Below are 130,437 nucleotides of genomic sequence, written 5' to 3'. Positions count from 1 at the left end.
CGTGAGCTTGGGGAAATCACGGCTTAACAGGCTTTGCCTCTGTGTAAATGAGCAAATTATTCAGAGCTGGCAAACAATGAGGCGGTTACAAATGAGACCCCTGCGCATATTGCAAATAGTGGAAAAAATGCCCCCCCCCAACCCCCCCTCCTCCGCCTCTCTTTCTTTTTCCCCCCTCCCTTTCAATATTTATTTCTTTTCCAAAGGTAATTGGGTTATTGAAAGTCTGATGACAGCTGCTATCTGCGATATACTCTCAGAGTCAGCGGGCGACACATGCTAAGATCTAAGCATGCCGCATCTAAGTAATAGTTTCCCAAGGACTAATCCTGTTTCAAACATATGGCCACTGCTGCTGTAGGATGAGACGCTGTGGCAACAAATGCCTTGACTAAAAATAAGCATGCAAGAGGGAGATGGAGAGAGAGAGAGAGGGAGTGTGTGTGTGTGTGTGTGTGAGAGAGAGAATCTAAGCCACGGTATGGTACATATTTCATTACGACACGTTCTCCATTGTTTTGGTACTGAGCGGAGTGAGGAGACCCTGCAATGTTATGGCCATTCACTGATTGGTCATCCCCCTCTCTCTCTCTCTCTCTCTCTCTCTCTCTCTCTCTCTCGCTCTCTCTTGTTTTCTCCCTCTCTTCTCACTCACTGTCTCAGTCCCTCTGTCTCTCTGCTCTTATCTTCTATGTCAACACCCAGTGTGAACTTCAAAGCTGATTGCATAATTCGTGGAACAGGGGCAGTGGATATTTAGAGCAGCGAGCTGTTGCTACAGTGCGTCTCCGATGGAGCTATTACATAAGTGGCAGGCAGGGATGAATTCAGGTCGAGGAACAGAACGAGCAGGAGCATGTGTGAGTGAGTGAGTGAGAGAGAGAGAGAGAGAGAGACACAGTGAGACACAGAGAGAGAGAGAGAGACATAGAGAGAGGGAGAGAGAGACACACACAGAGAGACAGAGAGAGAGAGATGGAGAGAATGAAGAGGTGTTTGGGATGGCAACTGAGAAGGGAGAGAGGGAGTGAGAGAGAAGAAAGTAGAGAAGAGAGAGACAGCCTGTGAGAATGACTGCATGAGACACCCAGAGGAATCACATATGGGTAGGTTCCAGAGCCTCAGTGTGGGGCAAAGAGGAGAGGAGAGGAGAAAGTGAGCGAGAGAGAAAGAGAGAGTGCTAGATAGAGAGAGAGAGAGAGAGATGGGTACAGAGTGTAGAGGAGGGACTGGGGGTAGGGAGGGAGGGAGAGAGGGAGAATGGGAGGATGGGAGGGTGGGGATGGGAGGAGGGGGGGGGGGGTGGATTAACCCCAGCTCGCCTGGGGGGCCCAACAACAGCCTGAGCAGAACAGCGTTACACAATTGTGCAAGAGTCCGTCACACTCCACTGGGCTCTATTCCTGCCTGCCTTGCTGGTGTGCTGTTCCAAAAATAAGATGCAATAAAGGGGAAAAAACACACACACACACACACACACACACACACACACACACACACACCACAAACACACACACACACAATGCCTTATTGACGTCAAGGTAAAAATCCTCTCCCTCTCTAGATGAGAGGCGGAGGAGAGCGTGACCTGACTTGCTAGGGTGTAGCGCCACATAGTGGTGTGGGGTTTCTAGAGCAGGCATTCTCTCTCATCTTCCTACCATACCTCATGTGCTGCTTCCATGTGGGATAACCAATCACAGAGGAAGCCCAAATGGACAAACACTCATAACTTTTCCACTTCATTTTACAGATCCAAATATGACAAATGCATGAAATGTATTAAACTTGATGTAGGTACTGCGTGCATAGGCTACCACCCAATAAGACCAGCCAGGACAGTGTTTTTGTTTGCAATAATCGAAGTAACTGAAGACCACAGTAATTTGACAATGGCCCTTTTAAGGTTGTAATATATTGTTGAATGTGTGGGATTTTATGAGATTGAAATTCAGAAAGACATTCATGAAAAGCAATAATCATAAAACCACAGCTCCCACTGAATTCCCTTTGGTGGAGTGATTTAACGAGACTCTGAGGTGCCGTAAAAATTAATGATGGAAACATTACAGAGAGAAGAGACCATGCAGAAGGCAGAGATGTCCTCCTCCGCACTGTTCTCTGCCCAGCTCTCAGCAGCTTTAGGCCTGCTGAAGATGTACACAAATATACACCCACACCAGCATGAGTGTGCACGCACGCACGCACGCACGCACACACACACACACTCGTTTATGCACAGAGAAGAATCACACACATTCACACACATAACCACGCACACACACAAATGTATGGAAGGGCAAACTCACAAAAATGCAAATTGACACACCCCTCACACAAACTCGAATGCAGACACACATACACACACACACACAAACACACACCCTTGTGTGCGCACACACACACACACACACACACACACACACACACACACACACACACACACACACACACACACACACACACACACACACACACACATCACACACTCACACACATGCACACCGAGTCAGAAATCAAGAGGAGAAGAGTCTTTATCAGAGGACAGAGCAGTGCCTATGCAGCAGCTTTGCCAGGTCATTACTCTGCCAGAGAGAGAGAGAGAGAGAGAGAGAGAGAGAGAGAGAGAGAGAGAGAGAGAGAGTGAGAGAGAGAGAGAGCAGCAGAACGGGCTGTGCTAGCGGCTCAGTAATTGTCCTAATGAGCAGCGCTGTTAGAGGTTGTAATGTGTCTGAGCAAAGCATTCTACCTCTGAGGACAACTTCATCTCACTTTTTCTACAGGAGGGGGAAAAAAAGTTGACCCATAACTTCTTCTCACCACCACTGTTGTCTTGAAGAAAAGAGATGATGACTACTGTATGGTTTCATGTTTTGTTTTGTTTTTTTAAGGCCTTAATGTGTAGATCTTCAACTCAGCTCAGCTAATGTGTATACTGTAGATCTGATGAGGCTCATGCGTCTCCTATGATTTCTCTCATGATATTATAAAAGTCTGATGCCTATTACATTCCTAAATCACCGGTAAGTCCAAGATTACTGTCTCAGAGTGAATTTTATCGCATTATAAGTCTGCCTGCATTCACACATATTGAGCATCGAGCCACCCAGTGTGGGAACTTAGAGGTGTCACTCATCGATAATAACCATTTTCATTATGCTCAAGGCTACCCTTTAGGGAATGAAGTTTTCAAGTCCAGGCAGTGCAGAAGAGATTGGTATGTGTAGAGGTTTAGTGACATCTAGTGGATGTTTTTTCTTTTCTTCAGAGACCTTCACCTGAATGTTGTGGGGTTTGTGGGGTACTGTAGTTTGTTGCTGTTGTTTTATGCTTAACGTTATCTCTGATGCAAACATGATCAATTTCAGAAACTACCCAGCTTTTTAGAGAGAAAATAATGTTTGTCTAGACTCAATCTCCAGTAGCTAAAAAATTATTTGATAACTTTGTCCCCCCCCCCCCCCCCCCCCCCCCGATACTGAACACAGTAATGAATGACCAATCAGTAATGAATGACCAATCCAATCATTTTAGGGTATTGTGCAGTACGCTCTATGTCTGGAGTAAATTTGTAGTTCTATGCTTCTATGCTTCTGTGTCCCAGTACTGCATCATGTTTGTGTCTTAGGCAGTGTCAAAGTAGCATAACGGGCCCAACAAATAAGCTACATATTGTAATAACATCCACCCAGCTATGACAGGCATGATACTACGATACTATGACAGGCACTATGACAGGAAACCTGCACTGAATAGTTATCTGATGAAAGATTAATTAAATGCTACGTTCACCAAATATCTAATGGATCAGTGTGAGAGTAGAACACAGAACTAGAGGAAATACAGGACTTGTCACAGACCTTTCTCCAGTAAAGAAAACAATATGATTCAAAATCTCACAAGATGACAACTCATCTATAACTGTCCCATATCTAGCCTTCAAACATGCCTTCCTGCTGACAGTCTTTAATAAAGCAAACAAAGAAAATACTGCAGTTTTTGAGTATCAAGGCTGTAGTTTTTGAGGAATTCCTACAGTTGCAGGAATGCAGCAAGCTATTTGGACATACACTTCACAGCAGAAATGCTGTTTAGGATATTAAACTGCATTGTAGGCCAACTTATTTTTTGTATTTTGTACAGATAATATTGTTAGTGTAACTAATTGTAGCCTACTGTAGGCCTATTATGAAATGGGTTTGCGTATCCTTGCGTGTCATTTCTATTTTTAAAAGCAGGTAACATAAGCATTCGACTTGTAGTGGAATGGACAACAAGTTCATACACGTACACAATATATTTGGCAAACTCCAAGGAGGACTCACCCTCTGTTGTATTCAAATTAGCAGAAAGCTATCTTGAGAGCCGCATAGCCAACGGCGAGCCGTCAATGTTTACAGTGTAGGCTACATCACAGTCCTATAGGCCTATATTTGTCGGCTTGGATAATTGCCTCCACCACCCATTAGGCCTACACTGGAGAGGAATAGCGAATTGGCACGCCTAGACTCCCTGTTCCAGTAGCCTACAAAACAAACTACGGTATGTTCTTGAGAGGGCCAGCCATTCGGTTTCAGACGTCTTAAACTGACAACAAACTGAAGTTAGGCTACATACTCGCAATATCTATTATGAGGATAGATATCCTGGCCACGCGCGTGAGTTAGAGCGCTACTTTGGAGTTGAGCTGAGACTAATTACAGTAGCTTCTCTTGTTTGCTACTTTGATCATCACACATAAGTTGATTGGCTTAGCTTGACACTAAAATAAAAGTATTATGCCTATCTCTATTCCAACGCAGTATTTTACCTGTTAAATAATACAGAGCAGGCTAACTTGATAAAGTTAAGTTGTTTCATTGTCACATCTAGGCTACTCAAGGAGCTGTGAAATTGCCTTTGACCTTTCCAACTCATTGGGAACAACAACAACAACAACAACAACAACAACAACAACAAAACACACACACACACACACACACACACACACACACACACACACACACACACACACACACACAGGGGGGCATGTACAGAATATTTCCAAGACAACTTTAATTTAATTTTGTTAAAGGAATTATCATGCTTTAGGATACCTGATGTCGCCTGTGTTACATATTAGGCAGGCGTTTGGTGGTAGGCCCATGCAACCTGTGGTTGTTGTGTTGTGGACTTTATATCACACATGCACCCGTATCCTTTGTTTCAACTAAAGCCTGACACGAGTACGGTACAACATTGTATGGCACCAACACCTTGGCCCGGCATTCCACCAGTCTTGTGTTGATAGTGCAGTGTGTTCTCTATCTTCCTCCCACATACTGTTTAAGTGCTTTTGTTTGTATGTATACAGCGTAACACCCCCTCCGCCCTTCATACCTCCCTGGGCTAGACTGTCGGGAACTGGTCTAGGCAGATCCAAGGCCGGGGAAGGCAGAGAGGGCTACAGCCTCCCTGTGGTGCCACAGCACAGAGAAAGCAAAAACAGAGCTTGAATGTCAGGGGGGGGGGGGTGCATACCTACACACCTACACCTACATGAAATAAATGTGAGAGACTTGAGCATATGCATCGGCAGGTACTGGAATGCATGTCAACAAAGCTCGAGGGAACATTTCATTCCGATGAGGCTGATGCAAGCTACTGTTGATGTTCATGAAAAATACATGGCTGTACATCAAGGATAATTGACATTCTTTCACCAGTCTGTCTGTCTGCTGAACACCTCTGAGGAAGCATATCCTATAAGTGGGCTTTTCTGGTGGTGTTGGCCACATTTCAAAGCATTAAGGAAAAATATCCTAGTTCTTCTGTTTACTTCAAGAAGGACATAGTAATGCACAGATGATGACTTTATTATCATTGAATACTGTTGAGCTGTGACAGATAGGGATAGATAGATATGATCGATAGGGTTAGATAGATATGGTCGATAGTGTTAGATATATGTGATAGATATATACATGTAATAGAATATAAATAGATGTGATAGATATCTATAGTAGATGCTGTGCACATATGCAATATTCCTATTCTGTCCCAAATTAACTCCGTATGATCAAATAAGAATTTATCCGTCTGATGTTTTACTCTCCCCATGTGATCATGTGATAGATAAAACAGATTTACTGCCTTGATTTTACAAGGGCTCTGACCACTGCTTATGTTTGAAATATACTGAGCTCCTTGAGGCAGAAATGTATTTCCATTTAAACTGACAGGATTGTGTTTTTAATGATACATCAATGATAGATTTGTATATAAATCACTCGGATTAAATGACCAGATTAAATGCTTTACATAGCCTTTAAATGTTGCATATTAAAATGATTAATTGTTTATACTGTTATCATACTCTTCGTCCTTAGGCTTGTAATAATTTGGCCGATGTGGAAAACAGACATGTGGGGTATGCCACTAACTTCCTTTGAGGACCAGATGGAAGAAACAGAGGCAGCTCTATAGGAACAAACCCAGTACATCCTCGGGAGCGGAGCTTTGCACAACAGTCGATCGCAAATGGACTTGGCGTGCTTTCAGAGGAACACTCCCGACCGTGGTACACACACACACACACACACGCATATACACACATACACACACACACACACAGATGCATGACTGCATGCTGCCACGACCCTCAACTCGTTACATGGAGCAGGAGCACGGCACGAAACACAATAAACCTAAGCTTTTATGGCACCGCTATGATTTGATGGCGCAATGGATCATTGCTGCTTCGAGGAGGGAGAGCAGAGATGCGCAGGAGGGAAGGCAAAGCCACTGGTTTGGAATGGGAGGGGAGGGAGAGAGGGAGAGAGGGATGAGAGAGAGAGAGAGAGAGAGGGATGAGAGTGGTATTCCCAGGTCTCCTTTATCATTCTACTCACACGCATGCCACCCAGAATCCAGGACCACCTGTCATGTGCATAGACTCACTGAACTTCTTCAGGTCATGATGAGATCTGGCTTTTGCATGGCCCCAGCTGGACCGTTTCAGAACCGTAAAGACTGCTGGCCGGGGTTGAAACGTTTGACAGGAACTGCATCCAGGACCAAAGACCAAATTCAGGCTGTAAACGGGCAGGCTCCATTCAAAATTTGAATCTGATATATATAGAAAAAAAAATCCAATTCAAGTCACAATCATATCTTGCCATTCAGTACAAAAGAGTCTAAAGAGATTTTACCTCTGTAAAATATAAAACGGTTGAAGGGCTGTTTCTTATCAATGATGACCTATCATGAAGAAATATAGCCAGCAACACATTGGAACAATACACCTTCTTTTTACCCATCTGGCCCTTCATCTATGCATACACCTGTGGTGGGGTGGACATTTGAAGCCCACCCTGAAATACTGAGGAAACATCTGCCAAGAAACTGGATATGGCCACAGAGTTCAAACCCCATATCCAAACAGCCCTTCATCTTCCAGAGCTTCTCACTACCCGCCTCAGCCCTCCCCGTGCCTCAGTATGTGTGTGTGTGTGTGTGTGTGTGTGTGTGTGTGTGTGTGTGTGTGACCCGCTTCTTCCCCGAAGCCGAGCCTTCTTCCCCATCTGCTGGAAGAAATTAGGACAAAAAAGAAGGCAAAGGAGAGGTTTGTACATCAACAGAGAGAGGCCCACATTATGAAGAGATTCTTCTGTAGGAGGTCGGTGTTTGTGTGTGTGTGTGTGTGTGTGTGTGTGTGTGTGTGTGTGTGTGTGTTTCTGTGTACTGGTATGTGTGTCTTTTTGTGTGAGTGTGTGTGTGTGTGTGTGTGTGTATGTGTGTCAGTAAGTATGTCAAAGACCCACCACCACCCACCTACCACCCCCACCTTTCATCCTGGCCCTTCCTTTCCTTGGAAATGTTACAGTGTCTTTGGTCTTAAGGCTGAGGTGAGGTCGTGAGGAGGATGGGGGAGAGAGAGGTGGGTGGGGGGGCACATCCCAAAACTAATTAATGAACAGGGACCTACACTGATGACATTCACAGATGTTTTTTCTGATGACATTTTTGTCTGTTATTCTTGGCACGGTGGCACTATTTTGACAATGATATTTGTATGCGGTAGGTGATATGAAAGACAGACTGTATGTAAGAAATAATGAATGAAGCGAAGACTTGAGAAAAAAGACAGCTGCAGTATAAAAGAGAATCCAAATGTTTATTTTATACTACCTTAAGTATGTTCTGTTTAAACAATATATATATAAATACACACATAATGTATATAATGTTTACATTACCACAAGAAATGTTTAAATGATATGTGCTTGAATTATACTAAAGGAATGATAAATAGACGTTTATTATCCCAGAGAGTGAAAAGGCAAAATATATACAGCAAATGTAGCAAACTACCTACTTCTGATAGCTCTAAATTTATCTATTTACATTCAAATCTGAGCAGAGCGAAAGCTCCCTAGTGGTACGTTTTACTGAAAATATAATACAACTTGTGCAAGTTCATCATCAAAAGCTAACTTTACATTACAATTATAGCTGTCAAACTCCATTTAAAACAGGCCAAAGTGTGAGATGCAAGAAGGTATACAAAAATGGTTATTACAAAAATATGATTTTTTTTTTCTCTGTTAAATTACAACCACAACAAAGAATTCATTTCCAGTAAGGTCCTTCTAAAGATCCGGCCTCTACAACTTAAATTTATATTGCAGGCATGGGGTGCCTTTTGAAGCAGAGGGAGAGAGGAACAGTGAGGAACAATCTCCCAGGGATTTGAGCACGCACATGGATTTGATTAATGCTTCCTATGTCCACAAACATGTTCTTTCGTTCTAACATGAGGGATACTAAAACATGCTTCCTGTGAACACACTTTTACATAAGAGGTTCAGTTCCTGACCCGCAACATTGTTCAGAGGTTTTGTGGAAAGCAAGAGTATCTACAGTAAATTAAAAAAAAAAAAAAAAAAGCTTGCAGAGGTAAAAGGGTTAATGCAAACAATGAACAAATCACAGTATAAACAAACAGTATTTAGCTTTCAATCAACTCAACTGAGTTTTTTGTTGTCAATGAACTTAGTATACATGCTTTATGGCCTCTTTTGTGGATAAATCTCTTTAAAAAAAATCGACAAGTAATCTGAACAGATGTAATTTGTTGATATGGGATGCAAGGATTGTAGCATCTCACTGAATAAAGTCTTTACATATACATTTACATTTATTCATTTAGCTTTTCATTCAAAGTGACTTTGTATATGTTTGACATATGTCAACTCTATTACAACGGACCCGGAGCAACATGGGGTTAAGTGCCTCGCTCAAAGGCACAATGGTGGCAGCCGGGAATTGAAACCACAACTTTTAACCACTATGCTACCACGGCCACCCACCCGTCTTTCAGCATGTCACAGGTCTTCTTGTTGATGACCTCCCGTAGCTTGCGCACGCGCTTGACGTTGGAGCCAATCACGAAGCTGTCCGGCTGCAGGACGGCCATGCCATTGGTCACCTCGCCCATGATGATGACTTGGCCGTCGGCGGCGGTCACGTTGGGACACGGACACGCCCAGTCCATGCTCTGCAGCGTGATCTCGAGCGGCTCCTTGCCGAAGAAGCGCAGGCCCATCTTCTCGTCCTTCAGGATCTCCTCCACCGTCACCAGGGCGTGGCCCGAGTCCTGCTCCTCGGTCATCTCCGTCACGCGGCCCAGGATGACGTAGTCGGCCCGGCAGAAGCTGGTGACCATCTTGTGGCGCGGCTTGCACGGCTTGCACTGGTGGTTCGTGGGGAAGGGGCACGCGTCCTCGCAGGCCTCCTTGGTCTTGAAGTTGTTGTCGTTGCCGCCGCAGCCGCCGTAGATGAAGGACTGGCACTGGTGCAGGGCGGCGCTGTACGCCCAGCGGGGCTCGTAGGCCTTGCACGGCCCCTGGAGGCCCGGCTGGGTGCAGGGGGCGCCCAGCTCCGGCCGACACGCCAGCATGCACGACTCGTACGAGTCAAAGTGGTTCTGGTTCTTGCCGCAGTTGCCGTAGGTGAACGTGAAGCAGCTGTTCCGCTTGGCCTCGTAGTACCAGCTCAGCCTCTCCTCGCCGCAGTCCTCGCTGTCGGGCATCTTCAGGCACTCGTCGGCGGCGAAGCGGGTGGCGTTGGCCTGCTCCTCCCTCTTCGCCGGCTCCTTCTGGCGCACCGACAGGGGGTAGTGGGCCTGGACGGAGCCGGCCGAGTTGGCGGCGGTGCAGGTGTAGACGCCGGCGTCCTGCAGCTGGGCGTTGTAGATGACGAGCTGGCCGATGTTGGTGACCACCACGTTGTCGCGCACGCGGTTGGGTCGCATCACCACGTTCTCGCCGCCCTCCGTCTGCTTCTCCCAGGTGATCTCGGGCCGCGGCCTGCCGGCCACCTCGCACAGGAAGCTGGCCGTCTCCCCGACGTACGCCGTCTGGGGCGCGGGCGTGCCCACCAAGACCGGGGCGTGGACGTCCACGGGCGTGGTCAGCTGCTGCAGAGGGGTGGTCGGCCGGACGGTGGTGCCCGCGGGCAGGGGGCTCGTGTTGGGCCACGTGAAGCGGCAGGTGACCACGGACAGCGCGATGCCCTTGGAGCAGGCTTCGGCGTCCATGTAGCACTTGTTGTAGTAGGTCATGCCGTCGGAGGCGCAGGTGAAGTGCGGCTCCCGCTCGCAGCGGTCCTTGCACTTGCACACCGGCTGGCCGTCCCAGATGTCGCACTCGGAGCCCTGCTGCGTGCACATGAACTTGTCGCAGGTGGCCTCCTTGGGCATCCCCACGGGACCCGAATTCCCCTCTCTGATGTAGCGGGCCGCCACACAGCTCCGGTTCCCACACACATTGGAGCAGCACTTCTCGAAGGTTTCACATTCCTTGGTGAAGCAGAAAGAGAAGAGCATTCCTTCAATTAGTCTTAAGTTTTGCTTTGTCAGTGTCTTTAAGTGGTTTGATTAACTTCACTGTAACAGTAGGCTACTTCATATAATCACTGTTTTCTTAAAATATCTACTCCAGATGAATGTAGGCAAAAACTACTAGAATGTAATAAATACTAAATCACAGTTAAAATAGATTAAATATCACTGAACATGCAACAAAAATACAGTACCAAGCTTGAAACCTCATAGAATAGTTATATTATTAAGCACGCATTTCTATTTCAATCTGTCTGATGGCAAATGTAAAAACTCACCTGGTCTGATTCACATTCTCTTGTGCAGGTACTCATAGCATCCACCCAGAGGTTGGGATTCATGTCATTGGGACAAATGCCCGCGTGAGAGTACGTGACTCTAGGCAAAGTCATGGTCATTACGCGATCGTCCATGTGGAAAATCACGTAGTGTCCAGCCAGGAACCAAATCCAGCGAGGGAACAGCATCCACCACATCTTTCGAAAATGGATACTGTCTAAGCACTTAAAAAATGTGCTTGAAATTTGTTTGTAAATTGCTTGAAAGTAGTTAAGTTAATTTAAGAACTGAGTGAAGTTTTCAAAAATTCAATTAGTGCAAAGTCTCAGAAGCCTATTAGCGCTGGCTTGGTTGCTGTCGCAGCAGTGTCAGGTCAGGCAAAAATCTGTTCAGTTCTGTTCTGAGGTTGTATAGTCTTGAAAGATTAAGTCGCGGTATTTATACTCATACTGTCAACCAGAACTGCTTGTCCTTAACGGCACAGGCGATTAGCCTGACCACATAACTCGTCCTTGCGCGCAAAATGACAGTTATAAATGGCTTCTGAGTTCTGAAAAGAAACTCAAAAACATCTGTCGTAAAGTTGGGTTGGTACTGGCAGGACACCTGCCTGTTTTAAAAAACTGTTGACTTGCATTAACCATTTGCGCGCCATTTCATACACTCGCGCAACAGGAGGAGAGGGCGCTCTGTACAGTGCGCGAGCTCTGCGCTTAACAGAGCCTACATCCGCCTCATTGAATAAAGTCTATAAATATGGAAAAGTTAATGAAAAGAAACATTTAAAAGAAAAACTGAAATTAAATAAATAAATGTCAAAATCAATCAAAATTATTGAATGTTGTCTTTACGGAATGATGGATATTCATAATTCAAGACCACTTGTTTTGTACGCCTGTTCAGTTCTCTGTTTCGCTCTTTCATGGTTCTTAAACCAACAGCTGATTGGATAACTGTATCATACAGTACATTCATTTATTTACTTGTAGGCTACTATACTGTACCTCAAAAGCACCTGTGGAGATGGCTTCTCTTTACTGAATAAACAGCAAATTAAGTAGCCTAAGTATTGGCTTTGATAAATCCTGACATGAACAACCATTTTGACATGAACAAACATTTCAACCTGAAAGTATCAACATATTTTCAATTAATGGTGTTGAAGTAGCCTAATAGTCTCTAATATTCTGCATGAAAATGAACTAAAGCACTAATGTCTTGCCTTTTGCTCCAGAAGAAGATACTTTTGATTTATTTACAAGCTCCTTTTATGGGGGCATTTTTCAACAGGACATGATTGTATAATGGGCTATCAAACATTTAGGAACACATGGAGACTATTTTCATCTTTGCAAACCATAGCTGCAAACCTTATGTGAGATTTGTATCCTTCAGAAGTGTATGAAAGAAAAAAAAGTGTTTGCAGAATCCGGAGTGAAAAAAAAAAAATCTCCATCACCCAAATCTAAAGTACGGAATGTGGCCAGGGTTCCGCTGAGGACACAACGATGCCCACACTTGTTCCTCAGGAATGACCACCTGTGACAAGAACTTCTGGAGAAAACTCATCCCCAGGAGTCCTGTCATATGAATCTCCATCAGTTCCTTAAAGAGCATGACATCCCCTTAAATAAATATGTTTTTTTAAAGATTATTGAGTTTTGGAATCTTTTGGACTGAACTTGTTAGGGCCATCATTCCTGATTTTTTGTGCAATGAAATATATTTAGCTGAGACTTTTTATACATTTTGTTTTATTTAGAAACAGCTGGGGGTAATAGCTCTCCAGCATCTTTTGCAGTATTTGATTTATTTTTAAATTGTATACATTATTAATTGCACTCAATAATAATAATATACTTTATATTTTTAGAAACTGGTTCCTGTTAGATGAGTCTTGCAATATGTTTGTTGATGTTTCTAAGTTGGTGTTGAAGTTGAACAAAACTTTGTGTACTCTCACACTCTTATGTGTGAGTGATGTTCTACGGAATAAAATGAATGAAGGAGAAGTGACACAAAACACATCTCCTGTATCTGCAGTATTTGGTTGTCAAAGCAATATGATTCATAACTGCCATAACTGATGTTTATATTAATTCATTACGCCTTTTTTATTCACATATATGAAATTGAGATTGACATTTGCACAAAAGTATTCATTTTGTACATACACACACCTGAAGCAAATATTCTGATTCTTAATAGATCTTCTGGTCAACAAACTTAGCATCCCTTCCTTTGTACAGTACATCTAAACTAACATCACTAACAACAAACTAACATTTATTAGTAGATGCAGAACACAAGGCAATAATAATGCTCATAGTGGCATGTAAAAACAAGTTATACTGTACACAAGACCAATTTTGTTATACCTCATTAATCCCCATCACACATGCAATGCATCAGCATTTACAATACTTGTGTTGATGCCATGGATTAGCTCCTAAATCAAATGCCTTCCTCCAGGCGCCCGATCATGAAAAGGAAAAAAATCCTGTCCTCAGATACCCTTTGTGGAAGTATGAGAGCACAATCGGTTGCGTTTGGATGTCAAATGAGGACACAGCATGCAGGCAGAAAGATCTTTAATCAGCATTTGTGAGATTATTGTTCTTAGACCACACAACACAAGCGTGTAACATTGTGTGATATAGGCTACATGGGGAAATCCAGTCGGGAATGTTAATAAGGTTCACAGATGACTTGAGAAACCATCAAGATGAAGATAATGGGGAGAAGCTGGAAAATGCATTTTCTTTGGGAATGTGTCCTACCTGTGTACTGATACGACAAACTATATTTCTTTACCATTTGTGTGTTTGATCTTGAAAATGAAAGACCAGAAACAGAATGAAATGGCAAAGTGGGCAAAATAAATCCATGGGTTAACAGTGACACATGGGTTTATTTTTGCACAATCTTTCATTTCCGTCAGTGTGTATGCTGTAGCATGCAGTTTCTATTCACACAAAATGAGCTGTAGTCAGCAAGGCTGGTCGCAATGATTAGTTTGGTGTGTCAGTTTTAAACACGATGCATTTTCAAACCCTGTAGGTCAATATTCTGTTTAACCCATCTCACAACTATTTTAAGGCCTTTGATAAACTGACAAGACCAAATGTCTAGTCCTTGCATTTACCAGAGGTTGTATGGATGAAACAGTTTATTATGGTGTGACACAAAGGCATTTGACTATACTCGCAGTACAGAAAATGCAATAATGGATTGCAAAAAAGGGACAAAAACCTGATTAACAGTAACATCACGTTTTTAACCGAAGAGCTTTCCTCAGTTCACAGCCTTTCATCAGGTCAGTCAGACCCACTGCAGTATAGCAGGCAGCTCAGCTGACACGGAGCCAGACTCAGGGTCCACTTTAATCACTTGCCACATGGAGAACACAGTGTTATCATCAAACGGACACGTCTGCCTGTGATGGATCACTGCAGGGGTAGTTGGAACGTAGCACATTCTTTCATGTCTGTCATATCGGAGTTTGCCTTTACCTTATGTGCCCTTCTCGTAAGGGCACCAGAGGATCTTTGATGAAATACCTTTGGCAGCGGCTTGAATAAACTGTTGTCAAACAGTGTTTAAAGCAGAGTGTGGAAAGATGCATCTCAAGGGTATGAATAGGCAGACAATGATAGCCTGATTATTTCTAGAGATTAAAGGACCAAAATAGCAAGGTGGTGTAAATGACTGCAAAAGTCTAGGCTTATTTACACGTGTGAGTATGATGCCCTTTAAAATCCACACTAGCTTTCATATTATTTCCCTGATTCATCACAGTGAGTGGGAATAGACTTGTTTATACTAACTGAACATTTCCCAGAAATTGTGACTGCACAGGCCCTTCCAGTATTGAATCCCAATGTGTAAGCATCTTTTTATATTCATCTATTTGGTTAGATGAATGTTTTTTTGTTTAATGGTAACTTCTACAGAATAGGAACCCTAATTTAGACAGTGGGCAAAGTACAATGTCAGGCAATGAATCTGTAGTTCATGAATGAAAATCTCATGCATCACCTACACGCTAAAAAATAAAGGTGCTTAAATGGTAATTTAAATCTCTGAATGATTCCATGGACAGTCAAAACTCTGTGTTGAACCATTATATCAGGCGAATTGTTGGTTCTTTGAAGCACTGAAAAAGGTTCTTCTACAGTATGCATTGAGCTTTAGAGTGTACATCCATTGTGTGGTGTGTAGAAGCAGTAAACTGACCCACCGGCATTTGATCTTAGGATCTTGCCCATGACATTCAAGTAAGAAATGGATTCCTGCAATACAGAGAACTTGGTTCTTTAGATTCACCTTGATAATTCCACATTCCTATTCATGTACAGTAGCACTTGTTTTCTTAGTACAGAGTATGTGTGGTTTTATATCATATCTACTTTAACCAGAGGTGGACGAAGTACACTATTCTTTTACTTACTGTAAGTGAAGTGAAAGTATAGGTACACCATGTGAAATATTACTCCAATACAAGTCAAAGTTTTTAAGTCAGATTTTTACTTATGTCGAAGTACAGAAATACTTGCTTTTAATACCTAAGTATTCAGAAGTACAAGTATTATTCCTTTTAATATATTGAAATGTTCCTTATATCCAGCAAAAAATATCTTCCATCTTACCTACCATACATTGCAACTGTTCAAATGGACACAGTATACTTATTTAAATCATTTACACAATCAGTTTCAGTATCAGTTCACAAATCTAAAACATTTCACTGCCAAATACAACACCAGATAACTCAATTATGAATAGATTTTTCATCATTTAATAATGTAGGCTAAAGATCTATCTATGTGCAATGTCACAAACATTGGCTATACAGCTGGGTCTTCATTGTCATATGACCATATTTTTTCCGTAGAAGTGTTCATGAGCTGAGCAAAAGAGAGGCAAATTATGACATTATTCACAGATATTCTATTGCTAAACAACAGAAGGGTTGGTGTCAAGTTCTGAGAATTCTCATGCTAAATCAGCAATTGCAACATAGTCCAATGACTATGCAATTACAGCAGGCTAGCCTAGAAGAAGTCATGAGATTGATTTTTACATCATAAAATCAAATTGAGATTGATAGCTATGAGTTCTGTAAAATGTTGCATGTAAACAATAAAATAGGAAGATATCATTTTGTGGGCCTGTCAGGTGATCTGTCTTTTAAATGTAGTGGAGTAAAAGTCACAAGTTTCCGAAACTATTAATGCTCAAGTAAAGTATACTTAAGTACTCATACTTAAGTACAGTAATCAAGTACTTAGTTACTGTCCACCTCTGACTGTAACCTGCTTTGATAACCTTTTATATTTCAACTTTCATGATCATCTCTTTGTAACAGAGAAATGCACACAGAAAAGGGCTGGTAAATGTAAATGGCAAATTCTAGTATGTCTATTTAGTAACTCACCAAATCTAACTCCATCTAATGCCAGAATTCACAAACTCACAAACTGAACATATACTGTATGACCAAGTGCCATGTGATGGAACTTTAGTTGCTAAACTCATTACTAGTTTAAAGAAACTAAAAATAACACACAAAGGCATTTTTGCTGATTAACCGTAGCTTCCTACACAGACCAAGAATACTTTGATATGTCTCTTGTCATGTCAAGTACGAAGGCATTCACACCTCCGCAATGTGGGGCCCAGGGGCCTAGAGAGAGGCAATGCTTCACTCATCACATTATACCCAGAGAACACCACAGCAAGCCCGAGGCCGCTATGAATATGCGCTGTGAACATTGTGGGGGAGGGCGGGTGGGGAGCCATCCTCCACACCTCAGACATCCAACGGAGAACATTTGGCTGGCTGACTGACAGCAGAGATGATTCCAGAGATAATGGCTTCTCTGTTTTTGAGCTGGTATAAGGAGCTTCTTGCTTTGTCACCACTTACCCCACATTCTCTCACTCTTCTCCTTTCTAAATTTGAATCTAATCCCTTGGCCCTGGGGGTGATTTTGGTCGATTGGAGGCGAGAGGGTGCCAAGTTTTCTCATGTTTATTGTGGCTTGGCTGCGGGGGAAAGACATTACTTATCATCCAAGCACATTTGGGATCAGTCAGTTACTCTGCTTCGTCAACTGTCAGAGATGATGGTGCGGGTGGTGGGGGTGTGGTGGGGGCGGGTGGAGCGGGGTGCACCACCACCACTCTCATCATCCTCCTCCTGGCTAAGAGGAAGAGAGATGTTCCTATTCTGTTTAGTAATGCCTCGATGAAATGGCTCCATCACACGTAGTCCTTCGACCTGCGGCAGAAGTGTTCATGCTGCAATGAATCTGAGCGTAAACTGCTCTCCCATCAGGAAGTCTGTGGTAGCCGCCAGGGGTTTGTCATTCACTAGGAGCCTTAAAGACAGCAGCGATTCATATCAGATGATGAATGTTGCTCTGGCACAGGCGAACAAGTCGTGACTAAGCTTGGGGTAAAAATAGCTACAGAAGGGATTGTAAGGATTTTTGTGGGGCCATCTCATTCTATTGAGCAATTTCCTTGATGAAATGTTTGACACACAAAATTAATGATCCCATTTAATGGATTTTTTTAGAAATGAAGTTGACACTTTGGTCTATACATGAAAGCAGCATTTCCCATCATTTTTAGCACTATAAATGAATGCCTTTATCTACATCAATGTACATGTTTTTTCCACATTCCGGCATTCAACAGTTCCATGTTTTCCAGTGACTGAATATACTGCATCTCACTGTGTGGTATCTATATAAGCACTGAAATATTCCTTGAACATCAACATGTGATGAAGCACATGCTGACATCTTTCAATTAAATAATTCTCAAGTGCCCAGTTTGGATATAAAACTATTTAAAACATCAAACGCTGGTATTTCAAAGAGATGGTTCCTTCAAAAAGGTCAGTCAGTGTTTGTTACCTTCTTGCTTTGACTTCAATTATAAAAAGTCAACGATTGCCTTAATCTGTCCAGTTTGACTGGCTGGCCTGGATTTATCTGTTCAAAAAATCCCTTAGAGCAAATTTCTGCAACTTAATAATTTTTCACCTATGGAATGAATTTGCTTAAAGTAGCTCTTGCAGAGATACTGTGCTGTCTAAAATTAAAATTGATAGAGAAATGAAGCACTGAGAGGGACATTTTTAAAGGGTTTTGAAATGGGTAAAGGCTAAACATATATCCTATCCTGTGGGTTCATAAATTGTGTGTGGTATGGATATGAATTTAGGTCACCTTTTAAACAATGTGGATTTTTTTTTTTTTTTAACCGACTCTACAACTTTACATTAGACCAGAAAACAAATATCACAAATAGGTGTTCATCATGCATCAGTCCCAGAATGCAGAAGCCCCTAAAGGACTGTACTTGACATCTATTGTTGAAATCTATCTTTAATACCGTATATTACTTCCAATAAGACTTCATACTCATGACTTATACAGTATTTTTTTTTTTCATAACAATTTAATTTAATTGTGCTTTTCACTGACTTGTTAAATTGAGCAGATAAATTCATACAGTATGTGTTGCAAAAATAAACAAAGAACAGGAGCAGAAGTACCTATAGCAACAAAATAATAGTTACAAAGCTAGCTGTCTATCAATCAAATCAATGAATTAACTTATCAATCCATTTAAGATATTTGTGGTTCATTTCTTTACTGAAAGCAGATAATAGTGCTGATTGCAGGGATTAAAGCAAAGCTAATGGATGTGGCCGGCATGATCAGACAATTTTAAAACCTTAATCTATAATTATTTTCCAATCTTAATTAGCCTGACCAACATCTGAATTCTGGCACAGTGTCTGACAACTTTAAGCCCTGTAGTTAACTAAAAATGCTTTGCTGAAACTGTCAGGGTTGTGAGGGTTTACACTGCAGAAATATAGTACTAACTACTAACACAATACAAACATAAACGGGTTTGTCAAAAAAGTGGACACTAAATTAGCTTCTGACAAAATGTTTTCTTTTCCATTTAGTTAGTTACAGTATTTTATGATCCAATGCGCCCGAGCAAACAAACAAATAAACAATGCTTGAAGTATAATTCTTCGACTAATCACCACCATATGCTCAAACTCATATGGCATATGCTTTGCAACAGACTGTATGAATAGTTCCCTAATCTATGCCATATTTCCTCTTAAACCCACACCATGGAAATCTGAAATCCACAAATACTGAGGTCTATCCAACTGCAACTATTAAAACTGTACTAAAACAGTTGGGGCATTGGCCATATTGTAACGAAATTAATGTTCTTTTCTAGTGCATGTACTTTATTTAGTGAAATTGATCAGTGTTTGTATGTACAGACTACAACTGTAACCTTTGGTAGCCTACTTTGATATTTTGCACAAAAATGTAAATGTTGCTAATAGAAAAACATTTTGAAGTTCAAATTATCACTTTTGAACTGAGGTTTTTCTCCGTTAAAAAAATTAACGACAGCACACAGAAACAGAATATCATTTTTTTTTTAATAAATGCATGGACATCACTTCAATTTTGGTGGTAGAATTCAAGTTTTTTGTTCTTTATATTTGTTTTGATTTTTTTTTTATAAAAAGAATCACACGTAACTGAGACTAAATATTTTCCCTATTGAACAACTCGCAAAAGGTAACTTAAATAGAACAGTACAAAAATAGATGGGCTTATCAGAACTTGCTCATTACAAATAACAGTGGCACTGTAGGTTTCTGTAGAAAACACAAACACACAAACACATATACAAACAAACAAACAACAAACAAACATGAAAATGACAATGGGTCCTGGCTTTGCATTTGAGTATAAAAAAGACTCGTACATTCACTGGCACTCGGTATTGTCTGAAGGCACTGTTTAAATCACGTAGAAAGAGGGAGAGGGTGAGAGAGGTCACCGTGTTATCAAACCAGTCCAGCATCTTTTGCCATGCCATAGAAGATTCCTCTCTGGGAAATAAGGTTTGTCGGTGTGTCGAATTCTGCTATCTGTCCCTTGTCCAATACCAGAACTCTGCAGACAAGAAAGAGAGGAAATCATAAAAGGGACACAAAACCAAATCATCCAAATTCACACATTGATGGTAAGTCCCAAATCCAGCCACTGTGTATTAATTCACAATTAAATACGCTATTCATGGCTAGCACTACTGTATTCTAGTCCTGGACTAAATAACCATTGTGAGACAACAACTCAGCAACATACAGTACATCTCTACAATGAGACATAACCTATTTTCACACAGAATCAGACCTGACTATGACCCTAGGACTATCTCATGGATGTGTTATGATTCCGCTGGATTTGGAGTTGCAGGTGAAGCGGATACCTGTTGTAGTCCATGATTGTGTTGAGCCTGTGTGCGATGGTGAACACTGTGCAGTCTTCAAACTGTGTTCGGATGGTGGATTGGATGAGGTCGTCTGTTTCCAAGTCGATGGCGGCAGTCGCCTCGTCCAGGATGAGGATCCTCGTCTTCCTCAGCAGTGCTCGGGCCAAGCACACCAGTTGCCTCTGGCCAACACTACACACACACACACACACACACACACACACACACACACACACACACACACACACACACACACACACACACACACACACACACACACACACACACACACACACACACACACACACACACACACACACAAAGAGAGATACACATGATTCAGCCACACAGGACTCTACTCTACTCCAACTCCAAATCAACATTACCCTTTTCTATTAGAAATGATAGAATAAACAAATGAACATCAAAATAACATCTATCATCTATTCATTTTTAGCCATTTTTAACAGAAAGGCTATAAATAGCTTTCTCAATTTTAGATTCTGCTGCCCATAGCAAAGGATTATGAATCACTCAACATGGCAAAATAAATGCAGATTATTACTGTCAAAATTGAGACTGTCGAGACATTTGGATAATCCCTCATTTTCTTGTCTTTGATGCATGTCACGGCTTGGTGGTGGTGAAAGTACCTTAGGTTCTCTCCTCCTTCAGAGCATTCCAGGTCAAGTTTGGATGTCTGGTTACTGACAAACTTCTTCAGGTGGGACAGCTCCAGTGATTTCCAGAGGTCGTCATCGCTGTACTTCTCGAAGGGGTCAAGGTTCATCCGCAGCGTCCCTGAGAACAGAACGGGCTCCTGTGGAGCGCAGGAGACGTGATTAGAACAGAGCATTGTCCCCCCCCCCAAAAAAATATTCCGGCTTTCTTGGGAAAGTTGAGTTTGACGTCAACTATTGTCGGAGCAACAGTAGGAGTTCCATAAGGTACTCCTGAAAGTAAAGGAAACATTGGAGAAAATGCCTAAATGTCTGAATGTTTCTTTTTGTCTTGTCTTGTCTTGTCTTTTTAATCTATTTATGCTTCCGTATGCTATGGACCCGGCAATCGAGTCTGAAATAAAGAATTTAATGAAACTGAATATTGTGTTTAAGACACAATAAAGAGTAGCATTAAGGGGAATGTGTATAGAGACACCAGTAGAGGAAGAAATGGCACAATGAAGCTGGCGAGTTGGGAAAGAGCATGTTGAACATGGATGGAAGATTCCAAGTTGTTACACAATTCCTGAACATGAAGTTTGTCTGAACACGGAGGTCGTAAACCGATGGCTTCCTCTACAACAATAATCAAAGACACTTTTGTCTAAGCAAATAGTTTGCTGTTCAGCAGTAATGTATCATATCTGTCTGTGTGGTTGGCTGCAGAAAATAGATCTTAGGAAAGGCAATCAAGGTCACCTACCAAAATAAGAGCACGCCATTTCACAAATCACACTTAAGCCACATTAAACCATATTTTACAATCTGGCAGGCAAACCTATAACCATTAGTTACGGTTGCTTTATGCAGGCAAAGAACATTAATTATCCTCTGGAGATGTTACAAGCTTGTTTTGTTAGCCTAGGGGTAGCACAGGCCCCTTTTAAAATGCCGCACAGGTAAGTGCTATGCTACACATTATGGCACCACTCAAAAGGAATGTTTTATGCCAGCACGAGGAAACAAAAATCCAAATGCTACACTATTATGAAATAATAAACTCTGACATGTGGCCAAGAAATTTATAGTGGAACGTCGGTATTAACAAGACACATAAAGAACAAAAACAAGCAGGGGGAGGTGGGAAGGTGGATGCTGGGGGGCCCCGCTGGGGGGTCGGACGAATGAACGGACCTGAGGAATGATGGTGAGTTTGGAGCGGAGGTCGTGCAGGCCGATCTCGGCGATCTTCACGTCGTCGATGGTGATGTCGCCCGACGCGGCCTCCAGCAGACGGAACAGGCAGAGGGTCATGGAGGACTTGCCAGCGCCAGTCCTACCCACAATGCCAACCTGTTAGCAGGGAGAGACAAAACGATAAAAACAGAATGAAAAAAAGAACTGTATGAAATGGGCAATTGATACTGTATTATACAGCAGTGACATTTGTGATGTGATCTGGGAAATCCTTCAAGTGGTGCAATTTTACAAACGTATTATTCTTAAAGGGACACTTCACCGATTAGCAATAAGCTTTGTATCTTTAGAAAAACAGTCATGTTTTTGAATGGTCGTGCATCATTCCCTCAGTTTGCCTTGAGATGGGAGAAATAAGGATTTCAATGTTGGACTTCCTGCTTTCAATGACGTAAAAATCATATTCCATAGTCCTACTCATGGGTTTCATTGAAATCCGTATTTCTCCCATCTCAAGGCAAACTGAGCGAATGATGCATGACCATTCAAAAACATGATTGGTTTTCTAAAGATACAAAGCTTAATGCTAATCGGTAAAGTGTCCCTTTAACAACATCCAATTTTCTGAGGGGATGGTATCCACGATGTTGCAAGGGGACAGTGCCCAGAATGCTGCCGGTATGTTATCAGAATTTTAAGTTGGTGAAATTTCAACAGAGAGGGTTGAAACCGAGGGGGAAAAAAGTGCACCATATGAAGGGTTCTACAAGATCGCTTCACATTTGGGGTCTGAATTTCATGCAGAGCGTGGAAAACTATCTAACACATACAGACACTAGAATGTTCACTGATGCATACAGATGAGCACAGCCAAGGGTGAAGACAACCGAAATGCATGCAACATTTTTACAAATCTCCATTTTAGATGTTATATGAAATGTCTGAATAATTCATTCATTATGTAAAAAGGTGGACATGCTTTGCAGAGAGATCTTATTAGAAATCGTTGGCTTCATCCAGCAAAATTTGAAATTCAGACTAACTGATCCTTAGGACTGTGCATCACCACCACCTTTATCAGGATATATGGATATGTAAAGTATCAAAATAATACTGCCAATAATGATTTCCTACTTCAAATTGATGTACATTTTGTATTATGTTTTACAGTAAAAATAAAAAAGGCACATTTAACATGATTATATTCCTTATAATCATCTTGTGTTCTTACTGCAGTCTACTGACATTGAGTTGATACTGTGTTAATATAAACAGTCTACAGATCATTGTCTGGGGTTATGGTTTTGGTTATGGGATTGACTATTATTTACTTTGTTGTAAACCATTTCATTTCAGCTGTTAAATTCAGTAAAACTGGCACCACAATACAGTGATTATAGACATAGTTTTAGCTTTTTGCCTTTGAGGGATCTTTGTTTTTTTTAGTTACACAAATACAATGAAGTATTGTATGACATTTTTTGATTCTCACCCATAATCTTGAAAAAACAATAAGCAAAATGTACTTTAGTCTATTGCTAATTAATCAGTAAACTAAATTAATTTAGTTTAACTAGTTAATTTAAATATCTGTCACTGGTCAGCTATATGCACTATATCTGTAGTCTGTGCAACACTTTAAAAACATTAACTTGTCAAAGAGTGAGAGCGAGAGTCCTCTTTTATGGGGACGCACCTTCTCTCCGCCCTTGACTTGGAGTGAGAGGTTCTTCAGCACCAGATCCAACCCCTCACGATACCTCACACTGTAGTCCCGGAACTCCACGTTCCCCTGTGGAGGCCAGTTAGGGGGGGGCTTCTTATCCTCGACCTCCCAGGGAGCCTAGACATGCAAACACACACACACACACACACACACACACACACACACACACACACACACACACACACACGCACACAGACATGTCGTACACACACACACAGACATGCCGTACACACACACACACACACACACACAGACATGTCGTACACACACACACAGACATGTCGTACACACACACACAGACACACAGACACACACACACACACACACACACACACGACACGACACGAACACAAACACACACAGAAGCCAAACACAAATAGGGAATAGGTTACACAAATGTTTTCCCACAATTAAGCTGGGGAACCATGAACTGGTCATAGACAAGGAAGACCATGTAAAGGGTCAATGTCTGTTCATGCGTCTTTAACCTAATTCCACATCTGTATGAATGGGAATATACATTTATGCTACACAAGTCTTGTTAACTTCAAGGTCAGTGTTACATCGCATTCATATTGGCAATTATGATCAATATCAGAAATATTTAATTAAATATCACATTTAACTTAATATTTATTTAATGACTGTTAAAACAGTAAAAACATAAATGTTACATATTTAATATTTGCCACTCATTTACTGACTACTGCTATTTTTATGCTTAATGACATCAAATCAGAATAAAAAAGGGACATGAAGCGATCTACAGTAGGTATCTAGGAGTCTCTGTTCAACACCAAAGAACATAATGTGTGTGTGTGTGTGTGTGTGTGTGTGTGTGTGTGTACTGTAGGTGAAAGACAAAGAAAGAGAAAGAAAGAAAGAGAAAGAGAGAGAGATTTGGCTGTCCGACTTGCCTCGGTCTGTGTCTCAGAGTATTCCTTCACTCGCTCTACTGCCACTATGTTACTCTCCAGGTCAGACGTCATCCTCACCATCCAGTTCAGTGACATAGTGACCTGTTTCACAAACATAACACAGGCACATTATAGTTCCATACAGCCATAAGTGATGGGGGGATACAGTAATGTCGAGTGTATTAGCTGCATTATGTATTTCGGCAGGACTGTTTTATGCAAGTAAAAAAACAAACAAACAAAAAAAAAACATATTAACACCATACTAACTGCCCCCGTGTATTAACCTCATGGTCGAAGAAATTTTGCTAAATTAATGCATAAACCTCGGTTAATAGTTACGGTAATGACTCATTTAAAAGTCAACAATCAGCAATAATTATCATACTGTACATCATATACAGTTGACTGGACAGGATGTGTGAGCAAGGAGGATGGCTTACATTATTATTGTTTTTTTTTTTAATCAAAATGAATTTTTAATAGGGAATTTGTGTCGTTTTTACGATCATTGCCTAACACACAGCAGCTAAACACAAATAATCTCTTGCTTTGATTGCGAACACAACAACTTGACTCGCTGTGTGTGAAACATCCAGCGTTGTGAACACCTTGTATCCACTTGTCAAGCAAGCGTGTAAACGGCACTGACACAATCCTGGCTTGTGCTCTGAGAGCAGCACCTGCCGGCTTCACAGAGTAATTTCCCCCTCTCCTCTCCTCTCGTCTAGAGCAAACACACTTTCAGCCGCAGGTCACATGACTAGCTGAAGATACATGGTAGGCACCCAGTAGCACACAGTATTTTTGTTTGTTTGTTTGCTTGTCTATTCTTTTAAATTATTTGTTTATTTATTTGACATAGATGTCGGGTGGGTACATGCCAGCTAATAGTATGTATGTATGTATGTATGTATGTATACCGTATGTCTATATGTATGCATGTACTGTATGTATGTATGGATTGTATGTATGTACAGTATGGATGGATGGATGCTTGTATGAATGAATATATGTATGTATTTATTGATTTATTATTGATTTATTTATATTTTCTTCATTTAGTTTATTTGTTTGCTTGTTTGAGACCAGGGTTGATTGACAGGCATCGTGCGGACTCACCTGGAGCGCGTAGGACACGGAGAGGCCCACCAAGCTGTCGGTGAGATGGTCCTTCCCCAGGACGGCGAAGAGGGCGGCGAACAGCACGATGCAGTTGCCGATGAACTCGATGCGTACGCCCAGCCACCTGTCCACCACCCCACAGCCACAACAACATCAGGATCATCAGCAAAACCCTCGCAGACAACAGGAGCGGGTCAGGCCGACAAACATCGAGGCTGACTCACGCCCGAGCCCTCGCTAAACGCTGCCCACGCCGTGGGCGGGCAGGATGTTTTTCTAGAGGTCACCCAGGGAGTGGAGCTGCTGTGTAAAGGGCCTTGCGTGGGCACCGGAGCACAAACAAACCCGCCCGTATTGATGCCCATCCTGGTGCCGGCGAATGCAAACACCCACTCGCCCTGACTAACAAACCTGTCTTGACTGAGTGTGTTTGGCTAATACGGGCAGCACACAGCAGCGCACCTTCACCAATCCCAATTGGGCCCCTGTGGCATAACCGTGAGTCATACGCACTCACAACTTGGGAAGCTGAGAGGCAGGAGGCATTTAAACTGCAGTTTGTTATTGAGTGTGTGCATGCACCTGCGATGGCCAAGGGCCCTTAAGTTTACTAAGTCTACTCAAAATGTTGCGTTGGCTTCCTCGAATATCTCTGAGCATTCTCAGACAAGGAAAACAGTCATCAAATCATGATTAATTCCACCATTTGAGGCTATTAAATACAATAAACTCAATAAAAAATTAAGAGGCTTTGAGAATTGTCAGCCAAAAGATTGGTTCATACTGCTTCAAACAATTCCACGGTTGTTAAACAAATAACTAACGATTAAACGACTAAATAATTCTGCAACTTCAAGACTGACCTAAACGACAGTTCTTCTCGATATGCATGTTAGGGGGAGGAGGCGGGGAAGAGGCGGGGGGGGGGGGGTGGGGGGGGGGGCTGTGAGACCCTGCGGGCGTGAGTGTGTCCACACCTACCTGTTGGCCACGATACCCGGGTAGTAACTCTTTTGGTTCTCGTCCACTTTGGTGTCGCTCAGGAGCACGAAGGCGACGCTGCGCCCGTACGCCCTGATCACGCTCGTGCCCGTGATGGTCTCGGAAAAGTGGGAGTATATGGGCGACCTACTGACCGACTCCAGCCGCTTAAGCTGCCGCGACGTGGCCACGTAAAATCTCTATGGAAGGAGATCAGGTTGGAGACGGAGGGAGGGAGGGGAGGATGAGGGGAGGGGAGGGGAGGATGAAGGGAGGGATGGAGGGGGGGAGAAGGAGAGGGAGGGGTATGAAGAAAGAGACATACATTGTGTAAGATCTGCACAGACAGCTAGAAATGTTTGTCAGCAACAGCTACTGTACGCTGCTGACACATCAAAGGCAAAAGAGGTGAAGACCGAGGGAAACCATTTTCAGGGTAATTGTGAGGTCTGAAATTTGAATAAATTCTGTCCGTAAAATAGATGCTAGGCAGAAATGCAGAAAATAAGGTCCAATTTCAACCCAATTCATTCATTCATTTCTATGTTCAACTCTGAGGATGGTTTGCCAACGTCCTTCTCTCATACAATTCATCAGAAATGCTACAGCAGAATCATTTCATGGAAACATAAATACTAAACATTTTGCAATGGGAGAAAATAGAAATGATAAATTACCACAAATTACTATAGAATTACCTTAGAATTACCATTGATTACTAAACATTGGCATTTTACAATACTAGTAGCTGACAATTTACATAGAACATTACAATTCAAAACATTTCCTTCACCCTTGTAGCACTGAAGAAACTGTTAACATTTAAGAGTCATGGCCATGTTAAAACGAAAACAGCCAGCCCAGCAGGAAACATGCAAAAAGCATTTGAAAGCAGCAACAGAAATATTTGAAAGAAAAGAATAGGCACAGTTGCTTACCAACATGCAAAGAGTATCAAACAGACAAAAAGCAAGAATGTGACAAAAACAAGTTGAGGTAGGAGGTAGTAGTATTCAATCAAATGCAGCTGAACAAAGGTTCAGGCTCAGGGACCTACTTCCTTAAGATCGGCGATGTTTAGAAGATGTATAGAACTACTGATGCAAAAAATAAAAATTTCTACACCAAGCAGTAGCAAGGCTAAAAAAACACCCACACCTCTGTTTTCAGCTAGCGTGATGCTAGTCAGAGCGGAGTACAGTCGGCCTACATGCACCGAGCCACTGTAAATCACCAGCGTTTACTCTCAAAGGACTCATGGCCTTCTACTTGATCGTGGTTATGGTTAGTTAAGCATACATTTGATATATGTATGTATGTATGTTTTTTTTTTTTTTTCAATCTGTCCCCATGGAATCTCCACAGCCGTGGGGCTATACATTGGGTTAAATATATACAGTAAGTACATTGGCAGCTGATTCAGAGAGAAGATTCTCAATCTGACCGTTGCAATCATTGCTACTGTAGTTAATGATGGCGTGGTTAAGCAGCCAGTTAAGAGAGGTCCCCCAGTAAGTTAAGCTTCTGCCTGACATGGATGGTAGGCATTAGTGAGTTTAGTCGACACATTTTCAATCAAATGTTAATCTAATCTACGCAAGATGCAGAGAGCCATTTAGAGAGACATTCGACCCGTACATCAAAAACACTGGTCTGTGACAACAAAGAACACAGTCTACAACAACTACGACACACTGTTCTTTAAACCAGACAGTCCGACATAGCAATGTCTATGACAAACTCAAAGAAATCAATTGCAATCAATTGAAAACGTATGCACCTCTATCATCCATAGAAGGAAACATGACTTCAATTGGTATGGAAAGCTGATGAGAAGTACACTAACAGTTATCCTGCAAAGTGCAGCTTCCAGCTCTGACCACCAGGGGTCATTGATTGACATAAGACTCAATGAGGCACCAGACACAGTGTGGCGCTCAGATGGAAGTCTGGTAAAAGAACAGCAGTTTTTCACACAACTGAGTCAGGGTTCACTGCTTGCTGTTGAACCACGACTCTCTAGCCACTCAAAGAAATGAAAAGAAAAGAAAAGAAAATAGCAAAAAGATTAACTACTACCAAATCACATGCTACGACTGTGGCACAAAGACGTCATACAAACAAAAAAAGTACCATCTTAAAATAAAACACAACAACTCGTAAACTACACAGTGATAACACGTATGATGTTATATAGCATGCTTGTCAGATATTAACAAAACAAAAACAACAACAAACAACAAACAAACAAAACAAAAAAAAAACACGAGTTAGCAGACGGTAAATTCCTATTTACCTGGACCCACCAATAGAAGAGCATTAACGGCACTATAACTATGAAGATCAGAGGGGTGAGGGCAGAACATATGAGCAGCACATCTAGAGTGTACCAGAAAGTGCGCATCCAGATATCAATATTGTCTGGGATGAGCGTGTCTATTGTGTCCACGTCTTTGCTGAAGCGGTTCAGGAGCCTCCCCGAGGGAGTGCGCTCGAAAAAGCCCTGCGGCGCCCGCAGCACGGCCTGGAGCATGTGCTGGTGGGTGTCGCGCGACGCCTTCAGCATGCTGTAAGCTCGGCACAGTAAAGAGTTGCCAATAATCAGCAAACCTGTTTGTGGAGGGTGGAGGGGGGGGGGGGGTGATGGAGGGGAGGGGGGGGGTGGGGTGGGGTGGGGGGGCAAAAGGAGAAGGGTAAGGGGGAGGGGAGGGGGGGGGGGGGGAGAGGGACAAATGATGAAGGATGGGTTAATTGTTTTTGTCTCGATTTTTTGCTCCGTAGCTTTTTGTTTTACTTTTTTTTTTTTTTTAAAGAGGAAAAAAAAGGTTTATTTTAGCAACCGTTTCTTGGGCTGCATCTCCAGAACTGTAGGCGGAGACAGGTCAGAGGGTAACTGAGTGGGTGGGGGTGGGTGGGGTTGGGGGGTGGTAATAGAGTGGCGGCATAGGTCAGCTGAATCCGCTTGAGATAAAACTCACTGTTAAAACTGAAAAAAAAGTGAAAGGCAAGACTGGTTTCTTTCTTATGCCAAGATAGTCCCATGACCTGCCCCTAATATGGCATTTCTTCCTTTTCATCCATTTATGAACCCGCAATATAGTCTGCAGCACTGTAAATAAGAATATTTGGTAAAAAGGCACTTCTGCACAAGTAAAAAGACTTCACACATCGACTTGCAATTCCAACTACTAGCCACTAGGGGGAGCCCGTGCGCCATTCTATAAAAATGAAGGAAGAAACATATTCGGAGTCATCACATTCTCCAAACAGAGGTTACAAGTGCGGCTGCTGTTGCTTCACATTTCACCACAATGCCATTGCAGCTGCGTAACCTTTGTATACCTCAACACATCCTGATCCTCAGACAGTGTGTTTGTGTTGTACGTAGATACGTCTGTATTTGTATGCGAGTGCACATGCAAGCACATAAGAGAGTGTGTGTGTGTGTGTGTGTGTGTGTGTGTGTGTGTGTGTGTGTGTGTGTGTGTGTGTGTGTGTGTGTGTGTGTGTGTGTGTGTGTGTGTGTTGTGTCTGTGTGTGTGTGTGTGTGTGTGTGTGTGTGTGTGTGTTTGTGTCTGTGTGTGTGTGTGGGGGGGGGGGTGTGTGGGGGGGTGTGTGTGTGCTGGTGGGTGTATACAGAGCAAAGGGGAAGAGAGAGCAAACAAGGTTGCAGCAGGCAGGAAGTAGGTAAGGTTGCTGAGTTGATAAAAAACGTGCAATGTGTGTAGAGGGATGCCATTAGACAAATGCTCCAACAACGGCAAAAGGACATGACAGAGACAGACAGACAGAGAGAGAGAGAGAGAGAGGAGGTGGGGAGGAGCGCTAACTGGTCAGGAGTATGAAAAAATGGAGGAAGACTCCTGCCATGACGAAGGCGCACACAGCTGCAATAGAGAGGAAGCTCTGGAGGCCCGTTAGAAACCTCCAGCTTTAAGGCAGCTCTCTGCAAAAAAAGACAACAGTCAAAAGAAAAAAGAGCCAACACAACACAACACCAGTGGCAGTTCCTGCTTCTCCCTCCTGGCGGTGCTGTTGCTGTTGTTGTTGTTGGTTTTGTTTACCTGCACAAAGAAGTAAATGAGAGCCAGGGGGATGATGACCACGGCAAAGATGGGCGTGCTGAAAATAATGACAATCATGACGGACACCGAGCTGAAGAAGGTGCCCAGGAACATGAGTATGGTGGAGGGCAGCGCGTCGTCGATCACGTAGACGTCCTTGGAGAAGCGGTTGATGAGGCGCCCCAGCGGCGTGGTGTCGTAGAAGGCCTGCGGCGTGTGGAACTTGTTCTCCAGCAGGGCCGCGTGCAGCTTGCGCGCCGCCTTGATTTTGCCCAGCGACAGGATGAGCGTGGAGAGCATGACCAGGAAGCCTGTGTGTGTGGGTGTGTGTGTGTGTTTGTGTGTGTGTGTGGGTGGGTGTGGGTGTGTGTGTGGTGGAGGGAGGGAGAGAGGGAGGGAGGGAAGAAGGGAAGAGGAGGAAGAGAGGAGGTGAGGACGGTCACTACTGAGGCCCGCGGAGGGAGAGAGAGACGCTGGGAGGGTCCAGTCGAGGAGAGAGGAAGGGGGGGGGGGAACCCCGACACATGCAGGCACTACTACAGCCGAAGGTGAATTAGGGGTTGTACCACACACAACAGGCATTGGCAATTCAGTTTCGGCACATCCACATCATTATCCAGTTGAACTCAAAAACACACACCTCACACACACACTACAGTACATATGCATCATGTCACAGCAGCATATCTATCTGCGAGGAGACACATCAAGACCACATACATACATGTTCAAGCATGCTATCAGCAGATCATAGCTGTAGCTGTGCACATAAATAAGCTCAGGGGCCATGTTGACTCACTGTGCATGCCAAATAAACACTAGTGCTGTGCTGCCTTATCTGACCCTGTAAGGGATCCTCGCGAGATCCACATGTCTCAACTACATCTCATTTATATCTACAGAGTGAGCTCAGGCTCAAAGTTTATCCTTCGTCTCAGCAGTTTCTCCAACATTATTAGAGCTAAGATGGGGCCTTTTTTTTTGTGTACACCACAGATGTGTCAGATACTGCACGTGTTATCTATCATCGCTCATATCATAGCTCAGCTGGCCGAACTCAGCCTCAGTGGTCGGGCTGTGGCGGCGACAGCTGTGTGCATCTGCAAAACTCTACAGTAACTCACAGCAGAGTCTTGCTGAACCATCTCAAACAGCCTGATTCTAAGCGAAAAACTCTCTAGTCATGTTTATCTCTGGTCATGGAAGTCCAAGTACTGTAAGTCTTGGTAGGGGAGTGAAAACCATGGTAACCACATTTACTTGCACAAGTGACAATGACTAATGCACTTGCACTTGCAAACACTTCACTTGTGCTTGTTCCAAACCTCTAGAGGGCAACAGCTGCAGTGGACTTTAATGTCTCTATAAAGCAGTCGGCAACGTAGGCTGAGAAACTGCTTGGAAAGACTGCAGTGCTAACGCTAGGCTAACGTGGAGTCCCTTCTCTGGGTGCCTCTCATGCAGCGTTTATACGTCCTCCCTCGCTCCTCGGTCCTCGATCGTCTCTGATCTACATAAAGAAAGATAGAAGAAGGGATAGACTATCCCATTGTTGCCGCCCCATCAATTCTTTATGTAGATCAGTGAGGATCGAGGCCTCCAGGAGCGAGGGATAAACGTAACGTATAAACGCTGCATAATAGGCACCTACTGTCTGCATCCCTAGCAGCTCTATTTGTAGAGGTCAGAGGGAGGTCACCGGTGCGTACCTTGCGTCAGGCCCAGCGCGGCGTACACCCCCACCCTCAATTGAGTGTCCGTCTCCGTCTTGTTGAGCTTGGAGTCGTTGGTCCACTGCGTGAGCCAGATGTTGGCGCCGATGGCCGAGGCGCTCTGGCAGCCGTACAGGAAGCAGATGAAGAGCGAGAGGAGGGGCCCCACCGCCTTCACGTACTCCAGGTACACCTTCAGCTTCACCTGCGGATGAGGCGCGCGCGCACACACACACACACACGCACACACACACACACACACACACACACACACACACACACACACGTACAGAAACAGGCACAAAAACACACACACACACACACACACACACACACACACGTACAGAAACAGGCACAAAAACACACACACACACACACACACACACGTACAGAAACAGGCACAAAAACACACACACACACACACACACACGTACAGAAACAGGCACAAAAACACACACACACACACACACACACACACACACACACACACACACACACACACACACACACACACACACACACACACACACACACACACACACACACACACACACACACACAGAACAGATGCATGCAACCATGAGCCTAAAAAGCTTTGACATCTTTAGAGAACCATCAGTTGCATTTGCAAAGGAGAGACAACACAGCATGAGCCGTACGAGGTCTGTGCTAAAGGTTTGTGGTAAATAATCTGATGAACAGAGCTCAACATCGCCCACCTAAATACTAAATCCAGGCCGTGTAAAGGTTAGGGGTGGACCAGTTATGAAATTGCATACAGACATTCATGCAACGTTCCAACTCTGCCCTTTCCACGACAACAAATGAAATCTTCACTATTTAATCGATGAAAATGTTTTGCGACATCTCTTTGAAATCACAGATAAAATGTACTGTACATGAAAAGTCTTGAGTTTTAGGAAAATAGACGCAAGGTACAGTGTGTGTGTTCCTGCTACCATTGAACGGACATGTATAGATGCACAAGACATGTATGGATATGCGCAAATGATAAACGCTCCGATTATGCAAGTGGCAAATGTTCCAGTTGGTGCGCGGCTGTTGGGGGGTTGAAAGACGGACGGCCGGCTGAACAGATGGACTGACAGGCTGATTAAGCAGAGAGAGAGTCTAAAGGACACGAGCCCAATCTGGCTGTCTGCGCTACGCACTTAACGCTTGTGCTCCTCCAAATTCAGGATTTACAAAAGCCAATTATGCTCCCCCCTCTGGCTGAGGCGAATCTTCCCAGGTCAATAGTGTCAGCTCCTGGCTCCAAACCCAGCTCTCCTCTGGCACAGTCTCTTTGAAAGTGTGTGAGTGACCGATAATGGGCCTGTGTGTGTGTGTGTGTGTGTGTGTGTGTGTGTGTGTGGGGGGGGGGGGGCTTACCTTGCCCGTCTCCGCGGTCTCTGCCTGGATGAGTTTGTCCACCTTGGGTTCCTTCTTCTCCAGCGTCGGCTCCCCGTGCTTGATCTCGCTGCATCGCCGCTTGCGGATCGACTTGGTCTTGGGGTTCTCCCCGTCGTTGGACATGATACTGATCTGCCTGCCAGGGGGGAGGGAGAGGAGAGCAGAGAGAGTTTAGGAGAGAGAGAGAGAGCTTCTAAGAGGGAGAGTTACCAGTGCCTTGTTATACAGAATGAGTTGACGGTCATATTCAAATTTGCAGTGGCCTCTTCATTTTCAATATGACCGTCAACTCATTTCAATGTCACTCAGTAACTGTAGAATGACATCAGAAATATGTGCTGTGGTCTCTTATTTTTTTCCAGAGCTGTTGCTGCTTCGTCTCATGAGAGACTCAAAATATTTCAAAATCTTACGTTTATGTTATATTTAAATCTTCTGCTATTAAACGTTCTGCTTAATAATCAGAATTTGGTCATGGGTGTGAGGTATTATGGGATACATACCTCATGAATTGTCTGCGTGTTTCGTTGACCACTGGCTCGTTGTCCACCATATCTGTGTGGTTGCTAAGTGCGTCGTCAGGGAATGACTCGTCCTCCTCCTCGATCATCTCCACTGGTGGTCAAGGTCAAATTGAAGGCAGTCAGTATGGGGAGCATTAAAATACACACACACACACACACACACAGACACAGACACAGACACAGACACAGACACAGACACAGACACAGACACAGAGACACACACACACACACACACACACACACACACACACACACACACACACACACACACACACACACACACACACACACACACACACACACACACACACACACACACACACACACACACACACACACACACACACACACACACACACACACACGTCGATGTGTAGAAAACGTACTGGTCATCTCATCCTCTATGATGTCCTCCATGGAGTAGTTCCTGAGGAACTCGGCGAAAGCCCCGTTCTGCTTAAGCAGGTCCTGGTAGGAGCCCATCTCGGACACCCGGCCGTCCACCATCGCCACGATGTTGTCCACCTGCGGCAGGAAGCTGATGCCGTGCGTCACCAGAATCCGTGTCTGCACACGCACACAAACACACACACAAACACACACACACACACACACACACACACCATATTTAATGGCTGGTGATGGTTGACAGACATCACGATGGAAAGCAACCATCGTGATGCCACGCCCCCACTTATTTCTACTGCAGACTAAGCTACAATATTAAAAAATAAAAACTTTTCCTTGGAAATGAAATTGAGCCTAGAACTGATGCATATGTAGGGTGCTTAAGAGGCTGTCAGCCAAACAGTGCAAAATTAAAAAACATATTAGTCTGAGACCGTCTTGTTCAAATAAGTCCTCCTTGCAACGTGAATGTGTTATTGTCTTTTTTAGGCTACATGTCTCGCAGTGTAGCCTACATTGAACGCAAAACATGTAGCCTAATAATGTTTAAGAATGAAATAGTGCAAATGAATTATTATTGTTACGACTAGGACATTCTAGCTCTAATTTCTTGCGAGGCTACAACACTGAAGCGCCGAATGCGTCATTCTCCACCGTGTTAAAATAAACCATTTATTTTGTTATCGTTATCAGAAGCTATAGCCTCTTTCACTGTAATGCTTGTATTTCACGCATTTGCCTTTAGCAAAAGCCCCAGCAGCGGAGTGGCAATCGGGATTCGTTAGGCTATTTGTAAAAGTTGTTTAGCCTACTTCAACTGTTATTTAATTCGACTTGACTGCGCGATCGCAGCCTACTTTCACTTTCTGCTGCCCTCATAGTCGGCAAGCCGGTAGCCTAATAACGTGGGATGCGTAACATATGAGTTAGGTACAGACTGGGCTATTCAAGATTTTAGATGAGTGACCGCGAGGTTTTCTGCGAGGCCCAGCGAATGCTGGCAATGTGTAATATACCGCTGGTTGGTGTAAGCAGGTGTTTAGATTGGCTGTCTGTCGGTCTCTTACTAGGATTTTCTTGGAGTAGATCTTCCACGCAGTAGCCCAGTCAGTATGTCTCTTAGCTGTCCACTTTCACCAGGCCATATAGCCTATATAATATTTAATATAGGCCATATATAGCCTATAATATAATACTTTACTCTACTTAACTGACCCTAGGCAGATGGGTTGGGCCCTTGAGTCGTGGATCTGTCTGAGGTTTCTTCCTATATGTATCTCCAATTCTAGGGAGTTTTTCCTTGCCCCTGTTGCTCATGGGCTCTCTTTGAAGGTTTGACGCTCTGTGAAGCGCCTTGAGACATGTGTAATGTTTTGGCGCTCTATAAATAAAATTGAATTGAATTGAATTGAATAAGCCGCTGAAACACTATATTGAGGAATCGGCCATCAAAACTGGGGTGAGACCAAACACATCTGAGGTGAGACCAAACACATCTGAGGAGAGACCGAATCCTGCCGCTGAAACACCCCCTGATCCCTGCCGGTACCTTTCCCTGGAGAGCCCCGTCGGGGCCGATGACGTGGTCGAAGATGTGCTTGGCCACGTGGGCGTCCACGGCCGACAGCGGGTCGTCCAGCAGGTAGACGTCGGCGTCGCTGTAGAGCGCCCGCGCCAGGCTCACCCTCTGCCTCTGGCCGCCAGAGAGGTTGATGCCCTGTGGAAGGAATGCAGAGAAGGGAGTTAGAATAATCAGCATGGCCACAATCAACTTCAAATATTTCAAAAGGTGCCATCTGCATTTTACTGGGTTCCAATTAGGCCGATGAGTAGGCCACCACATACTCAGCCTTTCTAAGTATTCATGGGTTTCATCAGGTCCCTTTCCACAGGTGTATTAATCAAGCACCATGCAGTCTGCATTGATAATCAAGGTGCTTGATTTTATACACCTGTGGAAAGGGACCTGATGAAACCCATGAATAGTTGTATCATAGTACAGTATAGTTCTGTTATCTAGTGTGGGGTTATTCATAAGGAAAATTAACACACATTAACTTCTGTAAAATGTAGATTCTGCCTGTTTTCAATTTGGCTTAACAGTTCAAATCTACACGTAAACGTACATTAGATTATTAGACATCTGACATGGAAAAAGGACACAACGATGCTACGGAGGAGTCTTATACTGTAAGTGACCACTCCTGCCACTCCGCTTTCATCCGTTACCTTCTCCCCGATCTCCGTCTGGTCGCCGCCGGGCAGCACCTCCAGGTCGGTGACCAGGGCGCAGGCCTCCAGGACGCAGCGGTACTTCTGCTCCACGTAGGGCCGGCCGAACAGGATGTTGTCCCTCAGCGTGGCGTTCTGGATCCAGGCCTGCTGCGGCACGTAAGCCACTGACCCCTGCGGAGCGACAACGCACGTCAGCACACCTCCTAGCGTGCCAGCCTTCAAAACGCCTTAACCGTCTTGTCCACTTTCATCATTAATTAACCATTAAAAGTTAATTAATTGGTTTTGACTAGGTCCACGACTGATTTATACACTGGCATGTGTACTGTACGTTGTGAACAGTGGAAACAGGGATTTAAAATGGTTCCAGGCTCCCTGTTTGTCATCAATTTAGGAAAACACACCTGGTTTGCCAGGTATGCCTAAAGCTCATTATTGGATTTCCTACTTAAGGAGACCCTATGCAACTTTCTGCAGGAGACGATCGCTCCTTGTTTACATCTGGACGTCTGAGACGAAGAACCACGCTTGCAATTATATATATTTAAATATAGCCTATACATGTATAAATATACACGCTAAAGCTGTCGGGGAAGCTCTGCAGAGAAAATGCAAGCATAAAACGAGCGCAAACGAAAAACGAAACCGAAACCAGAGATGAAATCGCCAATCCTTTTTTTTTTTTTTTTTTTTTTTTTAAGATTATTTTTTGGCCTTTTTATGCCTTTATTTGGACAGGACAGTAGAGAGAATGACAGGAAGTGAGTGGGAGAGAGAGTCGGGGTGGGATCTGGAAAGGACCACGGGGCGGGAATCGAACCCGGGTCGCCAGCGTACGGTGCAGGTGCCCCAGCCAGTTGCGCCACTGCCGGGGCCGAAATCGCCAATCCTACATAGTTCCTCTTTAACATGTTAACTGATTGACTAATGAAATTAATAAAGGTCTTACACTGCATACTAACAACACTTCTTGCAACACTTTCCTTTCCCCTGGTCCACTGACCACATAAAAAGAGACAGTTTCACCATTCCCTGTGTGACCCTGTGGTGAAATAGCTACTGAGTGCGAGGATCAAAAATAAACTAGCGAGCGGTGGTTCAATTTAGCTCCTGGATTCCCCAATAGCGGTGCACTCTGTCACAGGGGCTGACTGAGGCCGTGTCCTGGCCTGCCTTTCATCCACTACAGAGCCACTACAGAGAGAAGGCTTTCAACCTCTCCCAGGAAGAGAGAGAGAGAGAAAAAAAGAGACAGACAGAGAGAGAGTGAGAGAGAGTAAGAGAGAGAGAAAAAAAAGAGAGGGAGAGAGACAGAGAGAGTGAGAGAGAGAGAGAAAAAGAGAGGGAGAGAAAAAGAGAGGGAGAGAGAGAGACAGATAGAGAGAGAGAGAGAGAGAGAGAGAGAGAGAGAGAAGGGCGTGCTTTGAAGATTTGACTTTTTGAGGCCTGCCACACTGTCTTGTGACGACGACACACACAACAACCTAACAAGGTTTCAGGTTGAGATGGCTAGAAGACTACGGCATGATGTGAACGGCGCCTGTTGTTTTCTTCTTCAATTGACAGATAAGATTTTTTTAATCAGCTTTTTACGAACACATCTATAAAATATATTACACAATAAAAAGGCTATTCTAGTTATTTTATAACCGATAAGGAATGTTCAGTTTCTGGGAGGGCCATATGAGGATATCATGTTTGGTGTATAATTTAGATTGCAGTGCCCAGCGATGCTCATTCAAACTAATGACACCACTAGGGCATTGCTTCCACGCTGTCAGCACACTGGCATCACCATATTCTCTGATGTTGGCACAGTTGGCGCAGCAGACACAGCGGGCACAGCGGGCACCGCAAGCGAGCGAGCGAGCGCGTGGGAGTAGGGTGTTCGGGATGGCACGCACCTTCACTGTGATCTGCCCTTCCAGCTTCTCCATCTCCCCCAGCAGGGCCGAGACCAGGGAGGACTTCCCGCAGCCCACGTGCCCCACCACGGCCAGCAGCGAGCCCTGGGGCACCATCACGTTGATGCTGGGGAGGGAGAGAGACAGACAGCTGGTCAGACACAGATACAGACGCAGGACACTTTATTGATCCCCGCAGGGCAATTCAGTTTCTACAGTCCACCACACACATACAGTATACACACAGTCAATCAATCTCACACAGCTTAACACACATAACAGAGGTATAGCATGATGGAACATAGTGGAACATAGGATGTACAAATACAACTCATATATAAATAAAACACGTAACACAGACAGACAGACAGACAGACAGACAGACAGAAAGACAACCCAGGAGGGCTACAAGCACAAAAACATCCCCTTAACACGAGGGACGGGGAGACAGACAGACAGCTGGTCAGAGAGACAGACAGAAGCTACAAGCACAAAGATGTCCCATTAACACGAAAGACGGGGAGACAGACGGGGAGACAGAGAGACAGACAGACAGACAGACAGCTCGTAAGAAACTGACAAAAAGATATCAATGGAGGGCTACAGGCACAAAGACATCCCATTCATGCGAGGGACGGAGAGAGAAGACATCACAGTATGGGGTTGAGACGTTAATGCTAGAGGTGCTAACGCTAGTCAATCATCCTATATAGAACACATCCTTAGATGCAGACATGTTAGCGCTTGTCAGGCTATAGCGCGAGACGTCAACTTGGTGCTCCGCACATACAAATGGTGCTGGGCGTTTACAGGCGTCAAATGAGGATTACACACAGGGAATGTGACACTACTGATGCACGCCCAGCAGAGATCACGCTACGCCTGAGCTACGGACACGGCACGGGAATAGGAACAGCTATAGGAGGACTGTGGATAGACTGATATTGCTTAAGGACGACATTAAAACAAGACTTCACAGAGAGGCATTACAGGCCAACGATTGGGATCAGACCAAGACTAGAGACATACAGAATTAAATCAGCGCATGACATAACCATATGCTGGCACAGCAGACAGAACAACGTTACACAAGGCTAGAAAGAGGAAGCATCTTCCCATACATTAGTCTACAGAGGGAGGAAGTACACATAGGTTACAGATTCAAATGTATGAAATGTACTATTTAGCACAATGATTATACAGTATGACTAAACGTCAAAGCGTCGACATGCAAACATGACACGAACACAGCACATTGGAGACAGTCATTCATAAGTCGGTCACAATTAGTTCCAACTTGATTCATGGCTCAATTTGATTTCCGCCTTGATTGAATTCGATACGGTTAGAGTCGAGGCAAATGCAAACAAATTGCCATTGGAGTCGCTCGCCTTGCTCCAGACAGCGTGGCAGAGCCTGGCTGGTGGAACGTGTTATGCTGTAGACATCATGTGTCTACAGAATGAGTCTAGCACATCTCTATTGCGCCGCTGTTCCAGAACAGGCATGAGAACAGGGCGGAGCACGACTAATCGTGTGCTAGGACACATGGGAGGTCAGCCATATGCCATTGTACTGTACATACTGTACTGTACTCATTTGAACGTACTTGCAAAACGTACTTACAAAACTTCACAATATCTCTGCAAATGTTTACTATTGAAGCACTTGCCAATATTACTTTCAACTACTGTACTTCATTGAGGCGCCCACAAGCCCTCTACTGATGAAAATACCTGTGATGTACTGTGAGATGCTTAGAAAGACAGTTGCTTGCTAAATAAGTAAATGTAACTTGTTTCTATATGAGGGCAGGGTTGTGAGGTCAGTGGATGGTCTGTGGGGTCTTACTTGTGAAGCGTAGCGGGATCCTGCTTGGCCCAAGCGTACGACCCATTGACGACCGCCACAGCAAATTCTGAAAGTGAACAGCAAAGTTTCTTCAGTCAGGGGATTTTTTTGTTTTGTTAGTTTATGATAATTCATGTGTGTGTGTGTGTGTTTGTGTGTGTGTGTGTGTGTTCTTCATTGTATGCATGTATGTTCTATTATTATTTCTATTTGTATTTTATTTCATCATTTAAATATCTACTCCTCCATGTCCATTCTTTTCTTGATAGTTTGATGTGTTAAATGTGTTAAGAAAAAAAAAAACAGCCAAATGTAATGTAATGTAAATACTCATCCTACAATATTGGGTAGTACTTTCCTTGAAGGTCTCTACATAAGAGTGACATGACACTGTCATGAACACATGAGCCCTAACTCCAACCCTAACCCTAATTTGAAAACTGAACACACTGACACTTAATGACAGAAGCAGATGTCAAACATTTATGACGTTTTTTTTTAACGTTTATGACACGTTCCTGACATTCAAGTAAAGCGTAACCCAATACTGTACGCTATTGTACGGTCATGCCAATAAAGCTCATTGAATTTGAGGACTTGAATTTGAGAGAGAGAGAGGGGGGAAATGACTCAGCATAAACCCTAAAGCTGTCTGGCTCAACCGCTTCCTTTCACACCATCATGTGGGGAGCTTTCTCACAGTGAGTCGACAGAAATAAGAGACGATTCCAGAACAGTACTAACTTGCCAGGGAAGGTTTTCAGGTTATGTACGGTAAGCCAGATGTACGGTAAGCCAGAAGAACAAAAAGGGTTGGGGGCGTGAAGGTGTGTGTGTGTGTGTGTGTGTGTGTGTGTGTATGTGTGTGTGTGTGTGTGTGTGTGTGGGTGTGTGTGTGTGTGTGTGGTTGGTATGCGTGTGTAGGATCTGTACATACCTGAGCTGGTGTGTTTTCTGTCCACGGCTTCAGGGTCCAGCTCATCATGACTAAGAAAATCCTGGATTCGCTTCAGAGACACGCTAGTCTGTTCATCAGGGGGGTCAACAAGGGAAGCAAAACAGGAAGGAGGGGGGGAGAGAGATAGAGAGAGAGAGAGAAAGAGAAAGAGAGAGAGAGAGAGAGAGAGAGAAAGAGGGAGAGAGAGAGAGAAAGAGAGAGAGCGCATTTTAGATGATTGACGAAGAGATCCCTAAGCAGAGCGAGGACCAGTTGGATAAACAGTCCTTCCTTCCCTTTAAACAGAGCAGCAATCTCTCTCACACACACACACACACACACACACACACACACACACACACACACACACATTCCTACTCCGGTGAGTCATCCATATTCAACACTAGACTGGGCGTCTGGCCACTGCCAGGTTCGTGTCCAACGTGACCAGAGCGTTTACAAAATGAAAACACAGCCTGGGTCTAATGGGGGCGGAGGTGCTCTTACTTGCACAATGCTGCTGATGACCTGGGGCAGCATGTTGAGGGGGAACCTGAGGATATTGAACAGGGCCAGGGACACAAAGGCCTTCTGCGCATCCAAAACGTTGTTCTCGTCCACTGTTACGTACACGGCAAACGTTGTCAAGGCGACCTGAAAAGAAATGGACGATAAGCAACAGTGAGAGAAGTCCTCCAGTGTTTTTTTTTTTTTTTTTTTTAATTGCTCCATTAAACAATCCAGTCTTTTCAGAGTTACTACGACTAAGGATTAGATTGAATCACAAAATCCATTTGCACATTTTTTGGGCTGTTTTGTCTACTCCTGTTCTCATCCACTTAGCTGTTTTTGTTTCCCCTGATTTTTCTGCAGTTGTTTTTTGTTTTGACGTGTGGCTGGAGACATTTCAATATTCCTGCATCAGAGGATGTTTAGACATGTCTAATGACGGGCTAATGCCTGAAACGTTACATAGCAAAAAAAATCTATTCGGAGCTTATGGACTGGCAGACTCCCTTCACTTACAGTATTTTGTTTAGACATACAGCAGTGGATCTGAACACACACTCGACATTTAATTTAATTTTCGCCGTACTAACGTAATTGACTATCCATAGTCACACATGAGTCACACAGTTGATGGCTTGCTCATTTTCCCTCGGACTAATCATCGCAAATCTGCCAAAGGCCAAGAGGGCTTTGTGCTTTAAAGGCTGGCTACGTCTCAAGGTCTCTACCTTTTCAGACTGTTATTTTACACTGCCGTTCTCCTTGGTTGCCCTAGACATACTCTTCTCAGGAGCACTCGACCTCGAGCAACCTCACCTCATTGTGACAGCATGGCCTTTCCTCGAATCTCTGACCAAGGTAAACATTAGCGCCACTTCAGGCACGAACTTCTTGAAAAGAATGTACAGTATAGGTGTCCTTCCACCATTGGAAGCTGCTGGACTTTCGGACTTTCAAATGTGCAATGGTCTATTAATTACTAAATCCTTATGTCTCTTTAAACCAGACAATATAGATGTAGGCCTATGAGACCTCACCACACCCAGGATGTCCTCACCATAAAAGGAGCAGAGGTCCAGGCCATGATTGAGACTGCGCTGAGGTAGGCAGTCTTGCGTAGCACATTGAGCTCCTTCTGGCGAATTTCTAGAACCTTCTCCTGGAAGGACTTCTCCCAGGCGTAGAGCTTCAACACTTTGATGCCGTTCAGGATTTCATTCATCAGCTTGATGCGGGCGTCTTTGTACTGCATTTGCTCAACCTATCACAAAAGTCAAAACGGTTCCCCATGATTCATGACTCACAACAATCAAATGTTCTGTTTCAGACAATATGTTATGATATACAAAATGTGTACATAGTATTTCTACATACTGAGTGCACAGATAAACTAATACATGTTACTGTCAGAGCATATTTTACAGTATTTTCATAGTATATCTTAAATGGAAAAGATATACATCCTAGTATACAAATAAAGCTATACAAAGCCATTACAATGAAGCGCTTTTTATTTATTTATTAAATACATACATTTTAGGTTGTGGGGGAGCAGCTTGATGCAAGCTAATTGCCCATCAAGTGCATAAACCCTTTAATTGATCACTTAAAGGGCTTAAGGAATTCAATCACATCTGATCAGAGAAGTAAAAATCCGATTTCAGAAAGTAAAAGTCCTGCCACATTTTTGGTCCAACCATTCGCTTAATCAGCTGATTCTAATTAGCACAGCTCTTAAGTCAAGTAGATCAGCTCACTGTGTTGAGCGCACAGGTAGAACGAATACATGGCAGGACTCTTACTTTCTGAAACCGGACAACATCTCTGCATGTTATAGCTATACAGAAGCTATGAGAAGCATGGCTTAATTCGGCCTCACTGGTATTAGCAAGGTGAAATAGCAACGGGCAAGCGGGATTAAAGCATTATATTTTATCCCCATACATGCCTCATTAAATGTGTTTCGTATACAAAGTGTAGACAAAGTATATGGGCTTCATTAGTGACAAGGTCAGAAATCTTTTCCAGTTGTTTTCCTCAACAAGAAAACTCAAAGTGGTCGGCGGCGGAACAACGGTCACCTGGTACGCTCTGGTCTTCATGGCAATGGCGGCATTGAGGGGGATGAGGAGAATCATCACTGCAACCCCAGCCAGGACAGACGGGCCTAAATTCTACTTGACACAAAGACAGACACAAACAACACACTATTTAGCAAGAATTAAACGAAAGTGTTTTTTTTTAATCTGCAAATTAAATGACACTTTAATAAATATCAATGTTTATGACAAAGACAAAGAGGAAAAGGACAGAGGACTGACAATATAGAGTCAGTAATGGCTTGGCTGTGGTGAGACAGTGGGGTGAGATGGTGAGATTTGTTGGCTCAATTGTAGTTTTGGTGATGAGTTTTAGGACAAATAGTTTTGTGTGTGGTAGATAGTTCTGGTGTGACGTACTGTAGGTTGTCTACTTTAGGTAGCTTTGTTGGGACACAGGTAGTTTGTGTGAGATACAGTGCAGGCCAGGGCACTATCGATAGTTTTAATGTGATGTAGGTAGCTTTGTTGGGACACAAGCCGTTTGGGGGAGATACAGTGTAGGGGCACTTTGAGGTGAGGCGCTGGTCCTTGCGGGCATCACCTGCCAGAGGAAGAAGAGAGCCAGAAAGATCTGCAGCGGAGCAGACCACAGCATGTTGAGGAAGGTGGTGAGGTCCATGAAGCGCTGGGCGTCCACAGACATCAGGTTCACCACCTCTCCCACCGTCGATGACCGCTTCGCCTCATTAGTGATGACCAGTGACTAGAAGACAGAGCGTGTTTTACAGTTATTATGATGACCCTTCCATTTATTCATTCACTCTTCCATTTATTCATTCAGTATACATTTGCCCATTTCAATCCCTCATTTATCTAGTGTTGATATCAAAGATGAAATAGGGCTCGGGATCGTGACGTGAAAACTTTGCGGGTAGCCATATTGGCAGCCTCACTCCATAGTTTACTATGGATTTCTATGGATTTACTCCCGTTAATGTGTTCCTGCTACTTAATGTTTGCCTTCTTGGTCGTATGTTGCTGTGTAGTGGGGTGTAACAGCGCAACCCACGATCGCAAGAGGAAAAGAATCGCTAATACTATGAATTTTCTGCATCTGAATGAATGGATTATTACATTCGGTGCGCTACCAACATGGCGGCAATACTCCTAGAACGCAACACGTGTGCCCAAGCCCTTTTGATCACCTCTCCCCTTGATAAGGAATGTGAAGTTAAGAGAAATGCTATCGTTTCCTTTGTTACGTCTGATAGCACTTCTCTACCACCATTCAGACTTCAATCAATAGTATCGATCACACACTTTTAACACAGAATGTCACCACCAGACAGTTGGGGGACATTGGCCTCCACTGCAAATGTACCAGCTGCTGTTCAATGCACCCTGAGAGAGAGGGAGCCTTATAGGAATGTCTGGTTTATACAGACAAGCGTTTGAAGAAAGTTGTTTCTGCACATTAATTAGCGAGTCATTGTGACACAACACCAAATGATTCGTGTATATCGGCTGTTGCCACAGCAACGGCTCGCAAAAGGAAAGGCATGGGAGTTGCAGCAGAGACACAATTAGAATAGGTGAGCTCATGAGACTGTTGACATATTCCTGCCCAACTATGTCATTATCACTGTGTAGCTGGAGGCGGCTGAGGGTTCGTTTACATTGTGCATTGTAACGGAAAAGTCTGTTTGCTTAGAGAATGGAACTGGAAGTTGCCAAGTCTGAAACCATTCTTTACGGCCCACTAAGTCACGCTGAAGTTGCTACTGTACTGCAAGTCTGAAACCCTTCTGACTGCCCACTAACGTCACGCTGAAGTTGCTAAGTCTGAAACCCTTCTGACTGCCCAACGTCACGCTGAAGTTTCTAAGTCTGAAACCCTTCTGACTGCCCCACTACGTCACGCTGAAGTTACAAAGCCTTCCACCTCCTCCATTTCACAAGTAGCTCTAAGCTCTAATTAACCCTTATCCATCTGGGTGTCACTCGCATTGGCATCCCAGGACCATGGGCAGCTACCGAACTTGCTATTCTTAGAGGTGGACATCCCAAGTTCAGAAGTCCTGCCGAGTATTTGTTCCAACCATTTAGTAAATCAGCTAATCCTAATTAGCAGCCAGGTAGATCAGATAATTAGTGATATCACCTGTGTTAAATGCACAGGTAGAAAGAATATATAACCACCTCTGGCTATTCTCTGCAGTCTGCACTCAGTCTTCACAATCCAATGGGTGAACTAGTGAAATTACAGTACCAAGTTCATACAGGAAAATCGGAGTGACGCCTCTAATTAGTGACAATGCAACCTAACCAATCACCTTTGCTCCTATACGCCTGCGCTAGTTTAAATTCTCGGCGGTCTCCGCTGCCAGATTCACCCAGCTCTTGCGCTATGACGCCGCTTATTCGCTCCCTCCTCCTCCCCAGCTCCACCTGTCTAGATCTGCTTATAGTATAAAGGGGGGTTTTTGTTAATTTCTGCTCGTCTTATTTATTGTGGCAGCAATTTACAGTGTTACTTCAATTTTATGCAGCTTTGGTTTTGCAGCTTTGCAGCTTTAACTTTGCAGCAGCATCTTGAGCAGATCTAGGGCGCCATGACCAAGCATACTACCTCGTACCTGTACCTTGTGATCTTATTTACTAATTCTGAGAGTTTCCTGTCTAAACTGTCAAATGTGATGTTACACAATTGCTGCTCTCTGACTGTCCGGCAATTCAAAGCAAAATGCAGAATGATTACTACCTGTCCGAGTCCAAGTGGAAATGCCCTGACTTCTAAATTGATTGTTTTCTTTTATATTTGACAGAAAAAAGCTATTCCATCTAAGCCCAATGGATGCGAATGAGGAGGAAACATCATCCATCATCTCCGCATGATTTTGGGCCCATTTCAAGAGCCTGTCAAAAGACACCACACACACACACACACACACACACCCTTCAGGAACCGCAAACTGCCCTGTTACGTCACCAGTGTGAAGACAAGGCGCTTTCGTCACCACCAGTCATCAAGGCAGAATGTCACTCTCTCTTGGCAGCACACCACAAATAGGTAGTTAAAATAAATAGTGTTAACAGTAAACCTGTTTCTTTGGGTGGAAGGGCATTAAAGCTTTTCATTCAGCAACCACAGTGGTGAACGTCATTGTTACACAGTTATTGCTAGATAAAGAATGAGGTCAATGCAGCTGGTGTCAAGTGCTAATAAAATATAGAAGTTTTTTTTTTTTTTCATAGCAAGCTCAAACCTAGGTGTGAAAGGAAAAACTCCGGAGAGATCACGAGTGGCAAAAACAATGAGTTGCTAAATATTTAATGCGAAAATGCTGTTCAGCGCTTTCAGACGTGAACTTCCTCAAATGTCTCGGGTGCATTGTGTGGCTTGGAAACAATATGAAAGTAGTCTACTCTCTCTCACTCACTCTCTTTCTCTCTCGGAATAAAATGACTGCATAAACGTGTCTGCATAGAGCTCTGCATTTCCTCTTCACGATTCTCCTCATGAGTTGACCGTTGCTCCTTGCTGACCTCAACCACCAAAGTAGAAATCAAACGGCTTTCGCGCCAAAGAAAATATCAATGGCTTCTGAATGCCAATGTAACTGTCATAATTCATAGCACCACAATGCAAAAATAACCTTTAGGCCACATTTGACTTTACATTTAAAGTAACATTTGAAGTAGCAGGATGCTTAACGGTCGCAACTTCTAGACGCAGGTCAGTCATCATTATGCTAAGCCCGCCTACCGACTCTATACACGATGTGATTGGCTTGGCCTTCGTTGAAACTGGCCAGCTCCCAAGTCAACGGAGAGTTGCTTGACCAACCCAAATTAGATTTGCTGCCGCTAGGGGCGTCTAGATTTCGAGGCTATGACAGCCCTGAATACCAAAATATTAACAAGGTCTCTCCAGGCTGTTCCCTCTCATCAAGGACTCAGTCCAATGTGTGGATGGCACATCCACGCCTCCACTCAGATCCAATTGGTCTTCTCCAGAGGCATCCCAGGTTCAGAAAGTAAAAGTCCTGCCAAGCCTTTGATCCAACCATTTAGTAAACCAGCTAATCCTAATTAGCAGCCAGGTAGATCAGATCATTAGTGATATCACCTGTGTTAAGTGCACAGGTAGAAAGAATATTATGGCAGGACTTTTACTTTCTGGACCCTGGGATGGCCACCTCTGGTCTTGTCATCCAACACACTGTACTCAACCGACATCGTAACAAACGGAGGCACTGATCACACACAAGGGCTCGAAGCCTAGAAAACACACCGAGCTTGCAACCCGAAAACAAAACCACAGGGGCTGCTATTGCCCTGTGATATCCTGGTTAACAGAGAGCGAGGGCTGGGCTCTTACCAGAGCGGTAGATAAAACAGAGTGGCGACACTCCCATAGACGTCCATAGGAAAAAATGGCAGCGCTTTTTCCAGGCTATTTCCTCGTTATGGGGCTTTTGGAACTGTTTACAGCTAATCTCTTGGTCAGTAGTCAATGAGTTCATTGATTACACCTTCCAGCATCAGAAGTACATCCCACCCTCCCGCGATTCAGCCATTCAGCACAGGTACACTCTTACCTTTCTGTAGATGGCCCCGATGATGGCGGAGCGCAGGTGCATGCCGGTGACGAAGCAGTAGTGGAAGTGCTGGTGCAGGATGAGGGTCTGCAGGATGGCACAGCCGAACATGAGGAAGGCCAGGGCGAAGCCCCACCACGACGGCACGTCCTTCTTCTTGATGAAGGAGATGAGCAAGCTGTGGGGGGAAGCGTTGATTTGGGACTTAGGACACCGGACACATTCAATGATATGGGAAAGACAGGATACGATTTAGGACATGGATAGATAGATAGATAGATACTTTATTGATCCCCAAGGGGAAATTCAAGATGGGACATGTTCTATGACATGGCAAAGACTGGATACCATTTATGGCATGGGACACTGTCAACACCATAGCAAAGACAGGATACCATTGATGGCCTTGATGGCCTTTCCGTGTGAAAAACATACAAATTAAAAAAAAAACCTTCACCAAAGAGAGAAAAGCCGAGTAATATTGCAGGCGTCGCACATTTTTAAAAAAATTGATTGAGTCTTTTTACATACACATGACAGACAGGCTGTCAGACAGGCAAAGCTTTTGACAAGAACGTACTCCATTCAAATGCATCCACATTCCCTGAAAAGAGGTGGTAACATATTTGCATGGTTTCTTTGCAAGGCAAAACATCCAGATGTTGGTGGGAACTGATGACGAGAGTGAGGACAAAGGGGGAATACACAGAACATGTCTCCAGGGCAACTCTGATAAAAAAAGGAACATTGTCGGTCACTCACTTCCCTCTATGTTTCCCTATACAAATGTTACTTTAATATGTCACTGTTCAGTGTGTGGCTACTACAACAGATGTACTGTAATTACACGTGCCTCATAAAACTACGGCCCGTCCGAATGTGCAGATAAAGGCCGTGGAGCTCTAGTTGCAAATGAGAAGTAGTATATTCAATTTAACAAGTCTACAGTTCAACCTTGCATAGACTGAATGAATGAATGAATGACTGACCGAATGAATGAATGAATGAATGAATTCAACTTAAGGTTTCCTGATCAATTGGAAAAACGACCAAATCAATAAATGCCATCATAATACATCAAGCACTGCCACAGACCATATTGTCCATTTGTCATTGGTCAACACAGCCTGCCCCATAGATATACATGTCTATGGCCTGACCTCTCTACCTGTGAGCAAAGCTGTAGAGCAAGTAGCTGAGCTGTTTTGTTTTTGTTTTTAAAATTAGTCACAGGTGCTCTTTAAGGATATGCGGATCAGTCTGAAAAGAGTGCATTACCCAATCCACAACTACATTCCCTCTCCGTGACATCCCACACATCCTATCCATCTATTTATGCAAGAGCAGGGGACACAAATGTACTGGTACTTGTGTTCTATGTAGGCTTACTCAACTTCATTTGTATAATGACCTGTATACAGTAGGGGGGTGTTCTTTTTTCTCTGCCCCATTATGTTGACAGGAGTACACTACATATTGTTATACTGTACTTCACATTTACATGTTTTCACTTAGCAGACGCATCCATCCAAAGCAACTGACATACCTTACTTTACCGTATGCAAATCGTAATACAAGGGCCAATGGGCCATTGTGCCTGGAGCAACCTCCGGTTAAGTGCCGTGCACAAGGGCACAACGGTGGAAGGCGGGAATTGAACCCATGCAAGTCCACCTCCTTAACCACTACACTACCACCACCGTCCCACCCTTTTTTAATACTGTACATGTATTTCATAATGTGTACACAAAGTAACTTCACAGGAAAGCACGTTGTATTGCGCAATACGAGCACACGCTGCACTGAACAATGCGTGCTTGCTTTCCATGAGCCTTAATGTGTTGGCATTAGCATTAGCATCAGCCGCCGTTTTTACCTGAGCAGCTGTGGGTTGACGAAGGTGATGAGGTCCTGTAACAGCTTGTAGGCCGAGCCGATGAGGAAATAGGGCCCGAAGGCCCGCAGCAGCGAGCGCAGGAAGGAGGGCTGGTGGGACACCTTCTGCTTAGTCAGCAGGACCTCCACTTCTTCGGGGCTTTCGGCCCCGCCGCCGCCCACGTGGTTGTTAGCCGCCGCCGCGGCGCCGCCCGAGGGCACTTTGGAGTACTGGGCCTGAGTCTGCTTGTCCTGTTGGCTGCGTGTCGAAGAGGGAGGGAGAGAGAAAGAGAGAGAGAGAGAGAGAGAGAGAGAGAGAGAGAGAGAGAGAGAGAGAGAGAGAGAGAGAGAGAGAGGTGAGAAAGGCAAACAACAAAGTGCGTGTTCATTTTGAGTAGGCCCACCTTCACTTCAAAACAACTAGTCCTCGCTAACAGTTAGGTTAAGCTAGCGGAGGATGTGAAACCAGCAACCAGTTATCGCTAAAGCCTACCTTACACTGACAGACTTTGACAAGATTTGGGAAAGATTCTTAAAAGATTGTAGTCTTTTAACTAATTCATTCAAGCGTTACTCAAATGACTACAATCTTTCAAGAATCTTTTCCAAATCTTGACAAAGTCTGTCAGTGTAAGGTAGGCAACCATTAAGTTAAGCTAGCAGAGGATGTGAAACCACAACCTTTTGTTTTATTTTTAAAAGATGAATGACTTAAATGACGTGTTTTACGCAGGTCTATCATTAAATGAGCTAAGCCCTGTTTTTCAGTATCAAATCACAGACTTTGTTGAAAGTAGGAAGCCCCCCTACAATGCTACCAAGAAATGAGAGGAGAAGGAACACAAAGGGAGCGAGAGGGTAAAACAATGGTGTGGGCTGAAGTTGAGGGAACACACCCATTTCATGGGTCAAGCGTCCAGTGTTTGTAGAAGGGGTTCGACTTAGTGGCCCGCAGGATGCCCACCGCTTGGGCATTTTCCTCAAAACTGATCTTGATATGGACACCATAGCGCCCTTAAATGCCAAGACTAACCACACGTGGGGGCACACACACACACACACACACACACACACATACAGTGTGAAATAGGAGTAAGTCCGTTGGTCTGCCTGTTCTTTAAAACTTGTTTCCATAAGCTCTTCTACTAGCATTGTCTCCTTTGATGGCTTTGCACTGGATGTTCCGGAATTTTTCTCTAGGACTAGTGCGAGAGATTTTGTTTCCTAAAGCACCCCTCTTTTCAAAAGCAAGGACAAGCAGAGTAAACAAAATCCGAAGTTCTCTCATTTGGTCTATGCCATGTAATTATGGGATATTGCGAACGAGTCATTTGGTTTTAGTAACTCTCAGGCCCTAAAACAGGAAGTATATCTAACAAACGAGCTGAGCCATTTATCACAAGGGGGAAGTTCATATGTGTTGCCTCACGCTCTGAACACTTACCAAAGGAGGCAAATGAACCTGATATGAATCTACTTCAGTGGAGGCTACTGATCTGAATCTAACTCATCTTTTCCTCATTTCGTAGGCCTACAGTTTTACATGTTTTTGACAGTGAGCAACCTGTACGAGGGGAAGTATCACTTTTTACACTGGGAATGCCTTAAAGGTCGTTTCCATGGCGTTAAACTAGTTTTTAAGGTATGAATGCCACGAGTGACCAGCCTTTTGTGTTTGTATTGCACACAGACTGGACCATGTGAAGAGTGTTACCTTTGAACTCTGGCCTTTTCCACCTCCCATTCCTTCAGCAGATTGGGCACGATGACATCTGACCTGTCTCGTTTGTTCAGAGACCACAGGTCTTTGTTCTCCAAGGGAGACTTGTAACCCTTGATAGCCATCCTGTTACATATGGAACAAAAGCATTATTACAGCCTACAAGCCTCCAGCGTTTCTGAATTCTCACCACCAGTGTATAGCGTATATATACTGATTCTGTCAGGGAAGTGATATAGAGGGTTTACTGATACAGTATATCTGATGTTCTGTATGTTTAATGGTCACATGATGTGATGGTGAGATATGAATGAAGTAACACTGGGAACCAGAACATTATGAAATACAGAGAAACCCCTACCTTGTAAACCACCAAAACGTCATGGTCGACAGGAAGCCAGCACTAGATTCAGGACAAGGATTCTACACAGACAAACATACAGGATGCTAACTTATTAAACACAGAAATATAAAACATCATACAGACAGATAGATAGATTTCACAATGTTGGACAAACAAATCAAGAAATTGATTGTCTGGGGAGGCACAAAACCAACAAAAGGACCATAGTTTAGAATAGATAATCCATTATGCACGCTCCAACACACACACACACACACACACACACACACACACACACACACACATACACACACACACACACACACACACACACACACACCAACAGCACAGAGCACAAACAAGCATATCACACACACACACACACACACACTCACAGGGTCTGTGACCACATCAGAGAAGAGGGGTGGCTTCTCACTGAAACAGGATAGCAGGAGCTCGGCCAGGATCAGGCCAAAGTAGATGTAGAATGTAGTGAATCGCAGCTTGTCTTCGATCTCCGTCTGAGGAAAGCAAAAAAACACATTAAGGATTCCTCAAGGTCCGCTGCCTAAACACACACACACACACATACACACGCACACACACACGCACGAACACACACACACACACGCACGAACACACACACACACACACACACACACACACACACACACTCTCTCTCTCTCTCTCTCTCTCTCTCTCTCTCTCTGTCCTCTTGATCCATTTGGATACACACCGATCAGCCCCATCTGTGCCACGGTCAAATAAGAAAATCACGTTAAGGGCAGAGGACGGAAACACACTGTGAAGAAAGGTATTCTCATGACATGTCAGTTTTTCCGAGGCTCTCAAAATCAGCTGACTGGACAGATCTGATTAAAAATAGAGATTCGCTTGACCACCCACACACACACACACACACACACACACACACACAAACACACACACACACACACACACACACACACACACACACACACACACACACACACACACACACACACACACAAACACACACACAAACACACACACACACACACACACAGACACACACACACACACACACACACACACACACACACACACTTCACCATCCCCCGCCCTCCCATTTCCCTCTCCCACCCTTAAGAAAGCGTGTCCTCACAACACTGGCTCTGTAGGTCAGGTTAGATAAGCTGGAGTGAGGAGCAGCGCTACCAAAACAACAGCAGCACTATTCTCCGCCCCAGAGCAGTCCCTGTCCCGGGCTGACCTCCTCCTCGCTCACCGAAGAGTTGTTCTGACTGAGAACGGCGCGAGGGGGGGAGAGAGAGAGAGAGAGAGAGAAGGAGGGAAGGAGGGAAGAAGAATATAGGAGGAAGAGTTGTTCTGACTGAGAACGGAGCGAGGGGGGAGAGAGAGATACAGAGAGAAGGAGAGGAGGAGGAGGAAGAGTTGTTCTGACTGAAAACGGAGCGAGGGGGAGAGAGAGAGAGAGAGAGAGAGATACAGAGAGAAGGAGGGAAGAAGAGTATAGGAGGAAGAGTTGTTCTGACTGAGAACGGAGCGAGGGGGGAGAGAGAGAGAGAGAGAGCGAGGGAAGGAGGGAGGAAGAGTAGGAGGAAGAGTGTGAAAGAGAGTGAGAGTGGGGAGGCAGACATGAAAACAGAGGGAGAAGGCAATGTAAAGTCGAAAGGAAGGGAAAAAGCGCGGGGAAAAAAAGAATGAAAAATTGATACTGTCGGTAACCTCAAATGGTCCCGACGATGCAGAGTGCTCTCTCAAAGGAGATGAAAGGTCCGTGGAGCGCATTAAAGACCTATAGTAAACCCTCAGTATCACTTCCCTACAGGAGCCTTGGCCTACGCTAGATCCCCCCATAGCACTTTGTGAAGCTATAGAAATTCCATGAGGACCAAAGGATTTTTTACATGATGGTCTATTTCAAGGACATGGCTGTAGGGGGGAAAACATGAGCTCTATAGTCTGAGAGCACCAGTGAGCAGATGCACTACTGTGCACAAATGCACTTATCACTACTGTACTGTATCTCCCTTCTTCTTGAAGCGGCTACGCTACACATTGGAACTATAGTGAGAGCTATACAGTACACACAAAAGAACTGGCTGATGACAGCTGTGAGGCACAAAAAGAAGCCTCGCAATCGCGAGCGACGGTGCAGATGTTTGTGATGACTACTGTATAACTATCTCCCTTTTCTTGAAGCAGCTCCATATTGGAACTACAGTTATTTCCCGCATATAAGCCACATTGTGTATAAGCCGCAGGACAGTGTTTTATGCAAGTTAAAAGAAACAAAACCATATTAACACCATACAGTATTAACTACTCCCCTGTATTAACCTCATAGCTGAAGAAATTTTGCAAAATCAATGTATGAGCCGCGGCTAATAGTCGGGAAATTATGGGTATGTGAGTGCTACACACACACACACAAGACCAGGCTGATGACAGCTGTGAGGCACAACCAGAAGCCTCGTAATCGCGGGCGACAGTGCAGATGTTTATGATAAGGCAGCAGCAGCAGCGGTTCACCGCATCATGGCAATCACCTTGGCAGACGCCTGGATGATCTTGGAGCGGAAAGGCACAATCGCGCACAGGACTGACAACGCCCAGAAGATGAAGAGCACCCCCGAGGACTGAACTCCCTTGAGACGCTCAAACTGGATCAGGAAGGTGGCCAGGAGCTGGAGGAAACCAAACAAAAGAAAGAGGGGGGGGTGGGGGGAGGGGAAATTATGAATGAATTGGATGCTACTTCGCTAATGTAAAGGCAAATTCAATAACAGCAGAGAGCGGCTGGATGAAATTGGCTGATTTAGTGTACAATTACAGAAATGGTAACCTTGAGGAGTGCTGTGTACGTAGAAGTAAATTCACTTAATTCTTAACAGTTTAATAACTGTGTCAAATTCTATGTGGCTTCTGTTCAAATCAACATTTATATGAATCTGTTTTATCTTTTCTCTATACTGTAGATAACATCTGAATTTCATCTGCGTTTACTTTATCCAGGGGTCTCATTTAAACTAAGCTCAAATACAAATGAGGCTAAACTGCATAGCCCTCCCTGAGCTTTAGCAGGAAGGAAATGGGGTGAAACCTGTATCCAAATGACCCTTCCTTAAACCGGTTCCACAGCACCGATCTGCTAATCTGCCCATGAACGGCCGTATCTTTATGCCAGTTTTCTCACTTGCGCTACCGCAGACACATCTGATTTGATTAACTGCACGCTACAATGGACCTCTATGGCTAGCAAACAGTGTCAGGTGTTACTACGCAGAGCCCTTGAAGGCCACATACCAATCCCTCAGCACGGGAAGGGGGGGTTGAGCCTCTAGGCTACGGCAAGCCAGAGGGGTTAGCCATCAACGACTTACATCAACAGAAGGTAACTATGACAGCCGACGCTAACAAAAGGTAACTATGACAGCTGGAGTTCGCGGCACTCCTGTAATATTAACAGACCATATCCCTGGGCCCACAAGGTTCCTCCTCGGTGGGCCGAAGGTTGGGGTTCACGCGAAGGGTCACAATCACCATTCGTGTTTACATACTCACCATCGTCATGCCGACCACCAGCGGCGTGACGAAGAATATGGGGGGTTTGGGTCCGCTGCTCTGCTGCATTTCGTGGAAAGCGGAGAAGAGGTCCGTCCAGCACACGATCCACAATATGAAGCCGAATATCTGCAACGGACCAAAGATCAGGTGGAGGTCACCGCAGATAATGCATGAGATCAGATACAAAGAGGAGACACAGTCCCTTTATAAGAGTATACATGCAACAAGAAAGAACCATCAAACAAGGTCTTGGCCTTGCAAAAAGGCTGAAAAGAGCGGAGAGAGGAGCGAGTGGAATCTAAATGGGTTTATGTCACGTGAGGTGAGACAGAGAGTGGACAGAGGATGAAGAGACTTCAGACTGGTCTGACCTCAGGTGTCCTAGTGTCCTAGTTGCAGAGTTATACAAAAGCTTTCAATCACGATCAATAGCACTACAGGGAAGTGGACAAACGTGGTGGTGTTTACCGTTTTGACTCTGTTTAAGATGGACATCATGATGTAGCCCTTGTTGTTCCTCTTGAGGTAGAGGACGTAGAACGGAAAGGTCAACCACAAGTAGATACAAGGTATCCATGACAGCACGGACAGTTGAAAGCATTCTGAGAGGTCGGGTTGGTCTGTGTAGAGGGTCAAGTTTGCATCCTGTAGAAACCGAGAGAGAGAGAAAAAAAAAAAGAGAGAGAGAAAGAGAGAGAGGGAGATAAATACATCATTCCCGGTGGTTTAACCTTTTAACCATGATGACATGGAAAATTCAACATGTTTACAGCTCGGCTGTCCCCAAGTGGTATTCTCCACTGGGAAGTGGTATTCTCCTGGGTGACAACACTAGCCTCTGTGTCCTCCCACACACCAGCACATTCTGGAACCGAGAATTTTTGTGGGTCAGAAGATAAAGCCAAGTTATCTTAAGTTATTTTTACACTAACAAACTGAACAACATTAGAGAGGTGTTAAATTCATTCTGCTTTACAGTAGGTAAGGGGTTTGGTCAATGAAAAAGCTTATTTAACATTGCACAACATGCCGCAGGATCATGGGTGTAATTTATGGTACAGACGGTATGGGGAATGGACCTTCCACTTACAACAGTCCCAACCACTATTTTGATATTAATTACCTTTGCCAAAGGAGGCCTGTTTTGTCTGTTTGTTTGTTAGCAAGATAACTCAAAAAGCTATGGATGGTTTTCGATTCAATTTTCAGGCAAGGTCTGAAATAACCCAAAGAAGAAACGATTACATTTTGGAAGTGATCCAGATTACCATCTGGATCCAGGAGGTGCTTGGCGGAGGTCTGCTCTCTCGGAGTACTTTTCTAGTTGCATAATGCGTTTCACAGGAATACATTGGACAAAGGTATTGCATGTCCCTATCACCCTGCGAATCAACCCTCCGGCTGGTGGCAGTGGCAAATGTGCCTGTTGTACCCAGGATCTATGACAGCCCTTCCTTCAACCGTACCACACGTGCTGCCAGTAGCATGAATGCCGAAAACAAAGAGCCAAAACAAAAAGAACAAAATCACCTAGAAAGCAACCATCATGCACAAACAAAAACGTACTAAACGGAGCAGCTTTCAAAAGAATTTTACTGGAGTTATCGAGTTGGAACCTTCCTTCGTTGATGTTTCTTAGAATCAGGCCCACAATCTCTCCAGAGGACTCAGCAGTAGTGACAGGCGTCCCAGACCCACCCACCCTGCCTCCATATTCCTATCATTCCAAAAACAAAATTCCGCAAATGCATGTAATGCAACAAAGACCTGAATACAGGGGAAAACCTTACAGGTAAATACAAGTACAACAACGCCTTTTAATAATAATAAAAAAAACATTGTATACTGTAAAGCATGACAGTTAAACAGGGCCATGGATCATTTATTTCCGTTCATGCATGTTCATATCTGTTTCTGCTGATCTTGTTCCGTGTGCCACAAAGCTAATCGCTCGTTTCTTTGGAGCAGCCACTTCTCAGTTCTGAGTACACGGCTCTCTCAGATACATGTACTACACGTCCAACATGGTCTGTCATGAATGGATGCCTGACAATTATATTTGATCCTCTAACCACATATTTGTGTAAAGGGTTCTTTTTTCAGCCGTAGGAACTCGGAAGGGAAGATCAGATTTCAAGATCAGATGCAGAATATTTGACTCAATTCTGCAGGAATCAAACTGCACTGAGCTCACACTGCCACTACATCTAACGTGTTTAATATTACAGAATGCTATTTACGGAGTCATTTTGCTACTAATCTTGAGGGAATGAGGCAGTAATTCATATGTTCACCAAAGGTATGTGCTGTTGCGAGGTCTGTCTATCAAAAAAGTGAATTCACTTCTTAGAAAGAGACCGTTATTAAGTGTTTTCAATGCTTTAAGATTTTGTGGTAGAAAAAAGGCCACTTAGCCCTTGCACCAAAGCCTCGCTCTTCAGGCACCTTACCACAGTGTTAACCTTTTAAGCAGGTTTATGTAAGACCTAAGGAAAATCTACATCACAAGCTTTGACCTTGTGATGCACAGTAATGGGGGTTTTGGGGGCAAGCCAGCGCAGTGTATGCTCCGCAACTCAAATGCATTTCTTCAAAGTCATCGGTGTTAAGTCAACACACCACGCCGAATGTTTCTCCAACTTGTAAACACGAAGAAACTGACCGCTGGTGAATGTGCCCTTGTGGAGAGATGTACCCAGTGGGAGGCTAAGTCTGCAATTCTAATCCCCCCCACTTTTTTTTTTTTTTTTTCATTTTTGCCAAATTTAGCATATTGATCCTCACAGTCCCCTCGCTGCCTGCCAGTTCAGTATTTTCAGCATTCAAAACATTCTGAGGTGTGTTTTTCATTCCCAGAGCCAGGATTGTGTACAAACATTGTGGCCTGAACTCAGCTGAAAAATAATCCCAGCCAATCAACAACATTTTATGTGTGGACTGTTTGAGCCCAAAGCCCCAAAAGTTTTTTTTTGCATGTGGGTTCACTCCGACAACAGGGGTTCAAGACAGATAACAAAATAAACACATATTGTTTTATACTGTACAACAGTGATATTTCTTGTGTCACTGAATATATGATATCAATTTCTATAGAATATTTCTACTGAGAGATGTTCTGACAAAGTTGGAAAAGAGGTGAGACTATTTTCATCCACATCACAAGTGCAAACGTTGCAGTTACCTTATTTGATTTACAGCCAGCCCATTGCAATAGACCAAAAACGCTTAACCTGTGCCACTTATCAAATCTACATTTAATTCTGTTTGGACCGCGTTCAAAAGAGTGTGACTTGCATTTAAATCTGAATTTGACTGCAAACAGGCTAAATGATTGGTGGGCCACACCACGTGACCTGGCATTCGTGTTTATCAGCTCTGAAAGGAGACCATCTTGAGAGCACTGCTCTGGTTCCCTGACGATAAACTACCCCTTTCCAGCCAACTGCACTGTGGCGGAAACATGACCCATCCCTGAAAACGCACATCAAAAGATAAACACAGCTGCTTGTGTTTCCCACTGTCTGTCACCACCCATGTGTGTGTGTGTGTGTGTGTGTGTGTGTGTGTCAGTGCCCACGTGTATCCAAAATGTGTTCATGCACGTGTGTGTGTGTGAGTGTGTGTACACATGTGTGGGCAAACATGTGAGTGTATCCTTATGCTTAAGTGTGGGTGAGTGTATGGGTGTGTGTGTGTAAATGTATGTGTACTGTATGTGAAAATGTATGTGCGTGTGTGTGTGTGTGTGTTTGTGAAAATGTGTGTGTGTGTGTCTGAGAAACCACAGACTACACAGACTATGTGAGATCTGAGCCTCCTCCCCACAAACCACAGTGAGCGCCAGCCTCAGAGTCTCAGCGTAACACCCGTCAGGGCCTCTTACGGGCCCTGCATGACTGTACAGATTGCCTGTGTGTGTGTGTGTGTGTGTGTGTGTGTGTGTGTGTGTGTGTGTGTGTGTGTGTGTCTACGTGTGCCAGTCAGTCAGTGTGTGGTGGTTAGTGAGGTTCCCCATTCACGGCGAAGTGCCTTGAGGTACCTCGAAAACCGCTTTATATAAGCAACGTGTTGTTGTTGCGTGTGTGTTCGCGTGTGTTTACAATAACAGCTCATGTTTGTAAAACTCGCTGAGATTTTCCGTTTTAATCCTTCAACTTAAAAGTCCCCATTTCCCAGTCACAGTGTTGTTCTTTTAAGTTGCCTGAAATGAGGGACGTGCACCACGGGCTCCGTTCCCACGCCAGCATGTAGTTTTCTGTGCATTAATTGAGTTGATTCTCCGCTCAGACAGGATATGAGAGCCCAGAAAAAAGGACCCAGCTTATTGGGCCGGAGATCCAGGAAGTGTCTACCTAAACACACACACACACACACACACACACACTAACACACACACACACACACTAACACACACACACACACACACACACACACACACACACACACACACACACACACACACACACACACACACACACACACACACACACACACACACACACACACACACACACTCACACTGGATGAACACTCACAGATGGACTCCTAGTGTACTGTAAATGTATTTAAAAGAGAGGGGAGGGAGGGAGAGAGAGAGAGAGAGACTTGAAAACTTGACCAATTTCTCTGGTGAAACATAAACAGCAACAACATTATGAGGTCGCTGTGCTCAGAGTTTTCGCTGGCACTATCGAGCTTAGAAGTCATGGTCCCAGGAGGCTGTGTGTGTGTAGCGTGTGTGTAGGAGTTTTTGCTTACAGTATGTGTGTATAATGTGTATGCATGCATACTGTATGTGTGCATGCGGTGTGTGTCAAAGGGGCCTGTGGTCTAGAGTGGGGTGGAGGAAGCATCTAGGCTTCTGTTCATCGCAGATGGGGGGGTGGAGATTACCAGTTAGCTACGCACTGTCTCGTTCATGGCCCTGCCTATTGGTGTGTGGCTTCATCCCGCTACCAACCCCACCCAGCCAGCCAACCAGTCACCCAACCTGCCAGCCAGACATCCACCCACCCAACCAGCAGCCTAATTTAGTTCTACCGAAAGCAGGGGGAAGGTCAGCCAGCAACTCCCCTGTATGGATTCTATAATGAGCGCCTTGGGCAAACAATGGCGTTGAGTAAACAGCCCGGGAAAACCCAAAGTGGAGGGGTTTCTCTCGGATGTTTGCTCTGCTTTCAGAAAGACTAAAAATGTTAAATTATTGTATGTTGTACAGTACTGAATGGAGCCTGTGTGTAGTGTTTACTTTGGATGTGTGCCGAGACTGAATGTCACCTGAGGTATCAAATGTCACCAGCTTTTGAAATCTGTGAATGTGCCTAGTCACTGGTGAGAAAGCTCGCCTCTCCCCTATACATTAATGCATAGGAACATGTACAGACTCGCACACACACACACACACACACACACACACACAGACATCTTTCTTTTGGCATTGTTCTGCTGTTTCCCATCAAAAGACCGCAAGATTGCTCATGCCTTTAGCAAATATGGGGCAAGAGCACTCGGGGTGTGACCACAGGCAAGGTGGGGCCGCATGACTGATTTCTGACTGCTCTCCAAAACCCTGTATGTGCAGAGGTGACACGAGACTCTGCTACACCTGTGTGCCGTTTGGCCACGTCGTCACATCACATCAGACAACCAGCACCGCTGAGTGACTTCTAAGAAGCGAACAGAGGAAGTTGTAAACCAGTGGGATGTGGGAGGGAGCTCATTATCCCTGAGTGGACAAAGGGAGTTTCTGTGACAGAAGTAAGAGTGAGAGTGACTGTTACTCTCTTTAATATGAACATATTCAAGCACACAGGTTGTGCTGAACATGTGGGTCACTGACAAATAAGGATTTTAAACGTGTGTTTTTTTTTTTTTTAAATGAAATTACTGTAGCTGACCTTGGTATTATACCTTGGTAAGAAACTAATGAATGGGGGGCGTTGTGGCGCAACAGGCTACAGCGCTCATACCATGTGCGGGTCCAAGTGCCCAAAGGGACCAAGGTTCGAATCCGGCCTGTGGTCATTTCCCAATCCCACCCCATCTCTCTCTCCCACTTGCTTCCTGTCTCACCCTTCACTGTCCTATACAAATAAAGGCAAAAAAGCCAAAAAAATATTTAAAAAAAGAAACTAATGAATACTTTGTGTATTTTATTTATTTTCACTTCCTACTTTATGAAATGTGAATAAATTCTTAACAAATTAAAAAATATATTGTTTAGTATAATAATTACAACACATTTTTTCAACCACTTGTTTAATCTACTATGTCTTGATTTAATTTTAAATACAGTATATTTCACCTGGCTACACTACCACTACCTTTCACCTAACACTACATTTTTACTACACCTTTACTACAGTTTACTACACCTTTACTACAGTTTTACTACAACACTCACCTCGTCACCAAAATGGGTCACAAGTCACTCAAACAGGACCGATGACACTTCCCCTCATTCCATGAATGAATGAATGAATGAATGAATGAATGAATGAAAAGTACATAATCCAAACAATCGGAGACACATTAGGGTGAGGAGTCATTTTCTGTATTCTGGCCTCAGGCCATCTAACGCAGCCACGTGCGGCATCCAAGTAGTCAAACACAGCAGCGTGGTTTGAATTACAGAGCCAAGTCCTTCACTCAACACACACCCGTCTGTGTGACTACCAACACACAGGCCCCTGGAGGTCTAAAAACTACAGTGTGTTCTCCATTAAAAATAGCACAACAACTTTAAAAAGCACCACCATGAAAGCACTGATGTCTATGGCAGCATAATGGAATTTAAGCACGAAGACACTAACCCAGTTTGTCAAAAAACGACTCAGAGGGTGTTGATCCAACACAATCAACAATGCTGCATTGTGCAATAATGTACTCTGAGCACACACTGGCAATAGTGAAGACTTCATTGTCCCAACTGTTCAGTGTAGCAACTAAATGAGTTTGAAGTTATTTAAAGTAAGTAAGTAAGTAAGTAATATTTATTTATAAAGCATGTTTACAACAGTTCACACTGACCAAAGTGCTGTACATAGGCTAGTGTAATAAAAAAAAGAGGTAATGAAATAGTAAGTAAGACAATTGTAAAAGTAAGACAATTGCATTGCAAACATGAATGAATAACTAATATTGTGGTTACATTTGACTACATTATGGTCACATGGCATTCAGTTACACCTCTGCTTGTACTGTAGCCTACATACAGTCACAGTGTACCCATACAGTCACAGTATACCCATACAAGTAATAATCCGCACAATAATCAGCCATTAACAAGCAATTACACATTCTTATATACAAATAAGTGAATAGTAAATACATTTAGCAGACACTGCTAAACCAAGACCAATCCCAATGCATGTAGGTCTGCTGTGAGGTTGCTTGGAATGGTGCACCTTGCCTTAATTAAGCTCTCACACACCATTATATCCTTACACCGCCCACAACAATGTGAGGAGAAAGCACTCAATGGGGGAAGAGGGTAGCAGGCACTAAGTCGAGAAAAGATCTAATTACGATCCTAGAGAGAGAGAGAGAGAGAGAGAAAGAGAGAGAGAGAGAGAGTGCCCCTCACGTAATCTAATCCAGATGACTGATGTCAAGGAGGGTCGGAAACGCTGGAAATGTGCCACAGTCGGGAGCGGACATAGACAAACGCAGCCTCGGGCATCGCTGACTGCCTCTATAAGCGTGGGTTTAAACAACGACCGTGGGAGACTCAAGCTTGACTCAGGTTGCTGCCTCGTCATCTCCATCTTGCCCTGCTGCTCTCTCTGCACTCCACTATATCCCTCCATCAACGTTATCTCCCTTCATCGGAGAAAGTAATAAACCAGGGAGGGCCGGACACTTTATCATCCCAATGAGTCAGAGCAATACAGCAGCACTAGGAGACAGCGCTGAACGGGCCCTCGCTTTTTTGTTTCAATCAACAGGTGTGTTAAGTGTTGTGATTTACATTAACAGTGGAAAGACTAGTAAATGATAAGGAAGTAAAAGCATAAAAGGACAAACGAAGGGCCTGTGATCAAGCCTACTTGTGTAAATCATGATACAGTATGACTTACAAGGATGCACTTGAGCAGGTGATTCATCTTTACAGTCCTGCCTGATGTTTTACAGCTACAGTAACTTCCCCCTGCAGGCTAGGAATAAATGGCTTAGGTTCCTGTTGGGGGGGGGGGGTGTCTCTTGACTATTCAAATGACATCTCTGAAGCTGCAGGGAAGCCAAAGAAACAAATCTACAGTATACTGTATGAAGGGGCTGTATGAAGATTGGCCATGCCACTCTCCTCCAAGACAAGAGAGTCTACGAGGGGGGATGGATGATGATTGTCTTTGCAATTTCTCCTCCTAGACAAGAGAGTCTATATGAGGAGGATGAATGGTGATTGGCCATGCCATTCTCCTCCAAGTGGACGAAGTACAATATGGAGCTCTATAGGTCTTGTATACGCCCTCAAACAGACCCGGAGTTCTATTCTAGAAACAGTAGAACACAATTAGAACTAAAGTATACAGACATGACAACACCATCCTCAGCCAAGCCATTACTTTTACATGTGTTGATTGACATTATGTGCACTTAGCAAAGTGTGCACTTTATGTGCACTTAACAAATGATTAGACACGGCTTCAACTTAGAGTAAGGTTTTAGCTCTCCTAAAACCACTGGAAAGGCAAACAAAAATGATGGCAATGGCAACTAAAAGAATAGTTATGCAGCTTAAACCAAAAAGGGACGGGGGCTGGAGGGTTGCGCCCTTCAGATGGTAGAAAAGTGGGGTGATTTGAAGGTGCTCTTTGGCAATAAAGTCGATAATCACAAAAAACAAGCAGGAAGCCAAGGCACTCTTCTTATAAATAAAACCGCTTTAATTAATAGGCTAGTTGAACTTGCTAATTGAACTTGAAAACAATGCCACTAGTTATGCAGCTTTTACTTCTGTATATTACTGATAGATTGCGCCACCACCGATGATCTCCCCACAGGTGTTACACCAGTTTTGAGAGAGCAGCATGCAAGCTTAGATAGAGGACTTGTAATAGATGGTAAGAGATAGAGATAGAGTGTAAGTTCACATCATAGCAAGAAGATTCTAAAGCCATGTGATCCTGAACTGTGTGGAAATCACCTTAGATTTAAGGAGAAATGAAAGCGTGTTGACCATGAGTGGGCATGTGACTCAACTCACCAAACTGTGAAGTTATAAAATACTGATAAATATGTGTTGCTGAATCGGTTGCAATCTGCAGTAAAGCATTAAGTTCTGCAGAACAACTTAGCCATCTCCCTGCTGCTTTTGGTGTCTTCTGGCACACAACCATAAGGATAATTGTTATATTCTGGAACTTAATGAACTTCTAAACACTCCCAATGCAGAGATATTCTAATGATTGTTTACTTGTCTTGCTGACATAGTAATTACAGAGAAAACGAAACCTACCGGCTTCCCATCAAGCCTTGCACAAATCCTACGGGATCAATATAGGACAAACATAACAGATATGCTTTCTTTGCTTTGTCTGTTAAAGTCATTTTTGATCCATATTTCAGTAAACTTTATGCAAACTCATTGTGCCTACTAGAGCTACTCCTCTGTGCTGTTTCAGGTGTCCACCCACACTGAGTTTGTGTTATACTGTTTTGCCTGAACACTAGGGAACCTACCATGATGCAAATAGCTCAAGAGAGGAACACAGGAAGTCGTGTGAAATATTTTCACCACACGTCTGGTGTGTCAAAGTCTGCTTGATGCAGACCTGGGTTTTCTTTTTTTGAAAAAAAAAAACGTAATAAGAAATGGTTTTGTGGCCATACTGTACCAGTTTACCAGCTCAACAAACTCTTAGTGGGAGCCTGATCCAGAGTGAGCATTACCCTCATAAGCATGTGTGTGTGTGTGTGTGTGTGTGTGTGTGTGTGTGTGTGTGGTGGAGGGGGGGGGGGGGTTCAAACGGGGACGTGAGACTCAGGGTGACTCTTAGTGAATAATAAGTGACGCAGAGGAAATATCCTTTTTAAATGACTTCAGGTCTTAAGTCCTTATTAGACAGCCTCATGGCTACGGTGCCCATGCCAAACAACAGGACCTCACCCATTGTAATCCAATCTGGCTGATCTGCTGCACTCGTTGCTGCTTTGGTCACCAACTTGGTGCTGCACACTTGTGCCCCTTTCACACTGATAAGCTCAGCAAATTATCTAGACACTGTGGAATGAAGAGGTCAAGGCCCTAACCTGTAGGGAACAATCAGTCAAAGTGAGCATAATCAGAACGGTTTAATGTATTACTATTTGCTAATATATCTGCCACTTCAATTAGCTTGTCCTAACATAACTAGTGAGCCTACATGCATGAGTAGCACTCTAAAAATAGGCTTGTCACCAAGGATAGGAAGCTACATTCCATACCAGGCAGAAGTGAGTGAAATCTGTTTTCTTTCTTCCCATGGTGTGATACAGATCTGGGCTGCATAAACATACCATCATGCAGTACCATATTCTTGTTGTTGGGGATTGATATGGTTTACGGCAAAACTTATCAATGTGAGCATCCATGGTTTTTGGAAGATACAGAGTTAAATACACTTCGCTTATAATTCCAAATGTGAACGGTCAAGACCAGCAATTCTGTTTTGAAAAGTGAGGCCTATGAACGCAGTCTAGAGACACCACGTTCATGCTGTGTGCATTCTGTAGGAGTCGCAGTTCATAATACTCAGCTTAATTCTATAGGAAAAACTGTGTCATGAGTCCTTCAGATATGACAATAAAGTGTTTGCCAATTTCATATATACAAGGACCGACTGCTCTTTCATGCACAGAGTGCTGCACTGATTGGTTATCACACAAAGTCTTTTGTCTGGATCATGTTCTTTCTTACCTCACAACAATCGACTGAAAATCACCTTGTCATTGTTTGAATGGGAGAGAGCTGAGCCCGTGACGCATTGCTTAAAGAAGGGGTAAGCAATTGATTGTAATGTTTGCAAGTCTATTCTAATCTTCATCCATCACCACAATGTTTAGACAGGACTGAAAAGAGCAAGGCTCATCATGACTATGCAAATTTTGGGGGTCTAGGTTTTTCTTTTCTGTATGGAAAAGATGCAAATTAGATCATAAACACAGTTTATAGTCCAATGTTATCTTGCACTCTCCCATAAAAAGTACACACGCGCACACACACACACACAATATAGCCTAGAAATGAGATTGAAAATCCATCAGTGCTGGCCTAGACTCTAGATGTCCCCACCATTTCAACAGCCTAATGGTGAACTCCCTCTGAATGTGCAGGTTCCTGTTCTCAGAGCTGTGAGCTAATCTAATTCTTGACCGCAAAATTAACCTTTATCGCTGGGCCATCTCTTGGTATCCTGCTGGAGTCATCCTTGTTAGCTTGTGCTGGCCTCTATAGTTTACAAAAGTGCTGATGGAGCGCACTGAAATGAAATTGTTTTAGTGTTTGCCGATGATTGCTTTCATCGTCCGACTTGATGACGATGAAGGCTGCTGTCCGTGCTCCAGAGAGTACTAGACCGTAAACTGTTCAACCCTTTCACGGACGCCCCGTGAGAAAAAGGGTCAGGGGAGGTCAGCGACTGCACGCGACTGACCACAAATTAATGATTTAATGCCAGGGCTTCAAATACCTACTGGGGCACGGGAGGGCTTCACCCAGCGTAACCCTCGGCGACGAACAGCCATTAATTGCCCAACTGTGTGTAAGTTACAGTAACGATCGGTGTTGGAAGAATTTTCGCGATAATCCCCTTCAGCACACCAAAGTAAAACCCCTTTTGCGTTCATTCGAAATTAGGACACATACGGCTGCACCTCCACAATTAATTCCTCCTAAATGTGCGGCAGAAAACACTGGCAGAACACAGACATAAGTAGGGACGCCACTGACCCACTTCCCTCAGTTCACCCCTGTTCTCCTCAGCAACCGCCACACAATAATAACGCATGCTTTTTTCTCCCAAGCCAACGGTTTGACATTCAGCATATCAGCACGTCTTAAATGGACGGTTTCATGTGCAAACCCCTCCCCCCCCCTCCCTGCTCTCTGAGAAATGTAAACTGAATGGGCACAGACTGTAAGACATAAGCACAATAACATTGAGAACATCAACCGAATATATGATGCAGATAATCATGCTGTTCTCTCCGAGGTGCCAACCCAATCCGATGTAATCTAATCCTTACGCAGTAATGTCATATGCCCTGATTAATTAAATCAGTGTGAGTAGTAACCATCCATGCCAACTGATGGCCACCCTGCCTGACAAAGCCCCCAGAATAAACTGACAAACTGCCGTGCTATGGATACCATATATCCATACAGTCCATTCCAACCTTTAGAAGCCACATACGCTTACCACATCTAACCTCAAGCTTAACTCTATGAAATATTAGCATGTCTTAAGAATAAAGACTGACACCAAATGATATCAGCTACAATGTGTATATTACTACAAAACAACAGGCTACTTCAAGCGTGCGTAGAAATATTTGATATTTGAATGCCTTTTGCCTACAAAGATGTAAAACATAATATGCAAAACATTTCTTCAATCATTACTAAAAGGACAGGACAACACTCTTCTCAGCAATACAAAGAGTAGCTTCACTGAGAATTTGAATAGCTATTCTTGTTTAGCCCGGGAGCATTCCAGTGCTTCAAAGTAAGAGTAGCTTTCAATTGTATTACGGATTTCTAGGAAGACAGCAAAAAAAACAAGAAAAAGAACAGAAAGAGAGCTAAGGACAAGAAAAACAGAGTGACACTCGCACTGAAAACCAAGCATCAATAATACATGGACAGCAGCATGTTCATTATGCATCTGAGTGCATTTATTATCAGTCAGTTAACCCACACCACCTCTTGAGATGATTAACACTTCTACATAAGTCATGACATGTCCATGATGAATGTTAGATAAGCAAAGGTGTCAAAGGAACATAATAGTGTGTGTGTCTGTGTGTCTGTGTGTCTGTGTGTCTGTGTGTGTCTGTGTGTGTCTGTGTGTGTCTGTGTGTGTCTGTGTATGTGTGTTTCTGAGAGATACAGTACATGTACATTCTCTATTGATCATCAAACAGCAATGACTGACTGACCGTCCATTTGAAAACCTGCTGCCCTGAAAAGGTTGCTCTGAAATGACACAGCTCAGCTGGAGCTGACCGAGGCTGCGGCCAGCACGAGCACAAAGGCCTCATGGCTGCCGTCGATAATCAGAGAGATGCGGCACACTTTTTCTCTCCCTCCCTCCCTCCCACTGCCGTTACCTTAGATGCCCCAGCCTTTGAGAGAGCAAAATGAGCTCACTTAAGGAGCACAGCTTTCCAGCCAGACAGTACCGTCTGAGCCCTCTTTCACTATAGTGACTAGGGAACCTGGGCTTCAAACAGCACTCGAAAGAGCATAATAAGCTGCCATGCATATTTGACCATGGACTCGTTGGTGCTTTCTTTCTCTCTCTCTCTGTCCCTCTTCCTATCTCTGTCCCTCCCTCCGTCTCTCTCTCTCTCTCTCTCTTTCTTTCTCTCTCTCTCTGTCCCTCCCTCCGTCTCCCTCCGTCTCTCTCTCTCTCTGTCCCTCTTCCTATCTCTGTCCCTCCCTCCGTCTCTCTCTCTTTCTTTCTTTCTCTCTCTCTCTGTCCCTCCCTCCGTCTCTCTCTCTCTCTCTCGCTTTCTCTCTCTCTCCCTCCGTGCGAGCACGAAAATGAGGAGAGAGCAAACCTGGTCAAGCGTTCAAGGCTTCCCTTTCCACCGCCGGCGCAACATGTGATCTGACACGCGGCGCATGCAGGGACGTGGCTGGCGCACGCCCGCGCGGCAGGGTTACGCCGGGTGACGGCGCTTTGCTGCGGGAGGTGACCCAGAGATGAAACGCGCGCGCGCGGGTGCATCGCACGGCGGAATAGAACATGAGAGAACGGGACAAAAACAGACGACAGCGACGGCTCTCTCGGTTGTCAAAAGAGGGACGACCACAGAGACGCTGTCCTTCTGTGCCAATTCATAACAGCCCCGATTCAATTTACAGCACTGGACGGGCGACCTTGAGCACTCGAGCAGTCTTCCAAAGAGACGGGCATCGCCAAATCACTTTGTGTCGCCTGACAATATTGCAGAATAGGGGATGTATTTCGGCATTGAAAGTTGGAAGATGGTAGCATGAATGATACCATCACCTGTAAAACCTCAGACTTTGTCCCTCATCACAATGCGGTTTACATAAGCCTATACACACTGCCTGAACAATCTCAATCTCTGCCTCTCTGGCTGCGCCTACATCACCGGTCATCTGAACCGTGATGGATCGGTAGAGGGATTCTTTGTCACTATAGATTAAATAAAACCACTAACCATGAATGGAATGAATTGCCCTGGGTAAATATAATACATTACGCTGTTATTACTGGACTGTGGGCGGAATGTCATACTGTTGAGTCAATTGAGTACAGCCAGCATAACGCCTATCTGGCATTAGGCACAGCCTTGATGGCAATTCCTTAATAGTAAAAGTCGTATACGATTCTTTATCTTTTAATGTGAACAGTCCAAGGCAAAATGGCAAAGATCTGGCTTCCTAGTCACGGATGCCAGAAATAACCCCACATCTAACACAATGAGTTCTTTCATGTTTTGTTCCCCTTTGCCTTTGAAGAAAACCCATCAGCCCCCTCATCTACCTGTGCAGCATAGCAAATATTAGCTTCACTAAAGTCCTGTGGACTCTTTGGTGGTCATAATAGCCCAATCATTGGAAAGGGAAAGGTTATCCCTGTCTTACATTGATAAAGAGCATTAGGAGAGTGTGCCTACTCATAAAGCAGTTCAACCTTACCGGCCTGACTGTACAATTAAGGCCCAAAGGAATCCATGCTTCATAGCATTCCTGTGTAGAAATTACTCTAGGCCTTGCAGTTATGGCCAGACATCTCCTCCCACATTTCATAACCTTTTCTGGAAATATGCTATTAATTGGGAAAGAAAGGGCCTCAGATAACTTGGAAGGCTTACATTACATTGCACTGTATTTGCCATTTCTTTTTTTCAATAACGAAGAATCCATTAAATTGCTTCATTTGAAAGTTTCTAAGCTTCTGAGTTTCAAAACTCAACTTCAGGGTTTGGTAGGTAAACATGCATTATCTTACACTGGGCAAACCAGTTGGTCAAAATGAACTTGAAATGGTTACATTGTAAAAATGATACTATAGCAGTTCTGAAACTATTCACAACTTCAGAGTCTTTACAATGGGACCTGCATTGGGTAAAAAAAAGTGCCCATCACATCTCTACTTGGGACAATAGAACTGGATTTACATCCAGTATTCCTAGGGCCATAATGCAATATGGCAATAGTGTTGCTTTCCATGCACTAGGACTGGATGGAGCAATTATTGATTTGACCTAATGTTTGTCATGACCCAAACTGTACCGCCTATATGTAAAGTGGATGATTCAAGCAGATTGGGATTCAACTAAGAAGTATTAACCCAAACAAAACCAGATGAATTGTAGTGTGTAATTCAGACTGACATTCAACATAACGTTTTACAGACTGCACTTTTATCAACAGCCCCATGTGCGATTTTCATGTAGCTTAAATAATAGACAGGTAGAGAGAAGGCAAAGCCTAAGATATTCTGTGCTACTTTCCCAGAAGGAGCTACTTATTTTGAGGATGATATAAAGAAGCCGGCTTGTGTAGAACATAGTTTAGAATGACTTGTTCACTATAAGGCTTCAACTCTTTCAATATCAGTCATTACAATTGAACAGTAGCCGGAGCAACAAGTGAAATGGGCCTAACCAAACACTCAAGCTAGGTGGCATCGTCACCAGACATGGCATTTCATGAATCAAGTCTCTCAATGTTTAACCCATCATTGTGCCCAATGCACTTAATGTGCCTAAGGCACAATATAGCTACCATAAGGCAGGAACATGTTGAAGAGATCGAAAGCCATATTACTTAAATAGTCAATAACAAAGCGCAAATTGTGTCGGATGGAAGTCGAGGAATAACTCTTCGGGGAATTCTCTGGACTGTGTTTAAGCCCACGATGCTGGTAACTAGGGCACGGACTGAGAGAACTGCCTTTACCTCGCTCAACCTCTTCAACAGTAGAACATTCTCAACTGCAAGTCGCGGTCATGTGCAGTGGGCGGCTTAAGCCGTGCATATGTCTATTGCCCCATTTATGCATGTCATTGTATGTAAAACGTAGATGTGTCTGGCTACAGTCTACGGAAAATATGCTTAAAGTCTTAGCAAAGAGGTCGCCATGGGGATTTTATGAGATTTGCAGATCTGGTTCGCAGTTGATATGCACAGCAAACTATCGACTTCATATCATCCTAGCCTACTCCATGTTCACTCCATACAGCCAGTGTTTTCATTGGAACAGGATGCAATTGACAGTGCCAACTTCGGAATCAAGCACAATCGACCCCATACGATAGACTACAATGACACGATACAATACTCTCCATTCTGGTAACCATGTTATTTCCCATTGCAACATAGTATCAACATTGAGTAGGCTACCAAGTCATTCTCATTTCCGCGGTGACACGCAACAACTCAGCATCACCTGGGATCTGGAATTCTGTGTTGCTGGGTCGACTTCAGCAAGATATTTGTGTGATTCGGTTGACCTGTTTTGATGTGAGAAGGCTTCGATCCAACCTGTCTATTCGTGTTTGCTTTCACGTTTTGGTTGCCATGTCAGTTGTGAACCGGGGTTCGTAAGTAAATTCTAAAATGAATGGGTGTTAGACGAGGAGTTGGTCTACATCCTACGTCGCCTACGGTGAGCGCCTTCATGAAGACAACACATTTGTTCCCTCCACAAATAATTGTGACATTGACATACGAGTTAGTCTAACTTGGCATACAACTTACCCAGAGCGGGCGGTCCGATCCACAGAAAGGTTCCATTTGGCTCTGGCACTTCAGTGGATCACTTCCTTTTGTCGTAGGTAATGTCTAGGCTGTCTCCGTATGTTTTATCCTCTTTTCTTCTTCCGCATAAAGAGGAAACACACTCTCAAGCGCACACACATACACACACATACATCTACGTCGGCACATGCAAGCTCACATAAAGTAGACTGTCCTGGAAAACAGTCGACCACCTAAAAAGCGTTGGGTATTGGTGCCCCTGCCTTGACCCTCCTCCTTGCCTTCGACGCGTGACGTTGGAGTGCGCTCCTTCTTCCCTCGCCGTGGACGACAGAAAAGTCAGTGGGAGGTTGTCATTACATTACAGGGTCCGCCCACTATACGCGGGCTTTTAAATGTGGTCACGCCTCAGGAAGCTGTACTCCCACAACACACAAGCGCGTACTCGCAATAGTTTCATCATTTTATAACTATTGCGTGACATTTTTACCTTATTTTTACAACAATACCATCTCCCACAGGAAAGATACAGCCACTTGCCTAACCGGTATGTTACATTGTGTGCCACACTTCCAGAAATACCACATTGCATTGTACTTATCTCTGTATTCAGATGCCCATCATCTGCACTATAGATGTCCAAACACTTACAAAAGAAATGCAGTTACATTTAGATTACTTTAAATCGTCAAGGGATGTGGTGTTATTAGGAAGAAATAGAGTAAGGAAATCAACTTGTTGCCAATCAAATCTTTACAGATTTGTACACAGATGATAGGAGGTCTGAAACATACAATTTCTGACATTTAGCCGCTTAATCTGCATAACAAAACAGTGTTACAGTGAACAGAGGAAGCCTCCTGACTACCAGAGGTTCGTTTTGTCCTCTCTAGAGGACATCTGTAAACTTGAATATCTCCCAGACCATGCATGCTACTGAGCCAACTCCTATCGTTCTCTACAGAGGACATTCAGGACTTTTAATTGATACCAAATTTATGGGGGTGGGGTTTTGGGAACTTCCTCTTTTTTTCTTGTAATGTCCTGGGTCAAATTGACCCAATTTTCAAGGAAGAAAAGGAGAAAGTTCCCAAAACCCCACCCCCATAAATTTGGTATCATGTAAAAGCCCTGGATGTCCCCTTTAGAGAACAAGAGGAGTTAGCTCAGTAGTATGGTGTGGGAGATATTCCAGTTTAGAAAGGTCCTCTAGAGAGGACAAAAATGAACTGCTGGTAGTCAGGAGGATAAAGGTGCATTATTGTTTCAACTCAGAAACAGTGTTACATCATTTCAATATCCTCCTGACTACCAGCAGTTCATTTTTGTCCTCTCTAGAGGACCTTTCTAAACTGGAATATCTCCCACACCATACATACTACTGAGCTAACTCCTTTTGTTCTCTAAAGGGGACATCCAGGGCTTTTACATGATACCAAATTTATGGGGGTGGGTCTTTGGGAACTTCCTCCTTTTCTTCCTTGAAAATTGGGTCAATTTGACCCAGGACTTTACAAGAAAAAAAGAGGAAGTTCCCAAAACCCCACCCCCATACATTTGGTATCAGTTAAAAGTCCTGAATGTCCTCTGTAGGGAACGATAGGAGTTGGCTCAGTAGCATGCATGGTCTGGGAGACATTCAAGTTTACAGATGTCCTCTAGAGAGGACAAAACGAACCTCTGGTAGTCAGGAGGATATGGACGTGGTCAGTTTCTCAGAGTTCCCTTAAAACAGTCAGTGAAAATGATTCTAATAAAGCAATAAGCCCCATGAGACAGTAGGTTCCAGTGATTTAAGAACAGCTGAAGGGAAATTGTTATAGGCACAACGCAAACTAGAGTCCATTCCATCCTCAAGATGTCCCCCTTGGCCATGACATTCCAACTAGAGAGTTGGAATGTAGGGAGGTTTGTTTCCAACTTACAGTATCTCCCTGTACAAAGCTATGAAGAAAGGAGCAGGGGGCATCATTGTGTCCTGCATGTCTGAGATGGAATTTCACCACAGTCTGAGCACTGGGATTCCATTCTGGGCATCTTGCCCTTTTTGACATTGATTTCCTACATGGATGTTTCTGAAGGAGCCCAGGCAACACTGTTGAATGGATACAAGAGACACCGGAGAAGCTGTCCACACTATGAACCACCTAGACAATGAACAGTCGATAGCTTTGGCGCACTGATGTTGCTGGCTGAGTATGTTGCCTACTGTAGGTATGTTAATGGCTCTACATTTCTGGTATGGAGGATCTGACAGTATCGCCATCCTTGGCTCAGGCTGACACTGCCTTGGCTTAACAAGGAGCTGCATGGTCTCGTCATATTTCATTTGCTTATTTTAATTCTGGAGCCATTTTTACAGGCCAGAATCTACCAGATTAAATCACATTCGAATTTAAAATTGCATAGATGCACAAACATTTGTTTAACAGAGGGAGAAATATTTTTGGAACACGTTTTGCTTATTGGGTGTTTACTTTTTTTTATTTTATTTTTTTCTGTCACAAACCCCAATGAAATGCATTAAAATGACCAGAACCTTGTAGACCACGTAGAATGGTAGCAGTGGCAAGCGCAACCCCAAAAATGATCAACACTTTCCCCATGGCTCAATTTTATCCATCACACGGATTCACCCTCCACCAGAAACACACATTGAATTGACATGGAGGGACATCAAAGGCTCTGCACATCCAAAGAAAGAAAATACATTACGAAATTATAAGTAGGCTGCAGTAGGCGGCCTACACAGCTTTGATGACTTCGTCCATTAGGGTCTACACATTGGACGTTTTTCTAGACTCATCCTCACACGCCCTCTGGGGGCCACTTTGGATATAGAATTGGACAAGTTCATTAGTCCTCTCCAATGTGATAGGAAGCGTGTGATGTGATGTGTGAATCTTGTCGATTGAAATCGACTTCAAAATTGACTTTAGATTTCTTTACTTCACTATTTGAGGAGTGTGTCATAAATCAACTGACAATATTATGAAGGGGGAAAAGTTAGTGTGCTTGTTTACATAATCTGCAACACTTCTGTCCCCAATCACAATGCATTAATGGTCTTCAATCAGCCAAAGAGGACACATGTAACCCCTCTCCTAGTTACTCTCCACTGGCTCCCTATAGTAGCCAGAATTAAATTTAAATCTCTCACTCTGGCCTATAGGACACTGACTGGATCTGCTCCTAGCTACTTCAGTTCTTTGATGAAGATGTACATTCCCAACCGCCCATTGCGATCTTCTGAGGAGCGTCTGTTATGTCGACAAACCATACATGCTAGGTCAAACTGTAGATCCTATTCTTCAGTGGTTCCGTGTTGGTGGAATGAGTTGCCCAGTGCTCTCCGTTCAAGCAACAGTTTTGGATCTTTTAAGAGGGGTCTTAAGGCATATTTGTTTAATATGCACTTAGTCTTTTGAGTGTTTGTTATGTGTTATGGTTTGTATAATAGTTTTGTTTTGTTATAATTTGTCCATTGTTAAAATTTGACATTTATTCTGCTATTGTCCTTAAATTTAGCCATACCTTGCTATAGTTATTGTTATTATATAATTAACTGAGTGACTTATTTGATTGCTTTTGTCATTTCATTGTTTTATTTCTCATTAGATTAGTGCTTAAATGATTGTTGTATTGATAATATTGCTATTCTCCCTATTTTGTAATTGTTCACTGTTATTTAATTTGTATTGCTATTTATTTGTATGTCGCTTTGGACAAAGGCGTCTGCTAAATAACCATAACCATAATGCAGAGATAAAATTCAATATAGAAATATGGCCGACAACTATTTCTCTTGGAATAGAAAAATATACAGAGGTAGGCTAGGCCTATTCCTACAGTTTGTCCTAGTTGTCAAATGAAGCACTGACCACGAGGTGGAGTATTTCTCAAAGATTACATCGATTATACAGTAATAGCCGACTCATGAGTAATAGAAGATATACGGACATAAAGTTAACCAGCTGTTTCACATATTTGAGGGAGTTGTGGCAAAGCCGCACCATTCTAATGATTAGTCTGGCTGAAAGTGCAAGGCACCACTTCCATACCGGTGGAACATGCTGTCTTTGTCTTGAAGTTGCACTCAAAGGACACCACAGTTCTTTCAGCGTGAGGATCCAATGTAGCCTTCCTTTACATAGCCTAGAGAACGGAGACCCGTGAAAATTCTCACTCAGACCCATCCCTCTGAAAGTAACGTTACACTCAGGTGGGCTACGTCATTACCAATGACGCGTGGAATGTCAAGTTTTCGGGATTTTGAAAATGCATGACCACCCGTGCTCACATGCAGATGACAGATTTCATGGTAAGCCTCAGAGGTCGACTACCAAGATACAGTAGATACAGTGTATGTTTTTCCAGAGTAACACAGCGATCTGTGCAAAGCATCCCAGTGCATCCTCATGAAATTAAGGAATGCGCAGCTAGCAAAAGTTTTTAGTGCCATCAAAGACGTTGCCTACCAGCGAGAAAGTAGCGGCACCTTCGCGTGGAGTAGGCCAGTCAGGTCCAAAGTATGACCTCAGAGGAACGAGTCTTGGGGACATCCAAGGCAACGGTTGTATCACCTGTGAACCTCCGCAAGCTCAGTTTTGGGAAGGTCGGAAGAAAGCAGAGCAATGGATCAGTTCAGTGAGTAGCCTCATACGTTTGTATCTGTGGGCTATGCTTTTTAAATCACGATTTACAAAAGTAAAATAGAGTACTTTTGTGGCAATTGAAAAGATTTAGAGAAAGAATTTGGAAAGAATCAAATGTGGTCTCAGATCATTCCCATTGAGCACAGGGTTGTTCAGATTACTCTAAACTTTTGTTTTCTAATCGCTAGATAGGCCTGTGTGTTTTATAAAACTTGTCATCATCACCCACCTGGATTTATACTTTATACTTATGTGGTGTTTTGGTTTCTCATGTAAGATTACAAAGCATATTGTAGCCTACAAATTGTTATTTTATGTAATGTAAACGTAAACTACCTCACATGAGATGGAAAATCTGTCTAAGGAATGTTTCCCATGCTCTTTCCGCCAGTAGACAGATTCTAGGTTCTTACAATTAGCTCTCTAATTAATGAGATGGAAGCGCCATTATCTGCGCATTCATGAAAATAATTTGGCTCCAGGATTTGCGCATGTTCGTTTCCAGGCTCTGGTTAGGCTATGCCAGTTACATCTTGATTCAATTCCATTTAATTCTGATCTGTGGGATCATAAGGTCGTCAGAGCAACATGCAGGTAGAAATACGACAACTACATTATTTCCATGAAGTCAATCGTGTTATATACCAAATACGAATCGAGAGTTAATCCCCTTTTGCGAATCGAATTTCTATTCGAATTGGAAGATTGAATACGCATTTCAAGTGTTTCCAGTCAGGAATTCTTATTCAAATTGTTAGACTTTATTTGGATAGAAACCCAGTTTGCGGCTCCCTATGGGTAGAGTGAAGAAGGCAGGGGACGTTTCCCTCACAGTTACATTCACTGTGGGTAAAGACTGTTAGGATAACACCAGGAGTTTGTGTCGCCGGTGACACTGCAGAAATGATGAAGAAAATGTCCAACATGTGAATACAACCAGATAGGTGAAAGATGATACTCCTTGGTTAAAGGTTAGTTGGAGTTGAAATTACATGTTTTTACTCTCCTTCAGCTATTCTCTTCAAAACATGTGTACACCCACATGGGCCTACATCCTGACAGAAAACAGTGAAGAAACATTGCACTCATATTGTTAAGAATTAACTTATGAATCTGAAATGCTTATTAAGTAGCCTAATGATAGCAGTTTTAGAGAAGCAAAAGGCCCTGCAAGGACAGTACATCACAAATGGTCCACAACAAATGAGATGTTAGGGACTTGAAGTCTACAAAACCTCAGCTATTCTAAAATCACTGTAAACTTGGGCTATACAACAGACCTGATTTCATTGACTGACACTAGAGTTTACAATTATTCACTTGTCCCAATGACCATAGTCTTGCACCACATTTGGCAGTTCCTTTGACAGATTAGTCATTCAAAATAACAGCCTCTAGTGGACAAAAATCATCTGACCTAGTCCTTAGAGAGGTCTCAAGGCGCTGAACTATACACAGTTAAGAATTTTGATACCAATTATCACGCAGATAAGACATTGGCAAGGGAAGGAATGTCATTACTTTTTGAAGCCTTATTTTATTTACTTCTCATTTAATAGTATAATTTGAAGGCTTGATAAGGCTGAGAAGCAGGATTGGATATACAGTAATTAGTTTTATTTCTGGCACGGTGTCATTATCTTTAAGATACAGTCATACAGTAGATTCCAGAATGTTATAGAAGTGGCCAGCTGGTGTTAATTCAGTGTTAGTGTCATTCAAAATTGTATTGTAAAGTTTGTAAAATCTCCCCTGTGTATTTCATAGAGTGTAGTATAAACATCACAATGACAAAGTTGTGTGGTTGATGAAGAGGGTAACATCAGGCCTACCTCATTCCAACTCTCAAATCTATCAAGACTATTTAACTGGTTGCAGTTTTAAAACAACCACATGTAAGAACGTTGTAGGTTTTGACTTCATTGTTTAAGATTGCGGATCCATGATTTGGATCATGTTGTGGCAGTGTGAATAGAAGACAGGGTAAGGAGAAGGTGCTCATGGATGTTCAATATGAAGGGGAAGGGGTTTCAGCTGATGTAGTGGCACACAAAGAATGAGGGGGGTTTAACAAAAGAAAAAAGAACTCTTGTCCCACACTGAGCTAAGTGGTAAGAAGATTAGTGGATTGCTCAGAAATAATCTGGAGTTTATTCTTTGATTTATTCAGAAAGCGAGCACGGCAAGGCACAAAAGAGCACCTGTTTTAAGAAAAAAGTTCTGTCTCGGTTTTGTTTCTTTGTAAAAAAAAAAAAAAGATTTCCAGTGGGAGTATCGTCCAGCAGAATTGGTCGTTGTCGTTCTGTTAGAACTAGGAGAGTGTGGTAGCCAGTCGGCCGGCATTACTGTCAGTGTGACCGGCCCAATTAGCATCAGAGTGCTTTCCCCCCGTGAAGCCGCCCAGCCCAGCCGCCCACACTCCCCTTGTCTCAGCAGGGCCAGCTCGTGCAGCAGCAACAGCGGCGGCAGCAGCAGACCGGAGGCAGAGACCACCGGTCACCACCGGCAGCCGGCCAAGAGCAGGATCCGCCAGCACCGGCACCGGCTGTCGGCCGTCTTCAGCCGCAGCGTCTCCACGTTGGGCCGGGGGGACGGCATGGCCAGCGCCAGCGCCGGTGCGACCGGGGAGGAGAGCCTGGTGGCCGACGACCCCTCCGAGCTGTCCAATCACGTGACGGCGCCGGGCATACTGAAGATTTTTGGCAACGAGATCTGCGAGGGGGCCAACTACAAGAGTGTGCTGGCCACGACCCACTCCAGTGCCAGGGAGCTGGTCAAAGAGGCACTCGAGAGGTGAGAGTTTCTGTTATTTGAATGGGCTTCAAAAATCTCTTTCATGTGCCTCCCAACATGGGCCTTCTTTCATGGGGTTGTTTCAGAATGAAAGATAGGCTACTGAATTCACCGTAGGATGGAGAGATGAAGTAGAACTATTCCCTGACTGCCTTTAAAGTGAACACAGGCTAGCGTGTATAAAAAAAAACCTTTCAAATGTCTGGAACAAAAACCCAGAGGAGCTCTAGGAACCTAGATGTTATTTAATAGCATTTCTGGGGACAAAAGCGAGAGAGAAACAGCTAAGACACCAGGGACAGAGACGTATTGTGACAAAGTGATGTTAAATGTATGTGGGCACAAGCCTTAGTTTGATGCTGAATGGTGAAAATACCAGCAGAGCAATTATAAATTCCTCTGGGAATGTTAACCATGCTGGCAGAGGCCATACGTCTTAGACTCAAAATTCTTTCCTTCTTTTCATGCGATGTGACCAGATATACAGAATACAACCCCAAACCAGAAAAAGTTGGAACGTTGTGTAAAATGCAAATAAAAGCAGAATGTAATAATCTGCAAATCTCGTAAACTCATATTTATTTGTAAAAAGGACACAGACAATATATCAAATGTTGAAAATGACACATTTGACTGTTTCATGGAAAATATACTGCAATTATTTAAATATATTCTTGTATATTAAATAGTATTTTGTCATTTATATTCTATTGTGTTGAAGAGGATGGCTTCATATTTTGTATTCAAATACTTCAAAGGTGTGTATTTTTGGTAAAACCAATAGCCTACATTTGGTGATGTAATGACATCATAAAAGTGCAATGTAATGAATGTAGCCTCTGACTGCTGCTGACTTAGTCATTTGCCCACACTTGTGATCATAATATTGAGATTCAGGAAGATGTTCCAGTGCAAAATGAGTAACTTGTAGGTTGCTCACACATGCTACACTCCCTCTCATACCATCCTCAAGTTTCTTGGGAACATTAATGATCAGCTTTTTGAGAACTTTAGTCATCCAATCGGAACATATGGAACCGGTTATGTGGTAGCCTTGCAACATTGCTCAGTCTGGGCATGCATTGACTTGTCTTCGCTTTGTAACGCTTCACAAGTTCAGTTGTGACTTTTTGACTGCATCTCTGATTGGGTATTTAGGCTATGAGATGTAACAGGCAGATCAGCATAGTTGAGCTGTTGACTGTTTGCAGTATGGCATGTCTCATAGGTAGAGAAAAGCTGTCGCTCTCAAACACTGTCCAGTTAATCCACAGTCAGGGTACTGATGAAGGAATAATATATTATTTGGGTGGGCAAGACACAGTGCTTGGGTGGGCTGAGCCCACCCTGGCCCCTGCCTAGCGACGGCCCTGATCTGGGCTAAAGAGGAAGGAGGACATTCCAAGCATCCAACCAGAGACGGTTGAATCCAACCTATTCAACTTGTTTTAGTGTTATGTTCGGAACACAACATTTACGACTGTGTGGAATTGCGTTAGTGCCTACAGCATGGGCATCTTGCTCATCTGACACTGCACAATCAAATTGGAATGATGTATGCAGGTTTTGAGCAACATATACTGCCATCCAGATCCAATGTCTTTTCCAGGGGAGATTCTCCATAGAGGAACAGAGTTCATGCGCTAAAATGGCCTGTCTGCAGACCAGACCTGTCGAATTAGGTGCATCATGTCATGAGCTCTTTTCACATTGATAGACGCAAAATTTGCGGGAAGAGGAGACATCTTCTTGTCGCATCGTGTGTCTAAAAACGTGGTGAAAATTTGCCGGCCTGTTTTGTCTGCTCCATGAGGCGGCTTTTTGGGGGGCCGGGAGGCAGGACCAGCTAGCAAATTAAAACGTGACATGCAACATAAAACGTGGCATGCAACAGCGGGCGTGTAAAGTGATAGTCGTAAGCCTAATGTGTGGAACTTATACTTATAAACATTATAAAATGGGATACAATAAACAGAAAGCCTCTTCAGGGTGCTAAGGCTAATCACCATAGCCTTGTCTAGCCTGTTAATCAAATGAATGTTTGAAAATAATGTTGTGCGTCATGTTATTGAAGAAGAGACTGAAGAGTAACGTTGTTATTCCCTGATGAGTCAAAGTAGCTAGAGTTATGTTATGTTTGCTATTCATCTACAAATGCTTTTCTAATGGATGCCAGAACATGCATGTTACAGTTTGGGTAAAGCCTGTTGTCGCAAGTTTTGGGCAAGGTCCATTGGTTATAGGCTGAATCAAAAACATATCCCACACTGTTGAACAACTCAAATCCCATATTGTGCAGGAATGGGACAACATTTAAACATCAAATTCAATTCAAAACATATTTTCCATAAAATAGTTCAACATTTTGTTGTTGTCCATGTCTTTGCTGCTAAATATGGGTTTATGAGACTTGTATATATTATCACATTTTGTTTTTGTTTGCATATTGCACAACATCCCAACTTTTCCTGATTTTGGGTAGTGGGATTGTTCTCACATTTCCTTCCCCCTGAGCAAAGAGAAAGAGAAGTAACCATGTCAGACGGGTGGCCGGTGGCTGTCTTTGTTGCTGTAATAGACTGTGTGACAGAGAATAATCAGAAGGAATTATACATTCAGACGCATTACTGTTCAAGTCTCCCCACTGGTTTTGAGTCTATTAGCTCACACGTAGAACAGGGGTTGATTTACTGTGCGCTGTGTAATGTGTTGTTTACTCCACATGATGATGAGCATTTTGCAACAGAACTAAGTAAATCATGCCTTCCTTAGAAAACAATAGCTGGAATCTGCATACTGAATAACTTCCCTCACCAGTGAAAGAAACAATAGGATGAAGCACAGCTGTTTCCATTCAACTTTTATGTAAATACTACATTCAAGCCAATGACCGACGTGTTTGTTTGCAGCCCATGTGTCATATTTGAATAAGTTTGTTAATTGAACACAGAGGATTGAGTCATTGCGACCCCATTTTGTGATCCCATCTCACAGATACTGTCTGAGCAAGGCGGATGCGGATTCCTACGTGCTCTGCGACGTGATTGGCTGCATTGGGGACCATCAGTGGAGGACCGAGTGCCTCCGTGTCGTAGGTGACAACGAGAAGCCACTTCTGCTGCAGTCGTTATGGAAACCCAGAGAGGGCTATGCACGCCGCTTCGAGATCCAGAAGCGTGCCAGTGTGGAGGAGAGAACTTCCAAGGACAAGGACACCGTGACCGCAGGTAAGATGCCATCCTGTAACCACCACCGCCAACAGCAACAATAGAGTTTCTTGGTGTTTTGAGCCCCCAACCTTGTCTTCAAGGCAGCGCTGCCTGGAAGGCGCTAGGGTTAGGCATGGGTTAAGGTTAGGGTTAGGGTTAGGGGTAGGATTAAGGGCCGATTAAGGGGACGAGTCCGCATATTGGAAGGAGATTTCACGGTTACAGTGCTGGTGCAGCCGTTACAACCTTGAGCTCAATGCATCAAAGACAGTGGAAATGGTGGTGGACTTCAGGAGGAGTCCTACCCCGTCCCCTCCCATCATGCTGGGGTCAACACCGGTGACCAGGGTAGAATCATGCCGGTTTTTAGGTCTGATCATCTCCAGGGACCTGAAATGGCAACTAAACATCACAACCCTCCTCAATAAAGCCCATAAACGGATGTACTTCCTCCGGCAGCTGAAGAAATTTAAGCTGCCGAGGCCCATCATGACTCAGTTCTACACCACCATCATTGAGTCCATTCTCACACACTCCATAATCACCTGGTTCCCTGCTGCAGCGGCCAAGGACCAGGCCAAGCTGCAGCGGGCGATCAAGTCAGCAGAGAGGGTGATTGGCACTCCCTTGCCCTCTCTCAAGTCCCCCCATGACACCAGGGCACTGAAGAGGGCAAGTAAGATCATAGCTGATCCCACACACCCACAGAACTGCCTCTATCCTCCCCTCTGGGAGAAGGCTGCGGGTGCTCAGGACCAGGACGACCCGCCACCGCCTCAGCTTCTACCCCACAGCCGTCAGACTGATTAATGCGGCTGGTCCCTTACCACCCCCCCTACCCCACTGAGTGTCATCTGAGTGTCACTTGGACACTGAACTATGATTATGACTGATGCCCATCCCATTGCACTTTACTATTATTAATATCAGCACTACCTCTACAGTATCTATGCACTGTTGTCTGTCTGTTGCGTCATCACTGTCTTTGTCTAGCTGCACTATACAGTATGTATTGAAGAAAACACACACTGTATTGCTGAAACAAATTCCTTGAACCTTAAGTCAACAGTGGCAGCGATTCCTGGAAGACGACGTTGGGGCCTCAAAACACCATCGAGCAACAATAACAGCAACAACAATAACTCAACTCTTTCTTTTTTCTTTCTTCAGACTTGGTTTTAAGCTTTTTGTGTGTGCTTACAGTAGGGTTACTTCAAAGTGGTTGCTATCTTTTCAGCTCCAACATTACAAACTATAGATTCTATAGTTTGTAATGTTATAGTATAGAGCCTTGGACATGGTCTTGCTTTTCATGTCGACCAACTTGCGCTTTGTGGTTTGCTCTACCAGTGCTGTTTGCGGCATGCTCATGTTTGTCCATACGCCCCTGTTGACCTTGGTCATGGTCAGTACTTACCTACCCTGAAGGAGAACTCATTGTGAGAGTTTTCTCCAGTCTTCAGTTGCTTTGTGTTGAATGTGGGTCAACACAGTGCATGACAAAAAAAAACCTCAAGCTGAATGAAATCTGTGGCTTGAAACATGGACACTGTTATTAAACTGTACTTCAAGAAACAGAGGCATTCAAAAGCTGGGTATTACACCACCATTACAAGTCCTGTTTCCTCTGCTAGAAATGCTGGTTTTGTTCACCGTTTTTTTTTTTCCGTTCCCCTTCTTTTTTCTTGAGGCCTCAACGCCCAGGCCCGGAAGCTGCAGAAGACCCGCTCGCGCGGCAAGTCCATCTTCCTGGACATGATGCGGCGCCGGAGCCAGACAGACGGCGGCCAGGGCCTGTGGCGGAGCCGCAGCGAGGCGGACATCGTGGCCGAGGAGGAGGACCCCGAGGAGAGCCCCGAGGGCAGCCCCGACGCCCCCAGCAGCCCCTGCGGGTTCCAGGTGGGCCCCCCGGGGGAGAAGACGAGCGGGCCGTCCGCGTCGCGGGGTGCCGGCGGCGGCGGCGCGGGAGCCGTGGCGACGGAGGAGGAGGCCTACAAAGCCGCCCAGTGTCCAGCTCACGAGCGGGAGGAGACGGAGAGCAGTGACGACAACGGCACACAGTACTTCATTCACCCGCCCTTCGACCTGCCCTACTTCCTGCTTCTGCAGGGCTACAGCGCAAGACAGGTGAGAGGACAGACCTGCTCTATACCACTCCTTCTCTGTCTTTCTCTCCCTCCCTCCAACCAACCCTTCATCCCCTCATCCGATCTCTCCTTGATCTCTCTCTCTCTCCTCTCTCGCACACACTCTCTCTCTTTCTCTTTCTTTCTTTCTTTCTTTCTCTCACTCTCTTTCTTTCTTTCTTTCTTTCTTTCTCTTTCTTTCTCTCTCTCTCTCTCTCCCTCTTGCTTGTTATCCTGCTCCGTCTCCTGCTCTATGTTGCCTGTCACTTTCAGTACCAACAAAACAATAGTGCTACTGTTGCTTCGGAATTTCTGGTGTGAAGATGTTTATCAAAGCTCCATACTGTGACACTGGCAGCCTTCAGATAGCATGGAAAAAAAGATGGGGCCAGTGGTTTCCAGAGCTGCCTTCTGGTAGTGAGTGATAACGTGTAGCTTATCACCGGCTTTAAAGTCCGCTTATCGCAACAACATGGAAGCGAGTCTGCTAAATTTGTGTAATATCCAGATTGGTTGCAGTTGCAGAATAAAGCTTTAGAATTTATAGACCCTTTTCCAGATAAGAAGGCAACATTATCTGTCGCTACTTGTTGAGTTGCAATTTCCATAAAAGCACACATTTGATGATCTTACGTAGTGTACACTAGTGTCCACTATGGACTGTTTAGTGCCCTTTGCACTATGCACAGGGTTCTCATCATTTTGATCCTGTTTGAAATACAAAGAGAAAGAAAGAGTGTTTGTGAGAAAGAGAGAAAGAGAGAGAGAGAGAGAGAGAGAGAGAGAGAGAGAGAGAGAGAGAGAGAGAGACAGAGAGAGAGAGAGAGAGAGAGAGAGAGAGAGAGAGAGAGAGAGAGAGAGAGAATTTGAGGGGGGTGGGGTTGTGAAAATCTCCCGAAAGTGCCCATGAGTGCAGAAATAAGCTGGGCAAAAACACAGTCCAGGAAGTGCTGTGTGCAGGGCACCACACTCAGAGGGTGGGCTTGCTTCCTGGCAGATTAGCGCTGACCAATGAACGATTATGCCCACGCACACACACACACACACACACACACACACACACACACACACACACACACACACACACACACACACACACACACACACACACACACACACACACACACACACATATGCACAGACAGACACACACACACACACACACACACACACACACACACACACACACACACACACATATATGCACAGACAGACACACACACACACACACACACACACACACACACACACACACACACACAGACACACACTCATAAGCCGTTTCTGTATGATCTGGATGGAACACCACTGAGGGAATGAATTTGTTAACATGCAACATGCATTTTACCAACATAAAATAAGAATTAACTGAGCTGCCACTTTGGTGTTACATTACAGTAAACAGAATTGTTTTTGTGCAGAACAAAAAAAATCCCCACTATCTAGCATGTATTGCTCTCATTACAAAAATATGAGGTAGACCGTACAGACATACAGATTGTGTTCCATCATATTCAAAAATGAGAGGAGATTAAAATACAGAAAAGCCTTAAAAACAGTGTTCAGCAGTCACTCAAGTATATCAACACATTCCTGTAACCTTAACCAAATTACAGTTCCTCTGCCTAGACTGATGATCGTGATGTTTTTGTTGGAGGTTGTGCTGTCATCTGTGGATTTCTATGGCCCACAGGGTCCACCCTATAAGGTTATCCCAGAGAGCGCTGCCTTTTGAATGACTAATAAAACGTTTGGCTGGAGTCTTGCTGACCTAATGGCACTGGCGCACCTCTGTGAGTGTGCTAACTTGTACACACTTCAGTCTGTGGACCTAATCTAATAGAGGCTAATGGCTAATGGCTAACAGCTTTAATAGCTTCCCAATAAACAATGGCTTCAATGGAAACCAATGCAGGGGAACTCCAAATCAAGGCCCAGGACTCCTGCAAAAAAAAGGAGTAGATCTTATGCGCTTCTGCAAACATCTGGTGCATCCACGGCAGGGGACAAGTTTATCAAAAAGAGGAAGATACTGGAGCAGCATAGTACTTAATGTCTTTTTTAATGCAATGGCACAACAAAAGAGGACTCCTGCAGTTCTAGACTGAGATCCCTGGGTACTTCTCAAATTCTTATGGACCAGCTAGGTAGCACTGCTCTGGTCTAGGGCAGAGGGGGGGGGGGGGGTTATGACTAATCTATCCTATTGTTGCTGCCCCATCATTCTTTGTGTAGATCAGTGAGGAAAGAAGGGAGGATGTATAAAAGAAGGCTAAATGAGAGGCACCCCATGCCGTTTGAGAACATGTCGTTTCTGAAATGGAACTTGGACTGCGACGTGTGTAACCTCCTGGACATGGCCGCATGGCAACAATGTTCACCGTTTCTCTATCCCCCCCAGTGTATTTCTGGAGCGTGTTGCTCCACTCTCGAGTGACTCGACACAAAAACGTTGTGCTCGGTTCCTCGGAACACTGATTCTATTCAGCCGGTCCAGACGGGCACCTCCACACTCAAGTCTCTCTTGCAGTGTTGAAATAATAATCAGTTTCACTCGTGAGTGCCAGCCTCTGTTATTTGGTGGTTGTCCCTCAGAACCAGTCACAGATCAGTGTCAGCCGCCTAAGATCTTAAACTGTTTAGAAATGATTAAACTTGCAGAGTTGGTAAAACAAATGTCTTCTGTATTACTGGTTCAGATTTGATGTAAATACAATGTTAGATTGTGAGAGTATTTTTTCTCTTAGCCTCATATGTCTAAAAGGAGGTTTATTTGGTGTTCCTTGGAAAATCAGATTGTTGGTTGGAGCTGTGTGATGATGACTTGATTTTTTTTTTCTCACGGTCTATATTTTTTCCCTCTACTCAGGACTTTATTATTTATCCGATTAGCGGGGAAAGCACTGTGTTTGGCCACGGTGTCAGTGTAGCTGTTGGTGAGAAGGAGTCTTCGTCTGTGGACGTTTCGCTCTGGGCCCCAGACATCGCGTCCCAGCACTGTGGCATCCATCGCCTGCAGCCCGACTCTTCAACCCCAGGAGAGGAGAGTGATAAGGGGCCTTGCGCTACCTCCGTGAAGCCCTTCCAGGGAGCCGTGGTCAAGAGGAACGGCGTCGGCGTGACCCAGGAAGTCTCGTTGCGCAACGGCGACCTCCTCGGCCTGGGCGAGTACTACCTGTTCATGTTCAAAGACCCCACCGCCGCCGCCGAAGGCCTGCAGCCTTACTGCGAACTGATCTCGGTGCAGATGCCCGACTCGCCGCTCGCGGAGCCGCTGTGCAACACCTGCGTCTCGTCCAGGACGAACCCGTCCAGGAGGCCGAGGGAGAGCGCAGACGTTCTCCTCCTGCCCTGTCTGAAGGGTTCCGAAGGCCAGGAGCTCTCCTTGGTCTACGACGCGGAGCACGAGGAGAACGTTCTGAGGGACATTTTTTCGGCGGCGGTGGCTGGACGCGACGGAGAGCCCAAACTGACACCGGCGCTCCTGCTGTGCCTCTGTCTCCAGCGGTCGGCCACGCACTTCAGCACAGCCAGCCTCCGGAAACTTCTGCTGCGCATCGCCAGTGAGGTCCAGACGACAGTATGGGTAAGGGTTCTCCGTTGGTAGAGAAAATAGATTTAATCTCATTGTTGTTTTATAAGCCTAGTTGGCAGTCATAGTCAATTCAAGCTTGTTGAATATGTTTTTAATGAGACTTTTTTTGTATTATTTATGCCAATACTTGTCATTTTTTAACCACAGTCTTCTCATTTGCCTCATTACAGCAACACGCAAAGGAGCTCGCTGCTGTCCAGCCAGAAATGTGAGATACAGCTTGTTATTTCTCCTAATTACTTAAGGGAATATATCACCATTAAAAGTCATATCTCTGTATTTCTGCAAGCTACAATATCTCTTACATATTGACCAAAGGACTAGCGAATCAATATTGAACATGTAGACAACAGAACATACAGTACCAGACCATGAATGACTCATCTTCCTCGACTGTTGTTCCAGGGCCAGTGCTAGCAGTCAAGACCCAGAGGAACTGCAGCCGCTGACTATTGATAAACTGGTCCCAGGCCTGCAGCCGTTGGTCCTGTGGATGGCAAACTCCATCGAGCTGCTGCATTTCATCCAGCAGGAAGTGCCTCGGCTCCTGCACGGCCTGACCCCAGAGGAGGAGCAGGATTACAGGGAGGAGGAGGACGAGGAGGCGCACATCGGTAAAGCCTTGAGACTCCTCGTCATTCGTGTGACATGCTGTGGGTTATTTGAATATAATGTGTAAACATGTTTATTTGCTGCTGGCATTAGATACAACTGAACATAGGTCTATGCTTTTTCCAAGGCTATGCTTCTTTTATTGTGAATTCACACACAAAGACACATGCACTCATCTAATATACTATAAAAAAGAATTCCAAATTTGTGCTGTAGGGGATGTTGCATAATGAATGAAAAAGGCCATTAATATGTGTGGTCCTGACACGTCTGCTTCTGTTCGATTCTGACCTTAGCACTGCTGGAGATGCGTTTGTCTGCCGTGCGCCCAGCCAGCGAGGAGGCCATGACGGTCCTGGAGGAGGTCATTATGTTTACGTTTCAGCAGTGTGTCTATTACCTCACCAAGGTCAGTCTGACAATTCTCTAATTAACTGGTTTCTCTGAATAGGAATATGTGAGCAATGTTACACGTACTTTTCAAGACTCTCTTTGTGTTATGAATGTTAAGTGTACTGTGTCTTTTACACAACATGGAAGACATTTGCCTTAAAAGTTCTATTTGTCCGATGTCTGGTATGTACTGTAGCCTGGGCTGAGGTATCACTGTCCAGACACTGTTTAGGCGGTTTCTCTGACATGGAAACTGAGGGACAAGGGTTTTTGTTGTGAGACATATGGCTTTAGGGAGCCAAACATAGCTAAGTTCAGTAAGACTAGCCAAAGGAAACTCTAAACTGTCTCAGCTACCAAGATGTTCTGGCACGGATCCTGTTGAGTCTAGTTCCCCAGTTCTCTTCTCAGTAAGACACTTAAGGGTTGCTGTTTGAATTGGGTACACCTGTGTCCTCGTCAGGTATACAGGGCGACTTTGACAGAGCAGAATAACATTTTTGATTAGAATGAAATTGTAAATGACTGCTGAGTCATTTTACCCAGACCCAGGTGAGCAGCGTGAGGTTCAAGGGTAAAGCTCCTTCCCCGTTGCCTTCCTCTCACCTTCCTTTGTAACGCCACAGTGCACTGATGCAGGAAATACCTTTCATCGCAAGTGCAAGTGCAAACTCATTCTCGCTGCTACCTCAGCAACCTTAGTAACTTTCCGAATCACTTTCTGAACCACTACTTCATGTACCGAAAAACAATAGAATAAACAAAAAGTGAGATTTCATTTTATAAGTGAAAGGACTGATTTCACATGCCACAGGAGTCTCTCTTGTGGCTCAAGACACTCTGTTGATAGTCGGGTGGCAGTCGGGTGGCCTAATTAGACTTTGGACCCATCAAAACTTGTCGGGTACAAGTGGGGATTTGAAAAAAGCTTACACGCTTGCCTGCAATTCTGTGTTAAAACAAAGGGAAGCACGGGGCACTCCGCACGAGGGGTTAATTGGGACTGACCCAAGCAGTAGCGCTGTCCTTTGGCGGGCGTGATAACGGCGCTGCCGCCAGCGTGGACGGAGATAGTGACGCAGACCTGTGCTGTGCCGGGCGTCCAGATCGGACAAAGGCCACATGTGGAGCTGCTCATCTGTCTTTGTTCAGACAGAGGCATCCTTGACGTCTGTTTCCTGTGCAGGAAGGAAATGGGCTTGGAAAGCCGGGCATCTCTCTCTCTCTCTCTCTCTCTCTCTCTCTCTCTGGTCCCTCGCGGGAGAGGAGCAGGGCAGCCTCACTGTTAGGCGGCTGCCGCTGGAAAGTCAACTGGCCTCAATCACGTTTAATGAGAGCCTGCTGGACACACACACATATACACACACACACACACACACACACATTATGAATAATCCCCGACTAGATTTCCGAGCCAATGTTTCTGGTGGTATAGTGGTCACCCTGAAATGCTCAAGCCAAGTGAATCGTGTACAGTGTCCAGTGGACGTACTGGACAGCACGAGATAGAATCTATTCAGTGTTGACTGGACCAGCGAATCAGGAATCAGACCAGAATATCATACTGTTAAAAAAAACATGGAAATCGTGACGTAGAAAAAGGCTTAGAAAAAAACTGCAAGAAAATAATAATAATTAAAAAAACAGCTGTAAAACACCATCAACACTTGGATTTGGTCGGCCAAAGTAATCAAGATAAGCACTCATAAAAGAAAAGAAGTAAAAGTTGTGTTACGAAGTGTGGTTATCATGGCTATTCATTCACTTTTATAGACGGAGTTACAGGCTGTTGAAGACTGTTTTTTTGTCAACAAGAAATGAGCCATAGCAATCAGAAGATGCTTATGTAATTGTCATGGTGTAATTCACAAGTATGGTGTAATCATGGATCATAAACAGACTCGCTTCATTCTGCCTCCAGGTCTTGCACAAAAGTTTTTCGCAAAAATCCCACTGCATCCCCATTCACATCCACTGAAGGGAAAAAGCTGCTTTGGTGGTGGATATTATGAAATCAGGTCACTGAGTGATTCAGTTTCACTGCCTGTGGAATGGGGCGGCAGGGGCAGTCGGTGGTGGTATTATGTTGTGGTTCTGGGATGGGTTTTGGTAGTTGTGGTTTTCCATGCCGCGTCTGTAGTCGCGTCTGTTTTCAATAGTCCACAAGTAAAATGGCTGCATTGTCTGACAGCTGGCCATGAGAAAACCATTACTTTAATAGCTCGATGTAAAGCCCCCGTGTATAAATCCCTCAGGCAAGTATTTAAGATTGTTCATTCAGGGCTCCCCAACAATCCGTCCGACTGTATGCAGGGGTGTCTTTTTGCATGATTCATTCACCCAGTCAGACCACACCTTCTCCTCCTCAAATGATTTACTGCCTCTGGATCTGCTTTGCAGAGTAATTCCTCTTAAGTTAGCAAATGCAGGCTATATCTGTTTAACTGGTAGTGAATAATATTTGCATTAGATCTCTAAACTTCATTGTACACAGGCACATATGTTCATGGACATGTTTACATATCAGGGCTATAGATAAGTGATATCAGGACTCAGCTTCAAAATAATATTTGGACTTGAGTTCTAAAGAGCCATATTTGGTTACGTGGTGTCTCCCTCCCAGTTGTTTTCTGAGAATACTCTTCCCTGTGGCATGTCTGGCGGTTATCTCACCCAAGCTTTTTACCTTTTGAAAAATGTAAATGGTTTCTCTCTCCGCGTGCCGTATGAAAACTGAGCTCTGGTGTCTCCTCTATCTGAGTGGTTGGCTTGTTATAACCTTGGCAGCCACGCTGCGAGGCAACGATGTGCAGAATTTGTCACGCTGAAGAAGGGAAGCGAGACAGTGGCCATCACATCAGCCTCAGCACACAGATGAGTCCAGTGGCAGGTGCACGGGGCAGATATGAATGCTCTCCCCTCTGTATGCTATAATACATGCGACTTGGAGATACTGATTCTTACAACCTGTCTGTGCTCTTGAGCTTTCCTACAGTGCTGACTATGTGCTGATTCCACATGGTTTGGCAGATGTGAATGCTATCCCCTCTGTATGCTATAATACTGTACATGCGACTTGGAGATGATGAGTGTGTTTACATGGACATTAATATTACGATATTAACCTGGTTAAGACAATATTCAGAATAACGTCCATATTTGGAATATTAATGTCCATGTAAACACACTCACAGATTCTTACAGCCTGTCTGTGTTCCTGAGCTTTCCTACAGTGCTGACTATGTGCTGATTCCACATGGTTTGCCATGTGTTTGGCCAACACATGGATTGCAACTCTTTCATGAAAACATATGGAAGGGCAGAAGTGATGGATGGATGTTGGGTATTTGTTGGACATTCTTAGGAGAGTAGCAAATGCTAATAGGTGTTGCCGTGGACTGTTATTGTATGAAAGAGCAATGCCTGTCTGTGTTCTAGAGCTTTCAAAGCCTCAGTGGGAGGTTCTTAAGGTTGTATCTTTACTCCATGTGGGCCAAGCTTCAGAAAGGTAGCTGAAGAGAGACGTTGTGGAGAAGACTGACGAGGTTGTTTATTCAGCAGATTGGTCGAGCGGAGTGTGTTTTTGGGGAGGTGTGTTTTTGGGGGCCATGGCGGACGATACGAACTGAATGCCAGTCGTTGTTTCTGCCCGCTCTCACCAAAACACATTTGACCATGTTTTCAAAAAGCGAGTGTGTTTTTCTTTCCCCCCATTTGGCTTTTTGGTGAAAAAACAAACAGCGGTGGACCCTGTTTCATTTGAAAAGCTAGAATAACAGAAAACGAGATGAGAGAATCATGTAGGGGATTTTTATACCATCCTATCTATCAGAAAAGGAAACACCTGCCAGGAACATATAATAAAAAAAAAACTGTGATTGTGTGTTTTTGTTGGTTTTTGATTCCCCGGAGAGAAAAGTCACACACACGTGTGCTGATTATCCCGCTGATAATTCAACAGAAGACCTTTGGAAAACACAAAAAAAGAGGACCAGTGTGTTGACCATGGGGCAGATTGCTTTTGCTCTGTGGACGCTGTTCCCAGGCCAGGCCCCTTGTGTGAACATGAGCTGCTCTGTGTAGAGAAACAGAGAGAGACAGCCTGGTATGACTCATGGCTGTACTCACAGTTAAAGGTCTTTGCCCACTAAAATCCATGTCCCCCCCCCCCCATTTATCAAATAGGCGTACAGAACACTGCAGTAAGAAAACTCATTGATTGATCCTAGACGGATGCGACAAAAAGCAGAAATATTGAATCTGTTCTGTAAGACCTTATCGATGGACGAATGTTTTTTGAGATGATTTGTACCTGTAAGGTCAGATTTACTGTAGCCTATGTCACGTAACAATTTTGGACCAAAACAAAAAACCCATTCCCAGCATGCAATGGCTTTAAATTTCTCATTTGTTGCTGTGCTGGCATTTTTTAGGGATAAAGTCTTAGATACATGGGCCGCTTTTGTTGAGCGTTGCTTTTTGCTCAGTGCCAATATTCCTAGGCCAGATTCCCACCATGAATAGGAGCTGGTCTGTGTTAAAGAGGAAGATGGCTGAGTATGACTCATCGCTGCACGCACAGTTAAGACTGTCGTTTTTCTGTACTTTAGTGGACAATAAATTAGCCACTGCACTTTAGACAATAAATTTAGGGATGTACGTATTCATGCATGGTATATACAGTACTTATATCAACTTAAATGACTCAACTTAAAGGACATAACAGTGAAGTTCGGCACAGCTGTGACATGGTCATAGAGCTGGTACTCTCAGACACACACACACACACATCCACATGCATGCTGGTATGGGTGATGGGTGCCAAGTGTAGGGGGCTGGAAGCCTCTGTCTAGGGTGGAATTATCTCGAACAAAGCTGGTGTTGTCGCGACTTGGCATAGGGGCCATAAAGGACCTTCAGATGGAGTCGGGGACGGGGGTTGCCCAAATGGGGTGGACACAGACGGGGTCTCTCACGAAGCCGCACTGGTCTCCCTGACCTCCCCATGTTCATGGGTTTGCGCGTGCATATGCATGACACGCTCTCGGCATTTCACACAGGTCACTATATTTAGAGGTGGACTGCATGCGCCTTTTGTGAAGCAGACCATTGATCTCTCCAGAGGGGAATTCTGCAAGGGTTTGTTGGTTGTGATATTGTATGTTGTTAAAGTTGGGTTTCACAGACATGACTGATTAGTCTCTCTCTCTCTCTCTCTCTCTCTCCCTCTCTCTCTCTCTCTCTCTCACACACACACACACACACACACACACACACAAACACAAACACACAGGTGATTTCAGGTCATCAGAATTACTATTGATGAGTTCATCTAGATCTGGAGAGCACTATATGGAACACTCTCTTGATGATGATGGTTGCTAGCAATTAAAGTGAATGAAAATGGCCGCCTTAATGCCTCAAAATATAGACAAATATAGACATTTCCTTACTTTCTCGGTCAGGTATACCAGCGATACTCATATCAAATGTGAAAACACTGGATGGAATTGGATGTTTACCTCTAAAATGCTTTCATGGCATGTGTGTTGACATGTGATACTGGCCTCTATAACATTTCCTCAACAGCATTTGCTATCTGTTTGCTTTGGGTTGTGTGGACTATTGCTATCTCCCCCCGCCCCTCTCTTTCTTTCTCTTAACACACGTATACACACACGTCACACACACACACACACGCACACGCACACGCACACGCACACGCACACGCACACGCACACACACACACAGACCCTCAGAGGTGAATTCAGGTAATCAGAAGTGGCATTGATGTGTTCAATCAGGTCTGCAGAGTTGCGCTGAATGGGAGGTTTGGAGTGATTCAAGTGATGAAAGCTGTTTGCCTCAAATATCCTTTTCCTATTTGGAAAGTGATTTCCTCTCTTTCTAAATACTATAGAGGTTGCTTGCTGTATACATGTTTGGATGGATATGTTTATCAACTCGTGTCTGTTGACATGATGCTGGCCACTAACCACCCCCTGACACTCAGAGACATGTCTATATTTATTTTTATTTTATTTATTTCTCTCTCTCTCTGTTTTTCTATCCTCAATTTACATATGATATTTGTGACATTAGTCCCACTATACGATTCTTGACAGGAACAGAACATGCACTCGATGGATGGAGTGACTGCAATGTGATTCTCAGACACATTCTGAGCATTCTTTTCTTAGGGGCTGGGGGGATTGGTGGAGTAAGAGAAGGATAAAGGGAAGGATAGAAGGAGGGAGAGAAGGAGGGAGAGAAAGTGGCATGAGTTGTAATCTTATCAGAGGCATTCCTCGTGAACCCTGCGCTAGTCGGACCATCCTCTCACAGGCCCCTCAGGAGCAGAGTCGCTAACAGCGGGGATGACTGTGTTTGTTGAGGGTACTGCACTCAAGGAATCTGTGGTAAACTGGTAGGACCCCCGAGGGGAGACTAACAGACAACAAATTGCACTCGGTCGGCTAGTCGACGGCCGATTCCTTCAGTGCAGTGGCCTCAACAGTAAACAAACTGTTTGCCCAAAGCTCATGGGGCGTTTGTCACTGTAAGTGTAATTGTTGAAAATATTTAGATGTATTAAATTATGCACATTCGAGACGATATTGTGATCAAATCCTTGTATATGTGTATACTTGTATAACCAATATACTTGTACTGATTATTTTGCAAGAAAAAGTGATATTTTCAATATTCCTCTGCTCCTTTTCCCCAACTGAGCAAATTCTGTTAAATGTTTTAGCTGTCTCTGAAGAAAATGGTCTCATTCTCTGATCTCACAATGTCAGTGTTATTCAAGGAACCCTTTAAGCCGAAGAAGGTTATTGGGTCCAGGTGACTGTTTTCTGAACGTTCTCCGCTGTACTCACAGAGACCAAATTAAAAGTCACACTTCTTTCTCATCAAAACCTTTTCCTTTTCTTGGACCAGGTCCTTTACCCTTTGTTAGCAAGCGTGTTGGACAGCCACCCTTTCTCCGAGACCGGACAGCTTCTTGTGCCTGAAGACCTCAGCAGTCTCCTGGCCGTCCTCCAGAGGGCGCTCCAGCTGGTGAAGGACTTCCAGGTGCATTGGGAGATTGGCTCTCAGCTGCTTGCCTACCTCTTCTTCTTCATCAACGCCTTCCTGTTCAACCTCCTCATGGAGAGAGGTAGGCCTTTAGAAACCTGACCTTGGACTTACGAGCTGTTTCCTGTACATTCATTAATCTGAGCACCAAACCAAAGATGGTCTAGTAGTTAACCATCTTTGAGTAAACTAAAAGCTTTTTTTTTCCCAGTGATTTTCTTTGGTTTTCTTTTAGTCTAGGACACTATGCTTAATCCATGCACAGGTAACCGATCCCTAGTGTCCCTAGACACTTAATTTGATCAAGCATTTGATGTGAGTTGACATAAGATGTGCCCTGACGGATCCCCCATGTGTTATATCTGGTCCCTGCTAAGGGAACTGAGGTTACAGTTGTAACTCAGTCATTCTGTATATGATTGTACTTTTTGAATGTCAGCGATTCTGATGACTTGTCATGTTTTGACAGGTTCTGGAGGGACGTTTTACCAGTGGTCCCGCGGTGTCCAGATCCGAGCCAACCTCGACTTGGTCATGGACTGGGCCCAGGGTGTGGAGCTGGGAGAACTAGCGCTTGGCTGCCTCAGCAAGCTCTCCGCAGCGGTGAACCTCCTGGCAACGCCAAAGGAACATCTTCTCCAGGTTAACCTCTTTAATAGTCGTTACTCCGCTTTCTTTCACCTCTCTGGCTTGAATCCCTCTCTCTTTTTTTTTGTTCCTCATTTTTCTTTCCTTCCTCACTTTACTTGTCAGTCTACATGTCTGCATGCTGTGTTTGAATCAGAGTTTTAGTCTAGGATTTTGAGGAGGGTAGAGAGCTGTACAACGTAGCCTACTCCTCTCTACACCTTTCTGATTTTTCTCCCTCCTTAGGGGACTATCAGACTGAACACTTTTTTTTGCAGTGAGCTGCTCATTTTCTAGGTTGTGAAACGCAGCCCCTCGCTTTTTATTAGTCTTGTCCGAAGGTTACCTCGGTTTTTCTTTTCCCCTTACATGCCCTTACATCCACTTCTGTCCTCATCATAGCTTGTATATCTCTCTCATATCTTTCGCTGCTCAACCTCTGCATCCCATGCTGTGTCTAAACCAGGGCATCAGTCAGTCTGGACTTTTGAGGAGGAGGTGCTCTACAATGAATTCCTCTATGCATTAGGAATATAGAACAGGAAATACTATGGAAAGATGTCATCCAAAACATACACAATGAGGCTTAGGAATTAGACCTAGATGAGGCCTCAGACAGGCTAGAGACGAGGAGTGCAGCGTGGGTCCTTTGGAATAATCAAAAAAACGATACATCTCCTGGAAGCACATGTGTGCGGCCCATGGCTTTTGTCTGACCTCGACTGCAGCTCCCTCCGAGGCTCTCGTGTGGGAAAACTGTGCGTTCTTTTCAAATCAGTCCAGCTGATACGGACACAGAGGACACTTTTTAAAAAGTCCGGCAGACAGCAACGCACATCACCCTCTCCAGACGTTATTGTTTCAGCATCAGCATGCAGGAATGCCGAGGCACAAGCTGGAATGAATGCACCGCCACCACCGCACCGCTGCTGCTCTTCCTGACGCGTTTGGGGTCTGCTGTGTGTAGGAGATTAGCGAAATTGCACATTTCCTGTCCTTCAAACGCTTTTTTTTTTCGCGAAAAGAGCCCCCACTCACATACACATCACTATCTCTGGACACATCAGGAGCTGAGTGGTGTGTTTCTTGGGGGAATGATTTACAGGAAGTATGGTCCATCAAAAGGATTAAGTCACGGGGACACAAAGATGCTTTCATGAATGTTGGGGTTACAGTACATGATGCTGTCTTATGGGTTCCATTGTGTGCCATTCTTCATCATGGTATTTTTTCTGCGCATTATGTTATTCCAGATGGTATACATCATCTTGATCTTGATTTTGATAAATGTTTTGACTGCATCTGCACTCGTTTACGTTGAGTCATATTGACAGGGATAGAGTGCAGATGAGCAGGGTTGTTTTCTCAATGCATAGTTGTTACCCAAACTCTTATTATCCCCGCCCGAACAAAAACAATGTTTTTTTCCCCCCTCTTGTTATTGTTTCCCGTAGAAATAAAAATACAAAAAAATAATAAAAACAGGGGTTAGCTGTGGCCATGGCGCTGTCGTGACATCACGCCACCCATCAGGCCATAACACAGCATTAGGCTGGCGTTTTTCTAATTAAGACAATAATAAGTGATAGAATATGCTTGTTCCCAGGTTTAATTTCCTATTTTGCTCTGGGGTGGATGGGTGGGTGGGAGGGGGGAGGTATCGCCATGGTGACTCACGGGAGGACTGGAATGGAACATTTGAGGAGGATGTTTCCTGCTTTCCCACTCGCTCTGTCCATTTCCATTAGCACAGCCATCAGACAGGGATGAAGCCTCCTAATGCGTCCATTTCCCCCTGTACTGACCGTTACGGCATCACCACCAACACATTACCCTGTGCGTCAATGTGCTTTGTTTCTCACTTAAGGATTTCATTCAATTCCACAAAATGAAATGGCTGCTGTTGTGCAAAAATACAAATGTAGGGTCCGGATTTCCTTCGCCTCTGAAACAAGCAAAGTTATTTGTGAATGAACTATACAGTATAGCCATCATGATGTGTTCATCAGTGTTGTGGTTAGGGTCTTGCTCATGGTATTAAATTAGCATAATCTAGCTAACCTATCATTCAAATTAGGGCCCATAAGGACATTAGCCATGCCAGCACAAACAAAATGGGGAAAAATGGGTTACAGTTTGCAGTTTGATAGGAAAGCAGTTATCGAATTTAGTCTCTTAGGGCCCTGTTTTGGCGATCAGAAACGAATGGTCAGAGGTGCAAAGTTTATAGGCATTAAAGATGTGGCCAGTCCACAATCATTAATTTAATGGTGTGATTTTGTGATCAAATGCTGGGCGCAGGGTGCAAAAGGTGCAAAAATCCCTCACTTTATTGAGTGTAAAATAAGAATAAGCCTTGTATCGCACTTTGCGCTTAGTCTCTATTAGTTCATTTGTCATTAGTATTCATATCCCTCCACTAACCAACCTCATATGAAGATAGTATCTGCATCTTTTGTTTACAGATATTTACATAGGAACCATGACCTTCAGCCATGTAACTATGTGTACATCAGATTTGAAAATGTCACAACAATCATGACCTAATGTCCACAACAATCTATATATTTAATTTGTGCCATAATTAGCCGATAAGCACAGCGCTGTCTGATTCACCTCATAAACAACCCACTTCATCACTCCGTGGGTGGAGGGTATATTGTGTAATGCCACATTATGATTACGATGGGAAATGGTGTCTGCCTTTTTGTCTTAACACATGTGGAATACCTCATTAACAGTGAACAGTAAATGCTCAAATAAATCTAATGGTCTCAAGTCATCTGCATTCAATACACAATGTCAACACATTTAATCATACTTTATGCCAACACAGCCTCATGGCCTGGTACCGACAAACTTCAACACACACTCTTAACCACATCACCACGGGAGCCAGGGGTTATTCTGTCCATGTGTAACAGAGAACAGGAAATGCTCAAACAAACCTTGTGGCAGAATCATCTGTATTCAGCCCACAGTGTAAACATATTGTACGGGTTTAAAGTTTTAATGATGCTGTTTTATGCAAAACGCGGCGTCACGGTCTGGTGCATTCAAAGAAATAGAGATCAGAGCTGACTCTGTCTGTTTTGTGTGTGTCTGTGTGTCTGTCTGTCTTATCAGGACACCTGGCGCTCCCTGCGGAACGAGTTTGCGCAGCTGAACCCGGCGCAGCTGCACCACCTGCTGCGGGAGTACAGCCCCGGCCGGGCCGGCCCCCTCGCCTGGACCCCCTGCACCACGGAGGCCCAAGCCGCCTTCAGAACCGGTCAGAACCCCCCCGTCCGTCCGCCTGTTGCGTGCCTCTTTTTTTTCAAGTTTCGTTTTATCTCATGAAAGGGGAGCAGGCTGCATGCAGCTCAGCGTCTCGGATAGATAGGGTTTTTCGCCGTGCCTATAGTCTAATCTAGCCTGGTCACCGCACCGCACGCGGAGGAAGTTCCCACTGGGAATTTTTTTATTCGGAAACAGCTGGTGGCGTCGCAAAAAAAAAATGACGCAGTTATGTTAGATGGTGCTGTGGTCGTTCTGTCTTTGAAACCTGATATTTCTGTTATTTTCATCCTTTTTTTTTTTCGCCTGTGGTCACTGATACCACTTCAGAGCCGAACTGGTCGACTCAGAGTTCAGAAGCACTAATGTGAATTTGGAAATGCATGAATGAAAAGTTTAAATGAACAGCACCATACACAGTGCAGAAATAAACAATGACAGAAACAGACATCCCCATGCATTTGTAGTTAAAATGGCCCTTTGTATATAACGTAACGAGTATAAATGGAACTGACATGATTTGATGAGAGCTATTTTAATGGGGGGGGGGGGGGTTAATATATTTTTGGGGCTTTTTATGCCTTTAATTGGATAGGACAGTAGAGACAGGAAGTGAGTGGGAGAGAGAGTTGGGGTGGGATCTGGAAAGGACCACGGGGCGGGAATCGAACCCGGGTCCCCGGCATGTGATGCAGGTGCCCCAGCCAGTCGCACCACGACTGGGGCCCTATTTTTATGTCTTAATAAGCCGCCTAAGTGACCTCTCTGCATTTCGCAGTGGACATCCTGGAGAGTCTGGACAACCACCCGCCCCTGGTGCTGCCCTGCAGCGGGTTCGTGCTGGAGCTCCGGAGGCCCGTCAGAGACGCCGAGCTGACGGAACAGGCCGCGAGGCTGCAGGAGGTCATCGACCGCCTTCCTCCTGGTGGTGGTGCTGAAACGAACCCAGGTACCACGCAGGTTAGTCACTTAACCTTTTGATGTCATTAGCACACCTGATAATGGCAGGAGAACTGGTGTAAAATAGGCTCTCAACACAATTCCCTCAGCACAAGATGCTAACGAATGATCATGGGTTTGGCGACCATCATGGAGAATGCAGATGAGAAATCTGTGACAGCATTATACTTTACTTTCAGTAAAAGTGTCTGCAGCTAAACGACCAATGTAAAATACAGTGAGTCTCTTTTTCTTCTCCAGGACTCTGTAGTACCCATGGAGGCCAAGGTCACCAAGATGGAGTCTCTGCCCATGGCCCAGCTGGAGGTTGGCCAGGTGGAGCGGGTGGTGCCCCATCACGACGGTGGCGACTGGTCGCCGGGCCCCGTGCTCTCTGCCGAGCCTGGCTCACGCGGAGCCCCTACGAACGAGAAGTCGATGAGCCCGGAGGTCCAGAGCGCGGAGCCTCAGAACCTCAGCCGTCGCCACCACCGCCACCGCAGCAGTAGAGGTCTGGCGCTGGACCCTGCTGGACCCTGCTCGCTCACCCCACCCACCACGCCACAGAGCCTCCGGTTGTCGGAGGCCGAGACGGAGACGGTGACCGAGACCGATCACCACGAGGAGGAGAACGATCTACAGCGCCGAAACGCCAGCCGCAACCACAGCAGCGCGGGAACGCACTTGAAAGGTAACGGCATTCGGTCGCCGGCCGCTCTTCGCCTGAGGGACTGGATCACATCTGTGCAAACACTGCGCCGTGCATATGAATGATTCAGCGTCGGATCCAATGGTTTTTATGGTAACGTTTTCTCAAAGGATACCTCCGGTTTTTTTTTTCCAGTCCGCTCTCTGGCTTTGTGAAATATTTCTGCAGAGTGCAGAGTGCCAGGAAACAAAGATGCATTTTTTTTCTTTCTTTCTCTTTCTTTCTTTCTTTCTTTCTTTCTTTTTACCAACCATGCTTTTTGCTTTGAAAAGTAACTCTCGTTTCCATGTGTCATCTGCGGACACTGTCTTTCTGTCTGCAGACACAGTGAAGAAGATGATGGCAGAGGAAGAGGAGGAGGAGGAGGAGGAGGACGATGAAGACGAGGATGAGGTGTTCGCTGTGGAGCTGAGGAGGGGAGTGTGTGGACTGGGCCTCGCCCTGGTGAATGGAACAGTTGAGTGATGATGCGTTGCACCCCCCCACCCCTCCCTGGAAACTGAACGCTCGTTTGATCTGAACGGTTAAACCAGAGTTATTTTCCACAGATCATTTTTCAGAGTAATTCCCAGACCCATTACTCACCATTGTTTTAAAACAGTTCCTAAACGCACATTTAGAATATTTAAAATGGGTATTAAAATGATGTACGGTTTTAGTAAGATGGGGTTAGATAAGGTTTTGTACACACAGAACTACCAGAGATGTTTAAGGACTTTGGAACTACATAATGAAACTATAAATTGGTCTTGTTAGTAATAATCTCACTGCATGTGCTCCATCTTCCCCTGCCTACAGGACTGATATAAATAGTCAAGAACATATGATTACACTTAAATGCTTTACTTAACCAGGTGAATTACAGGTAGAGAGAATAGATGTTCAAAGGCAGTGGTTCCTAACTTGGGGTCCGGGGACCCCACTAGGGGCCACCAGAGATTGCAGGGGGTCCGCACAATGTTGCCTGGGCCGAGGTTGTGAGGTTATCAAAACTATATGTTTGCGCACACTAAATGTATTAATTAAGCAATAAGCCCCGAGAGGCCGTGCGTTATACTGTATAATCGAACAGCTAAGGGGCGTTGTTAGGCACGACGCGAAGCGCTGCGCGTCACGGTTCTGTCCGTCCTGTCGGGAATTATTTTCCGATAATGACCGCCGTTATACATTATCCCTTACATAACACACCCAATTGGATAATCAAAACCCTGTATAATCCAAATTAAAACACATTTTTGTTTCACATTTAAATTTATGTATCTATTTATTACCCCTGACCTCTGAACTTGCGTAAGCAAGCTTCAGATCGGGCTAGGCTAGACATTAGTAATTCATGCCCGGATCCCCGATTGTTGAATAAAATAATGTCTTTCTAGGGGTTCAGTTCCCTTGTAATACTAAAACAACTATGGCAGGATAAAGTACATTTTAGAACATAAGGGTGTGTGTGTGTGTTTATTTGTTCCCAATGAGAGAGAGCTTATGGACCTGAACTGAACAGAACAGAGTGAACAAGGACACCCAGTGGTAGTGAGAATGAGTGAACAACACTCATTCAAGCCTTCAAGGGAAAAAAGGTCGGGAAACACTGTTCTTAGGGCAGAATTCAGTGCCCTTGTAATTCTACAAAAACTGTGGCAGGATAAAGTACATTTTGGAACATGTGTGTTTATTTGTTCCCAAATGAGAGAGAGCCTACGGAACTGAACTGAACAGAACGGAGTGAACAGGGAGCCCCAGTGGTAGTGAGAATGAGTGAACAACACTACTTACTGTACCGTAACTAGCATTTTATGGCTGGTGCCATCTACACACCCAGATTTTTTTGTTTTTGTTTTGTTTTTAAAGGGCTGCTGTCATATCATTGTCTCCTGTTCATGCATATCATTAAGTGAAGTGGAGTCAAGTCAAGTCACTTTGTTTATGGCACATTTAAAAACAACAAAAGAGCCACACAACAAGTAAGGCAGTAGATTGAAAGAGGAAAATAAAATATATATAAAAGATCAAATTCAGATAAGAGACATTAAAATAGGGATGAAAATATATAAATACATAAACATAATAAAACCAAGTAAAGCAGTACAGGTAAAACAAACAATAAAAGCAAAGGAACTCTTGTTCTTAACTATTAACTGCGTGCAACACACATCCCTGGTTCTGGAAATTTGTGGAAATGCGGTAGCACCAAGGTTAAAAAATTTGAGCGGAACCGGTTCAAGAATGCCTTCTCTGTGGGTAAAAAAATGACCTGAGAGAGAGAGCATATGGAGCAGAACTGAATAGAATAGACTATGTGCACAAAAGGCCCTCTGCGCAGGTCTGTTTCCAGTGGAGCCAGGTGTGTTTGAACCTGCCGCTGTTGTTAACGTAATTAGTGTCTACATGGACTCAGTTGTTTGTTGCACTTTGGAATCAGCATGTTTAGATAAAGAAGGATTTCTGCGTTAAAATTGTTACTATTTGGCAAACACGATATTCAGTGTGGGAGTGAAGATGTAAGGAGCAGAATATAGCAGATGTTATTGCAACACAGTTAACACTCCATAGGAAATACATGAGCGTACTGGAAAAGCATTTTGTTTGCGTAGTCTACTGAATGAACAGTGACATCCAGTGGTAGTGAGAGAGAGAGAGAGGATTTATCTGTGAGTCAGTATACTACATTATATGAGTCATTGGCTGTGTCTCATTTCAGAGTCAATTATTCAATAATAATAATAATAATAATATAATAATCAATTATTATATGATTGTGCCCTGTCTTGTCCAGGAGACTCCACTGGAAGTGGACGGGATTTACATCAGGTCCATCCTCCCAGGCTCTCCTGCAGCCCAGAGCCACAGCTTGTGTCCAGGGGACCGCATACTGGCCGTGAACGGCATCAATCTAGTGGGGATGGACTACCACGGGTAGGTCAACACTTACTCAGCAATGGCTCCACTGGATTCATTCATTCATTCATTCAACCTTCAGTTATTATTTCTCGGAGAGTCATTGAGGGTAGCCCTCATTTTCAATGAAGCCGAGATAAACCAAACGTTTGATGAAGCAAAGTTATGTCTGAGAGTTTTCTTTATTGTATGCATGAGAGTTATTTCTTTTGCATGTGCTCTCCCAGTGGGAGGGATCTCATTCGGCAGTCCGGTGAAAAAGCACGACTGCTAGTGGCCAGGTCCACATCATGGAGTGGGCGGAGCAGAGTGTCACAAGACTGCATAAGCTGACAGTGACCACGGTTGCTGGACTCAGAATGACACACATGTGTATCCATAACCAATTGTACATGCGAATATTTATGATGTCTTTATACACGTTTATACAAAAAATATTTTTCATGATTTTAATATGAATGTACTGTGTGTGTGTGTGTGTGTGTGTGTGTGTGTGTGTGTGTGTGTGCAACTGGTTGATTGTCGTGTTAAAAACAGTCTTTGTGTGAGCACAATAATGAATTATTAATCTTTAGTAATATTTGATGTGCCTTAAGGACATGATATTGCTATGTTGTTTTGCCTGTCTAGACAAGCTTGTTTACCTTTTACTTTGTCCTAGTTGAGGGGGAATAGTCTTTGATAAAATGACATTGATCAGTGTCTTTATCTAGCACATTCAACATTGTTCCAACTTATGCTTGTTTATAGAATATAAATAATTATTTTAATTAACAGTGACATAATGGAGCAAAGGGCAGCTGCCTCATACAGTGTGTTTCTTTTTAAGAATTTTAAAATGGAATTGATGGCGCTGAGTGTTGATATGTTTGTAACCCCCCATGCATGGACAGTAAACAGTAAACAGTACACTGCACACACACACACACACACACACACACACACACACACACACACACACACACACACACATACACACACATACACACACACACAGCATGAAATTGTTTACAAGAGAAATGATGAAGTGGAAACCACGTCTACCTAAAACTGATAATATGATTACATGAACAATAGAGTTGGAACATTTTTTTTTAATTACTGTGATTAAATGTAAATACCATGTTTGTGTTCTCTTCTAATGTCATCATTTATGTGACTCCTTCAATACTGAGACCACGCACTCTCAAAAAGCAGTATACTGACACAGATAGACAGATACATAGATAGATTGATAAACAGACTTAAATAGAAAGAGGGGGATGAGGAGTATACACGAGTTCAAGGGGCAACCACCAGCCCAGCTATCAAGTCCCTGCCATTGATAGTAAGTGATTGCCATTGCGGTGTTGGAGAGCCTGATGGCTCTTGGAATGTCCTCTCTGCTGCAGGTGCTCTTGTTCTGGGCAAGTCAATGTGCGCATTTCCAACACAACTCCTGGTGAGTGCTCTGCTGCAGCCTCAATCCAAGCACTGCAACAATTGTGCTCAGAAATATCCAACGATTTATGATCAACTTGAAGTATCTAAATGATTTCAACTGCATAAGTTATTGTCTTCTAATATTTCTCAATTACCCAAAACCTCATCAAACTTGTCTACCAGAGTGGAAATGTGACCACACCTGGATTGTTTTTAAATCGTCAGGAATGGATTCAGCGTTCTCATTAACCCAAACCATTCCAAAATTGTACAAATCGGCCAAGCAGTTCGAAAAAAAAGGTGTTTATGCTAATGTAATTGTGCAAATTCACAAATTGCCAATTATGCAAGCTTGCATCAGACGGTTTCTAGTGTACATGCTGGGGACCAATACTATACATTCCTAGCATAAAACTTTTGTGTACTCAACATTTCCGGATTCACCAGACCAGACAGCACAAGCTTAAAGCTGTCCAGCTCAGTAGCCTACTTTAGGAATGTAAGCACTACGCTTCTCTGTGCGCATGTGTGTGACACACACACACACACACACACACACACACACACACACACACACACACACAATAAATACAGTAGATGTCAGGACTTCAGGCTATAAAGTCCACTCCTGATAAGACGTGTCGACAGCTCAGTTTCAAGGCGATTTTAGTCCAATGCGTAAAAGATCATGACTGAAGCTGAGTTGTACTCGGTGTACAAGGGCGTTTATGTTCCTAAAGTTCTTCACCCCCCTGAGTGCCTGAAGTACTACGAGGAGTTCAACTTTCGCCAGGATGACATTTTAATTGTTACTTATCCAAAATCAGGTAAGTTGTCTAAGCCCCTGAAACGGGCAACCACTAACTCAAACACACTGTTGTGTACTATCAGTGTTTTCATAGCTATTACAGTAGCGATAGTTCGCGGTTCATTGAAGTGTATTCTTATGGCCAATTGCCACTGTATAGCGTCATAGAAAATGACAAGAGAATAAAACTAGAAATGCAATTCCAAGGAATTACCAGTGCATGAAAATGCAAAAAAGTACAGATAGATAATGGTTACTAAGGTGTAGCTAGGGTAAACATGGTGGTTGCATAGTTTAATGAAAGTTCATAGTGTGAAGGTAGATGCTTTAAAGCTTAAACATTCCAGTTCTAACTTAACTAATGATTTCTAACAAGTATGTTAAAATGTCAACTATGTTAACAATGATAACCAGGTTGATTGGTTTACTTAGCTAATGATTTCTAACAGTAATGCTAAAAATAATAACAATGCTAACAATGCTAACCAGGTTGACTAGCTAACTTAGCTATGATTTCGAACAGTAATGTTAAAAATGCTAACTATGTTAACAATGCTAACTATGCCAACCAGGTTGATTAGCTAACTTAGTTGATGATTTCTAACAGTTACGTTAAAAATGCTAACTATGCTAATTATGCTAACAATGCTAACCAGCTTGATTAGCTAGCTTAGTTGATGATTTCTAGCAGTTATGCTAACAATGCTAACTATGCTAACCATGCTAACTAGCTAACTTGCTACTGAGGACTTCTATTTTGAAACATTTGTCGATAGGGTATCCAAGGCTGCCGCTATCAGGAGTAAAGAAGTTACTGTAGTAAAATCATGTTGGTTGCTATGGAAACGGTCATAAACGCTTAATTTTAATGGTTGCTATGTTGGTTGCTAGGTACATGGAGGTCTCATGTAGTTGACTGGAGGCATAGTTGATGATAACTGACAGTTGGAATGGTTGAACAGTTAAATAGTTGAGTAGTTTCAATGGTTAAATGATTTAATAGTGTATTATTGCAGTGAGGACTTTTATTTTGAAACAGTTGTGGAAAGAGGAAACAGTTAACAGGATATGTAGTCTTCACAGAGAGATTGTATGCTTAAAGCCTGAGAGAGAGAGAGCTGCTGCAGCTGGCCTGGCCACCTGGCATAAGATTCTAATTGCCCTATTATGATGTCATAATCGCAATGTTAAGTCTATGGGGAAATTGTCATTTTAATTAATTAATAGTTAAAAAAGTATAAAAGTTACAAAGTTGAAAAATACAAAGCCCGGATGGCCTAAGTAAGACCTACGCAGCGCAGTTTGAATGAAGTTTCTACGTTAAACGGTTGAAGCTCCATTAAGTGCGTTAGAAGAAGAATAATAATAAGAAGAAGTTTTGGAATAACAGTACAGTGCATTTTCATGCACTGTAATAACTTGATCCAGTAAAATCCTTGACACGATCAAGAAAATCTACCGGCTCACAAGTGAACCATTCCCGCGTTTGGGCGTATAACCACAATTCCATCACTGTTGACAGACTGGCGTGTCAACTGTAGGTCTTTGTGTGCAGACAGAAGTCATGCATCACCAAATGGCACGATTACTCATCCTATTTTACTTTGGGTTCTTTGTCAGTAGCAATGTTGTTATTTTTATGTTGTAGTCAGACATGTATGACATTTATGACTTACTTGTTTAAGCCAAATACCCTACACGAAACAGGCCAGTTTGCTTCGACTCAGCCTCAAGATTGATTGCAACACTGCACTTCTGATATGAGAAGAGCAGAAACTTGTGTTCACTATTGTGCAATTACTTGGCATAAACTATGACGGCCCATACTGGCACAGGCACAACATGGATGCAGGAGATTGTCCCATTGATCCAGAGTGAGGGGGATCTCACCCCTGTCCAGACCATTCCAAACTGGGACAGAGTGCCTTGGCTGGAGGAGCACAGAGCGAGCATCCTTAATCTGGAAGACAGACCCTCTCCACGGATATTTGCAACTCACTTCCACTATAACATGATGCCAGAGTCCTTCTTCAAAGTCAAGCCAAAGGTATGGTTTCCGGACAAATCACTTGATGGTGCATTACTCCTATATTTGCATCTTAAGATACAGTAAAACTGGCTTGGCTGTGCAAAATGTTGAGTTTTTTTCCTCCCCTCAGGTGTTGTATGTCCTGCGAAACCCAAAGGATATTTTCACTTCCTCTTTCTACTATTATGGAATGGCTTCATTCCTGGTGAATCCAGGAACAGTGGACGAGTTCATGGAAAAGTTTATTAATGGAAAAGGTGTGGAACTTTTATGTAAATCATAAAGATAGCTAATCATAAAGGTCACTCATAGGTCAAGGTCAAAACATAAAGGTCACTCATTTCAAGTTGTCTCTAAGCCAAGAGTTTCAAAGGTCAAGTTTTAAAACAAAGGTTCTTTAGAAATGTTCCTGCACCCTAAGTAAAGTCACCATTTCCCCCTACACAGTAATGTTTGGCTCCTGGTTTGACCATGTAAAGGGATGGACACATGCCAAAGACCAAGAGAATATTTTATACATCTTTTATGAAGAAATGATAATGGTAAGTTGATATCTGTTGCCATTATTATATGTTGTGCCAGCCTGGGTGTTCCCATCCTGCCTTGCTAGGTGATTTAATTCACGCTGCTAAGGCAGTCTGGAAACTAACACCCACATTTTTGCCTGATGTTGGCGACCAATCACAGAACATGGGAGAAAGCAAGACCATGATGAGCTATGCACAGACGCATTTGATAGACATCCGTGACGCCCAATTAACGGATCTGGGCATTTTTTCATATACGATCAAATGAACGTCTGGTTGCCAGACCACGTCTCATTTGAAAAGTGGTAGGCACTAGCCAGGCTAATGTTGTACCAGGATTTGGAAATAACAAAGGAGTCTTGTTTTATTGAGACAAAGCTCCCTATTGGTCATCATGGTAGTGTTTTTTTCTGTAGCCTACTCTCAGCTATTTTTGCATTCCCTTGGAATAGTCCTGTATTCCCTCACAATACAAATCCTATTTTGCCAAATGCCAAAATAGCTGAGAGAGAAGAATCACCACCATGACCCTTATGGGGGACTGCATATCCAGTATAAGTCCTTTCAACATGCATTTTAAACTTTCATTTAATTTTAAACAGGATCTCAAAGAGTCTGTTCGTAAACTATCATCTTTTCTTGGGAAATCCTTGAGCGAAGAGGTAATTGAAAAGATATCTGATCACTGTGTGTTCAAAAACATGAAACAAAACAAGATGTCAAACTATTCCTTGGTGCCAACTGAGTTCTTTGACCAAAAGAAGTCAGAGTTTTTGAGGAAAGGTAAGGACAGTATTTTGCTATCTTATATATTGAGAATACAGTATATATATATCGTATAATAATTTCCATCTATAATAATTTCTTATAAGGCAATATTGACGCATACAAATAATTGTCGTCACCATTATTTTGTGTTTTCCAGGCATTTCCGGAGATTGGAGGAATACACTGACTACAGCCCAATCAGATCATTTTGATTCTGTTTATGAGGAGAAAATGAAAGATGTCAAGTTCAAATTTGTCTGGGACTGATGTTGAAAAACAAGCTCATTACTTTGATTATTGTGGCATAATGAAGTTTCTGAGGAAATGCTTTAAGTGGACAATTCAGATCACTTTTTTTAATACTAAATGATGCCAATCATTTATCCTCATCATGACTAAATCTGTCGGGCAAAGAAGATTTTTTCCTTTGCTTGTCATTAATTTGTAAATCAACGGCAATGCCCGTGTTGCGCCTGCATTGTAACACATGCAAGTGTGGTGTGAGGCGTGGGAATGAATAAACAAAACTCAACAAGCATTTCGCCGCTGGCGTCAGCTACACAGCTAGAAAAATATTTTTTTAATATTTAAAACTGTTTTTACAGCGCTCATATCACTATCTCATGTTTATGCATATCATTAAGTCAAGTCAAGTCACTTTATTTATATAGAACATTTAACAGCAACAGAAGTGTTTGGCAAGTACGGCAGTAAATTGACTGTACAGTAGATACAACCATGGGAATGGAGCCCAAGGTTACAAGGATTTCAAGACGGATGACAAAAGATCATGGTTTACTTGGTAGCACCAAGATTAAGAAATCTGAACAGAATTTGGTTCAAGAATGCTCTATCTGTGGGTCGAAAAATGACCTGAGCGAGCATATGGAACAGAACGGAATGAACAGTGGCATCCAGTGGTAATGAGTGGTAATTCATCTGTGAGTCAGCATATGAATGGGCCCTACCGTGTGCCTGGTGCAAGGTGGCTCTACTCTACTAACCAAGAATAACATGGCCTGTAGGGAAAGGGGCATACAGTAAAGCACAGCTGAAGGCACTGTCATGGGCACTGTCATGAGATATACAGTAAGCAGCAACTCCTCTGCAGAATGAATATCCTTAGGATTCATTCAAACATTATTGGGGTGTGTGCTGCTTTTTTCAGGATACAGTATATTTTCGATTGGTAACCCCTTGTCAGTCAGTTGTGAAAGTAATTAACTGTGTAGAACTGTTTTGTTGTTGACAATGAGATCACTGTAGAGTTAGTTTCCCTTTGCCTAAGAGTTCAAATAGTACGCAAGTGCAGATGCATGTTATAGTCTGCTAGTCACAAAGAGGTTTTTAGTAAAGCAATATTTAGTGTAGAGAGTGACAGTTTTCTTTATTGTATATATGAGAGTTATTCTTTTGTACTGTACAGTAGGTCTCCAGTGGGAGAGTTCTCAATCGGATGTTCGGTGAAAAAGCACGGCTTCCATTGGCCAGGTCCACATGGAGCAGCAGGAGCAGGGTGCCAAAAGACTGCATAAGCTGACAGTGGCCATGGTTGCTGGACTCAGAATGACACATTTAAATCCAGGGGCGGAGTGGTAATCGGGAGATTCGGGACATTTCCCGCCAGGCCGGCCGGCCTGATGTTGCATTTACACTGGCCCAAGACGTGCCTGAGCGGCCGCTGGAACATTTGTTATCATAAGATATTTTCTCAAGTGTTTCCGTCATTTGAAATCGCTCATCGTTAATTGCTTTATGATGGAAACCAACCACTATTTAAACCATTCAGTTGCGATATATACCTTAGTCATGGTTACCTTACATATTAATTACAGGCCTATTCATCTCAGTTCTCTCCGATCAGTGCATTTGTGTGTAGCCTTGGGTGTCTTCATTTAATTCTTCATATTATTAAAACGTGTTATTTAACTCTTTTGGTCACAAATAAATTCAAAATAGAACAGCAAAGCCTCCTGGGAATGGCAAATACGTTTGCTAGGTCAGTCTATTACAGAAATGTAGGGGGATAGATGAGCGGCCCCTCCTCTAATGGCATGGCCCCTTAGCCTACACTATTCGTGAAAGTAGCGTTTTGATAGTGAACGGATTAGGTGTTTGCTTGATTAATATGGAAGGCAAGAAGAGGAAAGAGAAAGAGGGGGCTGAAAAAGGCAGAATTAAGAAGAAGCGACTGCTGGAGGAGCATGCATCTAAATGCTCAAAACAGATTTAGGCTACCCGTAGTCTAGTCCACGGCCATTACGAGTGCAGGTAAATTTGACAGAATGAAAATCATTGACGCAAAGCTCAACTACGTTAGGCTACTTGCTAGACGGAAAATATCACAAGCTAGTTAACTCATGTAGCCTACATTTCAAACGAATAAATGGCTTACAGTTTTTTTCAGTGACTGACATAGCGTTTGTCCAAACAGTTGTCACGTTTTCAAAACTCTAAACACATTGCGGCCATACCATTCACACATTTCATGTCGTTTTCGCACAATATGCAGGCAGTGAACACATTTCCACAATGCTTACATTTTCTTAACAAACAACAAAATGATGGATCGTTTTTCTATTATTTTACAGATGTTACTGTTAACACATGACATCCCACAATAGTTAAAACAATTCCAACCCTCAGTAACCTCTCCTTCTGCAATGATATCAGTTCAAAAACAATATATCTCAGCTGATAATAAACAAACAATTGAATAACTGGCACATAGATGATGTTGGGTAAATTGGGCCAACCACAGCTGATTCCAGTTTGTCTTAGACTCAGTGGCAGGGGTTACTTTTTACATTTACATTATACTTACACAGTAAAAGGAGGAGGTGATGTTTTTGGAAACAGAAACATAAAAAGACAAATACTGTAGCCTAATGTCTGGATGAGGAAGAGTAAGAACAATGGGCCCAGGGAGAAGAGCAAGGTGCGGAGGTGCAGGAGCAGTGAGAGGAGCAGGCCCAAGGAGAGGGCAAGGTAGAGATGTAAAATGCTTTTGACTTTTGATTACAGTATATGTTACAGTATATGTGGACATACATTTCCCAACCAAGAAATTTAGTGTAAAAATGGTGTATTGCATGTTTTGCATGCAAATGCCCGTAAAACTGAAACATGAAAGTCTGGACGTGGACCTTCATAGATTGACTATATTACATTTAGCCAACATTTTGTTTGTGTTTATAATATACGGAAGGTGGTCGTGCTCAAGGAATGGGTGGGTTGGGCCGGCAGTGGGCTGGCGGCGGGTAGGGGGCCGGTGTGGTCAGAATATTCCCGGTGGATTTTAGTGTCCCACTCCGCCCCTGTTTAAATCCATAAAACAATTGTACTTTCATTTATTATGTTTTTTTTTATATACATGTTTATACAAAATATATTTATCATGGTTTTAATCTGAAGTTCTGGTGATACTCTCCTGTCTATATCAGCTTTACCTAAATGTGCTGTGTGTGCAACTGACTGATTGTCGTGTTAATAATGGTCTTTGTGTGAGCACAATAATTAATTATTAATCTTTAGTAATATTTGATGTGCTTTAAGGACATGATATTGCTATATTGCCTTGCCTGTCACAGACGCGCGCACACACACACACACACACACACACACACACACAAACCCACGCACACGCACACACACACACAAACACAGCAGAAAATTGTTTGCAAGAGAAATATGGAAACCATGTCTACCTAAATTTGAAAATATGATTATATGAACAACGGAGTTTGAACATTTATTGGATTACTGTGATTAAATGTAAATACCATTTGCTTGTTTGTCTTCTCCTCGTGCCTTTTGTCTGGTCTAAATGTACAAGGCTCATCATTTGTGTTCAAAGGGCAACCACTAGGCCTATGAGTCCAGGTATGAGTCTCTCTGCCATTAATAGTAAGTGATTGCCATTGTGGTGTTGGAGAGCCTGATGGCTCTGGGGATGTCCTCTCTGCTGCAGGTGCTCTTGTTCTGGGCAAGTCAATGTGCGCATTTCCAACACAGCCCCTGGTGAGTGCTCTGCTGCAGCCTCGATCCAAGCACTGAGCCAGCCTTTTACACCAGCTTGTTTAGCCGCCTACTGACCTTGACTGTCAAATCCCAGCAGACCACTCAGAGTAAAAGGGAGCACACCACCACTTGGTGATGAAACCTGCAGTATTTTATTGCAAACCTCAAAAGACCTCTTAAGGCCACTTAAGAAAAAAATCATTCAATTCAAGTGATCTTTATTAGTAGGACAATTTTTTTTGCCAAAGCAGAACATTTAAACATATGTTTACATTAAGAATGCTTGGAATACAGTACATTGCAAATAGATATGCATCCAAGATTACCAAACAAACTGGTGAGTGTAAGTATGTTTGTGTATCTAGAACAAAAACGGCCACAATTAAACCCAGGTATAGCCTACTGCATTGGTATTTGTGTTCCTCACGCCTGGGCTTCTTTTGTAATATCATAATGTTTGTCTTTTTTCAGATTAACCACCCAGTGCTGACAGTGTTTCTTTAGCAGGTCCAGGCGTTGCTGTGGCCCCTGTGCAGTGCATGGGAGATATCCAGATAGGTTACCCGCATAGAGGAAGAATTCTCGTGTAGATTATGGCCAGTAAGTGGTGCAACTGCACCACTTATTCATTGATGTACAGATAAACAACGTTGAACTGAAGTAACAGCCTTGCCTTAAGCAACTCCTCTTTTTTGAGTCAAGGACTCTGTAATTCTGTCACCAATTTTCACAGTGTTTTTCACAGTCAGGACTCCAGGCTACAACGTCCACTCCTGATAAGGGGTATACACAGCTCAGTTCCAAGGCCCAATTTAAAACCATGACCGAAGCTGAGTTGTACTTGGATTACAAGGGTGTTTATGTCCCCAAACTTCTTCACCCCCCTGAGTGTCTGAAGTACTACGAGGAGTTCAACTTTCGCCAGGATGACATTTTAATTGTTACTTATCCAAAATCAGGTAAGTGGTCAAAGCCCTGAAGCGGGCAACTCTATTATCTCTAACTGTAACACACTGTTGTGTGTATTTGAGTACATTTACTGTTTTCACTATTATATAGGCCTACAGAGGTTTACATTTACTTGTTTGCTGTACTATGATTTTTTGAGTAGCCTATGTACTTTAGTTTTGGAGATTTGTGACTTACTCTACTACATTTAAAAGACAAATATTGTACTTTTGACTCTATTTGAAATAAAAACATAAAGTAGGCCTACTCGTTCCCTTTAACCACATTTGATTCTTTAAATGCAATAGACCATCTTGAAGTTGGCTGTGGTAATGACGATGACAACAACAGATTCTTCATCAGAACATCCTCTGGGAGAATTCAGATGAACATGTTAGCAATTGAGACTTGAGAAGTGGTCTGGTGTTAACCAGGCTATATCCTCCATGATCATTTCAAGATTGGAATGAAATTAGACAATCACCGGACAGGCACAACAAAATGATAACTTTTTCCTATTTTATGCAGTCAACGTTTTACAGGAATCATAGCTAATATTTTCAATTTGATCTTATGATGTGAAGATGAGATCCATCTCATGACTTCTAGGCAAGCTTGCCGTTGCAACAGTCATTGGAATATGTTGCAATTGCTAGATTTCGCAGAATGAGACGTCTCAGAACACCATCCTTTCTGTTGTTTAGCAATAGAATAATCTCAATCTGTGAATAAGGTCATAACTTGCATCTCAGCCTTCTGCTCTGCAAAAATGAACACTTGTACAGACAAAAATATGGTGACAACTAACATCCAGCTGTATTATAATGTTTGTGACATAGCACATAGCTAGATCTTTACAAAAAATATCGCTATAAGATCGACTGCTACACTGCACTTCTGCTATGACAGAGAGAAATTTGTGTTCAATTTGTGTGCAATAACTTGACATAAAAAATTAGTGCCCATATTCGCACAGGCACAACATGGATGCAGGAGATTGTCCCCTTGATCAAGAGTGAGGGGGACCTTACCCCTGTCCAGACCATTCCAAACTGGGAAAGAGTGCCATGGCTAGAGGTGGACAGAACGAGAATCCTTAATGTGGAGGAGAGACCCTCTCCACGGTTATTTGCAACTCACTTCCACTATAACATGATGCCAGAGTCCTTCTTCAAAGTCAAGCCAAAGGTATGGTTTCCAGACAAATCCTAAACTTGAGGGTACATTAATCCAGCCTGGCTCCGCCTGTCTACTTCCGCTCAATTTCTTTCCCCTACACTACTCCATCTGGGATAGCTTAATCTGCCCTCGTTTACCCCGGATTCAGGACGCCTGACAAACCAGTGAACAGAAGGCGTTCCTGAGAGTGATTAAACTCCAATGATTTTAAACTTCAGACAAGCATCCACCCACCAGGAAAAAAACGTTGCGTTTGCGAAGTCAGAGAGTCTGGTGTCCAGGCTTGCATTAATCCTGTATTTGCATTTTAAGACTAAATTGGCTCGGCTGTTTACAATAGTTTTTTTCCTCCCCTCAGGTGTTGTATGTCCTGCGAAACCCAAAGGATGTTTTCACTTCCTCTTTCTACTATCATGGAATGGCTTTATTCCTGGTGAATCCTGGAACAGTGGACGAGTTCATGGAAAAGTTTCTTAATGGAAAAGGTGTGGAACTTTGATGTAAATCATAAAGGTCACTCATTTCAAGTTATCTCTAAGCCAAGGGTGTCAATGGTCAAGTTTTAAAACAAAGGTACCTTCTTTAGAGATGTTATTGCATCCTAGAGTAAAGTCATTATTTCCCTACACAGTAATGTTTGGCTCCTGGTTTGACCATGTAAAGGGATGGATACACAGTAAAGACCAAGAACATATTTTACACATCTTTTATGAAGAAATGATAATGGTAAGTTGTTATTTGTAGTCATTATTATACGTTGTGTCAGGATTTTGAAACGACAAAGGATTCTCGTTTTATTGACAAAGCTCCCTATTGGTCATGGTAGTGTTTTTTTCTGAACTACTTTTGTGTTCCCTTGCAATAGTTCTGTATTCCCTCACAATACTTTGACGTTTGTGAGGGAGCACCAAACTGTTGTAATGCTACCCCGGAAATCCAGAGTTCTCGCAAGAGCACATTTTGAATTGTGTCTGCAAGAGATTCTGGCAATGAGTAATGATGCATGTTACTTTTGCCCCTTGCATCGCGGGGAACCAATCACATCGGTGTATCTGGTATACTGTAGGCGGGCCAGAGGCGAGCTAAACAGATGACGACAGTGCTGCAATGTTGAAAGTCAGTAAACATTGGCCATAGTGTTATCCAATTGCGTGCAGTGAGATTTCAAATGCATGCTTGGTGCTGCCCCTTGAGTTGGGCCATTGCATTATTCGTGGCCAGACCCTTAATCTTTAGATTACCAGGGTCTGGATTTTCCAGGCTGAGGGACTGAAAACAAAATAGCCCAGAGAAAATAATCACCACCATGACCCTTATGGGGTGCTCCATATGTCCAGTAAGTTGTTTCGACATGCATTGTGACTTTTATTTGATTTTAAACAGGATCTCAAAGGGTCTGTTCGTAAACTATCATATTTTCTTGGGAAATCTCTGAGCGAAGAAGTTATCGAAAAGATATCCGATCACTGTGTGTTCAAAAACATGAAACAAAACAAGATGTCAAACCATTCCTTGGTATCAGCAAAGATCTTTGACCAAACGAAGTCAGAGTTTTTGAGGAAAGGTAAGGACAGTATTTTGCTATCTTTGATCATTTCCATCTATAATAATTTATTATAAGGCATTATCGATGCATAAGAAAAAAATTTCATCACCATTATCTGTTTTCCAGGCATTTCCGGAGATTGGAGGAATACACTGAATACAGCCCAATCAGATCATTTTGATTCTGTTTATGAGGAGAAAATGAAAGATGTCAAGTTCAAATATGTTTGGGACTGATGTTGTAAAACAATCTCATTACTTTGATTATTGTGGCATCATGACGTTTCTGAGGAAGTGTTTTCGGTGGACAATTCAGATAACTTCTTTTAATGCTAAAATACTGTATATTATTATTTTTTTAAATAATTGATTTGTTTATTTATGTGTCAAACAACATAGTGACCAGCCATCATGGGCGTACAATAGGCACTATAATTTCACAATTATGTCCAGATAGCCACGTGATGTAACACAGATACATACCATTAAAAAATAAGTACAAATACAAATAGAGATGGCTTATCATGGGATTCAAGATACAAGATATACATTTTTCCTCATCATTCCTAAATCTGTCGGGCAAAGAAGATTGTTTCCTATGCTTGTCATTATCTCCTCCAGACTGGACTACTGTAACGCACTTCTCATTGGGATCCCTAGCAAGAGTCTGCAGAGACTCCAGTACATCCAAAACTCTGCAGCTAGGATCCTGATGAGAGTGCGGAAACATGAGCACATTACCCCCATCCTCCACTCACTCCACTGGCTTCCGGTCTCCAGCAGGATTGAGTACAAGATTTCCCTCCTCACTCACCAATGCATTCATGGTCATGCCCCCCCCCCCTACCTCAAAGAAATAATCAACCCACAAAACACAACACGCTCCCTCCGCTACACTCACTCAAACCTCCTCCACATACCCAGAACCAAACTTAGGACCATGGGAGACAGGGCTTTCTGTGCTGCTGCCCCGCGTCTATGGAATGCCCTCCTTGACACCTTGAGGGCACCACAATCCATTGACTGTTTTAAAAAAGACCTGAAGACATTTCTTTTTAGCAAAGCTTTTGGTCCCTTTTAGATGTTCTTAAACCTTTTTCTTTTTCCTCTTTTTTGTTTTCTTTTTAATGAAATTGCTCATCTTATTTTTGTTTTTAACCTGTAGCACTTTGAGATCTCTGATGTAAAGTGCATTATAAATAAAATGTATTATTATTATTATTATTATTATTGTCATTAATTTGTAAATCAATTACAAAGCTCATGTTGCACTTACATATAACAAATGCAAGTGTTATGCAAAGTTGGTAGTAGTGAGAATATATAAACGAAACAAACATATTTCAGTCATGTTTCAGGGCCGCTGTCATATCATTATTTCCTGTTTATGCATATCATTAAGTCAAGTCAAGTGATTTTATTTACAGTTGTGGTCAAAAGTTAACATGATAAAGTTGAATAAAAAGGGGTATAAAAATATTTTTTTGGAAACTGATCTTAATGCCTTAATTGTTGAGCATCAAACAGCATCAAACAAGTATTAGGCTGTGTGATGCTCACTGAGCTCAATGCCAATCAAACTAGCTAATAGGCTAGGGTAGGCCTATGTGATGATGTCTGGCTATTTTAATTCCAAAGGCCAAGGGATGCATATTCTGGATTGAAATAACTGGCTTTTAAAAATAAAAATCTGCCTGCCTATATGGGAATCTAACATGGTATGTGCATTTATGCCCCCTGCATTTTAAGGAAGAACATTTCTTTATTTACAATACATTATTCCTTCACAAGGTGAAGGTTAAGTGTCCTTAAAGGTTGGATTTTTCCTTTTTTTAAAATCAAGGCATTAAGATCAATTTCCAAAAGGTTTTGACCTCTTTTTAGTCAACATTAGCATGTGTATGTAAACTTACAGTATGACCACTGATAGCACATTCAAAGGGTGCTTGACAAGTAATGCAGTAAATTGACTGTCAAGTGAACTTTATTTATTGTGCATTATACACAAAGTTCATTCAATGTGCTAATAAAAGCACAGAACGGCAAAGAATAGTTTAAACGTTAAAGAATGAAAAAGAAAATATAAAAGATGCAAGGTATTATCACATAAAAGCATACAAGGGGAATAGTTTAAAAATATTTAAGAAGTAATAACAACATACCCAGTGAACCAGAGATGCTTGAAGTAGTCCCAAACTGTGTGTGCACACATTATATCTCCTTTCAGCACCAAAATGAATGACCACAAGGCTCGATACTCCCCCTCGTAGTGTATTAACAGCCAACACTCAGAGTTTCAGAGAAACCTGGTAGTTACAGTATACACACACAGTACCCTATCAGGGTAGTGCCTTTATCATTGTTTACCTCTAGAGGAACATCTCATTCTGTACTTTTATGGGGCAAAAAAGTACCCTTACACTATACTGGCTTAACACAGTTAGCTTACAGGAAAGCTGCTGCACATAAAATTTGGAATATTTTGAAAGCGTAGGCCTAACAGCTATTCTGTCCTCATTTTGTAGAAAATGAGGAAATATTTTTTTATCTTAGTTTATATGTTTATGTATGTATATATATATATATTTATTGTGGGGCTACATGCCCACCAAACACAAACGCCAAAACAAACAAACAAAAACAAACTGGGTCATAACTAAGCCAAAGTAAGTGTACTGTGTCCTGTGTTCCTGTTGGGCTTCTTTTGGAATATCACAATATTTGTCTTTTTTAGATTAACTACCCTGACAATGTTTCTTTAGCAGGTCTAGGTGTTCCTGTAGACCCTGGCAAGGCCGGGAGATGTAGAACGGTCCAACTGCACCACTTACTCATTGATGTAGATATTAAACAGTGTTGAACTGAGGCTACAGTCCTGCCACTTCTCTTTTTTGAGGGAAGGACTAAACTGTCGTATAAATAATCGTATAGTCAGGACTCCAGGCTACAACGTCCACTCCTGATAAGAGGTGTATACACGGCACAGTTCCAAGCCAATTTTCGTGTAATATTCAAAACCATGACTGAAGCTGAGTTGTACTCGGTGTACAAGGGCGTTTATGTACCCAAACTTCTTCACCCCCCTGAGTGCCTGAAGTACTACGAGGAGTTCAACTTTCGGGAGGATGACATTTTGATTGCTGCCTATCCAAAATCAGGTAAGTGGAAGTGGTCAAAGCCCTGAAGCGGGCAAATCTACTACTATCCACTATTAAGGACAATCTCTAACCGTAACAGACCGTTGTGTGCATTTGTGTGTTCTTAGTGTTTTCAAAGCTAAGCTATATAAAAATAGTTTGCAGTTAATTCAAGTTTAAATCCTTAGTCAGCCTTGAAAATAGACGATAGAAAAAGAACTTGATCCAATAAAATCATTGACAGTGACACGGTCCAAAAAAATCTACTGGCTCACAAGTGAACCATTCCTTGATTGGTCGTATAAGCATAATGTTAATTCCATCACCGTTGACTGTTGTCAACTATTAGTTAAAAACAGGGTTTTGAATGCAGTGTCACGACTACCTAGCTCACAGTAGCCATGACATAAAGGGAGACCACACCGTTTGTACCGTTAAATCAAAAATAATTTATTAAAGCATGAAGTTAAAGGCCTACGGTTAAAACATAATCTAAATCAAGACGTGTATCAAGTCAGTGGATGAGAAGTGAGAAAAGGTTAATCAAATGTGTTGTGCAGATCAGTAACATGTAGACTATGTGTAGTGCAAATAAGGCAAAAGGAATATAATGCTGCTGCCACCAGCATAGGGTCCAAAACAGGACAGACCAGATCAGAGACCGAACAGCAAGTGAGAGATGTATTTGAACAGTCTCGCCAATCAGCTGTTGTCCAGCCCAGATGAGCTAGAAAACAGACAGCTCCCCCTTCAGACTCGGGGGAGAGAGACTGCCCAAAATTACACTGTCAGATGGTGGAGTGAGCACACCCAGCATGGCAAAGCCGGGCGTGACATCACTCCCCCCACAAGACAGAGACCCACATGGGACTCTGTAAAAGCACATTCTATCCATTTCCCCATAATCAATATAAACAAAATAAACAAAATCAATACAATGACACCCAAAAGTACAAAATGACTAACCAATTACCCTTTAACCAGTTAACCCCGAAAGACTAATGTTAGACTAAACCACTTACAACACCCTTCACCCCGTACACCCTAAACAGCCAACCACCTCAAGAAATGCCCAACCTCAACCCCTTAACTCGCTAATCCCCCCCACCGCCTCCTCCTTCCCACCCAGCAGATCCTGGCGCCAAGATAGCAATTTAAGAATGGAAAGAAGGAGACAGGAGGAACGACCAAGAGACAGGAAAAGAGACAGACACCCCTTAACAATCATCAAGACCCCGCGATAAGGCATCGGCCATGACATTCTCAGACCCCTTGATATGCCTAATGGATAGATTATAAGGCTGCAAAAAAAGAGCCCAACGCATAAGGCGTTGGTTGGTGTTTTGAAGTGAAGAGAGGAAAGTAAGAGGGTTGTGGTCAGAAAAGACCACCACAGGGTGCAACCCACCACCAACATAAACATCAAAATGTTGCAGTGCCCAAATAAGGGCCAATGCCTCTTTTTCGATTGTCGAGTAATTAAATTGGTGACGATTGAACTTGCGAGAAAAGTAAGAAACTGGTCGGTCTATTCCATTCTCATCCTTCTGAAGTAGAACTGCACCTGCCCCTACCTGGCTGGCATCTACTTGAAGCTGGAAGGGCATCTCCAGCTTAGGAGCAGCCAGGACAGGTGCAGAACTTAGGAGAGACTTGGCATTCTCAAATGCAAGTTGGCAATCACCAGTCCAATGAAATTTAACTGTACCTTTTAACAGGTTAGTTAATGGGGCAACAACAGATGAAAAATTACAGCAAAAGTTCCTGTAATATCCAATCATGCCCAGGAAGCGCATCAATTCCTTCTTAGTGACAGGACGTGGGAATTGGTCAATGGCCATGACCTTTGCTCGCACTGGCCGAACCTGCCCCTGACCAACGACCTTACCAAGATACACCACTGTAGCCTTAGCAAACTCACACTTTGATAAGTTTACAGTGAGGTTTGCAGCTGCAAACCGCTCAAAGAGTAAACGTATGCGGGCAAGGTGGACCGACCAAGTGTCCGAACAGCAAACCACATCATCAATATATACGGCGCACCCCTCCAGTCCCGCAATGACTCGATTCATGAGCCGCTGGAAACTGGAGGGGGCGTTGCGTAAACCAAAAGCCATCCTTGTGTACGAATAAAGTCCAGAGGGCGTAATAAAAGCAGAGATCTCTTGAGCCCTAGGCGTAAGAGGAACCTGATAATACCCCTTAAGCAAGTCAAATTTGCTGACATACTGGGCTGCACCCACTTGATCAACACAATCTTCTATTCTAGGAAGTGGATACGAATCTGGTTTTGTTACGTCATTTACTTTTCTGTAATCCGTGCAAAATCTGTAAGTATGGTCAGGTTTCCTTACCAACAAGCAGGGCGAAGCCCAGCTAGAGTATGACTGTACAGCGAGACCATTGTCCAGAAGATATTGGACACTATCATCCAGATTTTTACGCTTATCAGGACCACATCTGTAAAACCTCTGACGGATTGGCTTTGCATCACCTACATCTATGTCATGCTCAAGTAAAGTTGTACAGGTAGGAGTATCAGAACACAGACAAGGAAATTCCAAAATCAAAGCTCTCAGTTCCTCTTGCTGTTGCAAATCCAAATGACTCAAAACACCCTCTAAATTAGCCAATGTCCCCGAATTATTGAGACGTGCATGCAGCACCGAATCATCAGGGCCCTGCACATCATCCTCTATTGCTGAAGAGACTTCAGAGGTGCCTGCGCTGACTAAAACAGACTTTCCACCCTGAACACTAGGAGACTGTGAAGATGCATAATATGGCTTCAGCAGATTAATATGACACAATTGTGTTGCACGCCTACGATCAGGCGTAGCAACCACATAAGTAGTCTCTGACACCTGCCGAACCACACTATATGGGCCTAAATATTTTGCCCCAAAAGGAGAACCAGGTATAGGCAACAATGCCACAACCTGATCCCCTGGGCTAAAGGCACGAGCTTCCGCTTTACGGTCATAATTTCGCTTCATTTTTCCTTGGGCTTCACTCAAATTTTCAGATGCCATTTTGCAAGCCAACAGTAACCTGCGTCGAAAACCGTACACATAGGTGGACAAACTCTTGGGTGGTTCCGATGAATCAAAATCAGTTGATAAAACAGACAATGGAGTACGAACCTTGTGACCAAATACCAATTCATTGGGACTAAAACCTGTGCTTTCTTGCACAACTGCTCTAGCCGCCAACAATAACCATGGTAGACCATCCTCCCACTCCCGTTTCATCTCTATGCAATATGCACGCAATAAAGACTTCAGAGTGGCGTGGAAACGCTCCAAAACGCCTTGACTTTGCGCGTGATACGCACTACTCAAGTTGTGTTGGATACGTAGCTGTTTCAAGGCTGCTGCGAACGTCTTTGAAGTAAAATTTGATCCCCGGTCACTCTGAATGACTTTGGGAAGACCAAATATTGAAATAAACTGTGACAAAGATTTCACCACAGACCTTGTAGTAATGGTCCTCAAAGCATACGCCGCTGGATAGCGTGTCGCTTGACACATGATGGTAAACAAATAAACACAACCAGATTTTGACTGAGGTAAGGGCCCCACACAATCAATGACCAAATGCTCGAAAGGCTTACCAACAGATGGAATTGGCTGTAAAGGTGCAGGCTTAATGACAGCATTTTGCTTCCCCGCCACCTGACAGACATGGCAAGTTTGAACAAACCGAGCAACGTCCCTCTTTATCCGAGGCCAGTAGTAATGTTGCAACAATTGATTGTAAGTTTTCCTTACCCCAAAATGCCCCGATGCTTCTCCATGGGCTGTTTTTAGAACCACTTCACGAAACTTTTCAGGCACCACCACCTGCAAGACCTGATCTCTCACATCAGTTCCTGCATTAGGTGACCACCTTCTTAACAACAAGCCATCATTCAAAAGATAACAATGATCCAACTTGTCATCTGCGGTCAAGTCAAAATATTTCTGTAAGCTATGATCACTCTTTTGAGCCTCAGCAATGTCAAATCGGGACAACGGTACTGGTAACTGCGGAATAAACCCCTGAGCAGACCTGTTCTTAGATACCTCAGACGATTTGGCATCCTGCTTATGCGCCATAGCGCGCGTCACAGCGCATGCTGTAAAAACATCTGGAAAATCTTTTTGACACGTATCTGACTCATCCAACAAAGAAGCCTCGGTCCTAACCACGGGCGGTGGAGAGACCTGATCAGGAAAAACACAATTATGAGCCAAGTTATTACCCACAATCAGATCAATTCCCTCTATAGGCAAAGAAGGGCGCACCGCAATCGTTACTTCACCGTTCACAAAACCGGAGAACAATTCAATATTGTGCAGCGGAACTGGAAATGACTGGAGACCAATTCCCCGAATTAATACACAATTTCCTGTTGCAGATTTAGAAGAGAAAGGTAAAACCGACTGGCAGATGAAACTTTCTGATGCACCTGTATCACGCAGAATTCTAACTGGAACACGATGCGAGTTTCCAATCAATGCCACACAACCCTCCGTGATAAACGGTGCATAATCCTTTAAATTGGATTCAGAGAAGTCAGGCTCATCATCACACTGTGCAGTACCCAAACCCTTGTCGACAGACACTGTACATTGTGCACGATCCACTAGCTTTGGAGTTTTTTTAGGTTTAGCCCGCGAGCGCATTGGAGGAACAGACGAGGCGCAGAGGCCAACTTTGCCTCCAACACCCTTTCCCTTATTACGCTCCACAAGCAGCGGACAATTTGATTTCCAATGATTTTTCCCAAAACAGTAATTACAGTCTTTTTTAAGATCGAAATCAGACGGCTTACTTTGTGCAGTGGAATTGGAACTTACAGATGCGTCCGTATTGCCACGGCTATAGCGACGTTCTTTGTGCATACTGTTAGAACGCAGGCTAAAATCACGAACTGGAGTCTTGTGTATGAGATGGAAATTATCAGCGAGAACAGCAGCATCTGCAGCTGTGCTCACGTGATGCTCACTGATATAAGTGGCTATGCGATCAGGCAAAGTGTTCTTAAGTTGCTCTAATATCATAAGATCACACAAATCGTCAAAAGAGTCAACCTCTTCAGCTCTAAGCCAACGGTTAAAGAAATTTGTTAAATCCCTAGCCCACTCAGCATACGTTTGCTTATCTGATTTTTTCCATGACCGAAAACGCTGTCTATAAGCTTCAGGGATTAACTCATAACACTTTAACACCGCTGCTTTGACGCATCGATAGACTTTCTTTTCTGCTGAAGGTAAAGCCACAAAGGCTTTCTGAGCACGACCAATTAACACAGTTTGTAACAATACAGTTTTATTCTCATCATTCCATTTTTGTTCAGTAGCAATATTCTCAAATAACGAAAAAAACACATCTGGATCAGTTTCATTAAACTTAGGCAGGAACTTGATCATACTAGCCAGGCTAGACTGATTCGATGTAGTACCAAGTTTACCCTCAGATATTAATTGTAACCTGGTTCGTTCAATCTCGCGGTCCAGCTCTAAATTTTTAAACCTTTCCAATTCCAACTCCCGATCTTTCTCTTTCTGTTCCGCTTCTAACCTTTCACGGTCAAGTTCTTTATCTAGCCTAGTTTGAGCGAATTCACCCTCCAGTGTCTTTTGTTTCATTTGCAGTTCGTGTTGCAATTTTAACAACTCAACTTGCTGGTCAAAAGTTAGCTCAGACTTTATCTGTGGGCCTACCTTCGGAGTGGGCTCACCATCAGGAACAGACTCACTATCGGAGCCCGACGCTCCCTGAGAAGCGCTCTCTGGCAACTTCTCGTCAGGTAACACTTCGGCACCAACCAAGCATGCACGAATGAACTCAACCAACTGAGGCTTCTTAGTTCCCTTCGGCAATGTTACATTAATTGCATAGTGCTTGGCCACACTATACAATTGTTTCACACTCAAAGCAGCAAACAAGGCCACCGAAGGAGCAGCAAAAAACGCCTCTAGTGTACCCATATTGTTACCGCTTTCAATGACAAATTACCAATCAACCCACTAACAATACAACAGACTAAACACACGAAAACTAGACATGTATGTAACGTCTTTCGGGTTATTAACAATCAAATTATATTACATTCCAACCATACAAACTAAACCGGGCAACGCGGAAAGCAGCTCACGTCGACAGGACAACAATGGAGTTTCCCCCTAAACATTTACCCCCCTACTATTATAACCTATCTTCCCACTAAGTCCAAGAACAAGGCTAATTTACTCACCAATACCGCTGGAATCGTACTGTCCCGACAAAATGCCAATCCAGCCGGTGCTCCACGGCGGTGCCCTCGTTCGGACTTCAGTGATCAGCGGCCTAACCCACAACGCCGAAGCGCACTAATTGGGGATAAAACGAGCTCCAAAATATGCCATCCCGCAACGCAAGCTACAAACCCACCTCGCCCCTCACAATAAACAAAAAAGGTTGGAAAAAATTGCTCCAATCTGCGCCAATACTCCCAAAATGTCAAAGTCAAAATACTAAAGTTACAATCGATGCGGAACTCCCCAACAAACAAACACCACGCTGTCAGCTGACTAGGCTACTACTACCAGCTGATGGTACGTTCCATTCACAAAAAGTGAACCAATGACGTAGCTCTACCCACGCAGGTACCTAGGCCTACTCTCACTAGACCTACAAAACAATGCGAATTATAGTAGGCTAGTCTACTTTCCAAATTCGGGATCAAAATAGGATCGAGCCCCCATATGTCACGACTACCTAGCTCACAGTAGCCATGACATAAAGGGAGACCACACCGTTTGTACCGTTAAATCAAAAATAATTTATTAAAGCATGAAGTTAAAGGCCTACGGTTAAAACATAATCTAAATCAAGACGTGTATCAAGTCAGTGGATGAGAAGTGAGAAAAGGTTAATCAAATGTGTTGTGCAGATCAGTAACATGTAGACTATGTGTAGTGCAAATAAGGCAAAAGGAATATAATGCTGCTGCCACCAGCATAGGGTCCAAAACAGGACAGACCAGATCAGAGACCGAACAGCAAGTGAGAGATGTATTTGAACAGTCTCGCCAATCAGCTGTTGTCCAGCCCAGATGAGCTAGAAAACAGACAGCTCCCCCTTCAGACTCGGGGGAGAGAGACTGCCCAAAATTACACTGTCAGATGGTGGAGTGAGCACACCCAGCATGGCAAAGCCGGGCGTGACAGCAGACAGAAGTCATGCATCGCCAAATGACTACTCAGCTTATCATACTTTGGAACATTAGAAGTAGTGATGTTGCTATTGACACATATGACTTCCCAGTTTAAGCCACACAAATACATCAACCTCAACCTCAAGATCGATTGCTACACTGCACTTCTCCTATGAGAGATACTGTGGTTCACCCATGAGCGGAAA

The 130,437-nt window shown here is 43.5% G+C and overlaps 6 protein-coding genes across 9 annotated transcripts in view; 4 read left to right on the top strand and 2 right to left on the bottom strand.

Moving 5' to 3' along the window:
• Positions 1–9,213: 9,213 nt before the first annotated feature.
• Positions 9,214–11,431, bottom strand: wfikkn2b (WAP, follistatin/kazal, immunoglobulin, kunitz and netrin domain containing 2b). Its single transcript, XM_062526533.1, has 2 exons — positions 11,161–11,431; positions 9,214–10,840 (listed from the first exon to the last, which is right to left on the bottom strand). Exons 1-2 carry the CDS (start codon positions 11,356–11,358, stop codon positions 9,329–9,331), a joined length of 1,710 nt encoding a protein of 569 aa, XP_062382517.1. The 5' UTR covers positions 11,359–11,431; the 3' UTR covers positions 9,214–9,328.
• An 8,212-nt stretch (positions 11,432–19,643) lies between these two features.
• abcc3 (ATP-binding cassette, sub-family C (CFTR/MRP), member 3) lies at positions 19,644–74,074 on the bottom strand. Of its 2 annotated transcripts, none has more exons than XM_062526233.1 (31): positions 73,757–74,074; positions 57,283–57,459; positions 56,812–56,940; positions 55,797–55,934; positions 53,640–53,765; positions 53,263–53,324; positions 52,896–53,027; positions 51,183–51,440; positions 49,307–49,484; positions 45,307–45,468; positions 44,745–44,837; positions 43,721–43,924; positions 42,661–42,807; positions 42,154–42,241; positions 41,217–41,283; positions 39,366–39,492; positions 37,456–37,632; positions 36,776–36,943; positions 35,205–35,385; positions 34,798–34,909; positions 34,274–34,430; positions 32,879–33,086; positions 31,170–31,480; positions 27,106–27,305; positions 26,122–26,248; positions 25,000–25,101; positions 24,053–24,199; positions 22,354–22,512; positions 21,151–21,317; positions 20,495–20,689; positions 19,644–20,178 (listed from the first exon to the last, which is right to left on the bottom strand). In XM_062526233.1, the coding sequence occupies exons 1-31, from the start codon at positions 73,790–73,792 to the stop codon at positions 20,070–20,072; spliced, it is 4,644 nt and encodes a 1,547-aa protein (XP_062382217.1). In that variant the 5' UTR covers positions 73,793–74,074; the 3' UTR covers positions 19,644–20,069. The 2 variants fall into 2 exon arrangements, with proteins under 2 accessions (XP_062382217.1, XP_062382216.1); XM_062526232.1 differs by lacking the exon at positions 31,170–31,480 and adding an exon at positions 29,402–29,715.
• A 4,032-nt stretch (positions 74,075–78,106) lies between these two features.
• Positions 78,107–107,742, top strand: radil2b (Ras association and DIL domains 2b). Its single transcript, XM_062526949.1, has 16 exons — positions 78,107–78,403; positions 80,845–81,204; positions 84,199–84,431; positions 86,104–86,540; positions 89,409–90,125; positions 90,305–90,342; positions 90,540–90,748; positions 91,043–91,155; positions 98,082–98,301; positions 98,689–98,861; positions 101,973–102,117; positions 102,901–103,082; positions 103,323–103,752; positions 104,093–104,226; positions 106,544–106,683; positions 106,893–107,742. Exons 1-16 carry the CDS (start codon positions 78,288–78,290, stop codon positions 106,996–106,998), a joined length of 3,753 nt encoding a protein of 1,250 aa, XP_062382933.1. The 5' UTR covers positions 78,107–78,287; the 3' UTR covers positions 106,999–107,742.
• Positions 107,743–108,675: 933 nt separating this feature from the next.
• LOC134069869 (sulfotransferase 2B1-like) lies at positions 108,676–112,757 on the top strand. The gene is made up of 6 exons (XM_062526001.1): positions 108,676–108,914; positions 110,731–110,942; positions 111,055–111,181; positions 111,372–111,466; positions 112,054–112,234; positions 112,377–112,757. The coding sequence occupies exons 1-6, from the start codon at positions 108,776–108,778 to the stop codon at positions 112,484–112,486; spliced, it is 864 nt and encodes a 287-aa protein (XP_062381985.1). The 5' UTR covers positions 108,676–108,775; the 3' UTR covers positions 112,487–112,757.
• Positions 112,758–116,960: 4,203 nt separating this feature from the next.
• Positions 116,961–120,267, top strand: LOC134069867 (sulfotransferase 2B1-like). Its single transcript, XM_062526000.1, has 6 exons — positions 116,961–117,198; positions 118,164–118,375; positions 118,725–118,851; positions 118,998–119,092; positions 119,750–119,930; positions 120,039–120,267. Exons 1-6 carry the CDS (start codon positions 117,060–117,062, stop codon positions 120,146–120,148), a joined length of 864 nt encoding a protein of 287 aa, XP_062381984.1. The 5' UTR covers positions 116,961–117,059; the 3' UTR covers positions 120,149–120,267.
• A 2,545-nt stretch (positions 120,268–122,812) lies between these two features.
• The window catches only part of LOC134069866 (sulfotransferase 2B1-like), a 9,142-nt gene continuing 1,517 nt past the window's right edge, over positions 122,813–130,437 (top strand). For all 3 annotated transcript variants that reach the window (XM_062525998.1, XM_062525999.1, XM_062525997.1), the window contains exon 1: positions 122,813–123,069. In XM_062525998.1, coding sequence (XP_062381982.1) covers positions 122,931–123,069 — 139 coding nt within the window. In that variant the 5' untranslated portion in view covers positions 122,813–122,930. The remainder of the gene's footprint in view (positions 123,070–130,437) is intronic.

This window comes from Sardina pilchardus, chromosome 22 (genome assembly GCF_963854185.1).
Source record: "Sardina pilchardus chromosome 22, fSarPil1.1, whole genome shotgun sequence".
NCBI lineage: Eukaryota > Metazoa > Chordata > Actinopteri > Clupeiformes > Clupeidae > Sardina > Sardina pilchardus.
The sequence above is the reverse complement of the archived record's forward strand: the minus strand, read 5'-3'. Positions and strand labels throughout refer to the sequence as shown.

Coding starts and splice junctions, on each gene's coding strand:
- wfikkn2b (XM_062526533.1), bottom strand. CDS start 11,358: ATGTGGTGGATGCTGTTCCCTCGCTGGATTTGGTTCCTGGCTGGACAC. Junction 10,841..11,160: donor GAGAATGTGAATCAGACCAG/GTGAGTTTTTAC, acceptor TGCTTCACCAAG/GAATGTGAAACCTTCGAGAA.
- abcc3 (XM_062526232.1), bottom strand. CDS start 73,792: ATGGAACCTTTCTGTGGATCGGACCGCCCGCTCTGG. Junction 34,431..34,797: donor ACACGCAGACAATTCATGAG/GTATGTATCCCA, acceptor CCCCCCTGGCAG/GCAGATCAGTATCATGTCCA. Junction 26,249..27,105: donor CCGGGTATCGTGGCCAACAG/GTAGGTGTGGAC, acceptor GGTGGTGGACAG/GTGGCTGGGCGTACGCATCG.
- radil2b (XM_062526949.1), top strand. CDS start 78,288: ATGACCTCAGAGGAACGAGTCTTGGGGACATCCAAGGCAACGGTTGTA. Junction 103,083..103,322: donor CGAACCCAGGTACCACGCAG/GTTAGTCACTTA, acceptor TTTCTTCTCCAG/GACTCTGTAGTACCCATGGA. Junction 104,227..106,543: donor TCGCCCTGGTGAATGGAACA/GTTGAGTGATGA, acceptor TGTCTTGTCCAG/GAGACTCCACTGGAAGTGGA.
- LOC134069869 (XM_062526001.1), top strand. CDS start 108,776: ATGACTGAAGCTGAGTTGTACTCGGTGTACAAGGGCGTTTATGTTCCT. Junction 111,182..111,371: donor AAAGTTTATTAATGGAAAAG/GTGTGGAACTTT, acceptor CCCCCTACACAG/TAATGTTTGGCTCCTGGTTT. Junction 111,467..112,053: donor TTTATGAAGAAATGATAATG/GTAAGTTGATAT, acceptor AATTTTAAACAG/GATCTCAAAGAGTCTGTTCG.
- LOC134069867 (XM_062526000.1), top strand. CDS start 117,060: ATGACCGAAGCTGAGTTGTACTTGGATTACAAGGGTGTTTATGTCCCC. Junction 118,376..118,724: donor TCTTCAAAGTCAAGCCAAAG/GTATGGTTTCCA, acceptor TCCTCCCCTCAG/GTGTTGTATGTCCTGCGAAA. Junction 119,931..120,038: donor GTCAGAGTTTTTGAGGAAAG/GTAAGGACAGTA, acceptor TCTGTTTTCCAG/GCATTTCCGGAGATTGGAGG.